We start from the raw sequence: 142109 nt of genomic DNA on the forward strand, positions 1-142109 counted from the left end.
CTACACTGTATCCTTAGTGCCCACACACGAGCAGTTATGAGACTAGTCACCTCCATTATATGGATAGGTATATAGCACACTAGTTTGTCCGGTTATCTAGAAGTCTATCTCGAGTAACCTATGACCGGGATTATTTAGGGTATGTGTTTAAATGTAAATCGGTCTCATTATCGTGATCTCATCATGATCCAATTCTCATTGTACAAATCTATGGATATCACAATATATACAACATATAACATAAAGTAAGAAAATACCAATAATAATAATAAATAAAAAGACTACATAGCGTGTCACATGTGTCATCACTCACATGATTGGCTTGTAGGATACCTATGACTAGCACAATATACCAAAGGATAACAAATAAAATGTTCAAATGCTAGATCGAAAGGAATGTCAAAATATATATGGACGACATGATAATCAAAAGCAGAACAATTTGACTCATATTTAGCAAACTTAATTGAGACATTTCAAGCTTTGAAAACGTTCAACATGCACCTTAATCCTACCAAGTGTACTTTTGGAGTCAACTCGAAAAAATTTCTTAGATATATTATTCATCAAAGAGGAATAAATGCAAACCCTGAGAAGGTACGAGTCATATTGAAGATGTGCTCACCTTGGTCGGTAAAGAAAGTATAATAATTAAGAAGGCAAATAACGGTGCTTAGTCAATTCATATCCCAATCAAATGATAAGTGCCTACCCTTCTTCTAAGTATTGAAGAACATAAATGGCTTCATATGGATTAAGGAGTGTTATGAGGCATTTGAAGGGCTGAAGCACCATCTCGGCTATGTCTTGAATAGACATAAGCCTATTTATTATGTTACTCATGTCTTGAATGGACCCAAGGAATAATACCCGCCTATCTAGAGGTTGACATTTGCACTAGAATTAGCGTCAAGGAAGCTCCGTCCTTATTTTCAAGCATACACCATACAGGTGATCATCAATTAACCACTCATACATGTTCTTTCTTGATTCACTATCTCGGGGTGACTATTGAGGTGGTTAGTAGAGCTGGATGAGTTTGATATTCGATATATGCCAAGAACTGCCATAAAGGCTCAAGTGTTGATAGATTTTATCTCATACCTAACTCTCTTGTCCGAGGCCGAAGCCAACAGTCACACCCTCTCAGTATGGACTCTATTCATATATGGTTCTACCACCTTGGAAAGGGGCAACATTAGACTTGCCATAAAGGGTCCAAACAAATAGGTGTACAAATAAGCTCCTTGATTCAAATTTAAAATATCTACAAAGGAGGTCAAATATGAAACATCTCTCAGGTCTCCGACTCACCCAAGAACTTCAAGTCCAAGACCTAATGATGTTCAGTGACTCACAACTAGTTGTAAGCTAGGTAGAGGGGAGCTACAAAACCCAAGATGCGACCATAACAAAGTATCTCATTGAGGTGCGGTGGTTAGCTTGCGACTTCTTCTGACTCAACATGTTATGGGTCCCTTATATAAAAAATCCCTAGGTTGATGCACTCCCCAAGTTATCCTCCACTTGAGCTTTGAGGGAGGGACGGTCATTGGTGAAGACGTTGCTGACCTAAACCATTAAAAAGCATGACATATCCACCGTCGAGGAGGAACCAAGTTGGATGGATAAGATATTATGCTATAAAAGAGACAATGCTCCTGACTGACCCCATGATAACCCAAGGAGTTGAACATTATTAAGTATGATATTACATAATTAACAACCAGCTATACTGCAAGTCCACCAACTAACCATTCCTCAGATGCCTGACACCCCAAGAGGCTGAAAGGGTAGTTGCCAAGGTGCACGAAGGCATTTGTGAGGAGCATATAGGTGGGTGGACTTTTGCATTCAAAGTGTTTCAATAAGGTTTCTATTGGTCGATGTTGCAAAACAATGCAATCGCCTATGCCTAGAGGTGCCATAGGTGTTAGAAGTTTGCTTGAATATAACACCAATCGATGGTCTCTCTTAGCCCGATTGATTACACATGACCCTTCACCCAGTGGAACACATACCTCCGAGAACCCTTTCTAACAACCTTGGGCTAGCGGAGGTTTTTCATCATGGGAGTGGACTATTTCACAAAGTTTATGGAGGTTGAGCCACTAGCATCGATCATCGAGAAGTAAGTTGAAGGATTCATATGGAAGAACATCATTACCCACTTTGAAATCCCAAGGGCCCTCATAGCCGATAATGAGACTCTATTCAACAATACAAAGTTCAAGGAGTTCTATCAATCTTACAAGATTCAAATAAGGTTCAACTTGATTGCTCATCCCCAAACTGCTAGTCATATATGCCTTGCAAGCCAATCACGTTAGTGATGAGATGTGTGATATGATATGTACTCTTTTTACTTATTATTTTGGTATTTTTCTTACTTTATATTGCCCGTTACATATATTGTGATGTCCATGTATCTATATAATGGAAATCAGATCGTGATGAGATCACGATAATGAGATCTATTCGCCTTTAAACATAGACCATAAATAATCTCGGTCATAGATTACTCGAGAGGGTTATCGAGATAACTAGATAGACTAGTGTATTATATACCCGTCCATATGATGGAGGTCGTTGGTCTCATAGTTGCTCGTCTGGGGATATTAGAGATACAGTATGGGTGCTCATTAGAAAATGAGTTCACTAATCGATTGGCTCACGGAATGCTGGATGAGTGATGGTATCTCATTGTCAAATAATGATTTCGTCGTCTCATTAGAAAATGAGTTCACTAATCGATTGACTTGAGATATCAAGAATGTCCTATATGAGTACTCTACTCTTTGATACTAGACGAATAAGCCTAAAAGTTCCAGATCTAGCATAACTAGTTATCGAAAGTGGCAAGCAACCTTACGAGGACTATTGAGTGTCGATAAAAGATCATCCGCTCTCGGTGTCATGAGACGAATATCTTATATGTTCTTGCTCAGGCAAATTCCTAGCTAGGGTCATTCGGATTGAGAGAGAAATAGTTCTCTAGGAGAATCTGATTAGAGCAAGACTTGAGTAGATTCTATATGGGTCTGACAACACCATGCCCGATATACATTCTCTGGAATATTAGATAGATGAGAGACTATATATACATGGTAATTGAGGACAGATAGGTCTAATAGATTGGATTCTCCTATATCATCTAGGGATTACGGTGTAGTGGCCTAGTACGTCCGTAGTCGATGAGTCGATTAAATTATTATAGAGATAATAATTCACTGAGCCAAAAAGAGTTTTGATAGGTATGACATACGATTAGCTCGATATTGGGCCTAGAATGTTACACACATATAGTAGATGTTATGACAAGTAAAGGTTCGGATATGAGATATCCGTTGGAGCCCCTATCTTATTGTATATCCATTAAACTTATAAATTATTGAATTTATGAATAAGAGCCAATAAAAGATTATTGGGTAAAGATCTACTAATCTAAGAGACTTAGGTATTTGGATGGAGATCTAGTACCCAATAGGGCAGGATCTATTAGTGTTAAGTTGACACGAGACCTCTATAAATAGAAGGGAACCAAAGGGTCATAGGCTAGACCCCTTTTGGCAGCCACCTCCTATTCTCCTCTCCCCCCTCTCCTCCTTAGCCAGCAACCCCTGTTTGGGATATGTAGACAGTAAGAAGGGCTAGCCCCTTCTTGATCCCATGGTGCGCGTGAAGAGAAGGTTTGTGTAGCCATTTAAGGAATGTCTTCACAACCCCTATCATGTGAATCACCACTAGAAAGGAGGATAGTTAACCTCCTTTATCCTCTCCCATAGATCTGTAGGATTTTAGGATATACGATCTCCATAGGTAACACACATCCCTAAACACGCGTGATTTTTTGGTTTTGTAGGTTTTTATGCACCAATCTTCACACAACGATAAGAAACTATTTTCTATAGAAATTTGAGATTTTTGTAGGTTTTTATCCTTCCATTGCACATGTGATATCGCTAGGTTTCCTAACACAAACCAATGCTCTTACCGAGGTTACCAACCGAGCCATGAAGGATTAAAGATGATGGTTATTAAAGAAAATGGTACCTAGGTGGATGAGTTGTTAAGCATTCTATGGGCCTCCCAAACGACACCCAAGATCGGCTTGAGAGAATCACCATTCAAACTGGTATTCAATATCGAAGCTGTCCTACCACCTGAGATAGTCTTCCTAATATCTCGGATTAAGAGCTTTGACAAAGAAACCTCCGAAGAGAGACTTCAAGCCGGGCTTGACTTGATCAGTGAAGTCATAGTTAAAGTAAACCTATGAGCATTAAGATACAAAAGGGTGATGGCCAAACTCTACGAATGAGGAGTCTGCTCTTAAGGGGTTAGACTAAGGGACCTGGTGCTTCAAAAAGCTATAGTTAGTGACTCGACCAGGTCCCAATGGAAGTTGGCACCAAATTGGAAAGGGTCTTATTGAGTCATCGAAGTCATCTGAGATAAAACATACTATCTCATAACAACAGAGGGGATGGTGTTGCTAAGAATGTGGCACATTGAAAACTTTAAAAAGTTTTATCCTCAATGCCTCTCTCGGGATTAGGCTAGGGAGAACAATGCCTTTAGCATCAGATGTTGGCCTGCTAAACCTAGGGTGTTGGCTATAGGATGTATATTTAAAGTGCTAATTGTGAATTAAGAAAAAAAAAATTTATTACTTCTAAAAGGATTACATCAACTAGGTCGGGCTTTTAAATCGAAGATGAAGCCTTGACCTATCAAAATAAAGCATTGATGGGGTAAAGAAAAAGGAATAAGTCAGGTAGACTGACCCGACGACAAAAAAAGAGATCAACAATTAGAGACGGAAGCTTAGGCGGTAGGACGAGGTAGTGAGTCAGGGCTATCATTAAAGAGCATCTTGGTCAGTATCGAGACATTCTAGTCTTCGAGGTAGTCTATGAATGGATCCTCCTTGACTCCAGCTTGGAGTACCTAATCTTGAAACAAGCCAAAGCGATTTAGTACTCGAATTAGTGTGAGGTGACCCTCATCCTCTTCAGACCCCTCTTGAATTTGACAAATGCCTTGTAGTCAATGATCTCTTTTGCTCGATACACTAGTATCCAACATTCATCGACCTCCAAAGGTAGTAGTGGATTTACTTCACTCCATCCCCAAAAATAGGGACTCGCAACAGTACTGCTCCGTAGTTGTGCCCTCACCCGTCACCTTATGCATCTCTTTTAAAACTTTTCACCTTCGCAACAACATTGCATTTGAGGGTCAAGTCTGGTAAATTAGCTATTTGTAAAGCTGCAAAGGGTAGAGGTTTTTCCTTGCACAAGTCTAACATTGACCATAACATGCTCATGATTTTCCCTAAGAAAGACTTGGAACTTCAACCTCCGGGAGGTATTAACGTTATAGTGGTGGGAGACTCCCTCTCCCGAGCTAACTCCTTAAGTGAATCTTTCCTTTGAGGGTATAAGACTTTCTTTACAATGGCCTTATATTTCTTCCTTAGTTTATCGGCGTTGCTATGATGATCAAATCGAGGCAGGTCCATTGACTCTACCAATGGCTCGTAAGTAGTAGTAGCCTAGGCTGAACAAAGCTCCGGTATGCCCGATGAGGAGCTAGGTATAGGGAAATCTGGGGCAACATTACATGCACAACGAAAGAATATAAACAAAAATATTAGATTTTCACATAAAATTAATCTTTTGTCATTGTGCGAAGATTGGTGCGCAAAAACCCGCGAAATCGAAAACTATACGTATAAGAAAGTTGTGTTACCTAACGAGATCATATATCCATGAAATTCTCTAAATCTATGGTAGAGGATGAAAGAGGTCAACTGTCATTCTCTCTAGTGGTGATCCACATGACAAGGGCTACGAAAATACTCCTCAAATCTCCTCGATGCGCGCACCATGCAATCAATGCTAGTCATAGGTGCCCAGCAAGCCAATCACGTGAGTGATGGCACGTGTGACTTGATACAGAATCTTTTTGCTTATTATATTTTGGCGTATATCACTTTATAACTATTGCATAAATGCATATATATTGTGATGTCCTTGGATTTGTGCAATGGGAATCGGATCGTGATGAGATCACGATAATGAGATCGATTCACCTTTAAACACATATCCTAAATAATCCCGGTCATAGGTTACTCGAGAGGGACATCGTGATAACCGGATAGACTGGTGTGCTGTATACCCGTCCATATGATGGATGCAGTTGGTCTCATAGCTGCTCGTGTAGGGACACTAGGGATACAGTACAGGTGCTCATTGGAGAATGAGTTCACTGATTGATCCGCTTACGGAATGCTGGATGGTTGATGATGCCTTATTGTCAGACAGCGATTTCATAGTCCTAGTGGTGTATCTGGTCCTTAGACTTGAGACACCAAGGATGTCCTGTATGAGTGCTCCACTCTTTGATACCAGACTTATAGGTTTGACTGTTCTCAGATCTAGTACAGCTGGTCATTGGGAGTGGTAGTCGACCTTACGAGGGCTATTGAGTGTCGACAGAGGATCATCCACTCTCGGCGTCATGAGAGGAATATCCTATGTGTTCTTGCTCAGACAAATCCCTGGCCAGGGTCATTCGGGTTGAGAGAGAAAGAGTTCTCCGGGAGAATCCGATTAGAGCGAGACTCGAGTAGAAACCGTATGGGTCTGACAGCACCATGCTCGATATACGGTCTCTGGGATATTAGATGGATGAGGGACTATAGGTACATGGTAACTGAGGACAGATAGGTCCAATGGATTGGATTCCCCTGTATCGTCTGGGGACTACGGCGTAGTGGCCTAGTACTTCCGTAGTCGATGAGTCGAGTGAATTATTACAGAGATAATAATTCACTCAGTCAGAAGGAGTTCTGACAGGAATGACTCACGGCCAGCTCGATATTGGGCCTAGAGGGTCACACACATATGGTAGGCACTGCGATGAGTAGAGGTTTGGATATGAGATATCCGACGGAGCCCTTGTCTTATTGGATGCAGATCCAATACCCACTAGGGAAAGGACCCATTAGGGTTTTGACACGGGATCTCTATAAATAGGAGGGATTCACAGCCTCATAGGCTAGAGTCTTTGCTTGCCCTTCCTATTCTCCTCTCCCTCTCCACCTCAGAGTAGGCCTGGAGTTTTGAGGAGCGTCGTCGCAACCCTACTGTGTGGATCACCGCTAGAGAGGAGGACGCTTGACCTCCTTCACCCTCTCCTAAGGATCTGCAAGGAAACAGGGATATACGATCTCCCTAGGTAACACAATCTCTATACGCAGTTTTGTGTTTTTGCGGATTTTGCGCACCAATCTTCGCACGACGATGAACATCCTTTTGGGAATCGGGGATTTTTGTTTTCTTGTTCTTCCGCTGCGCATATGATGTCGCCCCCCCAATGATTTCCCAACAGTGGTATCAGAGCCAGGTTGTTCGTGCGAATGATTGGTTTTGAACTGCGTGTATTGTGTTTAGGAAGAATTTTGACGTCAAAATCGTTGACGCAAAAGCGAGGAAGGGCAGCAACAGTTGCTGCCCTCGATCTGCATGCCTGCAGCCACCTGCAGCGGCAGCCGCAGCCGCAGCCGCAGCCAGGCAGCACAGCGCCGGCGCATGCGCAAGCGCAAGCGCTGTGCCTGCAGCAGCCGGCCGGCGGCCTGCTTGCAGCAGGCTTGCGGCCGGCGAGGCTGGCAGCGCGGGCTGAGGCACCGCAGGGCAGCGCCGCGGGCAGAGGCGCCGCGGGGCAGCAGCGCGGGCTGAGGCACCGCAGGGCAGCGGCGCCTGTGGCCGCTGCTCCCACGGGCAAAAACCCCGCAGGGGCGGCCGCCAGCGAGGCAGCACCGCCTGCGGGCGCTGCCTCGCCGGCAGAACTGCCCGCGGAGGCGGCGACGCCCGCGGGGGCGCCCACCTGCAGCGGCAGCGCCGCCAACGGGCGTGCCGCCTGCAGGCGAGGGTAGTGCCCTCGCCCCGCCGCACAGGCCGCCGCCGGCAGGGTGGCGGCGGCGGCAGCAGCGAAAGAAGGAAAGGGTTTTAGGGTTTTCTGGGAAAAAGACAGTTTTGCCCCTCGGAATTTGAGAAATTCCAGTTTCTGTCTTTTGTCCAAATTACGAAAATACCCTTAGGAATTGAGAAATTCCCTACATGTCCCTGATTTCAGAAAAATATTAATTAATTAAAAGGTTTAGTTGATTATTATTTTTATTATTATCTAGTAGTCCTACATGATGATGATTATTTATACATGTGATGTATGATGTGTGGACGGATGATCATGGACCGTGTGATGTGTGTACTTGTGATTATTATTATTGAGGTCTGCGAACCCCCATTATATTTCTCGTTTATTGTCGGGCCTGCGTGCCTATGATTAAGTTGTAATCACATGAGGAGGCGCAGCGGGAGCGTGGATGCGACAGCGGGACCCACGAGACGGACGATCGTGATGCATGGAGATGCATCAAGATGTCGACGAAACCGACGAGGACGAGATGGACAATCACAGGGCATGGAGATGCACCGTTGCACACATAGATCTTGATGTGAGTGATTAGGCCTACTGGCTCGGGCCTAATCATATTAGGTTGTGGTCCATGATCATCTGATGTGATTGCTTATACACATACTAGATAAGTATATATATTTGCATGCGATGTAGATATATATTAAATATGTATATGTGTGACATGTCATATTAGGAGACCAAATTATAGAAACATCTCTCGATAATATTAAGTCGGTAAACGTGAGGCAATTAGATTGACCCACGTGGCCTTCCATCGTTATGAGTAGGAACCGAATCCCGGTGTAGGTTGAGTTGGTCGAGTCCCTCGAGACTCACCTATATCGCGATTCGCTATCTTGCTTACGACATAGAGATGTCACCGGTGACCTGAGGACATGGTATGCTTGGTCGAGTCCCTCGAGGGTATATCATCAAATCAGACTCATCTTGTAACGAAGGTGTTGACTTAACCGAGCATCATGGTTGGTCGAGTCCCTCGAGGCCATGGTGATTCGGAGGCCGAACAGGACGGGAATCATAAGGAGTTGTGATCGGCAAGAGTTGCCTACCTTTTAGGCTTAGTGTGATTGGTCGAGTCCCTCGAGGTTACACTAAGACGCTGATTGGATCCTGATCCCCACTAGAAGTCTACTGGAGACTTCCGTTTCACGTGCTGAGGGTGTCGTGTGACTCGTTAGTAAAATAGTGGGAGCATATTAAGATAGAAGTCCATATCTTGATAGTTTATTTCTTGCAAAATCTGCATGTTATTCATTTTTGCTACATCTTTATTTTCAGAAAATGTCGCTTTCAAATCCCTTACGTGGCATACTTGATGTCAACCGCCTCACTGGTCCAAATTATACGAATTGGCTCCGTAACTTGAGAATTGTTCTCACAGTAGAGAAAATCGTGTACGTCCTTGATACAGTGATGCCTACGCCCGAAGAAGGGGCAAGCGAGGATGAGATCGCTCGCTACGTGAAGTACATTGATGACTCCACTCTTGCTCAGTGCTATATGTTGGGCTCTATGACTCCAGAGTTACAGAGACAACATGAAAAAATGGATGCCAGATCCATTCTCCTACATGTCCGTAAATTGTTTGAGGAACAGGGAAGGACTCAACGATATGAGATATCCAAGAGCCTTTTCCGCGCTAGGATGACTGAGGGGACACCGGTTCAGAACCATGTCCTAAAGATGATTGAGTGGATAGAGAAACTCACAGGTCTAGGAATGGTCCTAGAGGATAACTTGTGTGTGGACATTGTGCTTCAGTCCCTACCAGATTCCTTTTCACAGTTCATAATGAATTTTAATATGAACAAGCTTGAAGTGACTCTCCCAGAGCTCCTCAATATGTTGAGGGAGGCAGAGAGTACTATTAAGAAAGAGAAGCCAGTTCTCTACACTGGTGAGACCAGAAAGAAAAGGAAAGCAGAAAGGTCCCTTAAGAAGGGAAAGGGCAAGGGCAAACAAGGTAAAGCAAAGGTTGCTAAGAAAGACCCAACAAAGGACAAAGGCCAGTGCTTCCACTGTGGTAAAGATGGGCACTGGAAGAGAAACTGCAAAGAGTACCTTGCAGAAAGGGCGAAACAAAAGCTTGATGAAACTTCAGGTACATTCATGATCAGTCTCCATTTGTCAGACTCTTATGATAACACATGGGTATTAGATACCGGTAGTGCTTATCATATATGCAATTCGTTGCAGGTTCTAGCAAGGCCTAGGAGACTAGAGAGAGGCGAGATGGACCTAAAGATGGGTAATGGAGCAAAAGTTGCTGTATTAGCTGTTGGCGAGGTCGCTCTACATCTGCCTAGTGGAGCTTTTATTGCATTAGATGCATGTTATTTTGTTCCTTCTATTATCAAAAACATTATTTCCATTTCATGTTTAACAGTTAGTGGATATAAATTTGTTTTTGAGAACAATGGTTGTTCGATATTATTAGATGATAAGATCATCACGAAAGGAACATTGCATAATGGTTTATTTATGTTAGACACCACTCCACATATCATGAATGTAAATGTGTCTAAGAGGAAACGAGATGAGGTGAACAATGCATACCTGTGGCATTGTAGGCTAGGTCACATCCATGGAAGAAGGATTCAAAAGTTGCTAAATGATGGATATCTAGATCCATTCGATTATGTGTCATATGCAACTTGTGAGCCTTGCATTCGTGGAAAACTGACCAACTCTCCATTTAGTGGAACTGGAGAGAGAGCCACTGAGTTGTTGGAACTCATACGTAGTGATGTATGTGGACCCATGTCAACTCATGCCATTGGAGGTTACTCCTACTTCATTACATTTACTGATGATTTCTCAAGGTATGGATATGTGTACTTAATGAAGTACAAGTCCGAGGCCTTTGAGAAATTCAGAGAGTATAAGAATGAGGTGGAGAACCAGACTGGAAAGAGTATCAAAACTCTTCGATCAGATCGAGGAGGTGAGTACTTAAGTACAGAGTTTACTCACTTCCTCAAGGACCATGGGATATTATCCCAATGGACACCTCCTTATACACCTCAGCTCAATGGTGTCTCTGAAAGGAGAAATCGTACATTATTAGATATGGTACGGTCCATGATGAGTTTCGCTGACCTACCCATCTCATTCTGGGGATATGCCCTAGAAACCGCAGCTTACCTTCTGAATAGAGTTCCAACTAAGTCGGTAGTGTCTACACCATATAAGATATGGAAAGGGAAGAAGCCTGATCTTAAGGTTGTTAAGATTTGGGGCTGTTCTGCCCATGTTAAAAGACACAACCCCGATAAGTTAGAATCAAGGACAGAGCGATGCAAATTTGTGGGATACCCCAAGGAAACTTGTGGGTATTATTTCTATCATCTCGAGGACCAAAAAGTCTTTGTAGCTAAGAGAGCAGTGTTCCTTGAGAAGGAACACATTCTTGGCGGAGACAGTGGGAGAATGATAGAGTTGAGCGAAGTTAGGGAACCAAGCTCAAGCACCACTCTACAGCCCGAGTCTGTTCAGGTACCTAATACACAAGTATCAACTTTACGCAGGTCTGATAGAGTATCCCATCCTCCTGAGAGATATGTGGGACATATTAGAGCAGAGGATGTAGAGGATATTGATCCTCAGACCTACGAGGAGGCTATTATGAGTATAGACTCCGGGAAGTGGAAAGAAGCCATGAATTCTGAGATGGATTCTATGTACTCCAATAAGGTTTGGAACCTAGTTGATGCACCCGAAGGTATTGTACCCATCGGTTGCAAGTGGATCTTTAAGAAAAAGATCGGAGTAGATGGAAAGGTAGAGACCTATAAAGCAAGGCTAGTGGCTAAGGGGTATCGTCAAAGGCAAGGTGTTGACTACGACGAAACTTTCTCACCCGTAGCAATGCTAAAATCCATCAGAATTCTATTGGCTATTGCAGCACACTATGATTATGAGATCTGGCAGATGGATGTGAAAACCGCATTCCTCAACGGGAACCTGGAGGAGGAGGTGTATATGATGCAACCTGAGGGATTCGTGTCCAAGAACTGCCCAGATAAGGTGTGCAGGTTGCTTAAATCCATTTATGGACTAAAGCAAGCTTCCCGAAGTTGGAACATAAGATTTGATGAGGCAATCAGATCTTATAACTTCGTTAAGAACGAAGATGAGCCTTGTGTGTACAGGAAGGTAAGTGGGAGCGCTATTAGCTTTTTGGTGTTATATGTGGATGACATCCTCATCATTGGGAATGACGTAGGAATGCTATCCACAGTAAAGACATGGTTATCTAGACACTTCTCCATAAAGGACTTAGGGGAAGCATCCTATATCTTGAGGATTAGAATCTATAGAGATAGATCCAAGAGGATGCTTGGCTTGTCCCAGTCCAGGTACATAGAAACCATTGTTAAAAGGTTTGGCATGGAAAATTCCAAAGGGCAAACATGAATATGATACCTTATGCCTCAGCAATAGGGTCTATCATGTATGCCATGCTATGTACTAGGCCTGATATAGCGCATGCTCTGAGTGTCACGAGCAGGTATCAGGCGGATCCAGGCTTGGAGCACTGGAAAGCAGTAAAGTGTATCCTTAAGTACTTGAGAAAGACTAAGGATCTTTTACTAGTATATGGAGGTAATAGCCTTAAGGTTGAAGGCTACACTGACTCAAGTTTTCAGTCTGATGTCGATGATAGCAAGTCGAATTCAGGGTATGTGTACACCTTGAATGGAGGAGCAGTGTGCTGGAAGAGTTCCAAGCAAGATACCACTGCTGACTCGACCACAGAGGCGGAGTACATTGCTGCATCAGATGCAACAAAGGAGGGAGTCTGGGTGAAGAAGTTCATCACAGATTTGGGAGTCGATACAGATAGCGACAAGTCGACTTCCTTATATTGCGACAACTATGGGGTGATTACTCAAATAAGGGAACCCGAGTCTCATCAGAAATGTTCTGAGGAGGTTCCACCTTATCAGAGAGATCGTGACCCGAGGAGATGTAGCAGTGGAAAGAGTTCCATCCGAAGATAACATTGCAGATCCACTGACAAAGCCGTTGTCTCAGATTGTCTTTGAGCGTCACAGGGGTCTGATGGGGATCAGACACATAGGTGATTGGCTTTAGGTCAAGTGGGAGATTGCTAGTCATAGGTGCCCAACAAGCCAATCACGTGAGTGATGGCACGTGTGACTTGATACAGAATCTTTTTGCTTATTATATTTTGGCGTATATCACTTTATAACTATTGCATAAATGCATATATATTGTGATGTCCTTGGATTTGTGCAATGGGAATCGGATCGTGATGAGATCACGATAATGAGATCGATTCACCTTTAAACACATATCCTAAATAATCCCGGTCATAGGTTACTCGAGAGGGACATCGTGATAACCGGATAGACTGGTGTGCTGTATACCCGTCCATATGATGGATGCAGCTGGTCTCATAGCTGCTCGTGTAGGGACACTAGGGATACAGTACAGGTGCTCATTGGAGAATGAGTTCACTGATTGATCCGCTTACGGAATGCTGGATGGTTGATGATGCCTTATTGTCAGACAGCGATTCCATAGTCCTAGTGGTGTATCTGGTCCTTAGACTTGAGACACCAAGGATGTCCTGTATGAGTGCTCCACTCTTTGATACCAGACTTATAGGTTTGACTGTTCTCAGATCTAGTACAGCTGGTCATTGGGAGTGGTAGTCGACCTTACGAGGGCTATTGAGTGTCGACAGAGGATCATCCACTCTCGGCGTCATGAGAGGAATATCCTATGTGTTCTTGCTCAGACAAATCCCTGGCCAGGGTCATTCGGGTTGAGAGAGAAAGAGTTCTCCGGGAGAATCCGATTAGAGCGAGACTCGAGTAGAAACCGTATGGGTCTGACAGCACCATGCTCGATATACGGTCTCTGGGATATTAGATGGATGAGGGACTATAGGTACATGGTAATTGAGGACAGATAGGTCCAATGGATTGGATTCCCCTGTATCGTCTGGGGACTACGACGTAGTGGCCTAGTACTTCCGTAGTCGATGAGTCGAGTGAATTATTACAGAGATAATAATTCACTCAGTCAGAAGGAGTTCTGACAGGAATGACTCACGGCCAGCTCGATATTGGGCCTAGAGGGTCACACACATATGGTAGGCACTGCGATGAGTAGAGGTTTGGATATGAGATATCCGACGGAGCCCTTGTCTTATTGGATGCAGATCCAATACCCACTAGGGAAAGGACCCATTAGGGTTTTGACACGGGATCTCTATAAATAGGAGGGATTCACAGCCTCATAGGCTAGAGTCTTTGCTTGCCCTTCCTATTCTCCTCTCCCTCTCCACCTCAGAGTAGGCCTGGAGTTTTGAGGAGCGTCGTCGCAACCCTACTGTGTGGATCACCGCTAGAGAGGAGGACGCTTGACCTCCTTCACCCTCTCCTAAGGATCTGCAAGGAAACAGGGATATACGATCTCCCTAGGTAACACAATCTCTATACGCAGTTTTGTGTTTTTGCGGATTTTGCGCACCAATCTTCGCACGACGATGAACATCCTTTTGGGAATCGGGGATTTTTGTTTTCTTGTTCTTCCGCTGCGCATATGATGTCGCCCCCCCAATGATTTCCCAACAATCAAGAAGAGGCCAACCCTTCTTGCTATCCACATGCCCCAAATAGGGGCTACATATTGAGGAGGAGAGTGAGAGATAAGAATAAAATGTGGCAGCCAAAAAGAGTCTTAGCCTATGACCCTTTAGTTCCCTCATAGTTATATAAATCTCATGTCAACTTAACCCTAATGAATCATGCCCTATTGGGTATTGGATCTCCATCCAACTACCCAAGCCACTTATATTAGTGAATCTATATCTAATAATCTTTTATTGGCTCTTATTGGATTTTATCCATAAAATTCAATAATCCAGTGGCATATTGGATATCTAATAAGATAGGGGCTCCAACGGATATCATATATCTAAATCTCTACTCGTCGCAATACCTACCATATATGTGTCTCTCTGGGCCCAATATCGAGCTATCCATGAGTTATACTTATCAGAACTCTTCTGTTTCAGTGAATTATTATCTCTATAATAATTCACTTGACTCATCGACTACGGACGTACTAGGCCACTATGTCACATTCCCCAAATAATACAAGGGAATCCAATCCATTGGACTTGTTTGTCCTCAGTTACCGTATACATATAGTTCCTCATCAATCTAATATCTTAGAGACTATATACTAGGCATGGTGCTATCAGGCCCATACGATTTCTACTCTAGTCTCTCTCTAATTGGATTCTCTTATAGAACTATTTTTCTCTCAATCCGAATGACCATGACCAGGGATTTATCTGAGCAATAATACATGAAATAGTTTTTTCATGACACCAAGAGTGGATGATCCTCTGTTGATACTCAATAGCCCTCGTAAGGTTGGCTGCCATTTTCGATGATCGATTATGCTATATTTAGAACTTATAGGTCTATAAATTTAGTATCAAAAGGTAGAGTACTCATATAGGATATCCTTGGTATCTCAAGTTTAAAGACCAAATACACCACTGGAATGATGAAATCATTATTTGACAATGAGGTATCATCAACTATCTAGTATTCTATGAGCAAATCGATCAGTGAACTCATTCTCCAATTAGTACCTCCACTATATCCCTAATGTCCCCACATTAGCAACTATGAGACCAATCGTCTCTATCATATGAATGAGTATATAACATACTAGTCTATCTGGTTATCTCGATGTCTCTCTTGAGTAACTTATGATCGGGATTATTTAGGGTCTGTGTTTAAAGACCAATTGGTCTCATTATCATGATCTCATTAATAATCCGATTCCCATTGCATAAATCCATAGACATCACAATATATTCAACATGCAAGATAAAGTGATAAAATGTCAAATAATATAATAAGCAAAAAGTATGTGTATTATGTCACACGTGTCATCACTCACATGATTGACTTGTAAGGCACCTATCACTAGCACTAGGCACCATCCTCTTCAAGAAGTGTAAATCCATGCTCGTAGAAGATTCAAATTACAAGGTTAAGGTCAAAAAAAGAGATGGAGTGAAGCGATGGAAGGTTCGATCGTACCCCATCAATTAACTAGTTCTTGTCTATCTTCCAAATTGTCTCGGAGGAAGAGAGTATATACCTTAGTTGAAGCACTTGACTAGCCTCCTTATTTGATAGGAAGGGAGAGATGTTATTAATGCAATGTGTAAATTAGAAAATGCTGAATCTTTAGTTTTGACTTGAACTCATAAGAAAGAAGCACTCCTTCCAACCTTTGTAGTTGGAAGAGGCACCATTAATCTTGAAATCTCCCCAAGTGGTTAGGTAGTAGCCACTTCTCCCCTTGCATAACAAAAAATAAGTGATGAAAAGGGTGTGAGTTAGAGTAATATCAACATGTCGGCATTCTTTGATGAATACTATTAAGTAGCGTCATTTAAAAAGGCGATGTCTCCCACTATTGGAGGTAGGACACTATCACCGGGTGGAGGGAAAGATGAAGTCCCAACTTAAGGGCATCGTAAGATGAGTAGAAAGATGTGAGCATGGGGTCAAAAGGGCATTGATCGGGTCAGGGGACTTGTGTAGGGAAATCTAGGGGCGATATCACATGCACAAAGGAAGAACATAAAATACAAATCCTAAATTTCCTAAAAGGTGTTCATCGTCGTACGAAGATTGATGCGTGAAAACCCGCGAAACTGAAAATCACATGTAAGATAGTTGTATTACCTAGGGAGATCGTATATCCTTGAATTCCTACAGATCTGTGGGAGAGGATAAAGACGGTCAAGTGTCATCATCTCTAGCAGTGATTCACACGATAGGGGCTACGAAGACACTTCTTAAATCACTGCCCAAATCTCCAAATGCTTACTATCTGAAAAGTAGAAGGGGAGAGGAGAATAGGAGATGACAACCAAGAAGCCTAGTCTATGGCCCTTTGGTTCTCTATATTTATAGAGGCTCCATATCAACTTAACCCTAATGGATCCTATCCTATTGGGTACTGGATCTCCATCCAACTACCCAAGCCTCTTAGATTAGTAGATATCTATCAAATAATATCTTATTAGCTCTTATTGGATCTCATCTATAGGATCCAATCATTCATGGGCTTAATGGATATCTAATAAGATAGAGGCTATAGCGGATATCTAATATTCGAACCTCTACTCGTTATAACACCTACCATATGTGTGTGACCTTCTAGGCCTAATATCAAGCTGGTCGTGAATCATACTTATCAGAACTCCTTTTAGCTTAGTGAATTATTATCTTCATAACAATTCACTCTACTCATCGATTACGGACGTACTATGCCACTACGCCGTAGTCCCCAAACGATATAGGGGAATCCAATCCTTTAGATATATTTATCCTTAGTTATTATGTACTTATAGTCTCTCATCCATCTAATATCTTAGAGACCGTACACCGGGCATGGTGCTGTCACGATTTGTTTGAGCAAGAACATATGAGTTTCTGTCTCAATTCGAATGACGTTGGCTAAGGATTTGTCTGAGCAAGAATACATGAAATATTCCTCTTATGATATTGAGAGCACATGATCCTCTATCGACACTTAATAACCCTCGTAAGGTTGGCTGCCACTCTCGATTACTGATTGTACTAGATCTGGAACTTCCGAACCTATAAGTTCAATATCAAAGAGTGGAGTACTCATACAAGATATCCTTAGTATCTCAAGTCTAAGGACCAGGTATACCACTAGGATGATAAAATCGCTATCCGACAATGAGGTATCATCATCTATATAGCATTCCGTGAGCAGATCAATCAGTGAACTCATTCTCCAATGAACACTTGCACTGTAGCCGTAGTGTCCCCACATGAGCAACTATAAGACCAGCTACTTCATCATATAGACGAGTATACAATACACTAGTTTGTCCAGTAATCTCGATGTCCCTCTTGAGTAACATATGACCAGGATTATTTAGTGTCTGTATTTAAAGGTGAATCAGTCTCATTACCGCGATATCATTATGATTCGATTCCCATTGTACAGATTCATGGACATCACAATATATTTATGCGTCAAGCAATATAAAGTTAAAAAAATATTATAATAATAATTAGCAAAAAAAATACGTGTCATCACTCATGTGATTGGTTTGCAGGGCACCTATGACTAACAACTTGTAAATCGAACTCGATTGAGATACAATACCTAGTTTACAAGCGATCCAAGATAAGTGCACTCAGTACTGAATCATAGTCATATAAATTTTTCATAAACTCTAAGTCCCAAAGAACTTTTGAGTTCACAAGAGATGCCACCTCCGATTAAGAGGAGGATTGAGAGGAACTTGTACAAGAAAGAAAAGATATTTCAACCTGAGGCGAAAGAGCAGGATGACTAACAACTGGGTTGTTGCGGAATTGATGTCAGGACGAGGAAATCGAAAACTAACTCGCTCTGCCGAGAACCATTGCGAGGTGGAGAATGCTCCTAAGAAAGCCCAAGGGGCGAGACTGAAAGCTTTTGAGGAGACTCAAATTGAAAAATGAATCTCACCCTATAGGGGAAGGGGAGATTTATAAGGAGGTTGTCGATCTCTCTCCTCCTACAATCAAGACAAGTATCTCTTCGGGGCAATTCTCAAGAAACATTAAAAGCAAAAGGATCCAAAATCTACCACAGTGGAGGGAGGACTTAGAAGCCCACCACGACAGGAGAAAGACTCGAAATCCGCTACGGTGGAGGAAGGATTTGAAGCCCACCACGACGGGGGAAGACATGAAATCCACCAAGATAGAGGAAGGACTCGAAACCCACTATGTCGGATGAAGGATTCAAAATCTGCCATGACAAAGGTGCGAGGCAAAATATGCCCAAGGTGTGTGAGTTAAAAAAATCCGACATACGCAAAGAGAAATCCGTTACGACAAAAGCATATGACGAAATGTGCTTGAGGCATATGAGTTGGAAAAATCTAACCCACACTAAGAGAAATTCGTTATAGGAGAAGCACAAGATGAAATGTGCCCAAGGTGTGCGAGTTGAGAAAACCTGACCTGTGCCAAGAGAAATCCTCTATGATGGAAGCATAAGACGAAATGTGCCTGAGATGTGTGAGTTAAGAAAACCCGGCTAGTGCCAAGGGAAATCCATTATAATGGAAGCATAGGGTGAGAAGTGCCCGAAGCATATAAGTTGCAAAAACCCGACCTGTGTTAAGAAAAATCTACTATGATGAAGGTACAAGATGAAATGTGCCCGAGACGTGTGTTGGGAAAACCTGACCTGCATTAAAATAAGCTTACTGTGGCGCAAGCACCAGGGAAACATGCCCGAGGTGTATGAGTCGGGAAAACCTGACCTATGCCAAGAGAAATTTGTTATGACGAAGGCATAAGGCGAAATATGTCTGAGACATGTGAGTTGGGAAAACCCAATCCATCCCAAGAGAAATATGTTATGGCGAAGGTGTAAGGCGAAATATGCCCAAGGTGTATGGGTCGGAAAAATCCAACCCACGCCAAGAGAAATCCACTATGACGGAGGCATAGAGTGAAATATTCCCGAGGCATGTGGGTTAGGAAAATCAAACCCGTGCTAAGAGAAATCAACTACGATGAAAGCGTATGATGAAATGTGCTTGAGGCATGAGTCGGAAAAATCCGACCCATGATAAGAGAAATCCGCTACGATAACGACATAAGGCGAAATATGCTCGAGGCATGTGAGTTAGGAAACCCCAACCTCCGCCTGATAACATGTGTCCTTTTAATGCTGAAAGGGATAAGTTGGCAATGAGATGAATTAAACGCCATAATCCAAACCCCTCTAACAAAAGCTCCAAACCATGCCTCTAGGGAGGGACAAATGATCGAAAATATATTATAATCAACTATCATTGGACACATAAGTGCCACATGAAACCTGTCATGGAAGAAAAAGGTCCAGGTCACCCTCCACCTATCTGCCTACATGGATAAAAGTTCAAGGCAAGTCGTTCAAGGCTACCTCCCCCCTATATTAGGGTAATTATATCTTGTCCCCTCTAAAGCTAGGTATAAAAGCTAATCCCGAATACTATGCTAAGGGTTTCTCTTCTAAGAAAAAATCATACCTACTATGAGATCTTGGTTATTAACTTGAGCGATAGAAAGATCAAGTCAAAAAATTTCTCTCGACATCGATCTTAGTGCATGTGATGTCTCGGGAGCTCTACACTACCACCTCGGAGCCACCTTAGTCATCACTTCGAACACTCCTACGCCCTCAGGTTTGGATCATGTCAGATTGATTTTGGTGTCGTTAACTATGATTTGCTTATAATAACTCTTCTTTCAATTTTAGTTTAACTTCCAATTTAATGTCGGAGAAACGAGGACAACAGACTCTTCCTAGCTGAGTTTAACTTTCAATTTAGTATCGAAGAACCAAGGAATTCAACGGATAACACTACATAAACTACATATAAAATCGAAGAACCGAGGAATTCAACGGATAACACTACATAAACTACATATAAAACCAAAGATAGTATTTTACTCAGATAAAACCAAAGATTCATCGGAACCGTCTGATTGAAGTGGAGGTTAATTTACGAAAGAATTATACAAAATTATCAAACACGACCGCTAAGTGCACTTTCACCAATAAGTGGAGGGTTAATTACGGGAAGATCATACGAAATTATCAGACACGACTTATTCTAACACCGCTAAATGCACTTGCACGGGTAAGTTCCTGCTCCAAAGTTGACACGATTATAAAATGGTCATTTAGTTGACGTGTCAAACTAACTAAACGCAAACGCACACCAAGACATGACCATGTCGTTAGTTGACTTGTGTGCTCTTTATAGAGGGCAGGTAACTCTGATTGCCTCCGCTTCTCACCCACACACCCACCCGACGTTTCTGGGCAATAAAGTGCCCGAAGCGACACCAGCAAATGGACGAGCTCTCTATCTATCTATCTATCTAATAGGGGGAGGCTGAAACGAACACGAACGTCATCGGCGGCCACCACCACTATGGTCAACCAAGGCAGCAAACAACCGGCCACAGAGGCTGTTCACAATACATAAGATTACGGAAACTTACTTTTATAGGTCGCCAGGTTGAAGCTCAGTTAAAATGAAATCCTGTCTAACGGTATAGTCCATCACGCCCCTAATCTGTTATAGCCGCCTCTTTGTCGCACCTGTCAGTGCAGGAAGAAAACTCAGATTATGTCAGACAAATCCATTTATACAATTAATCACCTATTATGCAATTTGGCAGCAACAGTAAAGAGACAGTCGCATGGAGTTGAAACATCAAGATCATATAAAATGCAATGTGTTCCCATGACCATAACATTATATATTTGTGAAAAGCACAGTGTATCAGCAACCCCATCAAGGACTGTCACAAGCAACACAAGCAAGGCAAGGCAGCTGGAATTGGAATTTCCAAGTAGAAATTTTCAGTTCCGGGCAAACGGATATGGTTGACAGCCTCAGATCTTTCCATAGTCCTTTTTCGAATGGGATGTCGGTAGGGTCGTCGCCATGGAATGTCCAACCCTTCCTCCTGTAGTCCAACCAGCCAACAAAAAAAAAAAAAAGTTAATCGTCAATAGGAAAATCCAAATCAGAAGCAACTAAGAGGCACTGACATACAAAAGGGTACAAAAATGTCAGTAATAAAAGCTGTTTTCTAGCCATATCGATTAAAAATACATGTAAATTTCATTTCTAGTGATATCCTATTGATGTCACCCGGACGAGGCAAAGAAAAACAGATCACACTGATTTAACATCAACATGGGCATATATAGCTAGTTGCTCCCAGTTTACAAGAATGGGAGATGAGATTCAAAGTGAACCATACAAAGAGGATGTACGTTGGACAACTTGATCGAATAATAAACTACGTCCTACTGTAATTAACATGCGCTAATGGTTACAATCCATAAATAATCCAACTCGCAATCGCTTCAATGACCAAAGTGTATCTAATTGTCAGGACTCTGTACAACTAAAATAATGCTCACTCTCAGACATGACATTAAAAAAAATTTTATAAGAGGCTTGGTTCATCCAAAAACTAAAGAACTCAACCATGTAGCCTACTGTCACATAAATCTTAAATGTGAAAACCCATATGTTATACAAAATATACAATTTTTAAACTAATATATATTTGCTAACAACTTTGCCAGCTGCAAAATTGTCATAATTCATTGCCTTATAGTAAATTAGTAAAAGATTAAGAAAAAGAAAAGGTCACTCATCTTTTTGTGACTATTTTCTCCAGAACATGACAATGCCCCATCATCTCAGAAAGATGCATATACCTGGTACAGTTCAAAGGATGACAATCCATAGGCTTGACTGATGAAACAAAGATTGCCCTCTTCATGTAGACACCATCCTCATATGGATTGGCTATATGTAGCAAAATTTAAGATCAAGAAAGCTCCCGAAATTCTTTCCCAACATTAGGCAAAAGAGGATGGTCAAAGAAGCTTACCTTTTTGTTTTTAGTGATCAAGAAGCAACTCCTATAATTACTCTAGCCATGGTAAGAGTCTAGAAAGAAAATAATTACAAACAATTATAAAAAGCAATATTACAATGAAGGGTACACCCTGGGTACTGGTGGAACATCTAAAATTAGTTGCATTCATGCAAATACTGGCCATGTGTAAGATATGCATGAAAAGCCATGATGACTATATATGAAATAACCATCGTAATTTGTAATCTCTAACTCTACTGTATTGATTAGAGGAGATGATTTTCTTGTAAGTTCCACACCGGACTTAAATCAAGGTTTATATAGACTTCCCAGGTGGCGATCAAAGGCTATAAGCTTCAAACATGGTTTTTTACTATCAAATAACAAAGCCAATGTAGTATAGACTTAGATGTGAAATATTATGTACCAAATGATGCGATGATAAATTTATACCTTACATTAGAAAATAATAGTGGTGTAAAGCAGGTCAGTATACATGCTTGAAGTTTTTGCCACCAAGATTATGGAATTCAAAACCCCTAACCAACTTCCATTAAGGTGCCTGAAGTTAATTGCTTACTCTGTATTATTTTCCTTCTATTAGACATGAAAATTTTCTTCTCATTTCATAGTGGATTAAAATTCATGAAGCATATGGGATCAGCTGCCTTGTTGAGAGTTCATCCACAGCAGAGGTCAGCAGTGATACAGTCTAACAGCTTGAAAATGCCAAAGGTGATATAACCAACAGACTGAAAATGCCAGTGTATTCTAAGTTAGTGTCACCTTTCCACCCTCCAAGAACAAAACATGGATCAAGTGTGGCAGCCTACCAACCAGATCCAATTTGGCTAGGTTTTGGTTGAAAGCAGATTCAGGCATTCCTTGCCATACTATGATTTTGTCAAGTTGGGCTAGATCATCAAGAAACTTTAATTAGACACTCGCTTTGATCCTTACCTACAATAGTACCGACTTTTCTATATATAACCTCCTTTCTTTGTGTACCAATTCTTTTATATCTAATACTATCAATCTTCCCACACTTCTTTGATACCTGCTTAGTTCATGTAAACAAATTGTGTTAATTCTCCTAATCATCATATCTAGTCCCTTCTCTGAAAGTGTTCCTATATCCAATTTGCTAGCGTGATCCTACAGTCAACAATATCCCACACCAATATATTGTTGCAGATATCTGCATGTTACATTTCCTATCTTCAGAAACAACAGAAGTATCCTGCTGCACTTTGAATGGCCAATTCTTCAAAGAAACCAACTGAGATGTATAGCAAATTGCACAAGAAGTTTCATTTATAAACAAGCAACATCAGAAAGCAAGAAACCAGTGGCAATGGTATCAACTTGATAAAAGAGGAAAACTTTAGACTAAGCTGTATGATTACCCCATGGCATACTATTGCTAAACATAGCATTTGCAGAAGAATGAGAATCTGCTCTGTTGTAATTTGAATAAGCTGGCTGGCCATATTGATGACTTCTTTCACCATGCATAGTTGAATTCATGTAATTGTACCTATGAACAGATTGCTGGCCAAAACGGCTTGGAAAGTTTTGCAAGAATTGAGGTGGACGACCATTCCCACCTCGTATTTCATGGGAAGTAGAAGGGTAATTCTCAGCAAATGAATATGTCTGACGAAGACCATCTGTTCTGTAATCAAACAGGAAAAGACAGAAATGTATTCCATTTCATTGAGGAGAAAAATTAAAAGCAGATGGTGGAGAATATAAAACTATGATTATACCTAACAATTCATACCAACCATCAAATTACAAAAATAAGATACAGGTGCACTCTGACACAAGTGGCACATTGCACAGGATAGTGTTGTCGCACCCTTATGCAATGACACCAAATAATCAAATACATAATAAAATATGCACTAGTAGCATCTTAAGATTTAACATTTTTTCACTCCCCTAAGTCACCAGTAACTTTGCCACCAATTTTTCTACAAAGTGTAGCACAAATGATAAAATGACATGAAACTTGAGATAGACCACTAGATGACAAATCTGAATCACATTATATTTTCAACATTTTTTAATTTTCAAACTTCCAGGACACTAATCCATGCTAGGACAAGTGTCAAAATGGTTTGAATCATATCAAATGAAAAATGTTGATGGCTTACCTAAACCATGGGTTTTAGTAAACCAAAAATCAATGAGAATAGGTCCATTTCTGTATCTTAATTGGGGTTTCTATTCCTGCAATATTGAATTTGTAGAAGCATGGGAATGAAAATAAGATAGAACAAAGAACCAATAACGAAAATGTGTGCTAGTGAGCAAGTCTCAATCTCATCAAATTGTTTTGTAATTGGCTAAAGGCAGGAACTCATTACTCGGTGCCAGACGTTACAACAGATTTATTGAACGGGGATAATAGAAGGAAAACTAGAGTATACGTGGAAAAGAATATCTTCCTCCTAAAAAATCAAGAGCCATACAAGAAAAAAATCTGCCACTTAAAAATTAAGTTCATAACTTAGCAACTTCTTCCAAACAATAAATATTTTCTTCATAGATCTAAAATTTTAAATAATTTTACACATGAAATTGACTAGCCAAGATTCAATTACACTAGAGTCAGGCAGTGTCTACAAAGAACCAACATAAACCATTGCTAGGTGATGAGGCAACTTCAATCATGGACATGGTTTATCTGCATCTGAGCATCCCTACATGCAGTGACCAGTGACTAATACATATTTTGGTGCAGAGAAGTGTGGGAGCCACATGTGATGCTACTAGATAAAGCCAGGGAGCACGACCGTGTCAGGCATGACATGATGCAGTAGGGGTGGTACTGTGTGGCACATGTTGCCCTACTGAACTGCAAAAATCATCTGAATCCTTGCTTAATAATCAGAGATATTAAATTCAAGATACTAATCTTTCCAATTAAAATATCCTTAACTCCAAAAATGCATATAGATGACAACCAAGGGAAATAGATGGTGTTCATACCTTTGATTTGATGATAAGAATTTTGTGCTTGGATAAGCTTGGTTATGGGCATATCTGCCAATTCCACTAGTTAGTACGGCCTCATCTGATGGGTCAGTAAGACGTACACAATTTGCAAATTCTGAATTCAGGGAGCTGACTTCTGCATTATCCTCTTGCAAAAGGGATTCATCACTGGAAAAAAAGAAAAGGGACATTGAAGTATATGAAATTAAAAGAAAAACATGCATAGGTTAACTGGATATGACAACATGCCAAGATTATTATAAACAAAGCAGACATAACTGAACAACAAGGCAATCTATTGACACGATGTTTGACATAAATACAAAAAATTGTTTGAAATGTATATATATAGAAGTTTGTAAAGTTAAACTTGTCCAGAAACATAAAATGAAACATAATATAATCAAGTTTATGAATAATATGGGTATGTTACAAATTCAGTCATACTAAAAGAACACCGACTATGCATTTTAACAAAAGAAGCCAGGAGACAGTCTTTAACTTAAAGAAAACAGTTTCTACAGAAAATAAAATAAGTAGGATTCTCTAAATCCTCAAAGATGAACTATCCAATTCTTGTACTCAGCAGCTGGTAACCATCTTGTCATAATGATTTTTCTTCTAAAGGTTCAGTGATACTATTATCTTCTAGTAAATTTTTTGTCATTTTTCTTCCATGCAACTTGCACATGTATTGAACCAAAGCTTACAAGCCAATGAGGAGGGTTAAGGAAGCAAATGCTCAAGTTCTGGAATGCACTGTAAGTAGGCAATACAAAACAGGCATCCAGGTTGCAACTTACCTATAATTGGGATCCCAATCTGCAGGATCAGGCAGCGATGAACTGCCTTCTGGTTTATCACATGGAACTTCCAAGCTGTGTGAAGAGACCACAAAGGAATTTTGAGCTTGAGGGGCTGGATAACTCTTCTGAGTGGCTGAATTGAGGCTCGAAGACAAGCCATTCCCTCCACCCATCTGTTGCCACCAGTTAGAATGACTGGAAGATGAAATTGCAGAATGAGGAGAACCACCGTGTCCTCGGAACTGAGCATCAGGTTGGCTACAACTCATGCCATCACCACAAAATCCTGGTCCATGATCGGCACTTCCATAAGGCTGCATGCAGATTGTTGGGTAGCCCCAAGTTCTTTTATTGTACTGGCCAACCGCAGCTGCTTTACCCAAAGAGATACCACGAACACTGCCTCTCACAGGAGAAGTTGGACCATACTTTCCAGGAGAAGCAGATGAAATCTGCATCTGTGAGTTTGGAGGAGTGAATTGTGAGGGACTGGCTCCGAGAGACATTGGTCCCAGACCTCCGTAAGGACTAACACCAAACCCAGTTCCATGAGACAGCTGAGATCTATGTCTAGCATCTGGACTAGATCCAAGGAATGGTCCGCCAACTTGCACATGCATATTGAATCCACATGGACCTACCGGTGAATTATAGGCATGCACACTGTTAATGTCACCATAGCTTCCATAACTGCTCCCAAGACCTGTATTATCATTATAGCTACCATGGCTCCCCAAGCTGCCATAGCTACTGCCATAAGACATGGGTACCTTGTGAAAGTGAGGGCTATTGAGTGGTAAATACTTGTTAACGCTCGAAACCTAAAAAGTGAAAAAATTGCAAGCTCAGACAGGACATCAAATGAAAACAAACAAATAGCATTCACAAATGACAAAATGGTTTTACAATGACCTGGGGTGAAAGACCAGCAGCCAGCCAATGACCACCTCCTGGATTGTGGTCTACTGTTACAGTATGAATGACAGGCTAAAAAAAAGAAAGCAAGGTATTAAGCTCAGTATCTGACAGTCAATTCCTGTAAAATGTCTCACATATATTTAGTAGCATGGAGAAGCTAGAAGCATCAGAGACTCATCACTAAGTTCCTAAAGATTAGTTACCATAGTCACATAGATAAACAGGTGAACATACTAAAAAGTGCTAATAAAACTCTAGCATCAAATTAATAGAGTACAAGCATCAGATCATGCAAGACTTTTATAAAGGAAAGCTAGGTGGCTTAACTTAAATATGCAGGGACCTCAACGAATGTAGATATCGTAAGGTTCTAAAAGAGTTCACTTACAATTCTTGGAGACTCAGGGGGAGGCTTATAAGGACATCTGAATGGTTCTCCAGTGACAAATGGGTGACCTGAAGCCTGAGGATGAGCATATAATATACATAATTGCATCAAATTGGAGTAGATAATTTAACTCTATAAGCTAAATGGCATAAGCAAATTAAATTTAGATTAAGAACCTGTAAGGGAGACCACCGTTTTCCCGGATCAAATTCAACAAGGCCCCTCAAAAAATCAACCAACGCCAAGCGAGTTAAACTTTCTGCAGAAAAGTTACTTATTTAGATAAAAGAAGATAATGCTATTCGGCATTTGCAAAAACTCTATGCAGTAATATAAATTGTGAAATTAAAAAAAAATCAAACCTCTTATGATTTCTTCCTCTGGCAAGTTTTTTCTGTAAGGGTAGTTGGCGATGATATCTTCCAGCTTTACATGATTAAAGTAGTTTTTTCCTATTGATGGCCTTTTTGATTCTCTCTTTAGAGATATCAGGAGACAAAAAGAAAGCATGAGAATAGAAAAGAAACACAACATTATTTATTATAAAATTTCCATAACTCACTGCTTCAAATTCCTCCTCAGTTAAAACTCGGTAAGCACTAGTAACTTCCTCGGATGTCTCTTCATGCTCCAAACGATAAATACTTCCAACATGCTTAAAAAACTTGCTGGTATTTTTTGCATCCCTAAGCAAATTATCAGGTGGTTGCCCACTGTGGAGATAGCAAAATACCAAATACACCATTAGCAACTTGAGGTCTTGAGATGATTTCAGCTATCAAACAAAAAACTACACAAAGAACAATTGCATATAAAGTTAAATGAATGTCTAACACCAATTTGTTACATCCTTTTTCAGATGTTCCCTATCTACAACAATCTTCAACATAGGTGATGATAGAGCTAAATGGCTGGGAGAAATCAGATTAAGAATGAGGAAAGATAATTAAAATACCTAAAATAGAAAAGAATTTTGAACCAAGAACTCATTCAATTTAATCTGAAGACTGAAAGAAACTAAACACAAAACTAAACCTGACACACTCAACTTAAACCTTAGCTGCCTTACGTTGGATCATCAATGCACAAGACATGAGGTTTGATGTTGTTACCAGTTCCAACGTGAGAACAATGACTCATCAAGTGTCATGACAACCCACATCCAATATAAGGAACATGCTGATGTACACATGAACCTGTCAGCCTAATTTTATATTCTCAATCCATCCAGTATATACTTCAACCACCAAACTCAAAACTTAACTTGACAGAGTGTCATATTAGAATAATCAACTCAATTCTGTTCCGCACTTCAATAATCAAATTAATAAGACGAATTTAGGAGGATAATAACAAGGCAAACTTGTTATAAGATCCTGCAAATTTGGCAATAACTTGTTATGACTTCCTATGAAGATAACAACCAGTAGTCCATATAAACCAAATATGAATTTAATCAGCTAATACATATGTGGGCTTGTTACTCGGTCTAAAAAGAATTGCCATTTGAAATCTAAGTGTAGTAAGTCATTTTACTAATATGATTCATAATATATTCAAATTCCTCTCTATCATCACAATCATGAATCATGCACCACCGCCACAATAAATGAAAAAACAACAGTTGTCAAGATATTCTTATAACAGTGTGAAAATGTATTCAACATTGCGAAGAGTCCTACTGCTTAGCTACTAGATGCTTTAAACAAAGAACTTATAAGACCTACCCCAGTATCTGTATCATCCGCTTCAGTAGATCATATTCGGAAGCTCCAGGAAATAAAGGCAATCCTAGAAACAGTTCAGCAACAATACATCCGAACGACCACATATCAATCGAGCTTGTATATCTGACAGAAATGTTAAGCATGATACTTTTTACACAATGATTACAAGCAATTAACCAAGATGATATTGATGAAGAGCCACATACACTTTGCCAAATAGAATTCTACTGCCACCTACATATATCATGAATAATCCACAGAAGAATAACACTCACAATCTGGTATCATCACTCAATAAGAAAATTAAGCTCAATATTGTGATGCAAAAGGAACAAGGAGAAAACCGAAATGCAAGATCAAACAATTTTTTCCCAAAAATGAAAGAATAGTAACCAAATTAAGTAGTATGCCAGAAAGGATACGGATAACCCAGAAGAACTTCCGGAGACCTGTAGTAACGACTCTGCAATACACAGGAACAAGCCTTGCATGATAAGCACACATATACAGTACTTTTTATATCTGTAACTCTTCAGATAGAAAATTGCATGTAAGACTCTGATGAGGTAGCAAGAGCACCTGAATATATGAGTACACTGTCCGACCCTCCATACAGGCTGATCCAAAATCAATAACCTTTATTTCTGTTGGCTTCACACTATGGAATTCAAGAATTAAGAATCAAGGTTCAACAAACAAATAAAATCCAAAAAAATCCTGCCCTGGTGTTACAATTAGCAGCTCACCTTGTAGATATAAGTATGTTTTCTGGCTTCATGTCACAGTGTATTATGCCAGCATCTTTCATGACAACCAATGCGCGCAAAATCTAAGGATTGACATAAAAGTGCATGAATCAATAATGAGAAATGAATTTTATAAACCGAAGCTGGAAATGTTTGTACACTTGACTTGAAATCAGCTCACCTGTTTTGAGAACATCTGCACAATGTTTAATGATAAACCTTTGAAGTGGTTCATTTTAATTAGCTCATACCTACAGAGATGATAAGTGTATATCAGATTCATAAACATAGCAAAATCATTCATCATTAACACCAAAATTTGTTTGCTGTATATATATATATATATATATATATATATATATATATATATATATATATATATATATATATATATATATATATATATATATATATATATATCAGAGACAGCTTACAGGTTTGAGCCAAGCATTTCAAAGGATATGCACAGGTGTCGCTGAAATACAAAATAATCAAGGATGCGGACAATGTGATGTTTATCATCAGGATCAAACTTCTGATTCAACTGCATGGAGCAATATAAAGAAGCATAGTGATTATGACTTTCCATGCACAAACTCAATATGCACACACCTACTGCCCCTCATATTATTTACCATGTGCAGAATAGAGACCTCAACCACTGCCTGCCGATAATAAGCAGGCTGGTTTTTTATTATCTTCACAGCAACATAATTGTTGGTCTCCCAATCCCAGCATTTGGCAACCTGTCCAAAGGTCCCTTGGCCAAGCATATCCTTGACAGTATACCTAAAATCCAGAAAGAAAACTATAACCAAGTTTATGAAAAAATCATTTGATAATGCATTACTTTAGATATCAACAAACTAACTGGAATGCAATCATAGTGAAGGCATTAATTGCAAACTCATTGCTTGTTGAATGTCAAACTCCAAGAACGGTTCAAAATTTAGGGATTCAATTGATGAGCTAGAATTTGCACAAAGTATAGTCCCTCCTTTCAAGTAATATTCAAAGCACCCAAACACTCATACGTCTTCATATTCTGAAAAGTAATTCCTTAATCAGATTCACTTTTGGACTAATTAATCCCCTATACAAGTCAGTTTCACAAAAAAGAACCTTGATCTTAAATTTCTTTTAGGTCTTAGGATCGACCATGTTATGAAGCACTTTCTATAAGTGATTATTTATAGTACAATATCGATATTCAAAGTAAAAAACAGATAGCTGGTGTTTTTCTTTTCACTATTCTTACAGCAATAAAAAATCTATCGTTCAGATTTGTGGAACACTACAACTACAAGTCGTACCTGCTGAAACCCCAAACATAACCAGAGTTGTTCAGGGCCTTCATGGTTTTAACATCAGAGAACCACAAAAACATCTTATGAGTGTATATCAAGAAGCAAAGTTTTAATTAATAAAAGAACCTAACCAAAAATGCTATAAAATCATAGTGGAGCCAAACCTTCGTTTTCTCTCTAAATTGACCAACTCAAAGTTCACATGTAAGATAAGATCTGAATTTGCATTATCGTAGCCATCATTCAGCACTCCGATTGAAGGATTTGTTAGGAAGCGCTTTGGATTCACTGCCTCTGAATATTTAAATGTGGGATTACAGATTTGATAAGTTTCAACTAGGCCCTTGGTCAGTCTTGTCACCAGCTGCATAAGCAAATTTGCTATCAGTACTTAAAAGTTCAAACATTGATATTTGTTAGAAAGAACCATAATCAACAGCTTGCACCAACATGGTTGTAAATGATGGGAAAGGTATGATAATTCAGTAGTTACAAGATGAGGGTGAGAAACAACAGTTAACTGTAAAAACTCATAAATTCACAAAATAGCTATTCATAATATGACCACACTTGCATCATATAAAATAACATAAATGAGGAAATTATGGTTGCATTCAGTAAAGTGAACATAATGATAACAATATAGACAGTTAGAAGAACAAGAGCAGCCACAGAAACAACTTGAATCATATGAGATAGCTCAGAGTTACCCATACATGGGGACTCTAGATACGAAGGTCCAAGGTTCAGGACATATTGTGCAGGCACTTAACAAGCATGTAGAAGTGTGCTGCACAATTGTGACATTGTCAAAAATCACTTGCGTCCATAATTGGAGGCACAGCATACTGCAGGATGGGCTGGCATTACCCAGTGCTCCATGGCAGCAACCAGCCAAAACATCTTTGGCAACTAGCACCTCCTTCCTTGCATATTACTCTGTTAAAGTTAAGATCACCTTGTAGGTAATTGCTAAGTTCAGTCTAGTGTACAACACAGATCACTACCACCCAACCATTTCTACAACCATTGTATTAATGACATTCAACTCTTAAAGCACAACAATTAAAGCAAAATTGCATTATTAGCTTCCAACTATTGCCAATCCTTTAAAATTAGTTCTCAAATTCTAGCCTATGAAGCATGAATATGAATGCTTATATTACAGACTAGATACAATACAGATATGCTGACATGACAAATCTCATGAAAGTAAGATATGACACAACATGAGCAGGACAACTTGTGCACGTATATTTTTTTTATATCATTATAATTGCATACTTTGTATAACATGGGTAATTTATGATTATCATATATGAAACTTAAAAGATTTGTCAGAGGTGTTCAAACAAAATATATAAACATTATAAGTACGTCAAACTTCCAAATTATACATACATATACCCAGAATCTGTTGTTTCATATATATATATATATAACACATAATGCAATAAACATAATAAAAATGTATTGAACAACTGGACATATGTTGGTATGTGTCCCAAATTGGCCCAGAACAAATTATGAAATGTTACTGATTCACGAGATATAGCCAACTACCAATAGCTGCCTAAACCGTGCCACACAACAACATATTTATCATAATTTGGAAATAGTTCACCTTTTTTGCTTCTAGGCTGGACTTAGCTTTCCTAATTTTGTTTTGTGTCCTGGTATTTGAAGCAGAGTTATTAAGAAAATAAGGGAAGATTTACTCACAATCTCATCACCAAAAACATAAGCTCTTCCCCCTTTCCCATCTTAATGGAAAATATGGTCTAGTTCATTAAGTAGATCATTTTTAAACTGCCCAGACACCAAAGACAAGGTTCTTTGGGGTCTTTAAATGGATGCCTAATGTCCTTAGCTATCTGTATAGCCATCAAACAAGTCACATTTCCTTGCAGCAGGAACCGTTTTATCACTTGCCACAAACTTTGGAAGTCCAACAATACTCATCAGATAATGATAGAGATTTCTTACAAGACATGGTTATCACATGCCACAACAATAGATAAATAGCTAATTTTAATAAGGCCATTATTTGATAAATGCATAGTTCAATCTGATTAAAGCAGCCTAGACACATGCATGGAAATGTCAGAAAGCTTATCTTAGCATAGAAAACCACTTCAAAGATTGAGAAAACAAGAGTCACAATTGAAAAAAAAAGCCAAAAAAAAAGCAACCTAACTTATGTTTTCACTGCTTAGGTTTTCGTCAAGTTTTCCATTATAGCAGATCTTCTTAGTGCTCATGGTATGTTAACAAGCGTGTTGCTCACCATGTTTAATTGCTTGAAGTCAATGTCATTAGGGTCAAATGGTCTTATTTAACCATGATGCTATTATGGACAGGATATGTAACAGGGTCGTATGCATTAACTACTAGAACCAAGGTACAGCAGAACAGTAGTAGTACATTTCATGTTTCTTTCTCCCACATTGTAAAATTAACTGGTCTCTTACGATCGACAATCTCTTGAAATGCACATGATTCTCCTGTCAATCAATGTAACCGATATATGCCTTTATTCTTACAAAACCTAAGATTAGTAATTGAAAAGCAAGAACTTCAAGGGTCAATCTAAATTGTACAAACAAGTTATTGTATTAAACACTCAGTAAACAGCACCACACCAGGTTGAATCATTTCTGATGGGAATGGATTGTTTATCTTTGATATAAATGCTGATACATTGCATTTAGTTGAAGTTAAATAAGGGTTTGTTTTAGGATCTGTTTTCATATAGGAGAAATCTCTCATATGCCTTTCTTCATGATGCAAATCTACCAGTATGGAAAGAAAGCATTGTTTCATATTGGTTTTGTTAAAAGAAGACATGGAAGAAATATTTGTTCTCAGTTTTAGGTATTATGGCAAAAAGCTAAACGAAGGTTATCGACAGTGGAAAGAAGTACAGGTCTCTTGACGATCACCCGAAGTGTGGTGCTGCTGCTGCTGCCGCTGCCGCTGCTGGATTGCGTTGAGCTCGCCGTAGAAGACTGGGAAGGAGAGACATACGGGCGGAATGCTTTCGGAAGCGGATTCCACGATGAGCTGGAGGGGGGCGGCTCATCACGAGATCCATCCTCCACCACCACCACCACCTTGCTGGCATCAACCTCCGCCATAGCCCCCGACCGACCAGCCCTACTACACCATCAGCACACGCGGCGCCACCCGACCTAAATCTACCACGCCGAAGCGCCGCCGAGATCCTGGATCGTGTCAGCTGTTCCCCGACTCAAACCCACTAGTCGCCGAATCCCTCCGGACGATTCCAGTCCCATCACCTCAATTCCGACGACGCATCGGGCCGGAGGAGGAGGCGCCGGCAATGACCGGATCGGGAGCTCAAAGGCGTGCAGAAATTATTCCGGAGCGGACGGGAAGATCGCAGCAACACGGAATCGAGGAGGGTTAGGGTTATCTATGGCGATGATATCAATAATTAATACAGAGGAGGAGAGGGTGGGCAACAACGAAATGGTAGAGGGGAGAGAGCGGAGGGGAGGGGAGGGGAGAAGAGTACAGAGAAGGAAACCTTCCTCCCCGGGATGAACGAGGACTGGATTTCGGAATTTTTACCCTTTTCGCCTTTTTCTATTGTTTTCCTTTCGAATAAAATAGAACTATTTAAGTTTCCTCCTCCGTTCTTCGCCTCGCTCGTCCATCGGTCTCTCGTGTACCGAGACTCAATAAATTGGCCACAATTTTATCCATTATCATTATATTGTTATATATGTGGCCGAACTAACCGTGGTTAACAATACCCGACGCGCCGGTGTCGTCGATGCTTGCTCCTCTGGGGTGGGCCCCCAACTTTGTCTAGTGGGAGAGAGAGGGTTGGAGCGGGAGCGGGTGCGGGCGGGGGAAGTACGCTTTCTCTTTTGTCTCTCCTTTTACCCCCCTTATCATCATCGTTATTATTGTATATTATTATTGTGGGATATTAGATGAACGGTGAGATGGACTTGCAATCGATCACCGGAGGACGGGATGATCTAAATCCTACGGTTGGCCGACTGTTTTGGACCGTTGGGACGTGGTCGTGCCTCCCGGCCTCCGCCGTGGGATCCCGTCCGTCAGCCTTCGTCGCTGGGTCCCACCGCCGACGCTAATAAGATAAGCTGGCGAACACGTGTCGGTCCCGAGCGCCCGTGTTTGGTTTCACGCAAGCGACGCGTACAGCGTGGACTACTGACCAATAGGTAAGCTTACCTTCCGCGCTCCGTTCCTCCTCTCTGTCACCGTTCATGACGTATGCAGTTCCAAATTTTGTTGGGAGGAAAGGAGAAAATTTCGAAACTAAAATAAAAAATCAAAGATCAATATATATATATATATATCATAAATTGAAGATCAATTATAAGATCTTGAATTATCTTTACTTCAATTCCAATAATCCAGAGAGAATTAAATTTAAAAAATTTAAAAATATCTAAAATATTCCTCATGTCTTATTCTTCCTTCATCAAAACTAAATAATGTATAAAATATTTATTAAAAAATAAAATCTTAATTATCAATATTTTTTACCTTCACAAATATTCTTCCTTATCTTCCTCGGACATCAATTTCGGAAATCCTAAAATAATCGATAATCCCAACTGTTAGTCAAAGGAAAGAAAAACCTTTTGATGAAAAATAAAAGCTGAAACAACAGCAAAATAGGTTCAGATGTGACAGTCACCGTTCGGTGATAAATTCAGTCGACGTATTTTGCTTGAGGATCCATCGCAACCCAGTCATAGGCACATTTAATGAACAAATATACAGAGCAAGCAAACACAGGAGCCATTACATGATCACATATTATAGTGCAGAGAAACAAGTAACACGTAAATATAAAGTAGGTAGAAAGGCCGGGCAGACGCATCATCGTTACAACGCATTTGTGTAAACACATGGCTAATCTCGAATATTGATTTGACTGGAATAGGACGCAGTGTGCATATTTTTGGAGTGACTGCCAGTTGGGCCTATCTATCTATTCCTATCATGTGTTCACTTGGAACTTATAATGAGATGATACCTGCTCACCGCTCATCTCTTGCTATATCAAGGAGTTGCACAGACTTCCCTTCCGTAGCACCAAGTTCGGCTTCTCAATGGGCTGGTTGGGACCACTGTGATTCTTTTGGCCTTGCCATCGAGAAAGTGCTCCTCTGAGGCCTTACCAATGTAGAAGCTGCTAAAACGGCCATCCACAGTGTTCATCTGGTCAATTAGAGACCGCTTTATATGACCAGGGGGTGTTTCTGCGATTCCAGCCAGATATACATTAGATGAGAAATCAAATTTGAGGTTGGCAATTGGAGTGGTGGGATTCTTCAAGTCATCCTCTTGAAAGATATCTCCTATCCTTGACAAGATACTGAATGCCAAACCTCCAAGAACCCTTGAATAGGCTTCGGTAATGGCATGTCCAACATCCTGCAACAAAAAGTTAAAAAGCATCAAGAACAAGGAGAACAGATCGTCTTCACATGGCTGATGCACGTCATACAACCCTAAACAAGGTTCATAAGCTTTTGTTGATCCTAACACAGTTATGATTGAAATGGAAATATCAAACTATGTTTCTTCTTGCAGGTATGTGTTAAATTTAACAATGTCAGGAAACAGATCCTTTTGCAAAAATTATTTGCGGAAGAAATGAAATTACCTTGTTGTGCTGGACCTTGGCGACATCAATAAACGATTGGGGGAGGTTAGGGAATCTGATTCTTAAAAGATGCAGAAGTGCTTCGGCCCTCTCCAAATTGACTACCCTCTTCTCAAGCTCTGATCCATTTTCTTTGACAAAAGACCATGGGTATCTTATTGGTGACTTTTTCATTGTTTCTTCAGTAATCCTCTGCTTCCAGGCAAAAACTGCACCTTCCAACTGGTTTACCATATCAAGAACACTGTGTTCAGTTTCCATGTTTAGAGAAAGCAAGACTTCCTCAACTGGAATTGATTCTGCAGCAATAGCATGGTAGATATCTACACCCAAGCTAGCCTTTCCTGACTGTTTGAAAAAGAAAAAAAAGAAGACAAAAATACAATAATAATGAAAAACAAATTACACTTTAATGTCTCCAGCAGTACACTAATTAGATTGGAAGCTTGCCTTTGGAAGAGCATCCTTGATGGCAGAGGGAATAGGCATTTGGACCAAGACCTGTTCATTTATGGATTTGGCAGCTTTCAGGATTTGATGGACAAATTTAGCCTGGAAACCAAGCTTTCTTCTTTGGGAAGGGGAGAGTCCAGACTCTGGAACCCGAGGAGCAGGAAGCCACCATTTCTTGCTCTTTGTACCATTGTGCAGGCTGGATCCATCATCTCTGCCACCTACTTCCGCGTACCAAAACTCCATGTCCACCATTGAATCTAACACTTCCTGGAAACAAGTCATTCTTCAATGGTGCACATGTAGCTTAATATACATACATGGAAAGAAGATTTTATAGAGAATTATAAGGCACAATTATATTTGCAATGCCCAATATGTAGCTAATCATCTAATCTTCATTAATTTATGTTAAAAAAATAGACATCAAGCATACAATGAGCATCGAGTCTAGTTTTCGAAGGGCAGGAAGTGTCACATGAACATCTGCACGAGCTTTTGGGGTCATTATCTGCAAAAGGTAGAGAGAAAATAAAATTTTGTCGATGTCAACATATAAATCTACATAATGTGTGTTTAGCCACCAAGAATGCACCTCTAGCATCCCACCATCAGTGCCATTCTGCTTTGCAGGAACCAGCTCAACCATGTAGTTGGTAGGGGAAAGCAACCAGTCCATTTCTCTGCGCCATCTGCTCTTTTTTCCTTCAGATAAGGGTTCCAATTTCCAAAGTTCCCCAAATATTGATGCTAAAACCGAAAGAAAAATCAGAACCAACAGATAATATCAAAGTACCCATTGCATGAAAATATTAGGCTTTTCTTATTCTGATAATGACCTAAAACTACTTGGCCAAGTCTGCATTAATGACCAAATAATTTTGGATAACATATACTTGACCTTGATATTCAATCGCTGGACACAACTTAACATAATCTATATCTTTAAAAATATTACAAAGATACTTCAGAAGATGATGTTCATCTAAGAAATACAACAGTTTTTGGACTGTCAGCAAACTTATAATTTCCCAATAGCATTTGGATCTAGAAAGTGGAGAAGTTGCTCTCCATGTATAAACTCAACAAGTCTCATGGATAATGATTATTATCTCACAACGAAATGTGAACTTAGCTTTATGGAGAAACTAGATAATTAGCATCTTAAAGGCAAATACGTAATATCTTCAAGCTCATTGTCTTTACACCACAAACCTAGATTTTTCTATCTTCCAGATTTCAAAAAGCTGGCACTAGAAAAAAATAGTTCTGATATGATGCAGCCTCATTAATTTTTAAGAAGCAAGTTGGATGTGTGACACTCCAACCACAGTGTAGGCCAGTAAACAAAAAAGACAAGCTCAACAATCTGCAGCCCATAAGCCAATAAACCGAGTTGCATAAGGTCCAAACTCCAAACAAATGTCTCATTTCATTTATTAAGTGAAATAACATCATTACCTGCAAGATTGGTAATGGCATGAGATAACCCAAGAGCAGTACTGATCCCTTTGGCCCCCCCTGAAACATCCTCACCAAGCAACAGCTTTGCAAACTTTTCCTTCATTACCTCAACATCTGAGACTTCCATTGAGTATGCGGCAGGTGCCTTTCCTTTAGTGCAGAAATGATGCAGGGTGTTAAGATTATCCAACTCATCTAGCAAGTGCTCCTGCTTGCTCGAGGGCAAGCACTGTGAAGAGAAGGAAGAGCCGAGGGCATCCTTGCTGGAGAAGCAACTTGAAGCATCCTCATCAGGGGAGTCAATGACTACAGATCCATTAGTTCCACTCGTTCCATCGCCAGCACTCTCATCGTCGTAGGTGCAGCTGTTGAGGATGCAGCTCTCAAGGCCATTATATGTCATCACTCCTGCAGAAACATTTGTTCATGGTTCTAATTTCATAGAGAAAATGGTTGATAGAGCTGCCTTGCAATTCAGAAAATAAGCAATCTACGGCATCATCTAGTACCAAAGATCTGAAGCTCTAAATGTTACCTAACAATTCAGGTAACACGTTTTCACACTTTTGCTTACTAGATGCAAAATCTAGTAAGCAAATCTTCAGATGCACTACCAGATTCGTGACATCAGGAGGATAAAGAGCCATTTATTATCTTTACAGTATGGTGACCTGAAAGATCATCTAGACGTCAGGAATAGTCTGGGCAACCGTAAACCAACATGGCTCATCACGTAACCTACGGGCAATTGGTGTGTACAGAAGACTCGTTTACCAGATGCCTACAAAGTGTAAGTGCAACTATGGTCCACAGCAACCTCAATTACCTAGCGACTTGAGGCCTACGGTAGACATGTCCCCCACATTTCCCTTGCGACGCACACCACCATCGTTCACGTGAACGGCCGCAAGAAAAGGAGGAAGACAGGAATCTCTCTCCACCAGTAGAATAACTGTTCCAACACCAGTTTGAATTCCCAAACCGAATTGACCAATCATGATCGGCCAGATAAGCTATGCTGGCTCTAAAATTCAAAGATTGGAAATGAATTCAAGCTTTAATTTGTAATCCAACGGGTGCCCCGCTCCCCTTCATGTCCGCTATTACTGACATGAATCCTTGCTTTAAATCATCTCAATAATTCAGTAAATGAATACTCCACATGACTGACACGTACGGGAGGAGCTACGCGTCGGACAGCCATTATCGGCACCGAACACGGTCGGATAAGCATATTGTATTACACTTGCTACGGTGCGACCACCCGGCGCTCCTCTCACCATCGGTGCACTGTTTTGCTCAGCAGTCTTGTCAATTAGAATGCAGTGATGGACCACTATCCCTCCCGTCCTTTTACCCAACAAAACCCCACAGGAGGAATGGGAAAACGACTTAGGGATCCACCGAAGGGCAAAAGCTAAATTGCAGAAAGTAAACTCGTAACCGGCGGAAGGTAAGAAGAAAGAAGAGAAACATACTGTTTTCCTTCTCCTCAAAATCAAGGCTGAAGTCTTTGGTACGGCGGCGACAGCAAGCTAATCTCTTCATGACTGATGAGCCGCCTGCACAAGAGAAATCAAAAATCCAAAGATTGAGTTTGCTGAAACCATAAGTAGTACAGATTAATTTCAGCTTCACTCTAAGGAAGGAAGAAAAAGGGATCCGGCGCTTGTTATTTTTTGCTCTGGGCTTTTGGGTAATCGTGCACCTGCCACTTTATTAAGTCATTAAGCTGCTGCCATCAATAGGTTTGACGTAATTGAAAAGCTGCCAATCGATTTGAAAGTAATCAAAAGCTGCAGATGGGGAATTTTGAATCTTAAAACCGATGATGATGCGAACTTTCGAAGACATGATAAAATCGAAAGCCGAAATGAAAGAATAACTAAATCAGGACTTGGCCTCATCGAATCGCCACCGTTTTCCTCCTTCGAAGAAGAGGAGGAAGAATGTGGAGTGTTCACTACTCGAATCCGTCTGGAGAACCCACAATGTCGAGAAAATAGCACAAGAGAGCGAACCTTCTTCTTCTTCTTCTTCTTCTTCTTCTTCTTCTTCTTCTTCTTCAAGCGGAGCAGGACGGAATGCTAATCGAGGACCTCGAAGGACGGCCAGATCTGCACCAAACAAGCGATGATGGAGCAAAGAAGGAACAGAACACAAAAGGGAAACAATACAGAAGACGATGGAGGGGGAGAAACAAGTCACCTGAGCTTGCCCCAGTCAGCGATGCATCTCCTTCGATGGAAAGTAGTTTTGTTCGGTTGCTTCCGTGTAGGAGGAGGGGCGACACCGTCGGCGGAGGAAAGGAGAAGTGGATAGAGGTTGTTTTCTCTCGGGGTTTGGAAGAATGAATGCCCCACTACCATCACCACCACCACCACCACCATCTCGTTTTCTCCATCTTCATTTTTCATTTGATTTATTGAATAAATTGATGTTTTAATTTATAGGTTGCAGCAGTACACAGCCTTCTCATTGGATCCTACGCCGTCCATCTTCACGTTTGCACCAACCTCAATGCTACTATATATTAAATATATAGCCGCGTAGGGAATTGGTTTGGCCTGACCGGACATAAGCCTTCGACAAATAAATAAAAACAAACCATGTTACACGAAAAAACCGAGGCTAGCTGGTGGCTTCTACTACTAATCTGCAACTTCACGATGGCAGCCTTTTGTTTAGCTAATTTCTACGTAATAAATAAAACTTCAAGTTCGATCTCCTGGCAATAAAAAAACGTTCTTTCCAAAGAGGGAGAGATTTGTTCACACTTTTTCTCAGTGGTATCTATGAGGAGTGAGAAATCAAGCCACAATCATGAAACCAGTGCAAAACAGAGCGCAGGCAGTGACAAGAAACAAGATGGGTATAGTAGATCCGGAGGCAAGAGGGACCACAGTGTGATATTTGGTTGTAGGTATTGTGCTATTATTGTCATCACCACCACCACCATCATCAGAACCTCCCCCTGGAAGCTGTCTTGCATAGGGCCATTGATCAACAACACACTAACTAGTAAGGATCATGGAAACCAATGCCTTGATCACCATCCATGGCAAACAATGCCTTGTAACATCATATCAGTAGTCGGCCGAACGTTGCTCAATTAGTTGACATCCACAGTCCGAACAGAGCGCTCCCTATATATACACAATTCTACTCGTACTATGCACATGCTGAGTTATCCTTCGCGACATTCCAATTGCTATCGTAGATCTCATCAGCATTTTACTAACACTAAAAGGATTGTACGTCCTACTTGTGACGATTTGATAGATCTTAAATCTAGAATCTCCAGCAAGAACGACACACGGCTAGTAGCAACAAATCCAGCTAAGAAATCTCTTGCCTTTCCAACTCGCACTTTTAACTCTTCTTTTATGATAGGTAAGACTAGGGCAAAACGATGTAGAGAAAAGGCATCTTTGTCACAAACAAATACTGCCTTGACAGGTCATCAACTTTACAAGCTCAGTCATGTAGTAAATACTTTTTTTATTGTGTCTAGAATGATACAGAATGTACTGAGCGCGTCTAGTGATACTTTTTATTGTTAACCACTAAAAGGTTAGTAATGCATTTTTCCTTTTGGGAAAAGAACATCATATGCATCAGCAGAACCCCATATACTTTTATTTTTAACGTCCTTTTATGATAATAACTTGAGCTTATTCAAATACTTTTCATTTAAAAAATATATATTGAAGACAGATTTTCCCTGCCATTTGCCTTCTCTCTCCATTCTGATTTCTGATTGAAGCAGCCAACTCAATGAAAGCTGGTTTCATTCTATCTCATGCTTGACTTCTCTCTCATATTCTCACTTCAAGTCTTGGATGTGGTTGTATCATGTCTTGTACAATCTGAATCTAGTAAGAGCGAAGGAATGAAACATATTTTTCATTCAAATGGATCAACAAAGACTTATTTTCAAGAATGTCAGGGCAATGATGCATCTGAAGAATGATTTTGCTAATAATCTACAGGAGCCATTTTCAGGAATAAGTCAAAATCCAGATAAAAGATTCAGTGCAAAGCAGAGGTGAACAACCCCATTGTGCGCATAATCGAATCATCCCAAAAAACAGAAAAACCTGTGATATTACAAGTATTGACTGCGATCCTTAATCAGACCAAACTGAGTTTCAACGAAAAGAATTACATAATCCAACAGAGTGATGTAAAAGCTCTTAAATATAAAAAAAGAGACGTTTGAAATGACAAAAGATTGAGAAGATATTACCAAAGAGTTGATCTTGCTTACACTGGGCATTACATAAGTGAGGTCCACAATGCACTGCACGGGAAGAAAATTTGTGCATTGATGTTATACACATCTATTTTACACATTCAACAAATAGTAGAGCTGAATGGCTAACTTATCAAACAACAAATAGGTTCTGTCTGAGTATGATCACCGCATAAGTTTTGGAAGGAGATTTTTCATAGTTGTCAAGAGTCATAAGCAACTATTTGTATTGCTTCCATGGTAACCAGACTGATAAACATAATAAGTTGCTAAAGTATCACAACATTCTTTACACACATTCCTCTGAAATGGTTAGTACAAATAAGCAGATGCATAATAATGAATTTTGGTAAGCAATATCTAGCTATCCTAAATAAAAATTCACAGCACCACTGCCATGCCTAGTGCATAATAATGAATATTGGGAAGCAATATACAGGCCAATGCAGCAAAGTATCAAGAATCTGCCATAAATAAGCTAGGCATGTGCCACCACACACTACCATGAGCACAACATTTGCTCCAGCTTGTGCTTGGCATGGGCATGTCATGCTAGATCATAATCCTAATCTCAAAGACGTACATCCACTAGAAGTGGAGACTTAAGAATCATAGGACATAGAAGAATAAGAACCTAAGGCCATGTTTAAAAGTTAAAACGAGTTATGTTGTTACATGCCAGCATATTTGTTCCTCCGAAATATAGATAGCTTAATATTGTGAAGCCTGAAATTTCTCTAACACCTAGACTCTTACAAGATCTACAGAATTAGGAGGATTGCCTTTTCTTTTATGAATTTAAGCTGCAACTAATAAGAATGATCACTATATCCATCATTTGTCCTATCAAAATCCCTACCTTGCCTAAATTCCCATTTGTTTAACCTCACTATGTGGAAGTTACAGTAAAAATAATCAGGATTAATCACAATACCCATAAACAAGGGCAATCCTACTAGGTCAAAACTTTACAAAGTAGATCCTTTCGCATAGTAAATTTTTTGTAATTAAAAAAATACAAGATTCTATTGGTGAATCTTTACAAATAAAAAACACCCACTGGATGTGTCATCCATTATTCCTCATTTTAATTCTTTTATTATGTTTCTGTTATCCCCAAAGACAAAAGATTTCCTCCAGTTTACTTCCACTCTGCTGTTTTCCTTTTGCCATTGGACTCAATTTCCAGCATTCCACTAGCGATAGCAGGTTGCTTAGTTATAATCCTTGTGACATGGAACAGTAAAAAGAAGATCTTTGAAACTGAAACAAGGCATGCAAAAGTCAACTCCATTACAAGGCATCAGGGCAGAGGAGTGTAAATTGCTCCTTTTGCTTTCAGGGAAGTGATGCAGAATATATGCATGAAGGGTTTACTAAGGAAAGATTTTTTTCTTTTTTTTTAAGGATTTGATATTTATGGAAGATAATATATTAAGTGATTTTGAGAAAATAATAAAAAGGATAATCTCAGACTCAATTTGACACAGAAGACCAAATGAAGACAACATATTGTACATCTCAAACATCTAAGTCGGAACAACATCAATAGGTGAAGGCTTTTTATTAATCATCCTACTCCATACATCATAGCACTTGAGAATAAAAATAAAAGAAATCAATTACTGATCTGTTAAAGGAATAAGAAATGTGAATATGACAACCAATCTCAAATTTGATTCATTTATCTTTTTACCAACTTCCTAAACTCATCAAAATGTCAATCGGTCATTTATCTCCTTTTTTTGGAAAAAAGTAAACTTCTAAATGTGTTTGCGAGATAATCTTCCTTATTTTCTTGATTTTTGGTTAGGATTGACTTATTTTCTAATGCCCAATCTTTAATCAAGTAGTTTACTCCTAATCATGGATTATAAACTTGGTACAGTACCAACATTGGTTTGTGCCTGAACTGATAAGGTACCGTACAACATGGCGACAATATGCATGGGTCAGCATCTAATACTGCCAAGACCAAAGATAGACAGAGAGAGAGAGAGAGAAGGGGAGGAGGAGAAGGGAGGAAGAAGGCAGCAATGTGAAGTTGAGGAGGCAAAGGAGGGGAGAGAGTGAGATTAGCAGAAGAAGTTAGAGAGAAGAAGAAAAAAGATAATATTGTCACATTAAAGAAAATGAATTAGATGGCTCGGTACCAATCTACTTACCGATTGGAGGATGAGGAAAAGTAAGAGGAGACAATGGAGGAATAGGAGGAGGTGGCAGAAAATTCCGGATGGCAACGAGACAATTGCGATGTGACGAGACAGAAAAAAAAAGGAGAGAGATAGCCTAACATAAGAAGAGAGAGAGGAAAGAAAAAAAAAAGGACAGTTCATAGTTATCAGAAATTAAAAAGAAACACTACGACAACTCATCATCAGTCTGTTTATTTGTCAGACTGATGAAGGCAGGAGATAGCAGAGGAGAAGGGAGGAAGAAGGCAGCAATGTGATGTTAAGGAGGCAAAGGAGGGGAGAGAGTGAGATTAGCAGAAAAAGTTAGAGAGAAGAAGAAAAAAGACAATATTTGTCACATTAAAGAAAATGCATCAGATGGCTGGGTACCGATCTACTTACCAATTGGAGGATAAGGCAAAGAAAGAGGAGACAATGAAGGAGGAATAGGAGGTGGCAGAAAATTTCAGATGGCAATGAGACAATTGCGATGTGATGAGACAGAGAAGACGAAAAAAAGAGAGAGATAGCCTAACATAAGAAGAGAGAGAGAAGAAAGAAAAAAAAGGACAGTTCATAGCTATCAGAAATTAAAAAGAAACACTACTAGACAACTCATCATCGGTTTGTTTATCGTCCAATAAGCCTTTCAGTGAGCTCACGATATTAACCAACCCGATATAGGATCAATTGAGCAGCAGCATCTGGTTTACTAAGTTGATTGTCGAACCAATATACACCAACCCATATTAACCAGTACAGCCGAGATACTAATCCATGCTCCTGGTCTTCTTTTTTTATTTATTTACTTCTTTGTCAAGCCTAATGAACTATGTAAAGACTTCTTATATTCATAAAATAACAAAATGGCTCCCACATAATATGCGTTCACATGTAGGAACTCTTCCTCAAGCTCAAATGCTCGAAACTCGGAAATCCTCAATTCAACAATTCACGGTGAATGTCTATTTTGTGATGTCCTATATTGATGTTATAGCCTTCAAATCAACCTCAATGACAGAATATCTTAGTTAAACCAAAAAATCAAATACCAATCTGGTGTACGATAATCGTGAAAGAAAAAAGTGGGCAATTTGGAAAAAGAAAAGTATAAATACCAAACTTACTTCTGAAAAAATCACTTGAAAGTCTCACACTTCTGCGTGCTTCGTGTCTCACACATTCATGATGGAATCACACCATCAGAGAATTATTGTTGTTGTTGTTGATGGTGGTGGCTTTTTTTTTAGACTAGACAAATTACAACGAGATACGACAAGTTCCTACTAAAGATCAATTAAGCCTTTCAGTACTGAAAATGAATTTTATGGACATTATCTTATAATGAGTTATGAGCCAACCGCAAATAATTGAGACTTTGCTTCATGTTATTGTCCTATTGTCATATAATCCAAATCATAAATACACTATGATCGTCATTATAGAAAAGTCACTATTTACACTAGAAGAGTAAATATTTGATTACTCATTCACGGACAAAGGTCATGTGGTTTTGCATTCAGATGATGGCAAGTATGGTATTAGTAGAAACCTAAATCAAATTGCAAATCATACATACTGTTAGGGCCTAGTCACAAGGTGGATATTGGTGTAGGCAATGAAAAGTATGCAAATTCCAGTCAAATCAAATTGCAAAGTTCAAATCCTATGAGATTACAATGTAGATGTAACAGAATTGAAGTGATTAGATTTGTTATGAACTTGATTTTAGCTGAGGCTGGTGCAAAGAAAAAGCATAACATATTAATAATTCCACAAGGTCTTTAAGTTCCACATTCATTTAAATAAAAGCAAAACCAAATGGTGGAAACAAAAAATAAATAGATTATAGAATCATATTAAATATCATTTGTGTAATTACACACACAAAAAGATAGAAAAGTATTAAAGAAATAGAAAGCAAAGGAAACTGAACCAAGTAGGCTCAATAAAACAGACAAAACCTGCAAGAAAACACACTATGCAGAATGGGATAAAAATTTGAGGAGTATTCTGCATGTAATATATATGAACAAGATAAAATAGAAATATAATGTTTACTGTCCTGGAAGCTTTGTGAATTAAGTCATGGAAGTCATGTAATCTAGCCGACCCCAATCATGAGTTTTCAGCATCTAATATATATGAACAAGAGAAATAGAAACATAGTGTTTACTGTCATGGAAGCTTTGTGAAATAATATGCTATCCACTAATATGTAAGTCATGGAAGTATCAAATCTATGTAGATAGACCTCTTGATGCTTCAGGAATGATTAAAGCAGCCAAGCCCCTCAATCGAACTTATGATGGGTCTTGCAGCAAAATGAAATCCCCTGTTCTGTTTGGAACAAGCAAATATAATCACAATAAGTACTTCAATTTCGATCAAGGAAACAAGATCTGGTGGAAGAGCGTCAAGCCACTGCCAGATCCTTGTTCATATATATGCACCTCCAACCCACAGCCTTCTTATCAGAACGATCTTAGAAAAGATTGTCGATATAGACCCAGAATTAAAGGAGTGAGACATACCCGTCCAACCACCATTCTAGATATCCTAATGCTGCTTTAACCTCCTCAGAATCCGATCATAAGCATCCTGCCGTCCAGCCTTGTAAAAGGCAGTCTTCAACTTCTCCACAGTGGATGCCCGCAATTCTACGCCCCTGTCAAGCATTTCATCAGCATACCTTCTCAACTCGCTCAACCGCCCAAGTTCTCGGAACCCGAGGAGTAGCTCATTGGCACACTCGTTGTCCGGTGAGACAAACACCTCCGTCACAAAACCCCACACCTCCACAGCTGCAGATGGGTTGTACTGGTCGAAGAACATTCTAATGGCAGCTGCACAATTTTTGGGAGACGGCAGCTGCTCATTCTTCCGCATCTCTGTGAAGAATGACTCTGCTTCACGGGCCCTCTTGTTCCTAATCAGACAATCAAAGATGGTGTTATAAGTTAAGGGGTCAGGGAAGACCCCATAGTATGGCATTTCATCGAGTAAGCGATAGGCAGCGTCAAGGTTGCCATTGTTGCAGAGAAGAGTGATCATCGAATTGCACATGGAGAGACTGGGGATGAGGCCACTGTCGGTGACCATTATGTTCCACAGAGCGAGGGCGTGGACGTGATCGTTCTGCTGGATGAGGATGTGGAGGGCATTGCCGAAGAACTTGAGCCCAGGCAGGCAGTTTTTGCCCTTCATCACCTTGAGGAACTTGACGGCCTCATCGGGCTGGGAGCCGCGGACGAGGGTGATGAGGAAAGCGTCGTAGGCAGACATGTTCTTGGCGTTCCAGCCGACGCGGATCACCATCTCGCCGAAGGTATTTTTGGCGCGGGTGACGTTGCCCTCTTTTTCCCAGCCCTCAAGGAGGATGGCGAAGGTGTCGGCGTCCGGGGCAACGGTGGCCTTGACGCGGTCGAAGAAATCGGCGGCGTCGGCCATGCGGCCGTCCTCACGGCAGATGGCGCTGAGGAGGGAGTTGACGACAACGACATCCTGAGGGATGCCGTAACGGTCCATGACGTCGAAGGTCATGACGGCCTCCTTGATCAGGCCGGCGGCGCAATAGGAGCCGAAGGCGGAGGCGAAGGTGGCGATGGAGAGAGCGCCTTCCTGCTTCATGGAGCGGATGGCGTCCCACATGGGCTCGAACATGCGGTTCTTGCCGAGAATGTCGACCATCAGGTTCCAGGCGTAATGGGTGTGCTTCAGGGAGAGGCCGGACCAGCGAAAAAACTTGACGGCAGCGGCCGGGAAAGCGTAGCAGAGGCGGAGGACAACGTCCACGTGCTCGGGGAGCGGGGTGATGCCGCAGCGGGAGAGGACCGACTCCACCTCCGCCGGAGGCACCCGCGAGAGAATCTCGTAAAAGGCACGGACACGGGAGTCCTTGACCGCGAGGCCCGAAGCCGACGACGATGGGGTCGCCAGCAGAGGAGGTTCCGGTATGGGAGAACGCTGATGGGGCATCGCTGCCGCAGACGCGGCAGTGTAGGTATGACTCCGAGCGAGTTCGGGTTTTGGTTCGACCATGGCTCTACCTTGTACCGCTTGCCATCAGTAATACGCTGCTAGTTAGGGTTTCCGCCCGACCGAGGAGAGAAGAAAGGAAGAACGCACGGCGACAAATTGAATGATGCCGAGATATAAATATGCTTTTGCGAGGGAAAATATATGGGTTTTGTTACCACTAACGTCATTTTTGCTGCGCTTCGGAGCTTCATCGGCCTCAGTTGATCAGTGTCTCATCCAAAGAGGAAACCAGAAAGAAATTTTAGATCTAAAATAAATTTCAGGAATCTTTAAAATTAGGATCAAAATAGTAGAATGCATTTTCCGTTTGCACTCTTCCTCGAATATATAGTTGACACCAAATGACTTCAGAAGTGATTTCAATATCAAAGTAAGCAATACTAATTGATGAGGAAAGGATGCGTCCTGTATTGAGATACTATAGTGGTTAGGGTATTGTTTCACAGCTAATACATGTTGTATTCGACTGCATGCAATAGTATCTTAATATAATAAATAAAAATTAATTTTAAATTAAAACATATGTGTTTGTATATATTCTCGTAGCAACATTGCAGTCTCTGCACCATGGCCCATATGTGACTCTGTCATCAACGTGGATGACAATACCACATCATTTTAGCCTTTGACTCTGTTCATCATCAGAATATACCCGTCTGGAACTCCAACACAACGTCACTCACTAATGAAATATCCTCAAAAATCATTCCTTTTATCAACATCAAGAACTACGCTAACCCAATCATCTCCCGGGGTCAGAGGGGAGTGCAAATGGTCCCTGGTTGCAGAGTAAGAACGTCAACATTGGGAAGGCTGAGTGCAGTTTATCTAACGCGGAGCACAGTACTTGAGGCGCCGCAGTTCAAAGGCTAATACGTAGTTAATCCAGTGAATTCTCCCAAAAGACAAAGTTGGGGATCTATCAAAATCCCAAAGCTGCCGTCTCCGAAACCTAACGATCACACTCTGTGATGGCCCGCCGCATATGTCGCCACTGATCCATCTCACGGTAACTACTCAGTGCCTCTGATTCGCCTTTGCTGATGGAAGAAGTTGATGGACTTGTACTTCTATTTCGTGTCGTCGTGTACATCTTAGGACACTCACCCTACCCTAACCCATTCCTCTCTGTTTCAAGTCTTCCCTCTCGCCTTCCTTTCGGCTGCTTTCTTTGACCTCTGAGGATTTATAAAGGCTCCTATGGTACATGGAAAAGGAGCAGCGAGCGGCAAACACATGGCCTCTAATCACCTCTCTCCCTTCTTCTTCCTCCTATTGCTTGCCGTTCCGAGCTTACCATGTGAAGCTTCCATCTACAGAGTTCGTTCAGCGGCGATGCGTGAAGGCGTCGAGCGACGGCGACCGGTGTTCCCCTCCTACAAGATCGAAGGTTTTCCAACACTGAACTTCCTTCCCAGAGGCACGCCTATCCCTCCATCAGGCCCCTCGATGCGGCACAACAGCATCGGTGCCTCTGCTTCCCCCAGACATCACTGAGTTACTGTGGCCGTTCGAATGTGTAACTGTCATGCTTCCACTAATCATCCACTCTCTTTATTTCTGTTGTTCGTGGAACTTAAAGATAGAACTACACTTTTCGCACTACACATAGCTTCGCAAAGATTATCCACGCGTCGATCTTGTTGAACCAGAAGAACAAGTCCGATCTCCCTCTTACCCGCAACTTGACTTTGAAGACCGGTTGCCAACCACCCCATCCTATAGTCGATTAGCTTGCTTAAACAAAGCTCCTTCTGCACCTTCTGCACTGCAAAATACCATTAAAGACTTCGGTTTACCGTCCTCAAATTAGGGGGTGAGACGACAGTTCAACTCAAACCAAAACTGAATCGGTCGAAACCGAACTAGGTCAATGATTTGATAGTTCCGAACCAAACCAGAACCGGGGTCACACGATTTGGGTTTGGTTCCTGAAATACTTTAGCTTTTTATCAATCAAAATCAATGAGACAAATCAAAATCAAAACTAAACCGATGGTTTTCGTAACTGGACCAAAGCTGAGTTCCAGAACCAAAATCAAACCGAAACGACGGTTCCATGGTCAACCTCTACTTGTCCACCTACTTCAGATGTTGCCCCCTTTTCTACCGTGTCCAAACCGCAAGTTCGGCTACCAAACAACTCGAATTCAACTGAGAGAAAACAGGGGGGGTTGGGGGTGGGTTTCGTGGGGAGGAACTCACTGCGTTTGGATGGCCAATAGACAGGCAAAGAAGTCCTCGAGGATCAGATAATAGATACTTAATTTTGACTTCAATCAAACTCTAGAATGGTGGGGTACAACAAGTTTATCTCTAGTGAGAGGAATTTGGGATAACGTACATGAACAATCTCTCAAAAAGCTGAAAAGGACACCGGAACTACACGGACACTGGTCGCTATATTGTGCAATTGGTGGGCAGAAACTTCGACTCACCAGAGAATGTATCTTCTCTCAGATGCAATTACGTTGCAGCATCCAATACCGACGTTGAAAAGTGCAGGTCTTATAGCAATCAAGGAGACAAAAAACAGGAAAATGTGCTGATAAGTAGATTCGTTTAGATATTGAGAGCTTACCAGCAGGTCACAATGACAGACTTAACAATGCCAATGTCGAAAAGAGTAAAGAGTAAGCATTGATGGAAAAAGGGAGAAACTCCCTCCAAGCCAAATATTTAATAATGACAAAAAGAAGAAATGAAACTTAAAATGAGCTCAGAAGAACTCACGTCCAGGGTTCATCGGTAGCTTATTTTTCTGCATTGACCTCTGCAGGAGTTTTTGTAGTCATTTGATCGACAGCATGCACAGTGCTCTGAAGCTCCTCCCATATAGCTTTGTACACCATTCTCTGCCTATTCACCATGGATTGGCCTTCAAATGCCTTTGAGACTACATCAATGCTGCAACAGAAAGAACGAACTTAATGAGATACTCCTAAAGAGAATTTGATGGAAAAACTAAATCAATCTTTTATTCATCATAACCCCACATCATCGGCAATAGTAACACCTCTGGATGTATATAAGTTAACAAGATATCATCAAGCATTCAGGGTAAATTATGACATTCAGGAAAGTTACTGAGACCAAAGTCATGACTGATGAGTCGGACAAACTGGGTTGTGTGATTTCATTGCAACATAAGATATTTCACAGAATCTATATCATGTAACACCAATACATTCAGCCACATACCCAGTTTACAGGCTACTGGAACTGGCATATACTTAAAACCCAACTCCACAGCACTGGGTGCATGACTCAAGACTCAAATGGTGGGCACTCTATATAACAGTTCAGACATTCCACTGTCATGACTGAATTCATTACAAGAATATTAAGGAACTAACAGTATAGCATAACAGTTACTGTTCAAGTTTGCCAAAATATGTTAAACTGAAAGAAAACTTAGATAGTAAATAACAGTACGAGTACTTAGAACCTGGGAGGGCAGAAACAATTCCATCTGAGATCGGGGAAGATATCAAGGACATATCTTGCCCACTCAAGTTTCCCTACATGGGAATGGTCATCTAACACCTGTTCAATCCACTCAAGTTTGCCTATATGAAAATTGAAAGTCAAATTTAGAAGATATATTGAAGCTTACTAACAGGGTTCATGGAGAAAAAAGGCCTTCACTTTTTTTGTGTATAATATAAGGAGTGAACCCCTGCCTAGTTAAATGGGTCAATTATTTGGGAATCTAGTTGAGCAGATCAAATACTCAGGCACATCTTCTAAAGAATTTGAACCTAAGTTATCCTCAAGATGCTAAGGGGCACCTGTTCTCTCATTCATTCACACTCAATTCACTCTAGCCATTGTGCCCCCTCTCATCCTACCAGCGCTACATTTGCATGTCTATGAACCTTCATCTAAATCGCCACACCCCTTTCACTACCTTCTGCCTGCTCCCCTCTAATGGCCGCACTTGTCACCACTCCACTGCCCCTCTTGCAACCTTGGAGTTGCTTGCCGAGTTCAAGATTGGTGTCAACCACAGAGGATTGTATCAAGTCGATCCTTGACACCTTTGATTTTGTCTAAAAGGAAAGATGACCCAGGTGACATCCTCACAAGGTTATAAAGCAGAAGCACTATCATGTTACAAGTTGGACAAGGATGGCAAAAGTAGATATGTGCTAGTGCAGACACTAAATCAGCACAAAAGTCTCCATGGAGCTTTATGCATGATGACCTTTATATCATGTTAGTAATGTGCCTCCAGTGGCACTATCTGTATGCTCTTGTTTTATCTACTTCAGTTTGTGATGAAGTTTTGCAAAATGCAACCTACTATAAGAAAAGGATGATCATTTTGGTTTAGTTTTCCCTAAGACTGTTCTTGGAAAGAATGTCATGCTCTAAATTGGTCTATGTGAAGCAAGAACTTCATCAAGATGCTTTGTAGTCTGTTATTCTAAATGAATTTATAATCTCCTTTCTAACTCATGCATGGTAGGTTTAGATGTCAAAGAAACCCTTTGCTACTAGGTTCTCTTTTTCATTAACATATGTGTGGTCCAAGCATTGACATACATCTACCTTTTGATCACTGAATGTAATAAAAGCACATCTAGGATATCTAGAAAACAATGTTTTAACAGGATCCATCTGTTGGAAAGGAGGATGTGGAAATAGATACATAAACAATGACCGGTAAAGAGGATGGATTGATTCTGATATTTCAACTCAGAAGTGCTTGAGTGAAAAAGGCTTTCATCAAGTGGGCTTTCTAAGTGGATATCCATCATGGTTCATTTCTGTGCATACTATTTTGAGATAACATGAAAAGGAAGTTGATTGAGCAAATTCATTCCACCAATTGTGCAGCAAAACAGACTAACCACTTTCTATACAAGTCCAGGAATAAGAAGTGCTCCTAATCTGCAAAGAGCCAAAGCTTCTTGTTCTTGTTAACCTTATTACCTACTTATAAGGAAACTTCCTTGTGATGATATTGTTTTACGTGACTATGTTTTTCATTTAAACCTTGTGTTGTCCATTGTTTTAGAATTTAGATGGGAAGGAAACTGCAGAACTCAGCATCTGATTCTTCAGGAGGCACACAGAAAATGATTTTGCAGTGTGGTGATAGTGAAGAAAAGTAAAAGGCACCTTTAAGATGTCAGCGTCACACATACAATGAGGCCCTAAGTGCCTTAAGGAGCTTGCTTAAAGAAAGTAATGCTGTTATAGGAAAAAGTACTCAAACAATGCATTAGTAGTTAAATAATTTCATATCTAATTTTCTAATAACACAGTATATTATAAGTTAAAATCATCTTGAGCTGTGGTGTGGCCATACTTGAGCAACAACACATCAAATAAATCTTGAAAATTTACTTAACAACACTACTCACAATATTATACCCAAACCTTCAGCAGACTATTTGCCGTGACACTGAAATGGGAAATAAGAAAAGTTCAAGAATATTTTGGTTGCTTTAACAATCAGGTTTAGAACATCAGAGTTCTAGTAACTACCATCATCGCTGGACATTTCTCACTAGATCGATAGGCCAAAGAATCTAGGCTGACATACCCTTCAAATGAATCAGTCCTTGACAACAGAAGGCCTATGGGCTTGCCTTGATGCTGTTTAGTAATGATACCTTACTGGCCAGTATGGTGCTTAGAACACCTTTAAACATCACTCAATGATTATCCTTCTCAAGGACACCCATTAGGCCTTTTGGTATGATTTGATTAAGCTGGACACAGAAATTTTTTTGGGATTGAAATAGAAATTGAGAGGGTGGACCTTGGTTCAACAGTATGGTTGCTCCTTTGTAACTTAAGACACTAAGGTTCAAGTCACAGAAATAATCTCTACATTTAGAGGTAAGCCTACATAGTTTGACCCTCCCTAAACAACTACGAAAATTGCATTGGTATGTCCTTTTTTATTGAAATAGAAATAGACTTGTAGCAACCCATACATGAACCACCCAGTTTCTATTATTTTACATAATATTATGTATGCTACAAAATTTCATTACTTGGACATTGTAAGGAACAGGTACCAGTTCTACATAGTGATGTGTCGATAATTATATATGAGCATAGTTCTCAGCATATCACTAGGCTTCAACGAATAATAAGGCTGATCATCAGATCATATCAAATACTACTTGGACATCAGTTTTTGAATAATGGTAATATTATTTCATAGCAACATAATTAAGAACAAAGAAAATATTAATACATACAGGTTTATTCTAGAACTGATAAGAAGGTGTTTTCAAGTGAATTAGTAGAAAATCAATTCATGATACGGGCCCAAAGCAAGATACCTTACATGTCGACCATCTCCATAGGTATCCTTCACAATGACAAGATCTGCATCCAATTGCTCCTTAATCTGCTCAAGGTTAAGTAGGAAAAAGGTATATACATTTGCAAAGTAGAGCATAACACAAATTTGATTTAACAGATGAAAGAAATTTAATCAAAATTCCTTGTAGTCTTCCCTTTTTCCTTAATTACACACAACCCTCATACTATAGTACTGTGACCTGTACAGAAACATTGATTTAAGGCTAACAAGCAGGGGAAAACATGAAGATGCAGGTAAGTCCATTCCTGTTCATGATGAAAAATTCCATATAGTAAAGACCTTTATCATGTGAATTTGGTCACAGTGACTATATGGATTGCCAATTTTCAATTTTAAAAAAAAAACTCAAACTTCAACTTTAATACTGCATTAACATACAAGGTAAAAATCACAATGGGAGGTCAGAAGCTAATTAGATTGTCAAGGTATTCATTTGCGCTGCTCTCATCAGCTTGAGACACACACAACAAACCCAAAAACGACCGAATGACATTTGATGTGCTATGTTCAGACAGATACATATAATAATACTTCATTCCAACAACATCAAGTTGATATTTCTGGTGGTAATTTTCTTGGTGTTGCTTCTTATTTTATACTAATGCCCAAGACTCCAACCTTTGGCCTCGATACTATTACCTAGCTGATCATTCATGATGCTTTAATAAAAAGCGAAGGATGCAGGAAAAGTAAGAACAACGATAAACTATGAATTTGCAGTTAACTGATAGCTTCAATGTATCTAAAACTAAGCTAGAGGATGAAGTTGTGGATGATAAGCTTTGCTCCGTTTGCCGCTTTGACAATAGATCAAACACATCAAATACAACAGAACAAACACTTCGTTATCCTAAATGGCATTCCGAACCCCAAGATACATATGTGAAATCGAGCGAGCATAAGCAGAAGAGTAGGAGGGAAATAAAGAGCGGTATATGTTAGGACAAGACCTTCTTCTCCATTGACTGCATCATTGGGGAGTCGATGGAGCCCGGATCGGACACCTCCGAGGCTCGCACTCCGCAGAACCTCCTCCTATGAGAAACTCCGTATCCGAACGCAGCATGCTGAAAATCCAGCCTCGCTACGGCCGGATTCGCGAGCGGAAAGCCCCTCCTAAGCTCGACAGCATGGTTGGAGAGGGACGGTGAGCATGAGGTAACGGTCGGCTTCCTTCCAAGATAAGAGAAGGCGGAGGAGACAACGGCGGCGGACGGAGTTCTTGGCGCCCAAACAACAGGAATAGAATAGGAATTGGGAGAACGAGAGATGCGACGGAGGAAAAGAGAAGCAAGCGGAAGTGAGGAGGAGGGGGAAGAGGAGGACATCATCACCGCCATGGCCGGAGCTGCCCTCATTCTTGGGATACCTCTCGCCCTATACTACCCTGCCCAGCCAGATTCGACTGCTGCTGCTCGTGTCGCTCCCAAATTTTAGTGGGGAGGTAGCGTTGATTTCATCATCAAAAGTAGCGGTCGCTACAAACCCATTATGTCATATACGTATATAACGGAAGAAGATAATAATATGATTTTAACTTACATTGTTAATTATAATGTCGATTGCAAAACAGTCGCTCTAGTCGTATTAGCGCGCAGCATAGTAGCATCCACGTGGCGCCTATTTGCCACTGTGTAATTGCCACGTATCATACGAAAATATCAATTTAGTTTTTATCGACGACACTAAATGTTATACATGAACACTATAAAATATCATGTTAGTGTGAATTTTGATTGTCACATTAAAATTATAAATGATCTAAAGATTCTAATTCAGAAGAAGTGTGGTTGAAGTTCAACTAAGATTGAGTCGATAAATGCTCACATTCATGCTAAATTGGCATGCCATGTTATCATGACATCTAAAAAAAAATTTATTGGTGTATTTAATCCATCATAACATAGGTTAATTATATTTTTTTTTTATAATTAGTTATCTTTAGTATTTTAATTTTTATATTTTTTAATATATTATGATTTGTATACTTACGAAAATAAAATATTAAGATCCCTATACAAGATTAAAAAGATAATCTTACATAAAAGTATTTTGTTGAAGTTCGTAAACATATAGATCTTAATTTTTGAAAGTATAGAAATCAAAATACTAAAGATAATTAATTAAAAGAATATTTTATAATTAGTTAATCATAACCTATAGATCATGTAAAACACGAATCTCTTCATATATGTCTTATATTTATTTTTTTATTTTTTTATCTCACAAATAGATTGAATGTCAAAGAAATTTTATTGGATTATTCTGGATGTAAATTTTGTATGACTCAATATAACTCTTTTCGGACTAGAAGGACTTGTCTTATAAAATATCAAATAAGTTACACTTGTTGATCACACTTAAGTCACACCATCGTGAAACAAATATTTTTATTTCAAATACGATAAAATTTAAAATAAAAAAAAGGAAGGATGAGAAGGGAACGAACTTAAATTAACACCCAAGAGCTTCAAAAAATAGAAAGATTAATCGAACGCTTGCAATTGAATGCTATTTGTGCCGAACTAAGATCACTAACGAGTTGAAACCTAACCCTGTTTTAATAGTAACGTGCGAGGATCAAATGAATTAGATAAAAGGTTTAAATCGCTCCTTATAAGAACAACAGTACCAACATTTATTGCTCTTTGCATTTATTGCTCTTTCTTTTATTTTTAAAATATTTTATTTTTTTTAAATAATTGGATGGGATTGATAAATATTTTTAGATTGTTATAACTAGTGTTTCAATGGGATAATGAATCTCAATAAAAAAAATTCTCATAAAGAAAAAAAATTGATAATTAAGAATTATTTTTTTAATATCTCATATATCTTTAAGTTTTCGTAAAGTAAAAAATACATTTAATGTTTTCGAGTGTATAAAAAAATTTATAGGGATAACTCAAGATTTTGAAAATCGTGTGAATGTAAATAAGGATTTATCAAATCATGTTATTCTTATATTGAATTTTCTATATGTTTTTTTATTATTGATCTTTGTATATTTTTATTTTGATATTAAAAGTCTTATCTTCCTCGCCAACAAAATGGTATCAGAGTCCAAAATATTTAATGGTAAAAAAATTAATAAAAATAAGTTGGAACGAGCATTAATAAAAAAAATAATTTCTTTTCAAGAGATATAAAAGTGGATAAAATATGAGAGATTGTTCTGATTAATAAGTATTTTAATATTTCTAAAGTTAGTGTCTAAGTATTAAAAGGAATTATTAAGAATTTTTTTGATAATTAGGATTTGGTTTTTCTATAAATATCTCATGTATCTTATATTTTGATGAGGAAAAGACAAGATATAAGAAATATTTTTTGGACTAAACAAATTTATCAAAATCTTCCCTCCCTCTCAAAATTTAAAAAAAAAAGGATCATCATTTCTTTTAACCATTCCTTCAATCTTTTTTCTCCCTCCCACTTTATATTTTATTCTCCCACTTTCATTCATATATATATATATATATATATATATATATATATATATATATATATAAAATTTATTTTTATTCATCATTTAAGAAGTCATTTTATTTTAGCATTGTTTCATTCTTTTACCATCTTACATGAGACACTATTAGCCCATTTTTCTATCATCCAACTCATGTTCATCAGAGCCCCATGTCAGCTTTCTATTTATAAAGTATTTATTATTCATAATATTATCTGATATATATATATATATATATATATATATATATATATATATATATATATATATATTAGTCTAATAATGATGATGTATCATACATAATGATCAAAGATTGGCGGCGCTAACTATATTAATCGATAAAAACTTTGTTATATTATTGAAGAGTCTTGAGTTAAAAAATAATAATAATTATTATCATAATAAATTTGGTTGTCTGATTCAAAGTCAATTGAGGTTACTTCCAAATTCAACACAGGTTGACATGTTGATAGTTTGGATGATAGGTTGAAATCTTACATAATTACATTGGGGAATATCTGGTAAAATTTTTTTCTAATGCTGAACTTAGTGCGGATTCAAAAAAAAATTCAAATCAAATCGGTTCGGTTGATTCATGGGTATCTTTATTTGGTTTAGTTAACCGATTCTGAATTGACATGATTTTTATTTAAAAGATATCAATCTAACTAAGTTTATTATTCTATGTCCTTATTTGATTCAAACCGATTAATTAAATTGGCTAAAAGACCCAAATCAAAATTTCTATTTGAAATTTATATTAAATTATTTAAAATTATAAACTAATTAATCAGTTAATCAAACACGATTAACCGATTTTGAATCAGTTTAGTTAGGTAGCTTCAAAAAATGATCTAGTTTGATTCGATCCTTGATGATTTGGTTCAAATCGATTGGAACAACCCTAAGTGAAAGCAATTACGTATTATTCGACTGTCAATTACGTATCGACAGTTGCCTGCATGTCATGCCCACAAATTAATTTTATATCAATAAAATATTTTCAAATAATCTATACTTTTTATTATATAAATAAAAACATGTATGTATAGAAAGTAAAATTATTTCAAGAACAGTCCCAGTGAATTAAGTAAGATTCACACTTTGGTCCAATTTGGTAACTATGATGCAGGTGAGTTGAACCAGAGTCATTTTAGGGGGGCCCCAATCTCCTCAAGATTTGCCGCTCCCGCTCCTATCAAATTTGTAATGCAACATTCGATTTAAGCCGCAGCAGAACCCAACTAAACGATTGCTTAATAGTCGCCTAAATTAAGCCACCTGATGACATGATATCGTCGTGTTTGCTTAATAGTCGCCTATAATTTGTGGTATCGCCATCGGTGTTCGATTTTGTGAGGGCTTCCGACGAAGCGAAACGAGCGTCGAGCGTTTAGTGCCGTTGCAGACAATAACAGTGTAAAGGCGAAACGCATATCGTTATCCCACCGTGTTGTTCGACAACGGAGGACAAGGCATGGAAGCCGTCGCCGAGAGACGAGAGAGTCGGGCGGGGGATTGTACGAGTAAGAAAAGGAGGCGACCAGATGAGAAATTAAGGCGTCTGATCTACCTACCTTCACGCATTCTTCCTCTTCGAACGGCGACGTGCAATCCGCTCGCGGAGGGGAAAACCGTGCTTTTGGCGGTCTATGCTGCGGCTGTTGCTGGCATCATCCTCTCTACTCTTCTCATTCTCTCCTCGGTCTACACTTCCTCACCCACTGCCGGCACTGGCGACGGAGGAAACGGAAAATCCATACACCTTGTCGGAACATCGTTCTTCTCGTCGTCTTCTCCTCCCTCGACATCTCCTCCACTTCCTTCTCCGTCGCCGAACGGTAACCAGTCAAATCCTTCTTCTTTTTCTTCTCTTCTTCAATTAGAACATTCTTGTTGTTTCGATGCTGTCTTTATGTATGTATCTTTGTTCCGCAATATTAGGATAGTCTTGGTTCTGCTCAGGGTCAACCTCTTCTGCTCATAGCTTTTCTTCTTTTTCCGGTTCATTGCTCCTCGATTCCGAGGCGCGCAGATCTGTTTTGTCCCTCTTCATATCATGCTTTGAACACCAATTTGTTCGTCTCTCGGTCTAAGTTTCGCGATATGACGGCTTTGGAATGTTACTAAAGGGTCTCTTCAACATGCTGAATTGGCAGAGAAGAAAATAAATATATGGCCTAGTAAAGGCATCAAAAATTACAAAAACTTTACCTTCACCACTGGTTTCAAGTGTAGTTCCAACCGAAGATGAAAGTCTGTAGGGCATGTAATATGTTAGGAAACGGTCGTTTAGTTACTTCTACCTTTTCTGTAACAAATGCTGTTGAAATACAAGCATAGGTTTCTGCGAACCCATGAATGGATCTTCAGTGGCTTTATTGAATACGTACTCAATAAGAAATCACGTCCCCTGAAATGTCCCTCTTGTTGCTAAGCATCACTCTAAAGAGTGAATACTCTACAGTTGGCATTTTTTGCTTATTCAATGGGGCTCAGATGCTATTATGATCAATAAAGCTTCACTTGGATAAATATATGTTGTTAATTTACAATGGCAAGCACTTGATTAAATTAGTACAAAATTAATAATTTCTGCTACCTCTACTTTGATTGTCACCATTCTATTGAAGCTGTTTTGTTGTCAAAAGAAAGGCTGAAGAGGAGCTATGCTGTAATTAGATGTTAGGCTCTTATTAGATTTGTCTTAACATACTAATTTTGAATTCTTTTACTTTTTTGGATTTCGGTAGCAATCTGAGGAAACCTAAGAATTTTTTTTTTTTGACAGTAACTAGAACACTAAAGCTGCAAAGAGAGCCTTTAGACATGTTCACAAGAGCCGTATGGGATGTGCCTGTTGACAGTAAAATGCTTGATCTGAAGTTATTTCAGCTAACCAAGGAGATGGTGAAGCACCGTGCGAAAGATAATTTCATCTTTGTGACATTTGGGAACCATGCATTCCTGGACTTTATTTTGAATTGGGTCAAACACCTAACAGATCTTAATCTTTTTAACATTCTTGTTGGTAAGTCAGGCACCTCATAAGCAACCTTAGATTCATATGTACAAAAAGTTCACATAACACTTAACTGAGTTGTCTTTTCGGATATAGGTGCTATGGATACCAAATTATTGGAGGCTTTGTATTGGAAAGGCATTCCTGTTTTTGACATGGGCAGCAAAATGATAGCAGAAGATATTGGCTGGGGATCGTCCAAATTTCACAAACTGGGAAGGGACAAAGCATTGTTGATAAATGCTTTCCTACCTTTTGGCTACGAGTTCATATTGTGTGATACAGATACTGTTTGGTTAAAGGTATACACCAGTTTCAATTCTGTTATTTTTGATCTGATAGTCCATAGGTGTAGAATGTTACACCATTATAACCTTTCTTGGATCTCATCAAAAGTTCATGTTTTACTTATTCTGCTTATGCTAAAATTTAGATTTTGATGTCTCTCTTTGTCAGATGAACTAATAGATGTTCTCTTTTACCTTCCTGTATGTAGCACCTAGTGCACCTGATAATAGTTTCACCATTATAACCTTGTGCAACCTAATATAAGCAAATGTTCCTGCACATGTGAAGTTTTATACCTTGGAGACTGTATATGTGTTCTGGGGTTCAGACCATATATAAGGCCTGCATGTTTAATCTATACTTATCTTTTCTATATTACAGACCATTTTCATATATAAATATGCTTTCCATTTCCAAATTTATGGTAGTTAATTTTGGAAACTTGAAATCTTCACCATGCTGCAAGAAATTAGCGCCATCCAGGCCAATTCTGACTATTTTATGATATTAACATAATTAAAATTGATAAAGTTAGAAATAACTTGAAATGTGATATGGAATATGTTTGATAGAAGCTTCAAATTACCATGTATATGTACAATTCCTTTTAAGATAACCAAGAGGGTTTAGACCAATTTTGATATAGCAAAAACAATAGGATGTCGTGCCTTTTAATCTTCAACCAAGTGAAAAGAAGTGACGGAGTAAGGATATGAATAAACATATGAATGTAGAAAATACTATGGAATGTGCACCTTGTCTACGTCACAAAAGCTTCTTGTAGGATGGTAGGTCTCCTCCAAATAAACACTTTAATAGGAGTCCTTAGTAATGCAAATTGTAGTTTTGGATTAAAAATAATTAGTGCAATGCACCATTTCTAGTTTGGAATGTTGGATTCCTCTAGAGGATGCAAGATGATTTCAAATGGAATTACATGTCAATATCAGGAAAACTGGCTTTCCAAAGCCCAATCTATATCTTTTGCTCAATTCTTGTTCTTGTCTGTAATACAGTTTGAATAAGAATGTAATTCTCTCAATGTTTATCAAGCTTTGGTAGAATTAAATCTTTCCTGGGACTTAACAGGATATAAGCAAATTTCTTTTGTTGATTTGCATGGCCCAACCGGTCCTTGAATTATATCTATTGAATTGGATAGTTCCATCAAAGCATTCTTTACTGTTTTTTCTCATTTCATATTGTAAATGATTTAGTATGTGTTTTTTGCTTCGAGCAGAACCCACTTCCATATTTTGCTCGTTTTCCTGAAGCAGATATATTAACATCAAGCGATCAGCTTAGACCAACAACAACCGATGACAGTTTGGAAGTCTGGCAGAATGGTATTTTCTACTAATGTCAATAAATCTTAGTAATAAGTAATAACCACACTAGCTGGTACAGATATGTTAAACATTCTTGAATTTTTTTTTTAATATGCCAAGTTGTACTGGTATAATAAGATTTTGGTATAGATACCATTACTTGTATTAGTATCTAAACAAAAAAAATTTAAATTCTTATTTCCTGTAGCAAAAACGATCTCAATAAATTACTTGGTAGGTCCTTTATAATTGGGCAAAAGTAATAAAACTGACATTCTGTTTATGACTCATTTCACAGTCAAGTGAGTCTTTGTTAGTATTATCAAATATATCATCTTAGTTACTTTATTAATTGTTAGTGATAAAGGTTATTCAAAGATATCCAACAATGTTGCTGTTGTCAGGTTCTGTGAAGGAGCCTATAAACTAGACTGTAGAAAACTTGGTGTTTAAGTTTGCATATGTCCACATGGTTGACACATGTAGTGAAATGGCACTTGTCTTGGTGCCATGCAAAGTGGAAGCCAAAACATAGTAAGGCTAATACAGAGCATCTGCACTTTCTTTTCTTTCCTTGACCCTTTCTTAAAGTTCTTTAAAGTTTTCTTTAATCAAAATTTGACTTTGATAGTTCTAGGATCATTAACTAATATTTTCCCCTTCTATTGTGTGTAGTCTATGATGCCTACAATATTGGGATGTTTCATTGGCGTCCCACTGATTCTGCGAAAAGACTAGCTAAGGAGTGGAAAGATATACTTTTAGGTGATGACAAGAAATGGGACCAGGCTGCCTTTAATGATCTTGTTCGCCAAGATTTAGGACCATCACTTGAAGGAGAAAGCGGACTTTTTTATGCTTACAATGGGACCCTTAAGCTGGGTATTTTGCCAGCAAGTATATTTTGCAGTGGGCACACATACTTTGTCCAGGTAGTTCCTTTTGATTGTTGGTTATGGTATAGTATGCCGTATGTTATTCTATGTTTTTAATCATACAATATAAATCCTAAGCAATAATTCTTTTTCTTCTGATTGTTCTTGGAACTGTTATCCTGATAAATGGAGAAAGAATTTTTTTTAGTATTAATTTACAAAAATAAGGGTGACATATAAATTTATTTAAATTATAAAATAATTAAAATCATGAGTCATATTATGAAACTTTGGGAAAAATTTATCGAAAGTAGGATAAGTTTTGAAACAAATATCTTTGAAAATCAATTTGATTTTATATCCATAAGATCAACCTTATAAGCTATTTATTTATTAAGATAATTAATGAAAAAACCTAGGGAGAAAAGAAAGATTTGCATATAATTTTTATTTACTTAGAGAAAGCCTATTATAGAATTCCTAAAGATTTATTATGTTGGGTTTTTGAAAAGAAATATATATCCACTAATTATATGATAATATAGTTACTAGTGTTAGAACTATAGGGAGAGTGTCTATTGAGTTTCATATTAGTATAGGATTACATCAAGGATCTGCAATAAGTCTTTATCATCTCATATTGATAATGGATGAACTGACTAGTCATTTACATAATAAATATTCCTGATGTATATTATTTGCTTATGATATTGTCTTAGTTGATAAGAGCCCAAGTGAAATTAATTATAAACTTGAGCTATAGAAGCAAGCTTTAGAAATTAAAGGTTTTAGATTAAGTAGACCTAAAACTTAATATTTAAAATATAATTTTAGTGATAGACAAGAAAATAAAGTTAAATTTGATGGACTAGTATTCTGTTTAAGTAAAAATTTTAGGTATCTTGGATCAATTATTCAATTTGATGAAGAGATTAATGGAGATATTATTCATAGAATAAAAATAGGATGGCTAAATATGTGATTATTGGATACCTCTGAGATTAAAAGAAAAAAAATTATAAGACAGTTGTGTGACCAACAATGCTTTATAGATTGAGTGTTGGGCAGTTTTAAAACAACATATACAACAAGTTTGTGTTGCCAAGATGGAAATGTTGAGATGGATGTGTGGAGTTATTAGGAAATATAGAAAAAAATATACTCTTATTCGTGAACAACTAGGTATCGTCTTGATAAAGGATAAAATGAGATAAAATCGTTTAAGATGGTATGAGCATATGCTTAGAAGACCTCTGGATATTATCGTCAAAATAAATTAAATAATTAATGTTAGTGGTACGAGAAGGGATAGAGAAAGACCTAAAAAGACTTTAACAGAAACTATGAATAAAGATTGAAGTACTATGAAGTATTAACTTAACTAAATATATGACTTTTTACATATCTCAATAGCGGTAAAAGATTCATGTAATCGACCCCAAATAGTTGGGACTTATGGTTTTGTTGTTATTGTTGTTGATCATGGAGTTATTAGTTTATTGTTGCTCATCCAATTGTGGTTATTGTATAGTTTGTTGTATGGTATTCTCTCTCTTTAAACCAAATAAATGTGAATGACCATGCAACAATTCTTTTAAATGAACTAGCAGTCAATGCCCCAGCAGCTCAAACTGGAACCATATGCTGTGCATGCTACCTTCCAGTTTGTAGATTCTAATGCAAAGCGCCATAGGTTACGTGAGGCTATGCTTTTCTATGACCAACCTGCATATTATGATACACCAGGTATTCTTTCTTCTCATCTCATTTGGTAAAATTCATCTTTTTCATACTAAGCTAAATGTCTTCGCTGGTTGACAACTTTTTTTTTTGGTACTTGACTTTTGCTGCACAATTCAAAAGTGAGTTGTAGTATTGATAGGTAATAAGTGAAATATTTCCCCAAATACTGAAAACCAGGACTAGTGCTATGTGATTTTTGAGATGCTAGGCTGTGTTGAGCGCTTTAATTTTTGAGAAATTATCTATTAAAAAACTTACATATGGAGTATGCAAGGAATACAATACTATGTATCGGACCCTACCAGTCCAAGTCTCGATTTGAATTGGTTTGGTTTGTACCAGCATGCAATGCCTGGACTAGTTTGACTCTTGTCTGTATCAGCCTATCAATACATGTTGTGTCGACATGTTACATGATACTAGAAAAGTACTAAAAAATCAATAAAAAAATTTAAAAAAACTTAATTTAGGGTTCTTTCTCACATATAAGTGAGCCTAGTATAATCAATATTGATAACAATAAAGTGATGTTAATATAGAATACAATAAAAATATCAAATCGAAACATATATCGAATAAAAATTGAAAGTAGTATATAAGGAATACATACAAGGAGAAGGTGAGAAAGAAATTCTAACATGTAAACACAATAATTAGATGTAAAATGCTAAAAATATATCGCTGTACGGCTGTACCTACCACGAATATGCCAGAAATCTATGGGATTCATATATATGGACAGTGTTCATTTTGGAAAGTTCTGTAATACCTAATCTTTGGTATGACTGTATTTAGTTGAGGTCTGGAGCAAGAACTAGAGCATCACAATCAACGAAATGATGATAGAAAATTCAGCACACCCCACACATCCCAGAGTCTAGTGTCTATCTCATCAGGCTTACTTGCTCGCCCACTGGACTCTTATGTTTAATTCTTCCAAAAACTATGTTATGTTGTCATGCTTGTTATCCTTCTGACTCGGTTTGCGTCTTTGCAGGAGGTTTCTTATCATTCAAACCTGGTATTCCTAAGAGTTTGTTGCTGGATGGGCCACATACCTTACAATCACACTTCTCATTGGTTAATTACCAGGTAAGATAATGTTACAAAATGTTGGCATTTCTTATTGAGATTTGGAGAGATGTCCAAGTAATTAACTGGTCAAGTGACATTCTTATTTGCATGTTTCAGTTGAGGCAGATAAGGACTGCACTTGCTGTTGCTTCTCTGTTGAACCGAACACTGGTGAGTGAGGCTTCACCAATTAAAAAATTAAACTTGACCAGCTGAGATTTTATAAAATATATCTTATATGCATAGTTTAAACTTTAAAGGGATCTTTTTCCTTGATATTCTGGTATGGTGATTTTTGAAATAAATAGCTTCAGAAGATAGGATCTTTCAAAGATCCCTTCTCTTTTCACAAATTGTGCTCTTTTGAAAACAATGGATGCACATGTTGGCAAAACTTTTTGTCCATGCAGATGCTGATAAACATTTCAGTAAATTGTGCAATTAATTTATCATCTAATCAAATTCCAAATGGCCATTGAGCTGAGAACCATTTACTTCTCAAAATCCTTATTTTTATGGAGTTTATTATTCATTAGTTGTTGCTCAAGAATTGTAATGTTAACGTGAGTTGCTTCCTGGAAATTCATGGAGTATTAAATACTTGAACTTTGTGTCTAATTTTTGAGATCCTGATTCCAGCATAGAATAATGATGGAAAATCAACTTTGTTCTCATCAGAACAATGAGCTTAGTCTTCTGCAGTATACGATATGAGGCTTGTTACACTTTAGGAACATAAAACACAGAGAATTGACACATTAACAGTTGACGGGACATTGTTGTGAAATTATTATTCAATGTGCTTGACTGCTGTGGTTGCAATAATTCTGACTCATATTCCTTGTCTATGTTTAGGTAATGCCTCGATTATGGTGCAGGTTTGAAAGAATGTGGTTTGCACATCCTGGAATTTTGGAGGGGACAATGACCAAGCAACCTTTTGTATGCCCGATGGACCAGTTGTTTGAGGTAATTAGAATTTTAGATTAGTATGTAGATTGTGCACTCTCTTGCTAGTTTCCTAACACATTATCCATGGATGGGCATTATCCTTCATTATCTGTCCTTGCCATTTACTTGCTAACTTGGATCATAAAATTATGGGTTCTATTTGCTCTTTTCCATTGAGTTCAACATTCTGAAGGATCAGCAAAATGGTAAGTCATTTGGGATGAACCTTATAATTGTACGAAACTCGCCCTCAAATAGTACATAGACCAGGACTTTAACTATGAGAAAAGATCTTAGCATGAGTTTTGTCCTTACAAATAGACCAAAGTTAATTTTCTTGCATCTTCAATTTTAAGATGATTTTTTAGGTGGTCTGAATTATTTTATCATGTTGCTCCTGGCTTACTTGAATTATTTGTACCTGCACATTCTCCATTTATGCATTGATATGGTTATTAAAATACTCGGAACAATGTGGGATCTTCTTGCTCATTCATGATGTATGGAATCAGATTTTACCTGCTAATGAATCACTATGGTTTGGGTGAATAGACTCTTTCCTTTTAGGCAGTTTTCGAAGTTTATGGCTATATGCTTTAAGCCTTTAATACTGTAAACTTAATTTTCGTAGTGTTCCGTTTTGCCACTTGCCATGCACAGTTTTATCTTGGAATTCCAATGATCTTAAAGAAGGTTTTCAATTTTGGGTATTGGGCCATGCTATTCTATGGACAGATTGGTACAAGTCTGGTCTGTTCCAACATATGGAGACACACGGAATGCCATTCTATTGGGGGAGGTGGGGAAGGAGGGGGAGGAGGAAGTGGTAAGAAACAAGGTTCATTGTACCATGGCGTATTGCCAGTATGAGCAGTACATACCGGTCCGATAGAAGACTGGTATAGACGATACATACCGATTTATCAATATGTTCCACCATACCATGTGTCGATATATCAATACATACTATACCGACGACCGATCGATACACCGGTATGGACTGGTAAGACAAACCATACTACGAAAAATAAGACAAAAGATGGAAGAAGGAAGAGGAAGTCCATGGAAGAGGAGGAGACATCAAATATGAGGCGGGTGGCAGGGCAGTTGAGCGACAAACAGTAAAGAGACACTCGTGAGTTGTGAGCCATAATGCGTGTTTAAAGAAAAAACAGCCACTTAAATAAGAAAATAAACAGAGGACACCACCCTCTTTTGGGTGTTCAGCATCCCGGTTCAAGCACAGACTGGTCAATACTGTTTGGAATTTACGGTAAAAGATTAAGTACAAATGTCATGATAAATAATGGTCAGTTCAGATAGATCCATTGGAAATTAAATTCCTTGATATAAGTACATGAGAACAAAAGATGATGCAAGAGGAATGGGGAATTTTAACTCTCAACAGATGAAGTAGGATGGGCAGATGAAGAGATGAGCCGGGATGGAAGATATGCAACATCCAAGTGCTCTAACAGCCAAGGAACTAAAAGTTGGACACCTGCTTTGTGTCATTATCCACTTGGTACAGTAGTATGAGCTGAAGTGTTGGTCAACAAAATAAGGTACTACACATTTTGCAAAATTAAGCAGTTGGCCTGATATGGTACACTTTGTAAGGATATGCTGTGATATTTGGATCCATGCAGAAAATTGATTGACCAATCACTGAGATCGTTTAAACAATTCCCTATTCTGAAAAATCAGGGAACTTTTTTTCAATAAATGAATGGGTATTCATCTGATCCGGCAATTGATGAACAAACTTTAGTTTGATTTTAGGGAGAACAAGAATTGTCCTATCTTGACTATTTGATGAATCACTCAAGCAAGTTAAAATTTTATACTCGAATTTTTAAAAATTAAGTCAGACTATCAAACATGGTTCTTTCGTTGGTTGTCATTTTTCTTACTTTTGAGAATTGAAACAATATGCATTCATGAAACCAAATATGACCTTGGCAAAATTAGATGAGAAGCTCAAGTATGTTTGACAATCATCAACAAGTACGATAAATAAGAGCTTTAGTCTCCTTAATTCATGTTTTCTATAAGTGGATATTGAAATGAGTGCTCGCACAGTAGAAGGATGGTGTTGAGAGAGAAAAAATAAATAATAATTAATTAAGGTCAGAATATGATAGTGGTAATATTGTTTAATGTGGCTTGTATTAGTTTAAATATAACTTAGATTAGAGAGGGGCAAGTTGGAATAAGTGTGAGTCTGGGTACAGAAATAAGATTGATATGGAAGACCATGTTCAAGTTATAAGAAAATACATCTTTAGTTCTAGGGATTAGGTTGCATACATTAACTCTTTTCGAATCCTGCATTAGCGGAAGCCTTGTGCACAGCTTTTGTTGGAATACTAGAAAGCAAGTAGATGGGCAAGAGTAGACTTGATTGGAAGTAAGGGCATATTGTTCTTAAATTAAAATTTTAACATACACTCGTTATTTCAAGTGCATCTTCTTTTACATTCTCATTTGTTATATACTGTGGGCTTGCTGAGAGTTGATTCATGATGAGCTTTCCTGTTACAGAAGGGGTAGAGGTAGTTGTTCTACTAAATATCATACTCCATAATTCCGGTAATTAAAAATTATTTTCTTGACGTTAATCCAAAACAGAACTGATCCTTAGCATTGAAACTTAAATACTAATATGCATTATTGTCTCCTTAGTTTCGTTTGACTTAAAAGGATAACCAATTTATTGGAAATTGTAATTATTGAAAAAATATTTTGCTTTGCAACAATTAACTTCTAAGAAAACATACGTTGGCTAAATCTCTTTAAATTGCTATAATTTTGCAGGTAGGTCTCTTATTCCATGTGGAAATTATCTTATAACATTACATTTACCATGATTTTGAAGTTTGTCATATCATTTTTAACTCAAGGGTTCAAATTAAGCTTATTGCACATGCTCAACTTATTGATTGTGTACTATATTTTCCCGAAATATTTCATCCATTCTCCTTCAACCAATAGATTCTGATACCAATTTCTGTTCGTTCTTGGATCGTAGAGTGTGGTTTTATCTTCTTTAGATTCGATAAAATAGGTATTCTCTAATCTCTATGCTTTATCCATTTTTACGTTGCTTTTGCACTTGGATAGTTTCTTCTTTGCATTTGGTAACAAAGAATATACTGCTCAATATACCAGTACCATAGTGGTCTGATCAAATGTTGAAACTTGTATTGGACCAGTATTGAAAATCTTGACACCGAGCGTAGCAACAAAGAGAAGATCCATTAGCAATCCCATCTATAATTATTGGGAATAAAGTTTTTTTAGTCTTTGTTGTCATTATTAATTAATTATTTTAAAAGGACAGTCTTTTGCAGTATGAATGGAAGTATATGCTTGATTATATTGACAGCCTCTCACTGCTTGTTTTTTCTTCTTCCATTGCATGTGAACTGTTTTTGCATGTTATAATTGCTATGCCTGCTGCCACATTTTCAATCATATGATTAGAGTTGATTCACCTTTGCAGATTCATACCATGGTCCGTGGCCTTTCTGAAGAAGAATTTGGCCCACAAATTCATTTCAGGGAGTACTCATTCCTGCAGAATCCATCAATGCCTAAACATGTAAAGATATTGTTGTATCAATTTGCAATACTTAGCTGCTCATACATATCTTTCAATTCAAATAACTTTTTTTATTATGGATTCAGGTGAAGGAATCATTACTTAATGTTCAACTTTGTGATGCACATTCCAAAGGATGCAATATATCCAATGAAACAACTAGCCGTGGTTTCATCCAATTTCCTAGAAATAGCACTGTGCAGATGGTACGTACATCTAATGATTAAATTTTTATTCTTTAAGGGTTTAAGATCATAATAATGGTGGTAGGATGAGATTGTCTGTTCATTTGGTGAGAGCACATTTTCTAATGGTATCAACTAAGCAAAGTTCAGTCACAAAGCAGACCACTAAGTATTCTAGTCTTGGAACCTTAAACCTTAGACTTTATCTTGTTGTCCATATTCTGTGTGTTCTTCTAAGGCCTCTTGATATAATGCAAGAAAACAGAGCAAAGATCCGGCTTCTCCCTGCAAGCTCTTGAAACATATATTTGTGTTTTAACGGACTTTGTTACTTTTTTGTCTTATAGTTATTTAATCAGAGAGTCATGACACATGAATCTGATTATTTTATTTTTTTTTCCATGAAATAGGTAGATACTTAGAAGCTTTTACTGATGTATGTAGAGTTCAGAAGCTTTACTAAATAGTTTGCCAATTTGTCTTATAGTACATGCAAGTATTCTCCCAGTACAAAGATATAAAAGTCTTGCACTTTTCATCCATGGCGAATGCCTTCCAAGGGTTCAGTGATGAGGTAAGCATTATCATACCCTTTTTATCGGTGGCTAAAAATTATTTCTCTATATCACTATTTTGTTTTAGATGATAATATGATGAGTTGATTTAGGCAAGGGAAGCAAAATTTAGAAGTCGCGTGAAGAGATACGTTGGAAAGTGGTGCTGCATGGAGAATCGTGACCTTGGCCACGTATACTATGATATGTACTGGGATGAGAAACCAGGATGGAAGCCTGAACCGCCTCGAACTAGTGAAGATGATCATCCACCTTGGGATTGAAATATTATATTTGCTTGTCATAAAAATCTATTGTACGACTTCAGGCATAATTATATCCGTTGAAAGCGTTATCCATCATATAAATAAGAATTTTCTAATATTATTTTTTTACTCAAAAGTTCTCTTTGTACGGAATAAAATTCGACGTGTTTAATTCCCCTGGGAAACAATTTTGATTTTAACAGACAACTTTTCTCTTTTTATTTATTTATTCTCTCTCTCAAAGAAGTTGACAATTCAATTTAACATTTTTGGGACGATGTGCGGATTTTAGACAGATGAGGTTTCCTGCATCGTGTGTTTGTTTCTCTCTCTCAGTCACTTGTTGTATATATGTTATTAGTGATTGGTCATTCATTACCTCCTACTAATGAATCCTCCTTTTCTCATGTAAAGGCGATTTATAATAACATTATTTTTTATTTTGATTTTAGAAATCTTCTCTCTCTCCCAAAAAAAAAAAAAAAATCATCAATTCTTTTGACCATCCCTTCAATCTTTTTTCTCCCTCTATCATCATCGATCCTTGATTGTTAATTATTATTATTATTATTATTATTATTATTATTATTATATTTTATTCTCTCATTTTTATTCTTATATTTTTTTTGTTCGTTTTTATGTTTAATCGTTCACCATCATTTATGAAGTCATTTTATTTTAGCATAATTTTATTCTTTTACCATCTTACATGAGACACTATCAACCCGTTTTTGTATCATCCAACTCATGTTCATCGGATATGATGAATTGGGCATTCATATTATTATATGATATATTTTTTTAATATCTAAATAGTAGTCTAATGATGATGTATCATGCACAATTATCACGGTGCTAGTTATATTAGAGGACAAATACCTTGTTATATTATTGTAGAGCCTTCATATCAAAACCCATCTTTATCATTTATCTTTTAAAAAATAATAAATTAATTATTATCATAATAGGTTGCGATGTTGAAAGCTTGGGTGATTCAAGCTGAAACCTTAATCTACATAGGGGTATGTTGGGCTGATAGCCCATATTCAGCCCATGTGGGCTAGGGCAGGCCACAACCCACACCCCCTCTTAACCTAACCCTAATTAAGATTAGGGGGGTGTGATGACTGCGTTTTAGACGTAGAAAAGAGGCAGAAAAAGACAGCAACGTTGACGTCCTCATAGCCACGGGATTCCAAAGAGAAGAAGGAGAACAAGGCAGAAAAGGAAGAGAAAGAAATGGAAGAAGACAAGGACAACGCAGAGAGACTATTCTCAATCATCTAGCAGTATTCTCATCTCAAGTTAGATCAAATCTACAGTAGACTCTTGCTGTGATTACTTGGGGAGGTTTTAGATATTGTGGACAGTGACGTGATCCTTGTATCCCAGTTATTCTCTTGTGGTTGTTGCTAGAGTTTTGGGCAAGAGATTGAGATTTGTATATTCATTATTCTCATAGTGGATTATCTCTAGTTTGCCCCGTGGTTTTTACCCTTCACATTGAAGGGGTTTTCCACGTATATCTTGGTGTTCTGTTTGATTGTGTTTTCATTTTATTCCGCTGCGTATTATGGTCTTCTAGTATTTGTTCATATACAAAGGTTATTCCTCTTTATATCCCCATCAACTAGTATCAGAGCGGGATTTTGGTGATTTAATTTTTGTATTTGAACATGGAGGCCAGTAATATTTCTCGCATGATTAGTTTGAATGGAAATAATTGGATGATATGGAAACCAAGAGTGGAAGATCTCTTGTATTGCAAAGATTTGTATGGACCTTTGCAAGGGGATAGTGCTAAACCTACAACTATGATAGATGATGAGTGGAAGAGGTTAGATCGAAAAACAATTGGGTTTATTAGACAGTGGCTTGATGATAGTGTCTTTCATCATGTTTCTACTGAAATTTCTGCATATTCTCTTTGGAAAAAATAAGAAAGATTCAGTATGAGCAATGCAAAACCAATTGGTTCTCCTCTTGCAGGTCACTTCAAGTTGTGCTCAGAATAGAGTCCGTCAAGTGATGAGGAGAAGGAGAAAATGCAACAGGTTCCTTATGCTTCAGCAGTTGGAAGTTTAATGTATGCAATGGTATATACGAGGCTAGACATCGCATATGCAGTAGGTGTTACTAGCAGATTTCTTGCAAATCCAGGCAAAGAGCACTGGGCAGCAGTGAAGTGGATTTTTAGATATCTCAGAGGGAGCTCTAAGGTTTGTTTAAGCTTTGGAGGTGGACCACCTATGTTGACAGGTTACACAGATACAGACATGGCAAGAGATATAGATACGAGGAAGTCCATTTCAGGTTATGTACTTACTTTTGCAGGAGGAGCTGTGTCATGGCAATCCAGGTTACAAAGGTGTATTGCTCTCTCCACCACAGAAGAAGAATATATTGCTACTACAGAGGTATGCAAAGAAATGTTATGCATGAAAGAATTCTTACAAGAATTGGGGCTGAAATAGAAAAATTATGTGGTATATTGTGACAGCCAGAGTGCCATCCATTTGTGTAAGAACCCAATGTTTCATTCCAAGTCAAAACATATAGATGTCAGATACCACTGGATTCGAAATGTATTTGAAGAGAAGCAGTTGCAGCTTCAGAAAATTCATACAGATGACAACGGAGCAGACATGTTGACGAAGACCTTACCAAAAGAAAGACAGGAGATATGTCGACAGTTGGTCGGCATGGCTTCACATTGAGGAGTCATGGGACAGCCTCCCTTATGGGCTGAAGGGGGGGGTTAACGTTGACGTCCTCATAGCCACGGGATTCCAAAGAGAAGAAGGAGAACAAGGCAGAAAAGGAAGAGAAAGAAACGGAAGAAGACAAGGACAACGCAGAGAGACTGTTCTCAATCATCTAGCAGTGTTCTCATCTCAGGTTAGATCAAATCTATAGTAGATTCTTGCTGTGATTACTTGGGGAGGTTTTAGATATTATGGGTAGTGACGTGATCCTTGTATCCCAGTTATTCTCTTGTGGTTGTTGCTAGAGTTTTGGGTAAGATATTGAGATTTGTATATTCATTATTCCCATAGTGGATTATCTCTAGTTTGCCCCGTGGTTTTTACCCTTCACATTGGAGGGGTTTTCCACGTATATCTTGGTGTTCTGTTTGATTGTGTTTCCATTTTATTCCGCTGCGTATTATGGTCTTCTAGTATTTGTTCATATACAAAGGTTATTCCTCTTTATATCCCCATCATCAGGGTATACCCAATAAAAAGCCTTTCTAATGCTTAACTTAGTGTGGATTCAAATAACTTCATAGTTAAAGATGATTAGCAAAAGTAAGAGCCTCTTAATGAACGAACATTATGTGAAAATTATGACAAATGTTAAGAGTAGAGTTGTTCCCGAATTGAACCTAAACCAAATCTGAACCAAATCGATTCATCAATGATTTGGTTTTGAATGCTATAAACAGTTTTGATTCGAACTGAATCGAATTAATTTTAATTTAAAAGATATCGATCTAATTGAGTTTATTGTCCGAATTGAATCAAGATTTCGGTTCGGCTTAATTGAATCGAAACGAAATACTTATATATATTATAAGTTATTTAAAATTAAAGATTAATTAAACGGTTAGCCAAACATGATGAATCGGTTTGGAATTAGTTCGAGTCGGTAGCTCGGAAAAAATTAATGATTTGGTTTAGTTAGACCCTTGACGTTTTAGTTCAAACCGATTTGAACACCCTTAATCGAGAGCAAATACATGCATCATTCGACTATCAGTGATTCATACATTGAATCTGTGAACGTCGAGTGACAAATCCATGGTACCAAACTAAATCATCAGTCTGTTGGCGCCACACGACAAATCATTCCTATAGAACTCAAGTGAATATAATGTTGGCCAAACGAGAGTTCCATACATGCCATGCCCACATACATACTAATTTTATATCAATAAAATATTTTGAAATAATGTATTCTTTTTATTATATAAATAAAATGCATGTATGCATAGAATGGTTTTAGTGACACTCTACAGAACACGTAGTCCCAGTGAATCAGTAGGATCCACGTTTGGTCCGATTTGGTAACTACGATGCAGGTGAGTTGAACCAGAGTCATTTTAGGGGGGCCCCAATCTCCTCAAGATTTGGTGATACCGCTCCTATCAATTTTGTAATGCAACGTTCGATTTAAGCCGCAGCAGAACCCAACTAAAACAACCAACGACGACGGTTTAATTCCCTCACTATATAAATTCATATACCATACACACTAAATTAAGCCACCAGATGGCATGATGTCGTTGTCGGTGTTCGATTTTGTGAGGGTTTTGGACAAAGCAAAACGAGTGTGGAGGGTTTTGGACAACGGAAGTCGAGGCATGGATGCGATCGCCGAGAGGAGGAGAGAGTAGGGCGGGGGATTGTACGAGTAAGGAAAGGAGGCGACCAGATAAGCAATTCGGGCATCTGATATACCTACCTTCTCGCATTTTTCCTCTTCGAATGGCGACGCGCAATCCTTTCCCGGACGGGAAAACCGTGTTTTTGACGATCTATGCTGCGGTTGTTGCCAGCGTCGTATTTTCTGCTCTTGTCATTCTCTCCTCCTTCTACACCTCACCCGCTGCCGGCGTCGGCGACGGAGTAACGTCGCTCTTCTCGTTGTCTTCTCCTCCCTCAACATCTCCTCCTCCTCCATCGCCGATAGGTAACCGGTCAAATACTTCTTCTTTTTCTTCTTCCATTAGCGCGTTCTTTTTGTTTCGATGCTGTCTTTATGTGTGTATCTTTGTTACGCAATATTAGGATAGTCTTAATTCTGCTCATAGCTTTTCTTCTTTTTATGGTTCATTGCTCCTCGATTCCTAAGTGCGCAGATCTGTTTTGTCCCTCTTCGTATCATGCTTTGAGCACCAATTTGTTCGTCTCTCGGTCTAAGTTTTATGATATGACGGCTTCGGAATGTTACTAAAGAGTCTCTTCAACATGCTGAATTGGCAAAGAAGAAAATAAATATATGGTCTAGTAAATGCATCAAAAATCACAAAAACTTTGCCTTCTCTACTGGCTACAAGTCGAGTTCCAACTGAAGATGAAAGTCTGTAGGGCACGTAATATGTTAGGAAACGGTCGTTTAGTTGCTTCTACCTTTTCTGTAACAAATACTGTTGAAATACAAGCATAGATTTCTGCGAACTTGATTGACTGCGTGCTCAATAAGAAATCACTTCCCCTGAAATGTCCCTGTTGTTGCTAAGCATCACTATAAAGAGTGAATGTTCTACAGTTGCCAATTTTTTGCTTATTCAATGGGTCTCAGATGCTCTTATGATCAATAAAGCTTCACTTGGATAAATATATGTTGTTGATTTACAATGAAAAGCACTTGATTAAATTAGTACAAAATTAATAATTTCTGCTACCTCTACCTTGATTGTCACCATTCTATTGAAGCTGTTTTGTTGTCAAAAGAAAGGCTGAAGAGGAGCTATGCTGTAATTAGATGTTAGGCTCTTATTAGATTTGTTGTAACATACTAATTTTGAATTCTTATGCCTTTTCAGTAGCAATCTGAGTAAACCTAAGAAAGTTTTTTTTTTTTTTGACAGTAACTAGAACACCTAAGCTGCAAAGAGAGCCTTTAGACATGTTCACAAGAGCGATATGGGATGTGCCTATTGATAGGAGAATGCCTGATCCGAAGTCATTTCAGCTAACCAAGGAGATGGTGAAGCACCGTGCAAAAGATAATATCATCATTGTGACATTTGGGAACCATGCATTCCTGGACTTTATATTGAATTGGGTCAAACACCTAACGGATCTTAATATTTTTAACATTCTTGTCGGTAAGTTAGGCACCTCTTAAGCAACGTTAGATTCATATGTACAAAAAGTTCACATAACACTTATCTGAGTTCTCTTTTTGGATATAGGTGCTATGGATACCAGATTATTGGAGGCTTTGTATTGGAAAGGCATTCCTGTTTTTGACATGGGCAGCAAAATGGTAACAGTAGATGTTGGCTGGGGATCGACCAAATTTCACAAAATGGGAAGGGAAAAAGTATTGTTGATAAATGCTCTCCTACCGTTTGGTTATGAGTTGTTAATGTGTGATACAGATATGGTTTGGTTAAAGGTATACACCAGTTTCAATTCTGTTATTTTTGATCTGATAGTCCATAGGTGTAGAATGTCACAACATTATAACCTTTCTAGGATCTCATCAATAGTTCATGTTTTGCTTATTCTGGATATGCTAAAATTTAGATCTTGATGTCTGTCTTTGTTAGCTGAACTTATAGATGTTCTCTTGTATGTTTTTGTATGTAGCACCTAGTGCACCTGATAACAGTTTGATCATTATAACCTTGTGTAACCTGATATAAGCAAATGTTCCTGCACATGTGAAGTTTTATACCTTGGAGGCTGTATACATGTTCTGGGGATCAGACCATATATAAGGCCTGCATGTTTAATCTATGCTTATCTTTTCTATATTACAGACCATTTTTTTTTTATGGATTGTTACTGGAGAAATGATTTAAATATGCTTGCCATTTCCAAATTTATGGTACCTAATTTTGGAAACTCGAAATTTTCACCATGCTACAAGAACTTAGCGTCACCCAGGCCAATTGTGACTATTTTATGATATCAACATAATTAAAATTGACAAAGAAATAACTTGAAATGTGATATGGAATATGTTTGATAGAAACTTCAAATTGCCATGTTTATGTAGAATTCCTTTTAAGATAACCAAGAGGGTTTAGACCAATCTTGATATAGCAAAAACTTTAGGATATCGTGCCTTGTAATCTTCAACTGAGTGAAAAGAAGTGACGGAGTGAGGATATGGATGAACATATGAATGTAGAAAATACTATGGAATGTGCACCTTGTCTACGTCACAAAAGCTTCTTGTAGCTTGGTAGGTCTCCTCGGAATGCACACTTTAATAAGTGTTCTTAATAATGTAAATTGTAGTTTTGGATTAAAAATAATTAGTGCAATGCACTGGTTCTAGTTTGGAATGTTGGATTCCTCTTGACGATGCAAGATGATTTCAAATGGAATTACATGTCAGTATCAGGCAAAACTGGCTTTCCAAAGCCCAAGCTATATCTTTTGCTCAATTCTTGCTCTTGTATGTAATGCAGTTAGAATAAGAATGAAATTCTCTCAATTTTTATCAAGCTTTGCCAGAGTTAAATATTTCCTGGGACTTACCAGGATATAAGCAAATTTCTTTAGTTGATTTGCTTGGCCCAAGCAGTTCTTGAATTATATCTATTAAATTGGATAGTTCACTCAAAGCATTCTTTACTGTTTATTCTCGTCTCATATTATAAATGATTTAGTTTGTGTTTTTGCTTGGAACAGAATCCACTTCCATATTTTGCTCGTTTTCCTGAGGCAGATTTGTTGACATCAACCGATCATCTTAGACCAACAAGAACTGATGACAGTTTGGAAGACTGGCATAAGGGTATTTTCTACTAATGTCAATGAATCTTGGTAATAAGTAATAACCACACTAGCTGGTACAGATATATTGAACATTCTTGAATTTTTTTTAATATGCCAAGTTGTACTGATATAATAAGATTGTGGTATAGGTACCGTTACTTGTATTAGTATCTAAAATGTTGGACCTTATCACGTACAAAATTTTTTACCCAGAATCTTATTTCCTGTAGAAAATATAACCTCAAAAAATTACTCAGTAGGTCCTATATAGTTGAGTGAATCTTAGTATTATCAAATATATCATCTGAGTTACTTTTTTAGTTGTTAGTGATAAAGTTTATTCAAAGATATCAAACAATGTTGCTGATGTTAGGTTCTATGAAGGAGCCTATAAACTAGACTGTAGAAAACTTAGTGTTTAAGTTTGCATATGTCCACATGGCTGACACATGTTGTAGTGAAATGGCACTTGTTTTGGTGCCATGCAAAGTGCAAGCCAAAACATAGTAAGGCTAATACAGAGCATCTGCACTTTCGTTTCTTTCCTTAACCCTTTCTTAAGGTTCTTTAAAGTTTTCTTTCATCAAAATTTGACCTTGATAGTTCGAGGATCATTAACTAATATTTTTCCCTTCTATTGTTTGTAGTAACTACTGCCTACAATATTGGAATGTTTCATTGGCGTCCCACTGACTCTGCGAAAAGGCTAGCTAAGGAGTGGAAAGATTTACTTTTGGGTGATGATGAGAAATGGGACCAGGCTGGCTTTAATGATATTGTCCACCAAGTTTTAGGACCATCACTTAAAGGAGAAAGTGGACTTTTTTATGCTTATGATGGGACTCTTAAGGTCGGTCTTTTGCCAGCGAGCATATTTTGCAGTGGGCACACATACTTTGTCCAGGTAGTTTTTTTTGATTGTCTTTGTAGTTGTTAATTCATTTGCTCATCCAATTATGGTTATTGTAAAGTTTATGGTATGTTATTCTATGTTTTTAACTATATAATATAAATCCTAAGCAACAATTCTTTTTTTTCTAATTGTCCTTGGAGCTGTTATCCTGATAAATGGAGAAAAAGTTTTTAGTATCAATTCACAAAAATAAGTGAGACATAAAATTGTTCAAATTATAGAGGAGTTAAAATCAAGACTCATATTATGAAACTTTAAAAAAGATTTATTGAAAGTAGGATAAGGTTGGAAACAAATATCTCTAAAATCAATTTTGTTTTATACTTGGAAGATCAATCATAGAAGTTATTTATTTATTAAGATAATTAACAAAAAAGTATAGAGAGAAAAAAAAATGATTTGCATATGAATTTTATTGACTCAAAGAAAACCTATGATAGGGTTCCTAACGATTTATTATGGTGGGTTTCAGAAAAGAACGGTGTATCCACTAATTATATTGATGTTATTAAAGATATATATGATACTATAGTTACTAGTGTCAAAACTATAGGGGGAGTGTCTAGGGAGTTTCCTATTAGCATAGGATTACTTCAAGGATCTGCATCAAGTCCCTATTTTTTCATATTGATAATGGAAGAACTAATTAATCACCTACAAGATAGACCTCCTTGATGTATATTATTTGCTGATGATATTGTCTTAATTGATGAGATCCTATTTGAAATTAATTATAAACTTGATCTATGAAGGCAAACTTTAGAAAGTAAAGGTTTTAGATTATATAGGACTAAAACTGAATATATAAAATATAATTTTAGTGCTTCTAGAAATAGATAAGAGAATATAGTTAAATTAGATGGACTTGAATTCCCTTTAAGCAAAAGCTTTAAGGATCAATTATTCAATAAGATGGAGAGATTGATAAAGATATTATTCATAAAGTAAAAACAGGATGATTAAAATGGTGAGGGGTGTCAGGAGTCTTGTGTGATCACCAGATACCTTTAAGATTAAAAGAAAATTTTTATAAGATAGTTGTGAGACCAACAATGCTTTATAGATATAAGTATTAGGCAGTCAAGAATGTTGAGATAAATGTATGGAGTTACTAGAAAATATAGAAAAAAATATTTTTATTCGTGAATAACTATGCATAAAAAATGTTTGTCAGAGGATAAGATGAGAGAAAGTCGTTTAAAATGATGTGAGCATTTACTTAAGAGACATTTGGATATGGTTGTCAAAAGAGATGAAATAATTAATGTTAGTGGTGCAAGAATTTTTACATATCTCAATGACAACAAAAGATTCATGTAGCTGATCCCAAATAGTTGGGACTTACAGCTTTGATGTTGTTATTGTTCTTGGAACTGTTAGTTCATTGTTGCTTATCTAACTATGGTTATTGTATAATTTGTTGTATGGTATTCTCTCCTTTAAACCAAATAAATGTGAATGACCATGCAACAATTCTTTTAAATGAACTGGCAGGCAATGCCCCAACAACTCAAACTGGAACCATACGCTGTGCATACTACCTTCCAGTATTCAGGTTCTGATGGAAAGCGCCATAGATTACGTGAGGCTATGCTTTTCTATGACCAACCTGCATATTACGATACACCAGGTATTCTTTCTTCTCATCTCATGTGGTAAAATTCAACTTTTTCATACTAAGCTAAATGTCTTTGCTGGTTGACAACTTTTTTTTTGTACTTGACTTTTACTGCACAATTCAAAAGTGAGTTGTAATATTGATAGGTAATAAGTGAAAAATATTTCCCCAAATACTGAAAACCAGTACTAGTGCTATGTGATTTTTGAGATGCTAGGCTGTGTTGAGTGCTTTAATTTTTGAGAATTTATCTATTGAAAAGCTTACATAAGCTATAGATTCATGTGGAGTATGCAAGGAATACAATACCGTGTATCGGACCCCGACAGTCCAAGTCTCGATCTGAATTGGTTTGGTTTGTACCAGCATACAGGGCCTAGACTAGTATGACTCTTGTTGTATCAGTGTATCAATACATGTTATGTTGGCGTGTACCATGATACTAGAAAAGTACTAAAAAATCTGAGAAAAATAAAAGAAATCTTAATTTAGGGTTCTTTCTCACATATAAATGAGCCTAGTATAATCAATATTGATAACAATGAAGTGATCTTAATATAGAATACAATAAAAATACCAAATAGAAACATATATCGAATAAAAATTGAAAGTAGTATGTATTCTAGGTGACAAAGAAATTCTAACTAACATGTAAACACAATAATTAGATGTAAAATGCCAAAAATATGTACCTGTACCTACCACAAATATGCGAAAAAATTATGATATTCATGTATTTGGATGGTGTTCATTTTGGAAAGTTCAGTAATACCCAATCTTTGGTATGACTGTATTTAGTTGAGGTCTGGAGCAAGAACTAGAGCATTGCAACCAACAAAATATTGGTAGAAAATTCAGCACACCCTACACATTCCAGAGTCTAGTGTCTATCTCATCAGGCTTGCTTGCTCGGTTACTGGACTCTTATGTTTAATTATTCCAAAAACTATGTTATGTTGTCATGCTTTGTTATCCTTCTGACTCGGTTTGTGTCTTTGCAGGAGGTTTCTTATCATTCAAACCTGGTATTCCTAAGAGTTTGTTGCTGGATGGGCCACATACCGTACAATCACACTTCTCATTGGTTAATTACCAGGTAAGATAATATTATAAAATGTTTGCATTTCTTATTGAGATTTGGAGAGATGTCCAAGGAATGAACTGGTCAAGTGACATTCTTATTTGCATGTTTCAGTTGAGGCAGATAAGAACTGCACTTGCTGTTGCTTCTCTGTTGAACCGAACACTGGTGAGTGAGGTTTCACCAATTAAAAAATTAAACTTGACCTGCTGAGATTTTGTAAAAGATATCTTATATGCATAGTTTAAACTTTAAAGGGATCTTTTTCCTTGATATTCTGGTATGGTGATTTTTGAAATAAATAGCTTCAGAAGATAGGATCTTTCGAAGATCCCTTCTCTTTTCACAAATTGTGCACTTTTGAAAACAATGTATGTACATGTCGGCAAAACTTTTTGTCCATGCAGATACTGATAAACATTTCATTAAATTGTGCAATTAATTTATCATCTAATTAAATTCCAAATGGCCATTGAGCTGAGAACCATTTACTTCTCAAAATCCTTATTTTTAAGGAGCTTATTATTCATTAGTTGTTGCTTGAGAATTGTAATGTTAATGGGTGTTGCTTTAACTAAAATTCATGGAGTATCAGATAATTGATTTTTGTGTCTAATTTTTGAGATTCTGATTCCATCATAGAATAATGATGGAAGGTCAACTTTGTTCTCATCACACAATGAGCGTAGTCTTCTGCAGTATGCAATTTGAGGCTTGTTATACATTAGCAACATAAAACACAGAATTGACACATTAACAGTTGACAGGACATTGTTGTGAAATTATTATTCAACGAGCTTGCCTGCTGTGGTTGCAATAATTCTGACTCATATTCCTTGTCTATGTTTAGGTAATGCCTCGATTATGGTGCAGGTTTGACAGATTGTGGTATTTGCATCATGGAATTTTGATAGGGACACTGACCAAGCAACCTTTTGTATGCCCTATGGACCACTTGTTCGAGGTAATTAGATTTGTTTGATTAGTGTGCACTCTCTTGCTAGTTTCCTAAAAATTATCCATGAATGGGCATTTTCCTTCATTATCTTTTCTTGCCATTTACTTGCTAACTTGGATCATAAAATTATGGGTTTTATTTGCTCTTTTCCATTGAGTTTAAAATTCCAAAGGATCAGCAAAATGGTAGGTCATTTGGGACGAACCTTATCTTTGTATGAAAGCTCGCCCTCAAATAGCGCATATGCCCGGACTTTAACTATGAGGACAAAGTTTTAGCATGAGTTGTGTTCTTACAAATAGATCAAAGTTAATTTTCTTGCATCTTCAATTTTAAGATGATTGTTTAGGTGGTCTGAATTATTTTATCTTGTTGCTCTTGGCTTCCTTGAATTATTTGTACCTGCACATTCTCCATTAGACTGCATTGATTTGGTTATTAAAATTCTCGGAACAATGAGGGATCTTCCTGCTCATTCATGATGTATGGAATCAGATTTTCCCTGCTGATGAATCACTATGATTTGGGGGAATGGACTAATTTCCATTTAGCTAGTTTTCGAAGTTTATGGCTATATACTTTTAGCCTTTAATCCTGTAAACTTAATTTCCATAGTGTTCCATTTTGCCACTTGCCATGCACAGTTTTATCTAGGAATTCCAATGATCTTGAACAAGGTTTTCAATTTTGGGTATTGGGTCCATGCTAGTCTATGGACAGATTGGTACAAGTCTGGTCTGTTCCAATGTACTGCCATTTGGAATGTCATTCTATGGGGGGAGGTGGGGAAGGAGGGGGAGGAGGAAGGAAGTGGTAGGGAGCATGGTTCGTCATACCGTGACGTACTGCCCGATATGGGTGGTACATGCCAGTCTGATATAGGACCGGTATAGGTGGTACATACCGGTCTATTTGCATGTTCCACCGTACCGTGTATCGATACATTGGTATATATTATCGATTGCCGATCGATATATCGGTACAAATCGAGAAGTCGAACCATACTAGAGAGAATAAGAAGGAAGAGGATGTCACAGGAAGAGGAAGTCCATTGAAGAGGAGGAGACATCAAGGATGAGATGGGTGATAGGGCAGTTGCGAAAGACAGCAGAGAGACACTCGCGAGTTGTGAGCCATTACGCATCGGGCAATGGTGTTTAAATGAAAATAAGCCACTTAAATAAGAAAATAAACAGAGGACACCACCCTATTTTGGGTGTTCAGCATCCCTGTTCAAGCACAGACTAGTCAATACTGTCCGAAATTTATGGTAAAAGATTAAGTACAAATGTTTTGGTAAATAACATTCAGTTTGGACCGAGCCATAGGAAATTAAATTCCCTGATGCAAGTACAAATGGGAACAAAAGATGGTGTAAGAGGAATGAGGAATTTGAACTCTCAACAGATGAAGTAGTATGGGCAGATGAAAAGATGTGGTGGGATGGAAGATATGCAATATCCAAGTGCTCTAACAGCCAAGGAACTAAAAGTTGGATACCTGCCTTGTGTCATTATCCACTTGGTACAGTAGTATGAGCTGAAGTGTTGGTACACCAGAATAAGGTACTACATATTTTGTAAAATTAAGCAGTTGGCCTGATATGGTACACTTTGTAAGGATATGGTGATATTTGGATCCATGCAGAAAATTGATTGACCAATCACTGAGATAGTTTAAACAATTCCTTATTCTAAAAAATTAGAGATCTTTTTTTAATAAATGACTGGGTGTTCATCTGATCTGGCAATTGATTGAATAAACTTTAGTCTGGTCATATAGAGAACAAGAATTGTCCTATCTTGACTATTTGGTGAATCACTCAAGCAAATTAAAATTTTCTACTCGAATTTTTTGAAATTAAGTCTATCAGACTATCAAACATGGTTCTTTCCTTGGTTGTCATATTTCTTACTTTTGAGAGTTGAAACAATATGTATTCATGATACCAAATATGACCTTGGCAACATTAGATGAGAAGATCAAGTATGTTTGACAATCATCAACAAGTACGATAGATGAGCTTTAGTCTCCTTAATTCATGTTTTCTGTAAGTGGACATTGAAATGAGTGCTCGCAGAGTAGGAGGATGGTGTTGAGAGAGAAAAGACAAATAATAATTAATTAAGGTCAGAATATGATAGTGGTAATATTGTTTAATGTGGCTTGTATCAGTTTAAAAATAACTTAGATTAGAGAGGGGCAAGTTGGAATAAGGGTGAGTCTGAGTATGGAAATAAGATTGCTCCGGTGACATGGAAGACCAGGTTCAAGTTATAAGAAAATACCTCTTTAGATCTAGGGATTAGGTTGCATACATTAACTCTTTTCAAACCCTGCATTAGCAGAAGCCTTGTGCACCCGTTTTTTTGGAATACTAGAAAGCAAGTAGAGGGGCAAGAGTAGCCTTGATCGGAAGTAAGGGCATATTGTTCTTCAATTAAAATTTGAACATACACATTATTTCAAGACCATCTTCTTTTACATTTGCATTTGTTCTATACTGTGGGCCTGCCAAGAGTTGAATCATGATGAGCTTTCCTGTTACAGAAGGGATAGAGGTAGTTGGTCTACAAAATGCCATACTCCATAATTCCAGTAATTAGAAATTATTTTCTTGATGTTATTCCCAAGCAGAACTGATCCTTAGCATTGAAATTGAAATATTAATATGCATTTACTTTGCTACAATTAAATTCTAAGAAAACCTATGTTGACTAAATCTCCTTCAATTGCTCTAATATTGCAGGTAGGTTTCTTAGTCCATGTGGAAATTGGAAATTATCTTATAAAATTTCATTTTCCATGACTTTGCAGTTTGTCATATCATTTTTTACTCACCGGTTCAAATTAAGTTGATTGCACATGCTCAACTTATTGATCGTGTACTAAATTTTCCCAAAACATTTCATCTATTCTCCTTCAACCAATAATTCTTATACCAATTTCTGTTCGTTCTTTGATCATAGAGTGTGGTCTTATCTTCTTTAGATTCGATAAAATAGGTATTCTCTAATCTCTAAGCTTTATCCATTTTTACATTGCTTTTGCACTTGGATAATTTCTTCTTTGCATTTGGTAACAAAGAATATACCGCTCGATATATTAGTACCGTAGTGGTCTGATCAAATGTTGAAACTTGTATTGGACCAGCATTTAAAATCTTGATACCGTCCATAGCAACAAAGAGGAGATCCATTGGCAATCCCATCTATAATAGTTGGGAATAAAGTTTCTTTACTCTTTGTTGTCATTATTAATTAGTTATTTTAAAAGGACAGTCTTTTGCAGTCTGAATGGAAGTATATGCTTGATTATATTTACAGCATCTCACTGCTTGTTTTTTTCTACTTGCACTACATGTAAACTGTTTTTGCATGTTATAATTGTTATGCCTGCTGCCACATTTTTTATCATCTAATTAGAGTTGATTCACCCTTGCAGATTCCTACCATGCTCCGTGGTCTTTCTGAAGAAGTATTTGGCCCACAAATTCATTTCAGGGAATACTCATTCCTGCAGAATCCATCAGTGCCCAAACATGTAAAGCTATTGTTGTATCAGTTTGCAATACTTAGCTGCTCATACATATCTTTCAATTCAAATAATTTTTTTTATTATGGATTCAGGTGAAGGAATCATTACTTAATGTTCAACTTTGTGATGCACATTCTGAAGAATACAATATATCCAATGAAACAAGTAGCCATGGTTTCATCCAATTTCCTAGAAATAGCACTGAACAGATGGTACGTTCGTCTAATGATTAAATTTTGATTCTGTAAGGGTTTAAGATCATAATAATGGTGGTAGGATGAGATTGTCTGTTCATATGGGGAGAGCACATTTTCTAATGGTATCAACTAAGCAAAGTTCAGTGACAAAGCAGACCACTCAGTATTCTAGTCTTCGAACTTTAAACCTTAGACTTTCCATTGTTCATTTTCTCTGTGTTCTTTGAAGGCTTCTTCATACAATGCAAGAAAACAGAGCAAAGATCCGGCTTCTCCTTACAAGCTCTAGAAACATATATTTGTGTTTTAACGGACTTTGTTACTTTTTAGTATTATAGTTTGTTAATCAGAGAGTCATGACACATGAATCTGATTATTTTATATTTTTTTCCATGAAACAGGTAGATACTTGAAGCTTTTATTGATGTACTCTAAAAGAGTTCAGAAGCTTTACTAAATAGTTTGCCAATTTATCTTACAGTACATGCAAGTATTCTCCCAGTACAAAGATATCAAAGTCTTGCACTTTTCATCCATGACGAATGCCTTCCAAGGGTTCAGTGATGAGGTAAGCATTATCGTACCTTTTTTAATTAGTGGCTAAAAATTGTTTCTCTATATCACTATTTTGTTCTTGATGATATCGTGATGAGTTGATTTAGGCAAGAGAAGCAAAATTTAGAAGTCGTGTGAAGAGATACGTCGGAAATTGGTGCTGCATGAAGAATCATAACCCTGGCCACATATACTATGACATGTACTGGGATGAAAAACCAGGATGGAAACCTAAACCGCCTCGAACTAGACATGATGATCATCCACCTTGGTAAACAGATTGAAATATTATTTTTGCTTCTCATGAAAGATCATCATCATGTCTATGACTTTAGAAAAACCTCTTGAAAATGTTACCATCGTATAAATGAAAAATTTCTGATATATTTTCTTTCTCAAAAGTTTCTCCTTTGTACTGAATAAAATTTCATAGGTTCAGTTCCCTAGGGGAACAATTTTGAGTGTGCATCATTGTGTTTTTATTTATTTGTTCTCTCTCAAAGAAGTTGACAACTCGGTGTGGTACTTTTGGAACGATGTCTATATTTTAGACAGGAGGTTTTCAACATCCTATGTTTTCTCTCTCTCTCTCTCTCTCTTCCTCACTCATTCTCTAGAGCCGATTTTTAATCATGTTAGATGGATTCATGTAAATGATATTGTGTCTAAGAAGAGAGATCTCTTTAGATCTTCATCAATCTTATCTAACACATTTTTGAGTCATTATTATTATTATTATTTATTTTTTAATATCTCATTTTTTTGTTAAAAAAATCAATGTGTTGATTGTCGTTTTATTTCTTAATAGAAGTTTAATTCTTTTAAGAAAAAAAAGTCCTCCTTTTAGTACGGGAGTAGAAGGCCTCCATAATTTAGCAGATCAATGCTCTAATACTTAGTCCTGATAATGATCCGATTCATCCATCTCCTATCACCGGAAGGGCTTATTATATGTTTTCTCCGAAGTCGGATTCGAGTCATCTCGCAACGTAAGACGCGACTCGATTCGGGACAGTAAAGCAGCGGCTCGAATTCATGTGTCTCGTCTCTCGATGCCTTCCCTTCCTTTGTATCTGAACGATCATATGACGAGTGCTTCCCACTCGCTGTTTGGTCTGCAGTTAAGAGGGGTTCGCTACCGCGCGGCTCTTCCGCCGGACTCCCTCTTTCGGCCGTCGCCTGCCGCTCTCCGTCGCACTTCGTTCCTCCTCACCCCGAATCCGATCCGTCTATTCCGTGCGACGGTTCAGCCCCGGTCTGGGTCTAGGTCGCAGTCTGAGATGGAGGAGGTCGTCAACTACACCTTCGGCCCGTACAAGATCCACCGTACCGAGGTCTTCCACTCCACCGTGCACTCCTTTGCCACGGTCAACCTGCGGCCTCTCCTACCGGGTATGCCTTCCGTTGATTCCCATTCTCTCTCATATTATTTTGGATTGTTGCTTCTTATGAAATATTAGGGTTATGGTCACAATTGTGGGTGTAGATTTCGATAGGTTGTTTAGAGTAATTTTGGATGGATATCTATTGATGCTTCTGCTTCTGCTGAGTTTGGAGAGATATATGATTACCGTTACTATTATCTTCCTTTATTGTATTTGTTTTTTGTATGGTTGACGGTCAATGTGAGGGCTAGCTTAAGCTCTTATGTTGTGTTACTCGCTCTTTTCTTTGTCTCAGCAATGTAGGATTACTTTTAGCCCTATCTCAATCTCTATCTCAAACATGACTTTTTTTGGTTAACAATCTTCCACTTTTATGTGTTGCTATATCAGGTTTGGTCATTTCCCCTTCTATTTTCAATTTTTGATTTTAAATCTTGATCTTTTCTGGATCTTTGATCCTGGTAGGGTCCATCGACCTAGTCGATCTTTACTCTACTCATCTGGATGTTGATAATTTCAAAGGAATTCAAGTTTGAGTGGGACTATCTTAAGCCTACCGTACATGGTGGTTGGACACCAATACAACCTTAAAACTTAAGTATATGACAATATGTGTAGCTGATTCTTCTTTATCACTTGGCACTTTGGGACTTTTCTAAATGCTATCTCAATCTTAATCTGTATTATCTTGTCTTGTAATAATTAAATCCATGATCATTCCTAGGTCCCATGCTTGTCCTGTTCCTTCATAGGTTGCGTTGTTATTTCCTGTACTCAATTTCAATCTATAAAATTGCATCATTGGACTAATTTCTCATGGTCTTTATTACCCTTCCTACACTACACATTCCCCTTTGCCTTTCTCCCTTGTCCTTTTATAGCCATGAGATTCTACTTTTGGACTTACCAAGAATGCTTAGCTTAGGAATGCAAAAGCAAGTGCATTCTTTATAATACCAAAATTGGAACTTGCTTTGTCCGGTATAATGCAAGTTTCTTTCCTCTTAGTATCACCTTTTGTCTTTAACAGTTCCAATATTGTATGTTCTTCATCTTTAAATGCTAAGAGAACTGCCAAAGGATACTTGAGAGTGGGACTTCTATCTTTCCCAAATTTCTTAGGTGACTTCATTTACACAAAAGCAGCTATTGATGATTGGATCCAGGTTATAAAATGATGCATCATAAAGAGGGGCATTCTACTGAGAAAGTCTCTACTGCATGCATGAAAAGCTTATGGTAGACATTGTTACATATATAATCTCCAATAAATAGGGTGGACGTAGATGACATGAATTTGTATCACTGCATGAAGGAATTTTTGGGACAAGAACACTTTGAATTGCTTTCATTTTTGAACCTGTCACACACAAGGGATTTCTCCAATTGATGATTGTTTGAGATAAGGATTTTAATTTCGAATAATACCATTTGTACTGGGCAGTACATATCGATCGACTAGCAAATCGGTACGCGGACCATCTACTATCGGACGGTATCAGCCTGGATGCGGTGAGGGAAGAAGAAGCGTCGAGGGAGAAGAGGAAGAGGAAGAGGAAGAATCGAGAGAACCTCGACGCTTTCTGATACGACGTCGCCCACCCTCAACAATCCTGATCCAGAAGGTAACAGAGAGGTGGTGGCTCGGCTTCTTCATTGCATCCTTCACTGAAGGCTAGAAGCGTCTACGACCTTCGACACCTTCGCCAAACGTCACAGATGAGGAGAATTCTTCTTCTCGTCTGACGTGATTAGGAGAAGAAAAAGAGACGACATCGCCGAGGCAACATATGCCTCCTTATATATATATATATATATATATATATATATATATATACACACACACACACACGTACTGAGCGGTATACCCTAGCATACCGTTTAGTATGTCTATACCGCACCGTACCAAACAAAGCTCGAAATATTGATACGATACGAAATTACGAACTTTGGTTCGAGAGGTTTCATGTAAAAATTAAGTATTAACATACAATCTGATATGACCAAAATTTGAAGTAAATAATAACTTTAGTGCCTTTACTCAGTTGAGCTTAGGAAAGGTTAGTGACTGCCACGTGAATCGTATGTTACACTTACATCCTCGGACCGTTAGTTTATTGTTGAAGGTTGATTATGCTTATACCAAAAATGTTTTGTGAAAAACAAATGCTTTGTGGTACTAGCTTCTCTAACTTGAAGTGCTTTATCACATGTTTATTAATTCTGTCTTTGAATGAAGCATATTGATCTGATCAATTTGATCAGTTAACCATAATTATTGTTTAACGTTAAAGTCTTTTTCCCTGTAAAAGGGTAGGTCTATGTATCACATTCATTGTATAGCAAAGTATTTACCTTCCATTCATGGGCATACAAAGCAAATTGTGAGACTCTATTGTATAACTATCTCTTTTATTAAAGCTTTGCTGCCATCTTCCCTCGTTTCTGTTGATTGCTACATATATCTAATATACCTTTTCTAAAATTTTGCAGGTCATATCCTTTCAACGAAGGCACTAATTCATCTTATTGATATCATTTTACTTGATGATATATGCATGCAATGTTCAGTTCCTCTGTTGTGCATCTATGTTAAAATGCACAGATCTCTTTGGTGGCATCTTTCTCTCTATTCACTTCATTTGTACACTTTTTATTTTGCATGCATAATTTCGCCATAAGTTGAACCTTGACATTATCTACATGTGCTTGTATGTCCAAGGCGGGAAGTAAAATGTTTTATTGATCTCACTGCTGATGTGGTTTGTGACTTATGGCTTACTGCCAAGGAAGTTGGTGGTCGTCTTGAGCGTCATCTTGAAGCATCTTCACTGAGATTTGCTATTCAAGTAAGATTATTAGAATTTATTTTGGTCACTGTTTTATGTTATGTAATTTCACTATATCTAATAAATGAATGATTCAATTATTGCTACCTGCCTTTATTTTTTTGTAGAATAATATCAAGAATATAGTGCTGTGTGGATAATCTCTTCACTGGTTGATTTAATCTGTCTTTGGTTGAAGATCCCAATGATTAACCTGTTTTGAGTAGCTGTGCATAGGTGATCAAGTTCTGGCATGCTTAGCTTGATTACCATGTCAGCAACCCGATTTGACCTTTTTGAATTATATGGTTATGGTTAATTCATCAACCACTACATGATTGTTTCACTACTTCTAGTTGGATTGTCGAATGGTTCAATTCCATTTAAGTTCAGGTTCTTATATAGTTATATTTGAAACTGATGTGCTTGTTGGTAGGGTTGAATGGGTTGATCTGTGGTATCTTAAACTTTTGAACCTGGTCAATCCTATCCCACCAATTTCATTCTGAGCTTGAGAGTCCGGTTCATGGGTCATGTTACTGTTTAGCATCGAGTCAAAAGTTGCTCTTGACCTCAGCACCTGTCTTGTATGAAGAACAAGATTGCAATGGAACCCTCAGCATCTTAGAGAAAAGTACCTTCAATTAGCCTTGCTGAAGACTGACCTGTCTTTGTAAAATGCATGAGGCATTGAAATTTGAGTTGGACAGAGAAAGGAGGGACAGAACACCAGAGGAAATGGACCTAGAGGCCGATGAGTATCGAGCTCTATTCTCATAGATAATGTACCTACCATGTTCAATCTTCTACACTACAATGCATATAAAACATTGAGTCAGGCTGACTGCTGCACTGAGCTTAAGAATTCTCTAGTGTTTATTCCTTTTGTGATTCACATGGTTGTTCGACTTACTTTTACGTTGGTTATTTTTTATGCTTTTGGTTGTTGATCTCTATATATTTTGATTTTGATTTTGAAAGTTTTCTTTTCCTTCTTTGCAAGTGGTATCAAAAACCTAGTGGTCAAAAATTCAAGAAGAATAAGTGAAGGAGAATGAAGTAAGAATATTTTGGATAAAATACTCATCAAGGGAGAGAGAGATTGTTCAAATTTAACAAGTATTTTGAGATTTCTAAAATTAGTATTCAGGCAGTATAATGAATCATAGTATAAAAAGGTGTTATCATGAGAAAAAAAATCTTGACAAGTAGGGTTTGATTTTTCTATAAATATCTAATGTATTTTTAGGTTTTGATAGGGAAAGACAAGATGTGAGAAATATTTTTGGTACTCTAGAAACAAAAAAAATTATGTTTCAGTGGGGATAACTTAAGGTCTTATAATTGAACTCATTTAATTTTTTTAAAAAATATAGATAAAAATGTATATAATCATATGTATCTCAAATTATTTTTTTTAATATTTTTTTATTGTTCATCTCTTTAGATTTTTTATTTTTATTTTAAAAATCTTCTCTCCCTCCCAAAATAAAAAAAAAATTGGATCATCAACTCTTTTAACCATCCCTTCAACCTTTTTTCCCCTGTATCATCGATTGTTGATTGTTCATTATTATTATATTTTATTCTTCCACTTTTATTCTTATATTTTTTTATTTTTATGTTTAATTTTTCATCATCATTTATGTAGTCATTTTATTTTAGCATATTTTCATTCTTTCATCATCTTGCATGAGACATTGTCAGCCCGTTTTAGCTCTATCTGTCGTTGTCGGCTTTCTCATTAGTCTAATGATAATGAATCATATCCACATTCATATTATTATCTGATATATATATATTTATATATAAATAGTAGTCTAATGATGATGTATCATCGTATATAATTATCAAGGTGTTAGCTATATTAGTCGACAAATACCTTGTTATATTATTGAGCCTTCATATCAAAACCCACCTTTATCATTTATCTTTTTTAAAAAATAGTAAATTAATTATTATCATAATAGATTTTTGTTGTCTGATTTAGAATTAATTGAAGTGTATTTCAAAATTCAACACAGGTTGAGATGTTGAGTGTTTGGGTGATTCAAGCTGAAACCTTAATCTACTTAGGGATATACCCGATAAAAAGCCTCTGTAATGCTTAACTTAGTGTGGATTCAAAGAATTTTAATGGAAAAGATGATTAGTAAAAGAAAGAGCCTCTCAATGAACATAATTGACCATTATATAGAAATCATGACAAATGTTGAGAGTAGAGTTGTTTAAATCGAATCGAAAAGCTGAATTGAACCGAAACCGAACGTGAACCAAATCGGTTCGATCCAAATCGATTCATCAATGATTTGGTTTTGAATGCTACAAACGGTTTTGGTTCAGTTAGCATCTTTGGTTCGGTTAATCGATTCAAACTGAATTGAATCGATTTTAATTATACATATATATATATATATATATATTATAAATTTGAAATATAAATATAAATATAAATATATATATATATATATATTATAAATTATTTAAAATTAGAAATTAGTTAACCGGTTAGTCAAACATGATGAATCGGTTTCGAATCAATTCGATTAGGTAACTCTGAAAAAATGATTCAATTTAATTCGATTTTAGTTCAAATCAATTTAAATACATGCATCATTCGACTATCAATGATTCATTAATTGAATCTGTGGAAAATACATGGTACCAAACTAAGGCGTCACATGACTGACTAATCATTCCTATAGAACTCAAGTAAAGTTGATGTTGGCCGAACGAGAGTTCCATACATGCCATGCCCACATACTAATTTTATATCAATAAAATATTTTCAAATAATGTATTCTTTTTATTATATAAATAAAATGCATATATGTATAGAAAGGTTTTAATGACACTCTACAGAACACGTAGTCCCAGTGAATCAGTAGGATCCACGTTTGGTCCGATTTGGTAACTATGATGCAGGTGAGTTGAACCAGAGTCATTTTAGGGGGGCCCCAATCTCCTCAAGATTTGGTGATACCCGCTCCTATCAATTTTGTAATGCAACGTTCGATTTAAGCCGCAGCAGAACCCAACTAGAACAACCAACAACGACGCCGGTTTAATTCCCTCACTATATATATTCATATACCATACACACTAAATTAAGCCACCAGATGACATGATATCGTTGTCGGTGTTCGATTTTGTGAGGGCTTTGGACAAAGCAAAACGAGTGTGGAGGGTTTTGGACAACGGAAGTCGAGGCATGGATGCGATCGCCGAGAGGAGGAGAGAGTAGGGCGGGGGATTGTACGAGTAAGGAAAGGAGGAGGCGACCAGATGAGCAATTAGGGGAAAACCTTTTCCGGAGTGCAATCCTTCTCGCATTCTTCCTCTTCGAATGGCGAAGTGCAATCCTTTCCCGGATGGGAAAACCGTGTTTTTAGCAATCTATGCTGCGGTTGTTGCCAGCATCGTATTCTCTGCTCTTGTCATTCTCTCTTCATTCTACACCTCACCCGCTGCCGACGTCGGCGACGGAGCAAATGGAAAACCCTTACACCTTTTCGGAACGTCGTCGCTCTTCTCGTCGTCTTCTCCTCCCTCAACATCTCCTCCTCCTCCATCGCCGATAGGTAACCGGTCAAATTCTTCTTCTTTTTCTTCTTCCATTAGCGCGTTCTTGTTGTTTCGATGCTGTCTTTATGTGTGTATCTTTGTTACGCAATATTAGGATAGTCTTGATTCTGCTCATAGCTTTTCTTCCTTTTTTGGTTCATTGCTCCTCGATTCCCAAGTGCGCAGATATGTTTTGTCCCTCTTCGTATCATGCTTTGAGCACCAATTTGTTCGTCTCTCGGTCTAAGTTTTGTGATATGACGGCTTCGGAATGTTACTAAAGAGTCTCTTCAACATGCTGAATTGGCAAAGAAGAAAATAAATATATGGTCTAGTAAATGCATCAAAAATCACAAAAACTTTGCCTTCTCTACTGGCTACAAGTCGAGTTCCAACTGAAGATGAAAGTCTGTAGGGCACGTAATATGTTAGGAAACGGTCGTTTAGTTACTTCTACCTTTTCTATAACAAATACTGTTGAAATACAAGCATAGATTTCTGCGAACCCATGAATGGATCTTCAGTGGCTTGATTGACTGCATGCTCAATAAGAAATCACTTCCCCTGAAATGTCCCTGTTGTTGCTAAGCATCACTCTAAAGAGTGAATGTTCTACAGTTGCCAATTTTTTGCTTATTCGATGGGTCTCAGATGCTCTTATGATCAATAAAGCTTCACTTGGATAAATATATGTTGTTAATTTACAATGAAAAGCACTTGATTAAATTAGTACAAAATTAATAATTTCTGCTACCTCTACCTTGATTGTCACCATTCTATTGAAGCTGTTTTGTTGTCAAAAGAAAGGCTGAAGAGGAGCTATGCTGTAATTAGATGTTAGGCTCTTATTAGATTTGTTGTAACATACTAATTTTGAATTCTTATGCCTTTTCAGTAGCAATCTGAGTAAGCCTAAGAAAGTTTTTTTTTTTTTTTTGACAGTAACTAGAACACCTAAGCTGCAAAGAGAGCCTTCAGACATGTTCACAAGAGCGATATGGGATGTGCCTATTGATAGGAGAATGCCTGATCTGAAGTCATTTCAGCTAACCAAGGAGATGGTGAAGCACCGTGCAAAAGATAATATCATCATTGTGACATTTGGGAACCATGCATTCCTTGACTTTATATTGAATTGGGTCAAACACCTAACGGATCTTAATATTTTTAACATACTTGTTGGTAAGTTAGGCACCTCTTAAGCAACGTTAGATTCATATGTACAAAAAGTTCACATAACACTTATCTGAGTTCTCTTTTTGGATATAGGTGCTATGGATACCAGATTATTGGAGGCTTTGTATTGGAAAGGCATTCCTGTTTTTGACATGGGCAGCAAAATGGTAACAGTAGATGTTGGCTGGGGAACGACCAAATTTCACAAAATGGGAAGGGAAAAAGTATTGTTGATCAATGCTCTCCTACCGTTTGGTTATGAGTTGCTAATGTGTGATACAGATATGGTTTGGTTAAAGGTATACACCAGTTTCAATTCTCTTATTTTTGATCTGATAGTCCGTAGGTGTAGAATGTCACAACATTATAACCTTTCTAGGATCTCATCAATAGTTCATGTTTTACTTATTCTGGATATGCTAAAATTTAGATCTTGATGTCTGTCTTTGTTAGCTGAACTTATAGATGTTCTCTTGTACCTTTTTGTATGTAGCACCTAGTGCACCTGATAACAGTTTGATCATTATAACCTTGTGTAACCTGATATAAGCAAATGTTCCTGCACATGTGAAGTTTTATACCTTGGAGGCTGTATACATGTTCTGGGGATCAGACCTTATATAAGGCCTGCATGTTTAATCTATGCTTATCTTTTCTATATTACAGACCATTTTTTTTTTATGGATTGTTACTGGAGAAATGATTTAAATATGCTTGCCATTTCCAAATTTATGGTACCTAATTTTGGAAACTCGAAATTTTCACCATGCTACAAGAACTTAGCGTCACCCAGGTCAATTGTGACTATTTTATGATATCAACATAATTAAAATTGACAAAGAAATAACTTGAAATGTGATATGGAATATGTTTGATAGAAACTTCAAATTGCCATGTTTATGTACAATTCCTTTAAGGATAACCAAGAGGGTTTAGACCAATCTTGATATAGCAAAAACTTTAGGATATCGTGCCTTGTAATCTTCAACTGAGTCAAAAGAAGTGACAGAGTCAGGATATGGATGAACATATGAGTGTAGAAAATACTATGGAATGTGCACCTTGTCTACGTCACAAAAGCTTCTTGTAGCTTGGTAGGTCTCCTCGGAATGCACACTTTAATAAGTGTTCTTAATAATGTAAATTGTAGTTTTGGATTAAAAATAATTAGTGCAATGCACCGGTTCTAGTTTGGAATGTTGGATTCTTCTTGACGTTGCAAGATGATTTCAAATGGAATTACGTGTCAGTATCAGGCAAAACTGGCTTTCCAAAGCCCATGCTATATCTTTTGCTCAATTCTTGCTCTTGTATGTAATGCAGTTAGAATAAGAATGAAATTCTCTCAATTTTTATCAAGCTTTGCCAGAGTTAAATCTTTCCTGGGACTTACCAGGATATAAGCAAATTTCTTTTGTTGATTTGCTTGGCCCAAGCAGTTCTTGAATTATATCTATTAAATTGGATATTTCACTCAAAGCATTCTTTACTGTTTATTCTCGTCTCATATTATAAATGATTTAGTATGTGTTTTTGCTTGGAACAGAATCCACTTCCATATTTTGCTCGTTTTCCTGAGGCAGATTTGTTGACATCAACCGATCATCTTAGACCAACAACAACTGATGACAGTTTGGAAGTCTGGCATAATGGTATTTTCTACTAATGTCAATGAATCTTGGTAATAAGTAATAACCACACTAGCTGGTACAGATATATTAAACATTCTTGAATTTTTTTTAATATGCCAAGTTGTACTGATATAATAAAATTGTGGTATATGTACCGTTACTTGTATTAGTATATAAAATGTTGGACCTTATCACGTACAAAATTTTTGACCCAGAATCTTATTTCCTGTAGCAAATATAACCTCAATAAATTACTCAGTAGGTCCTATATAGTTGAGTGAATCTTAGTATTATCTAATATATCATCTGAGTTACTTTTTTAGTTGTTAGCGATAAAGTTTATTCAAAGATATCAAACAATGTTGCTGATGTCATGTTCTATGAAGGAGCCTATAAACTAGACTGTAGAAAACTTAGTGTTTAAGTTTGCATATGTCCACATGGCTGACACATGTTGTAGTGAAATGGCACTTGTTTGGTGCCTTGCAAAGTGCAAGCCAAAACATAGTAAGGCTAATACAGAGCATCTGCACTTTCGTTTCTTTCCTTAACCTTTTCTTAAGGTTCTTTAAAGTTTTCTTTCATCAAAATTTGACTTTGATAGTTCGAGGATCATTAACTAATATTTTTCCCTTCTATTGTTTGTAGTAACTACTGCCTACAATATTGGAATGTTTCACTGGCGTCCCACTGACTCTGCGAAGAGGCTAGCTAAGGAGTGGAAAGATGTACTTCTTGGTGATGATGAGAAATGGGACCAGGCTGTCTTTAATGATCTTGTCCACCATGTTTTAGGACCATCACTTAAAGGAGAAAGTGGACTTTTTTATGCTTATGATGGGACTCTTAAGATCGGTCTTTTGCCAGCAAGCATATTTTGCAGTGGGCACACATACTTTGTCCAGGTAATTCTTTTCTATTGTCTTTATAGCTGTTAATTCATTTGCTCATCCAACTGTGGTTATTGTAAAGTTTGCGGTATGTTGTTCTATGTTTTTAACCATATAATATAAATCCTAAGCAACAATTCTTTTTCTTCTAATTATTCTTGGAGCTGTTTTCCTGATAAATGGAGAAAAAGTTTTTAGTACCAATTTACAAAAATAAGGATGACATATAAAATTGTTCAAATTATATAGAAGTTCAAATCATGAGCAATATTATGAAACTTTAGAAAAGATTTACTGAAAGTAGGATATGGTTTGAAACAAATATCTCTGAAAATCAATTTTGTTTTATACTTGAAAGATCAATCATAGAAGTTATTTATTTATTAAGATAATTAATGAAAAAGTATAGGGAGAAAAAAAAAGATTTGCACATGAATTTTATTGACTCAGAGAAAACCTATGATAGGGTTTCTAAAGATAATTATATTGATGTTATTAAAGATATATATGATATTATTGTTATTAGTGTCAAAACTATAGGGAGAGTGTCTAGTGAGTTTCCTATTAGCATAGGATTGCTTCAAGGATCTGGTTCAAGTCTCTATTTTTTCACATTGATATTCGAAGAATTGACTAGTCGTTTATATGATAGACCTCCATGATATATATTATTTGCTGATAATATTGTTTTTATTGATGAGAGCTTAAGTGAAATTAATTATAAGCTTGAGCTATGGAGGCAAACTTTAGAATATAAAGGTTTTAGATTATTTAGGACCAAAACTGAATATATAAAATATAATTTTAGTGTTTTGAGAAATAGATAATAGAATATAATTAAATTGGATGGACTAGAATTCCCTCTAAGCAAAATCTTTAGGTATCTTGGATCAATTATTTAATAAGATGGATAGATTGATGAAGATATTATTTATAAAGGAAAAACAGGATGACTAAAATGGTGAGGGGCATCAGGAGTCTTATGTGATCATCGGATACCTTACGATTAAAAGAAAATTTTTCTAAGATAGTTGTGAGACCCACAATGCTTTATAGATATGGGAAATCTTGGGGGCGACATCACATGCGCAGCGGAAGAACAAGAAAACAAAATCCCCTATTCCTAAAGAGATGTTCGTCGTTGTGCGAAGATTGGTGCATAAAATCCGCGAAACTTAAAACTGCGTATAGAGTAGATTGTGTTACCTAGGGAGATCGTATATCCCTGTTTCCTTGCAGATCTTTAGGAGAGGGTGAAGGAGGTCAAGCGTCCTCCTCTCTAGCGGTGATCCACACAACAGGGCTGTAACGACGCTCCTCAAAACTCTAGGCCTGCTCTAAGGTGGAGAGCGGGAGGAGAATAGGAGAGGCAAGCAAAGGCTCTAGCTTATGAGGCTCTTAATCCCTCCTATTTATAGAGGACCCCTGTCAAAACCTAATGGATCCTCCCCTAGTGGGTATTCGATCTGCATCCAATTACCCAAGCCTTTTAGATTAGTGGATCTCTATCCAATAATCTCTCATGGGCTCTTATTGGATCTCGTCCATGGGATCTAATAATTCAGGGGCTTATTGGATATCCAATAAGACAGGGGCTCCGGCGGATATCTCATATCCGAACCTCTACTCATCGCAATGCCTACTATATGTGTGTGACCCTCTAGGCCCAATATCGAGCTGGCCGTGAGTCATACATGTCAGAACTCCTTCTAACTTAGTGAATTATTATCTCTGTAATAATTCACTCGACTCATCGACTACGGACGTACTAGGTCACTACGCCGTAGTCCCCAAACGATACAGGGGAATCCAATCCATTGGACCTGTCTGTCCTCAGTTACCGTGTACCTATAGTCTCTCATCCATCTAATATCCCAAAGACCGTATATCGAGCATGGTGCTGTCAGACCCATACGGTTTCTACTCGAGTCTCGCTCTAATCGGATTCTCCCGTAAAACTCTTTCTCTCTCAACCCGAATGACCTTGGCCAGGGATTTGTCTGAGCAAGAACACATGGGATATTCCTCTCATGACGTCGAGAGTGAATGATCCTCTATCGACACTCAATAGCCCTCGTAAGGTCGACTGCCACTCCCAATGACCAGTTGTACTAGATCTGGGACATCTAAACCTATAAGTTTGGTATCAAATAGTGGAGCACTCATATAGGACATTCTTGGTGTCTCAAGTCTAAGGACCAGATACACCACTAAGACTACGGAATTGCTGTCTAACAATAAGGCATCATCAATCATCCAACATTCCGTAAGCGGATCAATCAGTGAACTCATTCTCCAATGAGCACCTATACTGTATCCCTAGTGTCCTCACACGAGCAGCTATGAGACCAACTGCATCCATCATATGGACGGGTATACAGTACACCAGTCTGTCCGGTTATCACGATGTCCCTCTCGAGTAACCTATGACCGGGATTATTTAGGATCTGTGTTTAAAGGTGAATCGGTCTCATTATTGTGATCTCATCACGATCCGATTCCCATTGCACGGATCCAAGGACATCACAATATATACATGCATATATGTAATAATCAATATAAAGTGATAAATATCAAAATATAATAAGCAAAAAGATTTCGTGTCAAGTCACATGTGTCATCACTCACGTGATTGGCTTGCTGGGCACCTATGACTAGCAAGTATTAGGCAGTCATGAATGTTGAGATGGATGTGTGGAGTTACTAGAAAATATAGAAAAAAATATTTTTATTCGTGAATAACTATGTTTTAAAACTGTTTGTCAGAGGATAAGATGAGAGAAAATCATTTAAAATGATGTGAGCATATACTTAATAGACGTTTGGATATGGTTGTCAAAAGAGATAAAATAATTAATGTTAGTGGTGCAAGAATTTTTACATATAAATTTTTACAGACCTCAATGACAACAAAAGATCCATGTAGCTGACTCCACATAGTTGGGACTTACAGCTTTATTGTTATTGTTGTTCTTGGAGATGTTAGTTTATTGTTGTTCATCCAACTATGGTTATTGTATAGTTTGTTGTATGGTATTCTCTCTCTTTAAACCAAATAAATGTGAATGACCATGCAACAATTCTTTTAAATGAACTGGCAGGCAATGCCCCAGCAACTCAAACTGGAACCATATGCTGTGCATACTACCTTCCAGTTTTCAGGTTCTGATGGAAAGCGCCATAGGTTACGTGAGGCTATGCTTTTCTATGACCAACCTGCATATTACGATACACCAGGTATTCTTTCTTCTCATCTCATCTGGTAAAATTCAACTTTTTCATACTAAGCTAAATGTCTTTGCTGGTTGACAACTTTTTTTTTTTGTACTTGACTTTTACTGCACAATTCAAAAGTGAGTTGTAATATTGATAGGTAATAAGTGAAAAATATTTCCCCAAATACTGAAAACCAGTACTAGTGCTATGTGATTTTTGAGATGCTAGGCTGTGTTGAGTGCTTTAATTTTTGAGAAATTATCTATTGAAGAGCTTACATAAGCTATAGATTCATGTGGAGTATGCAAGGAATAAAATACTGTGTATCGGACCCCACCAGTCCAAGTCTCGATCTGACTTGGTTTGGTTTGTACCAGCATACAAGGCCTAGACTAGTATGACTCTTGTTGTATCAGTGTATCAATGCATGTTATGTTGGCGTATACCATGATACTAGAAAAGTACTAAAATTTTTGAGAAAAATAAAAGAAATCTTAATTTAGGGTTCTTTCTCACATATAAATGAGCCTAGTATAATCAATATTGATAACAATAAAGTGATCTTAATATAGAATACAATAAAAATACCAAATCGAAACATATATCGAATAAAAATTGAAAGTAGTATATAAAGAATACATATACCGAGAAGGTGAGAAAGAAATTCTAACTATAATGCAAACACAATAATTAGATGTAAAATGCCAAAAGTATATACATGTACCTACCACAAATATGCCAAAAATTTATGAGATTCATGTATATGGACGGTGTTCATTTTGGAAAGTTCAGTAATACCCAATCTTTGGTATGACTATATTTAGTTGAGGTCTGGAGCAAGAACTAGAGCATCACAATCAACAAAATGATGGTAGAAAATTCAGCACACCCTACACATCCCAGAGTCTAGTGTCTATCTCATCAGGCTTGCTTGCTCGGTTACTGGATTCTTATGTTTAATTCTTCCAAAAACTATGTTATGTTGTCTTGCTTGTTATCCTTCTGACTCGGTTTGTGTCTTTGCAGGAGGTTTCTTATCATTCAAACCTGGTATTCCTAAGAGTTTGTTGCTGGACGGGCCACATACCGTACAATCACACTTCTCATTGGTTAATTACCAGGTAAGATAATATTACAAAATGTTGGCATTTCTTATTGAGATTTGGAGAGATGTCCAAGGAATGAACTGGTCAAGTGACATTCTTATTTGCATGTTTCAGTTGAGGCAGATAAGAACTGCACTTGCTGTTGCTTCTCTGTTGAACCGAACATTGGTGAGTGAGGTTTCACCAATTAAAAAATTAAACTTGACCTGCTGAGATTTTGTAAAAGATATCTTATATGCATAGTTTAAACTTTAAAGGGATCTTTTTCCTTGATATTCTGGTAAGGTTATTTTTGAAATAAATAGCTTCAGAAGATAGGATCTTTCGAAGATCCCTTCTCTTTTCACAAATTGTGCACTTTTGAAAACAATGTATGTACATGTCGGCAAAACTTTTTGTCCATGCAGATGCTAATAAACATTGCATTAAAGTGTGCAATTAATTTATCATCTAATCAAATTCCAAATGGCCATTGAGCTGAGAACCATTTACTTCTCAAAATCCTTATTTTTAAGGAGCTTATTATTCATTAGTTGTTGCTTGAGAATTGTAATGTTAATGGGTGTTGCTTTAACGAAAATTCATGGAGTATCAAATAATTGATTTTTGTGTCTAATTTTTTAGATTCTGATTCCATCATAGAATAATGATGGAAGGTCAACTTTGTTCTCATCACACAACGAGCATAGTCTTCTGCAGTATGCAATATGAGGCTTGTTATACATTAGCAACATAAAACACAGATTTGACACATTAACAGTTGACAGGACATTGTTGTGAAATTATTATTCAACGAGCTTGACTGCTGTGGTTGCAATAATTCTGACTCATATTCGTTGTCTATGTTTAGGTAATGCCTCGATTATGGTGCAGGTTTGAAAGATTGTGGTCTGGACATCTTGGAATTTTGAAAGGGACACTGACCAAGCAACCTTTTGTATGCCCTATGGACCACTTGTTTGAGGTAATTAGATTTGTTAGATTAGTGTGTATATTGTGCACTCTCTTGCTAGTTTCCTAACACATTATCCATGGATGGGCATTTTCCTTCATTATCTTTTCTTGCCATTTACTTGCTAACTTGGATCATAAAATTATGTGTTCTATTTGCTCTTTTCCATTGAGTTCAAAATTCCAAAGGATCAGCAAAATGGTAGGTCGTTTGGGACGAACCTTATCTTTGTATGAAAGCTCGCCCTCAAATAGCACATATACCCGGACTTTAACTATGAGGAAAAAGTTTTAGCATGAGTTGTGTGCTTACAAATAGATCAAAGTTAATTTTCTTGCATCTTCAACTTTAAGAAGATTGTTTAGGTGGTCTGAATTATTTTATCTTGTTGCTCTTGGCTTACTTGAATTATTTGTACCTGCACATTCTCCATTATACTGCATTGATATGGTTATTAAAATTCTCAGAACATTGTGGGATCTTCCTGCTCATTCATGATGTATGGAATCAGATTTTCCCTGCTGATGAATCACTATGGTTTGGGGGAATAGACTAATTTCCGTTTAGCTAGTTTTCAAAGTTTATGGATATATGCTTTTAGCCTTTAATCCTGTAAATTTAATTTCCATGGCGTTCCATTTTGCCACTTGCCATGCACAGTTTTATCTAGGAATTCCAATGATCTTAAACAAGGTTTTCAATTTTGGGTATTAAGAAGGAAGAGGTTGTCAAAGGAAGAGGAAGTCCATTGAAGAGGAGGAGACATCAAAGATGAGATGGGTGGTAGGGCAATTGAGCGACAGACAACAGAGAGACACTCGCGAGTTGTGAGCCATTACGCATCGGACAATGGTGTTTAAAGAAAAAATAGCCACTTAAATAAGAAAATAAACAGAGGACACCACCCTATTTTGGGTGTTCAGCATCCCTGTTCAAGCACAGACTAGTCAATACTGTCTGAAATTTACGGTAAAAGATTAAGTACAAATGTTATGGTAAATAACAGTCAAGTTTGGACCAAGCCATAGGAAATTAAATTCCCTGATGTAAGTACAAATGGGAACAAAAGATGGTGTAAGAGGAATGGGGAATTTGAACTCTCAACAGATGAAGTAGTATGGGCTGATGAAAAGATGTGGTGGGATGGAAGATATGCAATATCCAAGTACTCTAACAGCCAAGGAACTAAAAGTCGGACACCTGCCTTGTGTCATTATCCACTTGGTACAGTAGTATGAGCTGAAGTGTTGGTACAACAGAATCAGGTACTACACATTTTGTAAAATTAGGCAGTTGGCCTGATATGGTACACTTTGTAAGGATATGGTGATATTTGGATCCATGCAGAAAATTGATTGACCAATCACTGAGATAGTTTAAACAATTCCTTATTCTAAAAAATTAGAGATCTTTTTTTAATAAATGACTGGGTGTTCATCTGATCTGGCAATTGATTGAATAAACTTTAGTCTGGTCATATAGAGAACAAGAATTGTCCTATCTTGACTATTTGGTGAGTCACTCAAGCAAATTAAAATTTTCTACTCGAATTTTTTGAAATTAAGTCTATCAGACTATCAAACATGGTTCTTTCCTTGGTTGTCATATTTCTTACTTTTGAGAGTTGAAACAATATGTATTCATGATACCAAATATGACCTTGGCAACATTAGATGAGAAGATCAAGTATGTTTGACAATCATCAACAAGTACGATAGACAAGAACTTTAGTCTCCTTAATTCATGTTTTCTGTAAGTGGACATTGAAATGAGTGCTCGCAGAGTAGGAGGATGGTGTTGAGAGAGAAAAGACAAATAATAATTAATTAAGGTCAGAATATGATAGTGGTAATATTGTTTAATGTGGCTTGTATCAGTTTAAATATAACTTAGATTAGAGAGGGGCAAGTTGGAATAAGGGTGAGTCTGGGTATGGAAATAAGATTGCTCCGATGACATGGAAGACCAGGTTCAAGTTATAAGAAAATACCTCTTTAGATCTAGGGATTAGGTTGCATACATTAACTCTTTTCAAACCCTGCATTAGCAGAAGCCTTTTGCACAGGTTTTTCTGGGATACTAGAAAGCAAGTAGAGGGGCAAGAGTAGACTTGATTGGAAGTAAGGGTATATTGTTCTTCAATTAAAATTTTAACATACACTCATTATTTCAAGTGCATCTTCTTTTACATTCTCATTTGTTCTATACTGTGGGCTTGCTGAGAGTTGAATCATGATGAGCTTTCCTGTTACAGAAGGGGTAGAGGTAGTTGTTCTACTAAATACCAGACTCCATAGTTCCAGTAATTAAAAATTATTTTCTTGACGTTAATCCAAAACAGAACTGATCCTTAGCATTGAAACTTAAATACTAATATGCATATTATTGTCTCCTTAGTTTCGTTTGACTTAAAAGGATAACCAATTTATTGGAAATTGTAATTATTGAAAAAATATTTTGCTTTGCTAAATCTCTTTCAATTGCTATAATTTTGCAGGTAGGTCTCTTATTCCATGTGGAAATTATCTTATAACATTTCATTTACCATGATTTTGCAGTTTTTCATATCATTTTTAACTCACGGGTTCAAATTAAGCTGATTTCACATGCTCAACTTATTGATTGTGTACTATATTTTCCCAAAATATTTCATCCATTCTCCTTCAACCAATAGATTCTGAAACCAATTTCTGTTCGTTCTTTTATCATAGAGTGTGGTTTTATCTTCTTTTAGATTCGATAAAATAGGTATTCTCTAATCTCTATGCTTTATCCATTTTTACATTGCTTTTGCACTTGGATAGTTTCTTCTTTGCATTTGGTAACAAAGAATATACTGCTCAATATACCAGAACCATAGTGGTCTGATCAAATGTTGAAACTTGTATTGGACTAGTATTGAAAATCTTGATACCAAGCGTAGCAACAAAGAGGAGATCCATTAGCAATCCCATCTATAATTATTGGGAATAAAGGTTTTTTAGTCTTTGTTGTCATTATTAATTAATTATTTTAAAGGACAGTCTTTTGCAGTCTGAATGGAAGTATATGCTTGATTATATTGACAGCCTCTCACCGCTTGCTTTTTTCTTCTTCCATTGCATGTGAACTGTTTTTGCATGTTATAATTGTTATGCCTGATGCCACATTTTCAATCATATGATTAGAGTTGATTCACCTTTGCAGATTCATACCATGGTCCGTGGCCTTTCTGAAGAAGAATTTGGTCCACAAATTCATTTCAGGGAGTACTCATTCCTGCAGAATCCATCAGTGCCCAAACATGTAAAGATATTGTTGTATCAATTTGCAATACTTAGCTGCTCATACATATCTTTCAATTCAAATAACTTTTTTTATTATGGATTCAGGTGAAGGAATCATTACTTAATATTCAACTTTGTGATGCACATTCCAAAGGATGCAATATATCCAATGAAACAACTAGCCGTGGTTTCATCCAATTTCCTAGAAATAGCACTGAGCAGATGGTACGCACATCTAATGATTAAATTTTTATTATTTAAGGGTTTAAGATCATAATAATGGTGGTAGGATGAGATTGTCTGTTCATTTGGTGAGAGCACATTTTCTAATGGTATCAACTAAGCAAAGTTCAGTCACAAAACTGACCACTCAGTATTCTAGTCTTGGAACCTTAAACCTTGACTTTCTATTGTTGTCCATATTCTGTGTTCTTCTTAGAAAACAGAGCAAAGAACCGGCTTCTCCTTGCAAGCTCTAGAAACATGTATTTGTGTTTTTTGTCTTATAGTTAGTTAATCAGACAGTCATGACACATGAATCTGATTATTTTGTATTTTTTTCCATGAAATAGATAAATGCTTGAAGCATTTACCGATGTACTCTAGAAGAGTTCAAATGCTTTACTAAATAGTTTGTCAATTTGTCTTACAGTACATGCAAGTATTCTCCCAGTACAAAGATATCAAAGTCTTGCACTTTTCATCCATGGCAAATGCCTTCCAAGGGTTCAGTGATGAGGTAAGCATTATCATAGTTTTTTGGTTGGTGACTAAAAATTTTAATTCTATATAACTATTTTGTTCTAGATGATAACGTGATGAGTTGATTTAGGCAAGGGAAGCAACATTTAGAAATCGCATGAAGAGATACGTCGGAACATGGTGTTGCGTGCGGAACCAAAGTCCTGGCCACATATACTATGACATGTACTGGGATGAGAAACCAAGATGGAAACCTGAACCATCTCGAACTATAGATGATGATCATCCACTTTGGTAAACAGATTGAAATATTATATTTACTTGTCATGAAAGATCATCATCATCTTATGACTTTATACAAACCTCTTGAAAGTGATACCATCCTATAAATGAGAATTTTCTGATATATTTTCTTCCTCAAAAGCTTCTCCTCCTTGTATGGAATAAAATTTCATAGGTTCAGTTTCCTGGTGGAACAATTTTGAGTGTGCATTTTCAGCATTGTGTTTTTTTTTATTTGTTCTCTCTCTCAGAGAAGTTGACAACTCAATGTGACACTTTTTTTTGGAACGATGTGTATATTTTAGATAGACGAGGTTTCTAACATCCTGTGTTTTGTCACTCTCTCTTTCTCTCTCACTCTCTGTATATATACTATCATTCATTGGTCATTACATCCTGCTTTCTCATGTAGAGACAATTTTTAACAATTCATATAAATGATATTGTGTCAAAGAAGAGAGACCTCTTTGGATCTTCATCAATCTTATCTAACACATTTTTTAGTCATTATTATTATTATTATTATTTTTTTTTAGTATCTCATTTTTTTAAAAGAAAATTCATGTGTTGATTGTCGTTATATTTCTTAATAGAAATTTAATTTTTTTAATAAGAAAAAAGAAGTCCTCCTTTTAGTACTGGAGAAGAAGGGCTCCATAATTTAGCAGATCAATGCTCTAATACTGAGTCCTGGTAATGATCCGATTCATCCATCTCCTATCACCGGAAGGGCTTATTATATGGATTCTACGAAGTCGGACTCGAGTCATGTCGCAAAGTAAGACACGACTCGAGTCGGGTCAGTAACGCTGCGGCTCGTAGTCACGTGTCTCGTCTATCGATGCCTTCCCTTCCTTTGTATCCGAACAATCATATGGCGAGTGCTTCTCACTCGCTGTTTGGTCTGCTGTTAAGAGGGGTTCGCGACCGCGCGGCTCGTCCGTCGTATTCCCTCTTTCGGTCGTCGCCTGCCGCTCTCCGCCCCACTTCGTGCCTTCTCGCCCCGAATCCGATCCGTCTATTCCGCGGAACGGTTCAGCCTCGGTCTGAGTCTAGGTCGCAGTCTGAGATGGAGGAGCTCGTCAGCTACACCTTCGGCCCGTACAAGATCCACCGTACCGAGGTCTTCCACTCCACCTTGCACTCCTTTGCCATGGTCAACCTGCGGCCTCTCCTACCGGGTATGCCTTCCGTTGATTCCCATTCTCTCTCATATTATTTTGGATTGTTGCTACTTATGGCATATTAGGGTTATGGTCACAATTGTGGGTGTAGATTTCGATAGGTTGTTTAGAGTAATTTTGGATGCATATCTATTGATGCTTCTGTTTATGCTGAGTTTGGAGAGATATATGATTACTGTTACTATTATCTTCCTTTATTGTATTGTTTTTTGTATGGTTGACGGTCAATGTGAGGGCTAGCTTAAGCTCTTATGTTGTGTAACTCGCTCTTTTCTTTATGTCTTAGCAATGTAGGATTACTTTTAGCCCTATCTCAATCTCTATCTCAAACATGAATTTTTTTGGTTAACGATCTTCCACTTTTATGTGTTGCTATATCAGGTTTGGTCATTTCCCCTTCTATTTTCAATTTTTGATTTTAAATCTTGATCCTTTCTGGATCTTTGATCCTGGTAGGGTCCATCGACCTAGCCGATCTTTACTCTACATAAAGAGGGGCATTCTACTAAGAAATTCTCTATTGCATGCACGAAAAGCTTATCGTGGACATTGTTACATATATGATCTCCAATAAATAGGGTGGATGTAGATAACTTGAATTTGTATCATTACGAGAAGGAATTTTTGAGATAAGAACACTTTGAACTGCTTGCATTTTTTAACCTGTGGCATACAAGGAATTTCCCCATTTGATGATTGTTTGAGAGGTTTGATATAAAAATTAAAGTATGAACATACAACCTGATATTACCTAAATTTTATGTAAATAAAAACTTTTGTGCCTTTACTCAGTTGAAATTGATTGTTTGATTTTTACAACTGATTGAGCTTTAGGAAAGGTTAGCGACTGCCACTTGAATCGTACTTTACATTCCTGGGACTGCTAGTTTATTATTGAAGGTTGATTATGCTTATACTAAAAATGTTTTGTGAAAAACAAATGCTCCGTGGTACTAGCTTCTCTAACTTGAAGTGCTTTATCACATGTTTATTAATTCTGTCTTTGAATGAAGCATATTGATCTGATCAATTTGATCAGTTAACCATAATTATTGTTTAACGTTAAAGTTTTTCCCCTGTAAAAGGGTAGGTCTATGTAGCACATTCATTGTATAGCAATAGTATTTACCTTCCATTCATGGGCATACAAAGCAAATTGTGAGACTCTATTGTATAACTATCTCTTTTATTAAAGCTTTGCTGCCATCTTCCCTCATTTCTGTTGATTGCTACATAGATCTAATATACCTTTTCTAAAATTTTGCAGGTCATATCCTTTCGATGAAGCCACTAATTCATCTTATTGATATCATTTTACTTGATGATATATGCATGCGATGTTCAGTTCCTCTGTTGTGCATCTATTTTAAAATGCACAGATATCTTTGGTGGCATCTTTCTCTCTATTCACTTCATCTGTACACTTTTATTTTGCATGCATAATTTCGCCATAAGTTGAACCTTGACATTATCTACATGTGCTTGTATGTCCAAGGCGGGAAGTAAAACGTTTTATTGATCTCACTGCTGATGAGGTTTGTGACTTATGGCTTACTGCCAAGGAAGTTGGTGGTCGTCTTGAGCGTCATCATGAAGCATCTTCACTGACATTTGCTATTCAAGTAAGATTATTAGAATTTATTTTAGTCACTGTTTTTTGTTATGTAATTTCACTATATCTAATTAATGAGAAGGTTCTCTCAACAATATAGTGCCGTGTGAATGATTCAATTATTGCTACCAGCCTTTATTTTTTTGTTGAATAATCTCAAGAATATAATGCCATGTGGATAATCTCTTCACTGATTGATTTAATCTGTCTTTGGTTGAAGATCCCAATGATTAACCTGTTTTGAGTAGCTGTGCATAGGTGATCAAGTTCTGACATGCTTAGCTTGATTACCTTGTCAGCAACCCGATTTGACCTTTTTGAATGATATGGGTATGGTTAATTCATCAACCACTACATGATTGTTTCACTACTTCTAGTTGGATTGTTGAATGGTTCAATTCCATTTAAGGTCTGGTTCTTAAATTTGAAACTGGAGTGCTCGTCGGTCGGGTTGAATGGATTGATCTGATATCTTAAACTTTTGTACCTGGTCAACCCTATCCCACCAATTTCATTCTGAACTTGTGTTACTGTTAAGCATCGAGTCAAAAGTTGCAAAACTAGGAACGAGTATTGCAAGCAAAGACTTCATGTTTGTGATTTCCATGGGCTTCGCTCAGGGAGCCATATATCATGTCCTGGCAAGTGTTTTATCGGGATCAGGCCAAGTTGCTCTTGGCCTCAGTGGACTGTCTTATACGAAGGACGAGATTGCACTGGAACCCTCAGCATCTTAGAGACAAGTACTTTCAGTTAGCCTTGCTGAAGACTGATCAGTCTTTGTAAAATGCGTGAGGCATTGAAATTGAGTTTTTCAGACAACAAATAACTTAGTAGTCAGTCAAATTTATTCTTGTTTGTGTCCTTATGGAATTACCCTTACGGTGCTGACAATGCCCCTTTGATTTATGTATGTTCGTCTGCTGTCTTGCTATGTAGGAAGTCTGCAACTGTTAATTTGACTCGAATCGCTTAGGTGTCTTGATATGTATGAGCCATTGAATTATGTTTGGTACATGAATTATGTTCCATGTAGCTGATAAAGAGATGATATTATTTGACGTTCCATATAACTGACGATATGGAACTGACGATAATCTATGGTTGATGTTTGTATTACCTTGCTAAGTTCTAAGGCATCCTTTTGTTGACGATCCAGGATGGACCTCAGGCGGGGCAGACAGTTCCTCATGTGCACATTCACATTCTACCCAGGAAAAAGGGTGATTTCGAGAAAAATGATGAGATCTATGATGCGGTAAATGATAGTCTTATTTTAGTTTGAAAAGCTTATTTCAATGAATGTTGTACATGATGATATTCTTATGGCTGTCCATGCCGTTTCTTTCATTTTTTTTTGAAATATTATCTTCTTATTATTAGATTGATTTGAAAGAGAAAGAACTCAAGGAGAAGCTTGACTTGGACAAAGAAAGGAAGGACAGAACACCAGAGGAAATGGCCCGAGAGGCCGATGAGTATCGAGCTCTATTCTCATAGATAATGTACCCTACTATGTTCAATCTTCTATGCTACATTGCATATAAAACATTGATTCAGGCTGACTGCTGCACTGAGCTTAAGAATGCTCCAGTATTTATTCCTGTTGTGATTCAATTGTCCAGGCTACTTACTTCTGCCTAATGGATCTCATCTTCACCGACTTATGAAAAATCAGTGAAGGTATTATTAGACGTCTTTTTCTGCCTGGCATCACTATGGGTTTTCTCTATTCCTATTACTAAGAACAGAAGAAAAAATGAGAAAAAATGAATGCATTTTGTTTTTCGCACTAGTCATTGAATCATGCCACTGGTAGATCCAAACACCATGTCGCAGAAAGGCAACTATATCTGATAGTTCATCGTTTAACATCAAACGCATACAAGAGGTGCTGCTTCAGCCAAGAACATAATATACTGAGGCTTTTGGCAAATGCGGTCCCAGACGACCACATGTGCCATTGTAATTAGGTGGAACAGGGTCACCTAAAATGACCAATGTTCCCTTTCATTTCCTTTTCCCAGAAGAGGATTTAATCAGATCATGAGAAAATGACACTTCAAATGGTTCAATGGGAATTACACTAATATAATGTAGAAGTTAAAATGAGATAAAGCTTAAGTTTTCACATGGGATGATACCTAATATAAACTGTGCTATCTGAAGATTTGTATATCAAGAAAACTATGCAACAAACGCACTTATAAATTGATTCATCCGTAGTTTGTTTGTTCATATTTGTAATCAGTTACTGACATTTGATATTCAGAAATTTAACCCTTTTTTTTTGTTTGCTTATAACCACACAATTATAATGGCAAGAAAAAGAACAAAAAGCACAATGGGTTACTGCCATCATCCGTGACCTTCCCATCAAAACTTGGGGTTTCACTGTAAGAGCACAACTCAATCAAGAGAGCACCATCAGGAGTTTTGATGATTTTCCGAAACAGTAGAGTAAAGAAAAAAGGAAGCTATTATTCAAGTGCATTACCTGAGTGGAAGCTTTACGAGAATTCATGTGATGCAAGCAGTTCCAATCATTTCCTATTCTTTTCTCTTCTCCCGATTCAGATACACACACTTGGGATGAATTTGAAAGTAGTAGTTCGATGCCAACAAAGGAAACCATATTCTGTCATGCTATTTTACTTTCTAATCCGAAGTTCCATAACTCCGCTGAACCCTTGGAAAGTTTCCTAAAAGTATCAACCTCATGTAAGTCTTCCAGCTTCCGTCTTCATCCTTCAACTTGTATTCTGCTTAGAAGTGCCAGAGATAGATCCACATGTTTGATCAAAAAGTACCATAAGCATAAGATTAGAAGTTTGATGTGGTTATGACAACAATAAGCATGTATTCAAATGCCATAGTTGTTATGAAAGAAGTTGAGGTTCAACAAAAGTGAAGCAATGAGAAAAAAGAACACATAACCGAAGCCCAAGAAAGCAAAAATGCCATAAACAAAGAAAACAAGAGTAATTGTTTGCACAATATGATGATGGACCAATTGCCGGTAGTTATCGACACGATATATGATGGGCCTGATCCTAGGCTTGTAATGGCTAGAAGGAATCAACTTAAAGGCATTCAACCATGTGTGCATATGGATTAAACATTGATTGAGCCATATAGCAGCAGCCCACTGGATCCTTATGCCGGGTATGCTCGAGATAGCCAGTTCCCTTACAAGATACAATAGATAACAGATTAAAGCCAAATCGTTTGTGGTTGCTCATTGGAGGAACTCCATAGACAGAAAATTAGGGGGTTGATTAAACAAGAGATCCATTGATTGAGCATGTCAACCTTCGATCAGTGCCATCTGAGCTTCAAGATATTGGGATGGGTTTGAGCCTAGGAGTTGAGGACTTGGGGTCAGAACAGCTTATATGGTCAAATCAATCAAAAAAGATTATGGCACCAGTTTTTTTCCTTTTTTCTGAACAGGTTGGTAACTAGTAAGACATTATGACCGGCTGAAACTTGTACCTACTAACTATAATTGCTCAAAACACAAAGGATTTCCCAATTGGAGACGACTATTCTCATCTCCGATCAGCCAAACCGAATAGGTTCGATTAATCACACAAAACATATCAATGTGACGACACAAATCTTGTGTCTATATTTTAAAATTAGACACTAACTGAAAATCTTCACATCGATTCATTCCTAGGATGTTTGCAACTGAATATTCCAAATTTTGACATCCATATTCTATTAACCATGTGGGAACCTATCAGATACAATATTGATGAAAATTAATTCACTGATGAATCCAGCCTAATCTTAACTAGTGCTTCAACAGCATTCCTCTCAAAACTTAGTATCTATTGTCAAACAACCCCTCTCAACTAGATGTCAAACAACCCCTCTCAACTAGATGAAAACATTTCTCAAGATTAGGAGTTAGAAAGAAAACAGATGTGCCAGTTTCTTGTTTTTCATTTTTTTCAAAAAATAATAAAAACAAATAATCTGAGTTTTAATTGTTGGAGATATTGGTGGAAATTATGACACAGGATTCAGTGACAACAATATCCACTTTTTTGCAGAATTTATTGTTTGTCCATAGTCAGTATTTATATGGAATAGGCAGATGTGATAGTTAGAATTCTGAAAGTTTGATTTTTTCAGTTCACAGCAATAAACTTTCTCCTCAGTTCACAGCAATAAACTTTTTCCTCTGTTCACAGCAATAACATCAACCCTTATGCCTACTAACTACAAGCAAAAACTGTTGCCTCTTGTTTTATCCTTTTTACATACAAAACTCACTCAATCCAAATGGGGTCACTCCTTTCATCTTCATTGGAGGAGGAATCCAGTGAACTCAATCACCACTCCCATATTACTCTGTTGAAGAACACTTGTAAGGCCCTCTAGTACCCTCCTTTGAGCGCCACCACTAGTGGTAAACCCATAATCTCATCATATCCCGTGTTCTCTGTTGATGGTTGCAACAATGCCATTATCAAATAGCCCGGTGCCATCCAAAGGCACATCGTCTTATTAACTTCCACATGAACAACATCATTGTCAACCCAACAACCAAGTTAGAGTCTTTTCCTTTCTCAGAATTTATACTTTTGGCAACATGATTATTTCTGTATGTTGTGAATCAAGGGTATTGTAGAACTTTAAATCATCCTTGTTCCTTGATCAAAACTTTATGTCCACATTCCTAATCAGGGATATTATCCATCATTCCCTTTCATCGTTTTCTTCCAGTACGGTGAATGATGAACATTATAACATCAGTAGCATACTGTGAATGTGACTGTTATATCCAAATGCATGTAATAATGGTGACATCTCTATTTCACAACCACGGTCAAAACTTGAAACTTTTCATGTTCCTCCATTTTATGTTCTCTTTGGCTCCTGTAATTGCTACACCTTGCAATTTTTGGTTCCTTCTTTTTCTTCTTTTGTGGTTGATAAATCATGTAGAAATGACTAAAGTTGACTAACACTAACCCCAACCCAGTTTGGTCAATTTTCAATGCCAACTTTTGGTGACAATGCCAAATTTGAATACCTTAATAAACATCAACAAGTATCAATCGTATCATATTAGATGTTGATGTCATGAACAATGATTAAGGAATTGGTCCATGGGAGGTGAAACATTTGTGATTCTTAAAAATAATGAAGCCATACATGCAACAAGTCGGTTTACTATCTTATATGGTTAAGTTCTTTCACATGAGTTTAGAATGGAGAATGCACCTTCTTTGAGCAACTTTCAGGAGAAAATTATCTCCACTCTTATTTTACGAATTTCTAATATGAGTAAGAAGATAGTTTTATACATGACACTATCTCTGATATATTTTCCTCAAATGGTCAAGTTCAAGAAAATGCTTCTCTGAAAGAGCTTGAGATTGAATGTGTCATTGATCTTATTTTTCACAAGTTTCTGGTGGAAGCTAGAGAATAATATTGAATTCCAACTCTGGAGATTTGGTTTGTGCTTTGTACAACACTTGCTGACACAATGATAGCAAATTATATCTCGTGAATTCTACAATTCTGTAGATACTAAGAGTATGTGCCTCCACGATGAACTGATGACCCATGAAATGCTCAACACATTATAAAAAAGTCTCCTCAAATAAACTTATAACCAGCTGAACAAATAAAGAATAGAGGCAGCAATAGCGACACATGTCGTACTTATGACATAAATGAATTATTCATCTTTACCTCAAATTGTATAATTTGTAGATTCATATGGTGATATGTTTCTATCAAAAGGATGAGCCTCATAGAAGATCAATACTTCATGGTTAATTTGTGATTAATCCTAGCTTAATATAATGTCTACCCATATCCATGTCGGCCATACAAAAAGATGCTCTATATGAGTATGCACCATGACATGTGTTGTTTGCAATGCAGTACAAAATAATGCAAGCCTTGCAAGATTATAATTTAATCTACATAAACCCTAAAAAAACATAAAAACGATGAGTAAATACAATTTCATAAACTAATTTGATGCTCCTATCAAAGTTGACAGGAAATAGGATGTCATCAGTTTGGTTTACTATCTTATCGAATTCCAAAGAGGTAGAAGGAGAGGGGAAGAACTTGAAAGCACAGGTGATGGAACAGAAGTAAGACATCTAATGCTTTCATCATTAGAACACTGGATGAAAAGAAGGTCTATGTTGACCAGTCTAGAAGAGCATAGAAGATGAATCTTCAGCAAATTGCCATTTTGATGCAAACATGCGAACAAACAATCATCTGAAGGACAGGAGCTTTTCATTGAAGCTAATACAAATGGATTCCGTCAATTGATCCAGAGTCAAAACCTTAATCAGGTTCATGTTGAAGGAAGCAGCAAAACAGAGTAATAGCTTGAACAGAGAAATGTCAGAACAGGTGGTATTACCTGAGAGATCGGTCAACGCTGCTTGCCCTTGACTGCATATTTCTTGGCATCCTCCCTAAGCTTCTCAGTGTATCCCTCAATAGGTGGCGTCAGCGTCGCCATGAAGCGATTTGCCGGGAACGGGGTGAAATCCGGGACCATTGCGGCCGCGCGGAGGTGGTCCGGTAGAGCAGCGATCGCCTCCTTCTTAAGTTTTAAGAGTGCTGTCTCGGCAGCTTGCCTCGCTCTGTGCTTTCGCATCAGGAACCGACTGTACTCCTTGGCGAGCCGACTGCCATCCTCCACGGTGAGCTCGTACTTGGGGATGGCCTCTTTATCGACGAGACCAAGGGAAATGTAATCAAGCCCCGGTGTGCCCATGATCACAGGCTCCTCCTCGGGGCCAGTCTTGCCGGACTTGGCGCGGGCCTTGGCCTGGTCGATCTCGCGCTGGCGCTCCTTAGAGATGAGACCGAGCTTCTCGCGTTCGGCTTCCCGGCGGCGGTCCTTGGCGCTCAGGTAGCGGATAGGGGTGGGGGCGTTGAGGCAGGAGTCCGCCATGCGTTTGAGGCGCTCGATGGCCTCGTTGCGGGAGCGACCTCCGCGGGGCGCATCACCGCCGCTGCCGGAGGCCTTCTTGGTGCGGATGGTGGAGCGCTTGAGGGGCTGTCCGGCCTTGAGCTTGGCCTTGCCCTTAGCGGTCCCGCTGACGGGGCATCTCCGGAGGAACTGGTGGTTCTGCGGAGAAATGAGAGCCTTGAGGGAGGTGGAGATCGTCATTTGCAACGTCCGCATCATATTCCGTCGTCCTCTTCTTCCTTGGAGCGGCCACTCTCACGGGGCGGGCGTGGCGGCGGAGCACGAGGCTGGCCCTGTGCTGTGGCTGCGGAGAATGCAAGGAACGAATAGGGCTACTAGCTGTGCTTCGTGTATTGGCACTCGTCGCGACTTCAGTTACGACAGTAGCGTCGCCGTTAAACCTCACGTCCCCAGACCACCGACCCTTTCTATATTTGTGCCTAAGCATTCTTTGCGCCAAGTTCTTCCCCATAAATTTTGGCGCAATTTTGAACCGTCCGATTTGGGCTGCCAAAGCATTGATACCATTATAACCGTACTAAACTGGTTTTTGATAAAAGGTTACGTATAATCTTCATATAAGATCAGAATCAATAACATGATCAAAACCGTTGATCACAATTTGTGGCGATCAGATCCGGAGGCGTCTTTCTTCCGTCGACATCGTCGCTTCCGCCTGCTCTTCTCGGGCCGTGAGACTCGCCTTCATCCAATTCTCGCGCAAAACAACGAGAGAGAGAGAGAGAGAGAGAGTGGCTCATGGAGGACGATTCGTTCGTGCAAGAGTATGAGCCGTCGGAGCTGGAGATCGCCGCAGAGTTCCTCACCAATTGGCTACCTTTTCTCACCCGCGGCCTCTGCGACGGTTGCTCCGCCGCCCTCCGCAGCCGCATCCACTCCCTCCGCCCAGGTATCTCCTTCCGCTTACCATCCTCTCCTCTTGTTCCATCTTTTGGTTGTATGTTTTAAGATTTTAGGGTTCTTGTTGTTATTTAGGGTCGCCTGGCGAGGCCAAGGCGGAGGCCTCCGCCTCCACCATCGTGGAGGATCCGGCAGCTTCAGTTTCCGCCGGCGCGGATGAGCTGCTGAATCAACATGCCGGCATCCAACCAACGGAGTGGGATCCGGATCCGCCGGCATCGTCTGATTCACCCAGGGTTCGGATGTCTTGGGCCGACATGGCGCAGGAGGACGAACTCGAGGAGGCGGCGGAAGGGGAGGAGGATGCAGAGGCAGAGAGGAGGAGTTCGGTGGATGCAACGGGGGGAGAGTCGAAGGGAAAAGGGAACACCTTGAGAAAGGAGACAGGGTTGTCGAGGGAGCAGAGGGAGGAGATACGGTTTAAGAATGTCGTCAGAAAGAAGGATTTCATATGCCTGGAGAGGGTCAAAGGGAAGATTGTTAATATCCTCGACGGCCTCGAGCTGCATACAGGAGTTTTTAGTGCGGCAGAGCAGAAAAGGATTGTGGATTTTGTGTATGAGCTCCAAGGGAAGGGGAAAAATCATCAGTTGGGAGGTGAGTGTATAATTTGCTTTTTTTCTTTGGTTAATTGACTGTTTATATTATGTGATTAGAATGATTTTATGTTCATTTCTATGTTCAAAGACTGGATGGCCTTAATGAACCCTTGCTTATTTTAGTGATACTTGTTGGATATACTTATCTATATCCAGGAAACAATATTAGTAGCTTTCGAGTTCAGTAATCGCAGTGCCTGAACATTTATGCCAATTGATGGGTAGCACTGCTACCACATGACCGTACAGTTAAACTTCATCCAATTTATGAGCTTTCAGAACAGCTGATCTCTTCACAGATTATCTCATAGCTATTTTATGTCCCGTTATTGAAGCTTAAGTGATTACTATTTGCATGCGTTAAATGTGGTAAGTTGTTCTTAGATATGTTCAACATGGCATGTAGAAGTTTGAAAGGTGTCACTGCTGTTGTAATCTAATATAGATAGTGGCTTACACAACTAATGCTCAGAAGAAAAAGGAAGAGAAATGAATCTGAAATCGGCATTTAAGGGCTGTACAAGGCCTGTCTTTCTTATTCCAACTCTTAAAAGCCATAATTATGAAGGTCTAGTTCTTTCTGAAATGGGAATCAGGGTGTAAAAGTTTTGCGATTGATTGTGCAGTCCAGCCAACTATTCTCTTATTATTGTCTGGTTTCTGGAATGTATGCTGAGCTTTTTGCAAAATGCGTTGGAAAATTGTTAATGTTTATCATAATCATTTAATGGATGGTTCACTTAAGATCTCATAAAATATGGAAGATAAGCAATGTAATATCGCAGGGTAGCTCTAAGATGCGGGCATGGATGTCATCAGAAAGAATATCTTACCCTAATTCATTCAACCTTTTAATAAATAGATTCCAATTGGCAGTTTCTTAGACTTGTCAATCTAATAAGTACAAACATGCTAAACGTGTTTACCAACCATGGTTGATGCAACTCATCTCAGGTCTGAGCAAACTGAACAATTGTATGTAAGATCTATGGTTATGGAGTTACAAGAGATTAATTGAAGGCCAAAACAAGAATTGGTTGTCTCTTAATATTCAAAACCTGCAATTACTTACAAGATCATAAGTTCCAACCTTTCGATCCTTGGTAAAATCAACAAGTGATCTTATTCTTGCTGTTAATCTTCTGCAAGATACTTGGAACTGTTGTCCAGTGCAAAGGATTGCAAGTTGCAACAAGGTTAAAAAATTACATATGGAGGTTCTTTTTGTGAAAAGTAGGAAGAACAAGTCAAAGATACTAGTTGAGATTTTTCAAAAAGTACACTAGCAGTTCTCATCACTTTTATCTGTACGATGCATTGAAAAGTTAGTTGCAGCTGCTAGGCGGTCTAGTTAGAAATACAAAAAGCCAAGTTAGACTTGATCAGGTGCTCAATATCTTGTGTTTGATTTTCAAGGAGTCAACTGGGTTCAAAGACATTCATAAAAGTTATGATAACACAGAAAAATGAAAAAGTAAAATATGGAAAATAGATGATAAAAATAGACAAAGAAGGTGTGAAACCAATGATGCTGTCATCCTAACATACCTTGAGCCACAGGACTAGAGCAAAATATGAACAATGGATGACAGAAATTACGAAAGTGCAGGACGGTTGATGCTATTATCCATCATTTCTTTGGTCGTGGGAGTTTTGTACATTTAGAGAAAAAGAAAAAACAAAGACACTGGAGGATCTGTGACAACTTATGGTGTCGGATGAGTCCTATTCCTCAAAATTTAAGTTATTGGGTCTCCAAATCGATTGATTCTGATCTATATTTGGATCATCGGTTCTGAATGTAAGATTTTTACAAAGTTGCAAAACTAACTCTCTCAAGTCTCAAATGAATATCTTGTATCAATGCATTTTGGAAAGAAGTCAAGAGATCTACTTATTTTACCAAACGGCCGTCAATTCTAAGAGAAGTTTCGGCTAAAATCAGCTTGAATTCAAGTTAAATCGATTGAGCACAGTCTAATTAAGAATTCCTTGCAACACTGCCATTTCCCAAGCATAAACATTTGATCTTGCTACCTTTGATCTTACAACTAACAATGAGTACCCCTACTTGCACCTTGTTCCTTTTTGTCTGTAAGAAGCCTCTCCAATTCCTTTTGGCAGTTTGAAGACAAGGTGTAGAAATGGTTTTCTGTAAGAGCTCCTTAGGCTTATGTAAGAATCTCAATATGATGGAATTTGATTAGATAGTGGTTTTCTGTCTTTTTTATTTAGGGTTAAGTGTTAGGATATTGGACCTCTTTGTATGTAGCTTGTTTTATAAGTTGATGTGATTATTGATTTTGTACAGGCTCTTTGGCCGTATATTCCTTCTTCCTCCCAAATCTTCTCAAGTCCTCACCCTTTGCACAAATGTTGTTGTACCAGTTGGTATTAAAGCCTGCTGTATGTATGTTCAATCATGATGGCCACTCAATATTTTTTTCAGGAAGAAAGGAAGAAGATTATGCATGAAATATATCTTGTGTTGCAAGGCAGGCATGAAAATATTAAAATGATCTTTTGACCAAAAGTGGAGCAACAGACAATGGAAGATCATGTTGCAGAGTAAACAGAGATCATGCAAAAAAGAAGGGCATTATGTTTGTTGAGTGATCAAGTGACCAAAGCCAAGAACTCGGAGATCAAGAAGATATTGTCATTGCAATTTTTCCATCATCAATAGACCTCTTACCTACATTGACAAAATCCGATCTAGGAGCTTGCAGAAGCTTATTTGTACCTACACTCCCTACTTTACTTTAGATATTGTTATGCTTGTCGAGCAAGGTTCAAAATTTATCTTTCATTAGCAACATGTGGAGATGATTCAAAGGAGAGAAGACTCTGCAACAGGCTTTTGATATCTAGATAACCTCTGCACAGCAGAATCAGTTGATGTGATTCAAGCCTCTAGGTTAGGCTGAAGTCTTGTTGTCTATGATAGAGTATTTGCATACATATCCGAAACTAACTATAATTTTCTTGAAGATTTTTTTGGCTTAATTTTGTACTATTTTTTTACACTGATCTAGATTGTCTATAATATATATGTGAAACCTGGAGATCTTTAAATTTGGGAATCCTAATATGATAGAATTTAATTAGATATTTGTTTTCCCTCTTCTGTAAGCTTAGGGTTTAAGTAATCAAGATCATAGGTCTCTTTTGTATTCAGCTTATATGATTAATTCATGTGATTATTGAGTTTCTAGGGCCTTTGGCCTAAATTTTTCTTCTTCGACATTCTCTCTTCTCTATTCCCCTTAGTCCTAATAATGTCTTGTCACATTAAGCTGCCTCAAGAATTTACAGAAGTCATTTACTAATGGTCCATATATTGATCGTCTTTCGTAATAAAAAACCTATTGCATATGCACAGTATATTGGAAGCTACAAATATAATTATAATTACGAGGCATTTGATGCGGGAGTATATTTGTCATTTGATACAATTTAGGTATAGTTAGGTCTTACTTGAGTCTAGATCGGATCAAGTTAATATCTACTCAATGCATCAGCCTCCAAGGATTTACTGAATGGCCACTGATGGATTTCACTCAATATTTCTTCATTTTGATCAATTTTTACGATGAGACATTCATGAAGACTTTGTATTTGCATTACCGACCATTGTTCAACGAGAATATCATCAAGGTTTGAATGATCTAAGTAGGAATGTCATTCGAGACAGGAAAAGTTCATTAGGGTCTCATATAAGATTACTTGAATCTGACCTGACTTTGATTAAAATGAACTATTTTCTAGTTTCTTGGTCTTTTTTTATTATCGAGAGTATCTAGTAAGCATCCAGTTATAGTAGTATTGCTGTTTATTAGTGCTATTTTTAGGTCTAATTGGATTGACACATTCTTGGATTTTATCCTTGCATTGAAGCAGACTTCTGCCTGTCTTTTTATTGGAATTTTAATATGCATTTCTATTATATTAGGATAATCTCTGATACCATATCATGCTTGGTTATACATGCAGAACATACATATTCAGAACCACCAAAATGGATGTGTGGCAAAGGACGAGTGACCATTCAATTTGGATGCTGTTATAACTATTCTATGGTACTAAGCTTTTCAACCTTTGCACAAAAACTGTAAAGAAGATGCATGACGAACTAACAAAAGTTTGATTGTAGGATAAGAATGGAAATCCTCCAGGAATCCTGAAGAATGTTGTTGCTGACCCAGTTCCTCATCTTTTCAAGGTGATAATAAGAAGGCTGGTTCGTTGGCATGTAATTCCAAGAACATGTATTCCTGACAGTTGTATTGTCAACATCTATGAACTGGGAGACAGCATTCCACCTCATATTGACAGCCATGATTTTGTTCGACCATTCTGTACCGTGTCATTTCTTAGCGAGTGCAATATACTTTTTGGATCAAGTTTACAGATTGCTGGGTCAGGCGAGTTTCCTGGCTCAGTCGCTATTCCCTTGCCTGTCGGGTAAGTTCAATAGGCTAACATCTTCGTCATTTTAATGTATATACGTCCATATTGCTGAATTTAAAGATGGATTACCTTTTTAGATGTCTTTGATTGACTACTATATCTTCCCAGTTTACAAATGTCATTTCTGTTTATTAACTAACCATAATGGGCGATGCACGTCAGTAACATCTGAATATTACTTTCTATCCTAGAAATAAGAACCGATGCAGGTATCTATCTACTTCAGAGGTAGGTCTATCTGGATTGATGGAAATTTTTATGTTGCTAGAGATCTTGTACCATAATATTGTAATTGTGAATTTACATCCCATGATCTTTATGACAAATTAGTTATGCTTGATCTTACAGAATCAGTTAACTTTGCCTGGCTGATGTTTTAATTTCTATCTTATTTAGGTCGGTACTTGTGTTGAATGGTAATGCAGCTGATGTTGCAAAGCATTGCATCCCAGCTGTCCCATCGAAAAGGTATGTTTCTTGTAACTTCTATAAATCATTCCTTATTTTCATGCCCATGGATCTGACGATGCTCATGTTTTTCCCCGAGATCACAGAATTTCCATTACCTTTAGAAAAATGGATGAGTCCAAGTGGCCAGTCGGGTTTCTACCTGCTGCAGATTTACAGAATATCCAACCACTAGAATACACTGCAGAAGCCAAGGGACACCCACGTCAGGATAAGAACAGCCAACCTGTAATCGAGAGTAAAAGCTTCAAGAAAGGAAAGAGAACTAAAGGAAGGCCAGGTGCGATGAAGCCTGGACCAAATTTTCAGGACAGGCAGCATCATTCCAATGATTCAGGCATTCATGCAAGGAGATCAAACCTGGATGGCCAGTCCCCCAGTAATAGCAGCAGTAATAGTTTCGAAAGGGGAAGCATCTTGGGACAGAGGATTACTGAATCAAAATTCAGACCAGAATTCCAAGGTTTCGAATCACATGAAGTTGTCCACTCGCCTACAGACTCAACAGCACACGTACAGCATGGAGAGGAAGAAACTGGTAATGTGGATAGAAGGGAACACGGCGGAAGGGTGGTACGGTTGGAACAACGACGAATCATCATCAGCAGCAGCGTGGAGGGAGGGGATGAAGACCTGGCACCAGCGAATCGATTTTCAGACCTGCCTCGTGTTTCTCGGGTTCAGGTGCGATCCTTGAATAGCAGCAGCAGGCGAAAGGTTAGAATGAACTTGTCTGATGGTCAGTCAAGTTGCTGAACTTCTCCTACTCGTGGTTTAGATGGATTGGTTTGGTTTTTTGTGGCCTTCTATTTTGTGAAAGTATGACTTGACATTTTCTATTCATTATTGTAATCTAATGCTTGTGTTACAGGGACATTTAGTTTGGTCAAGGAAGAAATTTATATTGTCCTTTAACGAAATCCAGTTTTCGGCCAAAACCAGTATAATTATATATCCAAAGTGATATAATATCTATCCCGCCAGAGTGATGTCAGTATTCCGATTATTTTGATGATCCCTCTTCATCTTCGTCTTTCCTTTGGTTTATCTCACATTCACTGGTCCATTTTTCATTCGGGTGAATCTCACTGCTTCCTTCTGCTGGTTTCAAAGAGACTCAAATTCTGCAATGAACTCTATTACCCCAAGAACATCTTCTCTCCCAGGTTTGTGTTTCTATCCCATTTAAACTCGAGAAAATTTCATGTTATCTGTGTTGTCATTGCTCTATCGTCGCAATTCATCAAATAGAATATGGATTCGTGAAGTTCACTAGTAAAGACATAAGCAGGTTGCAGAAGATTTCTCTCTTGAATCAGAGAAGGCGAAGGAGTTCTCACAGGTAAAGACTGCTTTTTTACATCTCTTCATTTCCTCTTATTGAAATCTCAAAGTGGCTCTAATATCTTCTGTATCTAATTTAATTAGCCTAATTAATCAACCGTATGGTATCAAATATATGAGATGGACAGCGGGTGTCTGGTGGAGCCATGCTCATGCAGCTGCTTTTCCGTATGGTATCACTGCTTGTCACTGATGCTAGCAGTGGAGGCAGCATCTCCTCCTCGGTTGAAGAATGTATGTTTGGCCAGTGGTTGAACGCCTATCATCGTAAGATAGCACCGTCCAACGATGAAGGGACAGAGAGCGCACTCCTCCACTTAGCAGCCGCCCACTGGAGTAGTGGAGGAGGCGTCGTTTGTCTCTCCCATTTTTTACATGGCCGCCCTTTCTCGCAAGGAATCGAGTAAAGAGCGGTCACGTCAATCGGTCGCTGCTGGAGATGCCGATTGGCTGCTGCAAAAGGTTCACAGACAATTATTCTCTTCTAAAAAGTCTCTCCTTTTGCTCCCACTACGCGCGCGACCCCAACAGCACATCTCAAATTATTTACGATGAATTCTTAAAGAAAATCTTTATTTTTAGATTTTTTTGATGAGAAATACTCGACGCCCAATACATGATGTGACTGCTAAAAGATGAGGTCTATCTATCTATCTATCCATCTCTGTATGAGGTCGGCGACTCTTAACCTTCGGGCACACAGAAATGGAGAGCTCATCGAAGCTGGCACAGGACTACGCCCGGGATGGCTCGGTGGATCTCAAAGGCAACCCTGTGTCGAGGTCTCAGAGAGGTGGATGGTTTGCTTGCTACTTCATCGTCGGTAAGAAGTCTGATTTGATCTCCATCGTCGTCGAGGGCTTCCTTTCCCTTACCTACTCGATCGTAGTCACTGATGTGATGTACGTACGTATACACGCAGTGTACGACGCTGTGGAGAGGATGGCGTACCAGGGGATATCATCCAACCTGGTGCTGTACCTTACCAGGAATCTGCACCAAGGCACGCTGACCGCCGCCAACAATGTCACGTACTGGGTGGGAACTGGATACTTGATGCCCGTTCTGGGCGCTTATGTCGCGGACGCACATCTCGGACGATACTGGACCTTCGTCCTCTCCTCGGCCATCTATTTCCTGGTATGCATGCATATGTTCGCACACCTGTATCATCTATATGATTGCTTTGGCTGCTGTTGCTGCTGCTCTAAGGTGTCCAAGGTGACTAACATTATATATATATATATATATATATATATATATATATATATATATATATAATAATAATAATAATAATAATAATAATAATAATAATAATAAAACTTTAAATCCTAATTATTTGGATCAGTTATATGAATTTTTTATCATCATTTATATCCATAAAAAAATCATATGCTTAATTAAGGTTAAAATATTTATATTTATATTTATAATTTCTATTGAAATAAGTTCTTTTTATCTCTCTTTGTACCACTAAATTAATTAATTTATTTTATTTCTAACTATTACATCTGTTAAGCACATAATCTTAAACGTTAAATATATAACTGTTTGACTTATTTAATTATATTTTTCAGTTGATTAATTTCAAAACTATTACTGATTCTAACTCTATTCACATCATGTTGGCTTTTTTTTCTTGGAATTTATTTTCAGGTGAAAGATCTTTTTTTTTTTTTTGCTGGTAGAATCGGAGTGTTTGGGAAGAACTCTCGGATTCTCTCTTTATTGTATGGCTGATTGACTGCTCGTTTAATTGATAGCAATTTCTATTTTCTCTCAAAGAAAAGATTAGTCTTAAGAGCCTTAGTGAGGTTAGAAGTCCTTTAAATTATCTATAATCTTCATATATAGGCCAATGGTCTTACAAATTGAGAGATCGAATTAAGAGATTTAAGATTTATAATTTTACTAGTGATTGTGATGAATAAAAATTCTTAGTTATTTTGTTTCTCTTTTCTTCTCTTCGACCGTATGTTTTATATGACTAATTGAAACCCACTAACTTTCTAAAATAATTTTCAATATGACATCATTGTGTATTTTATTTTGAGAGCCACTGAATATTAGATTTAATAATTAGTGAAATTAGGTCTAATCTTAATAATCTTTAACAAAGACGAATTTACAAATAAGAAATATAATACACACAATGTATATATATATATATATATATATATATATATATATATGTATATATATATATATATATATATGTATATATATATATATATATGTATATATATATATATATATGTATGTATATATATATATATGTATGTATATATATATATATGTATATATATACATATATGTATGTATATATATACATACATATATGTATGTATATATATATATACATATATATATATACATACATATATATATATACATATACATATATACATATACATATACATATATATATATATATATATATATATATATATAATGCATGTGAAATTTAATTATAAGTTTCAATATATCAATATATTTGTGGAATGTCCTAATTTAATTATATATCTAAAATATGTTAAAATTAAGATTGATTTATAAGGATACGATAAATATATTATTATTAACTTAAGTAAGTATTTTTAATCAGTAATTCAAGTTCATTAAAATTAACAAATCAGGATCAAATTTTTATAATTTATGCATGAATGAAGTAAAAATAAATCTAACTATGGTTCGATTCAAACCAAAACCAAACTGAAACCTAAACCGAATCGAGCCATAATTAAAATCAAAATTAACCTGATGATTAATTCGTTCCAAATCGAATCCGGTTTGATTTTAGTTCCTAGGTTTGGCGTGATGTACGTACGTATACACGCAGTGTACGACGCTGTGGAGAGGATGGCGTACCAGGGGATATCATCCAACCTGGTGCTGTACCTTACCAGGAATCTGCACCAAGGCACGCTGACCGCCGCCAACAATGTCACGTACTGGGTGGGAACTGGATACTTGATGCCCGTTCTGGGCGCTTATGTCGCGGACGCACATCTCGGACGATACTGGACCTTCGTCCTCTCCTCGGCCATCTATTTCCTGGTATGCATGCATATGTTCGCACACCTGTATCATCTATATGATTGCTTTGGCTGCTGTTGCTGCTGCTCTAAGGTGTCCAAGGTGACTAACATTATATATATATATATATATATATATATATATATATATATATATATATATATATATTATAATAATAATAATAATAATAATAATAATAATAATAATAAAACTTTAAATCCTAATTATTTGGATCAGTTATATGAATTTTTTATCATCATTTATATCCATAAAAAAATCATATGCTTAATTAAGGTTAAAATATTTATATTTATATTTATAATTTCTATTGAAATAAGTTCTTTTTATCTCTCTTTGTACCACTAAATTAATTAATTTATTTTATTTCTAACTATTACATCTGTTAAGCACATAATCTTAAACGTTAAATATATAACTGTTTGACTTATTTAATTATATTTTTCAGTTGATTAATTTCAAAACTATTACTGATTCTAACTCTATTCACATCATGTTGGCTTTTTTTTCTTGGAATTTATTTTCAGGTGAAAGATCTTTTTTTTTTTTTTGCTGGTAGAATCGGAGTGTTTGGGAAGAACTCTCGGATTCTCTCTTTATTGTATGGCTGATTGACTGCTCGTTTAATTGATAGCAATTTCTATTTTCTCTCAAAGAAAAGATTAGTCTTAAGAGCCTTAGTGAGGTTAGAAGTCCTTTAAATTATCTATAATCTTCATATATAGGCCAATGGTCTTACAAATTGAGAGATCGAATTAAGAGATTTAAGATTTATAATTTTACTAGTGATTGTGATGAATAAAAATTCTTAGTTATTTTGTTTCTCTTTTCTTCTCTTCGACCGTATGTTTTATATGACTAATTGAAACCCACTAACTTTCTAAAATAATTTTCAATATGACATCATTGTGTATTTTATTTTGAGAGCCACTGAATATTAGATTTAATAATTAGTGAAATTAGGTCTAATCTTAATAATCTTTAACAAAGACGAATTTACAAATAAGAAATATAATACACACAATGTATATATATATATATATATATATATATATATATATATATATATATATGTATATATATATATATATATGTATATATATATATATATATGTATATATATATATATATATGTATGTATATATATATATGTATGTATATATATATATATGTATGTATATATATATATATGTATATATATACATATATGTATGTATATATATACATACATATATGTATGTATATATATATATACATATATATATATACATACATATATATATATACATATACATATATACATATACATATACATATATATATATATATATATATATAATGCATGTGAAATTTAATTATAAGTTTCAATATATCAATATATTTGTGGAATGTCCTAATTTAATTATATATCTAAAATATGTTAAAATTAAGATTGATTTATAAGGATACGATAAATATATTATTATTAACTTAAGTAAGTATTTTTAATCAGTAATTCAAGTTCATTAAAATTAACAAATCAGGATCAAATTTTTATAATTTATGCATGAATGAAGTAAAAATAAATCTAACTATGGTTCGATTCAAACCAAAACCAAACTGAAACCTAAACCGAATCGAGCCATAATTAAAATCAAAATTAACCTGATGATTAATTCGTTCCAAATCGAATCCGGTTTGATTTTAGTTCCTAGGTTTGGAAAATTAAAACCGTCAATTCTATTTTTGGTTGAAACCATACTTATAAATTAATTTTTATTATTTAAAAATAAATTCATAATTTTTTATATTTAAAAAAATAATAAAAAAATAACCATCCGATCCCATTCCTATAACTGAAACCGTGGCGAGGCAAAAGATTAATTGAACAGTTATTGTAGCAGTTATTCCGTTAGGAAGAGACGACCGCACGACTCTCCATCCGCCGCTCCATAAGCGGCGGCTTCTGATCTCCTTTTGCCCTTTCTCTGCGACAGGGAATGTGCCTGCTAACGTTGGCTGTCTCCTTGCCATCGTTAAGACCGCCTCCTTGCACTCACCAGGGCAACGCTCCGAAGTGTTCGCCGGCCTCGGCGCTGCAGGTGGGTGTCTTCCTCGGTGCACTCTACGTGGTCGCATTTGGATCTGGAGGAACCAAGCCCAACATCTCCACCATCGGCGCCGACCAGTTCGATGAATTCGACCCCCGGGAGAGGGCTCACAAGATCTCCTTCTTCAACTGGTGGTTCTTCAGTTCCTTCCTCGGAACCCTCTTCGCAGGCATCGTCTTGGTGTTCATCCAGGACAACGTGGGCTGGCCCTTGGGATATGGAATCCCCACCATCGCCCTCCTCCTCTCCGTCTCCATCTTCTTGTCCGGCACTCGTTTCTACCGGCATAAGGTTCCTCAGGGCAGCCCGCTCACCAGGATGGCAAGAGTCATCGTGGCCGCCATCAGAAAATGGAATCTCCCCCTCCCCAAGAGTGCAGCAGAGCTCCATGAACTGGATCCCGAGGAGTACATGAGGAAGGGACAGTTTAGGATCCTTCCTTCGGATTCCTTGAGGTTAGTAGGCACGCTTGCAGTGTCTGTTATCCTATCTGATCCGCGTTCATTCTCGGTGGATGTCACGCATGCAGGCTTCTCAACAAAGCAGCGGTGAGAGTTGGCTCAACGTCGACGCCATGGATGCTGACCACCGTCACGGAAGTCGAGGAAACCAAACAGATGCTGCGGATGATCCCGATTTGGGTCGCGTGCTTCTTTCCATCCACCGTAGTCGCCCAGGTGAACACTCTGTTCGTGAAGCAGGGCACCACCCTGGACCGCCGAATCAATGTAGGTCGTCACCACCTCCAAATCCCTCCTGCCACCCTCGTGTCGTTCGTGACCGTCTCCATGCTCGTCTCCGTCGTCGTCTACGACCGCTACTTCGTCAAGATCATGAGGAGTTGGACCAACAACCCCAGAGGAATAACTCTGCTTCAGCGAATCGGAACGGGCTTCCTCCTCCACATCATCACCATGCTGGTCGCGTCTCTCACCGAGAGCAGACGACTACGGGCGGCCAGAGACGACGTTCGGCTCACCATCTTCGGACTGATTCCTCAGTTCGTTCTCATGGGAGTAGCCGATTGTTTCATGGTGGTGGGGATGGTGGAGTTCTTCTACAGCCAAGCGCCTGAGAGCATGAAGAGTTTGGGGACTTCCTACTCGTTTGCCACCTATGGCGTCGGCAACATTCTCAGCAGCCTTCTGCTCATGGCCGTCTCTGACATTACCAAGAGGAATGGCAGGGAGGGATGGATCTCGAACAACCTCAATTCATCGCATCTGGATTACTACTATGCATTGCTGGGAGTCCTCGGTTTCATCAACTTCGTCTTCTTCGTCTACGTCAGTACGGTGTACGTGTACAAGGCCGAGGTGTACGAACAACAGGTGGAGGCATCGACGGAGCAGCATCGTGCAGCATGAAGACTCCACCGTGCATGTCAAGAGTCGGCTACCGTCGTGTACACAAAGCAGGAATGAATAGGAAGATTAATCAATGGACACGTGGAAACATCCTACTTCACCCCATATCCTATATATATGGATTAAAATAAAATATATTTTTAGTTTTTATACTTCTATCAGTAAAAACAAATTTGTATGTAATATTAAATATCATAAAATTTTATTAAAAAATTAAGAAACATATAAAACTATATATATATATATATATTAATTTTTAGCTTAAAATAAAATAATTTAAAGGTTAAACTATTCTCTTAATTCACTATCAAAACCTATTATATTTTATTAAGCTTTATATCTTGATGCACAGAGGGTACTCACTTTCCTTTCTCTTGCTTTAAATCTTGTTTTAAGATATTCGTACATATGACTTCAAAGCTAGTACTCGATTAGAGTGATTGTCAATCAGCAGTAGAATCAGTAGTTCCTTATTCTCAAACCCATCAAAGTCATTTAATTCATGTATAATTGTCATCGAAGCAACACTTTTTCAATTCTCCAAGAGTAGTAATCGATCCAATGTGGAATGACAACTCATTATCTGACTAGCCAGAACTATGATTACAAAAGAACATAAGTAGGCTTTGATAATATGATTACAAAAGAACCTTTACTATTGGATGCTGGTTCACCATATTCTATATCAATTGTACCATAGATCTTGGAGAATCGACGAAAATGAACAACTCTCTAAGCTTAGACAATATGATGAAAATGGAAAGGAATAAAGAATTATCTTGGGGCTTTTTCACTTTCAAAAGGAAGATTCCCTATAGGAATGAATGACATGACAAGTATTTTGTTTTTCCTTGTCCACCCTCTCAATTTGAAATAAGGGATCATCCATGCGGGCCTGGGCAACTCTTATATGAATATCACGGAACCTTAAGAAAAAAAATATATTTAAAGGTCATAGCCTAATAATTTCTTCTAAAAAAATAAGAGATTATACCAATCTCAACATACCAGAAACTTTAGAATTATAAGCGAACAATACAATATATATCTAAAAATTAAATATTAATTCGATATCTAGGTTACTTAAAAGTAGTTGAAAAGATTAATATATAATATATAAAATCAAAATTCTAGGTATAACAAGGAAAAAGTTCAATTTTTCTTACTCAAACATTCCTTAGAGCTCAGGTTTTCTAGCTAGAAAGACTAATAGAATGATTGAAGAAGAGAAAGGGTCATGAGCTATTAGGCTAGTAAAGAGGATGCAATCAAAATAAAGTAAAGATGATTACCTTGAGATCTAGGATTCAGTCCCATCTTATTTGAAAATTTTTAATTAATATAATTATAAAGTTACTTTGAAAATTTTTAATTAATATAATTATAAAGTTACAATAGCTTTAATTGATTCTAATTTGGTTTAATAAAAATAATATTTTTGATCTAACTGATCCCTTAATATCACTTATAATATTTTTAGTATAATACTAATCTTTGATTTATAAATACATATATGCAATAATCAATATAAAGTGATAAATATCAAAATATAATAAACAAAAAGATTATATGTGAAGTCACACGTATCATTACTCATATGATTGGTTTGTTGGGCACTAACAATATTTTCATCACATAATTATCTTTAAGTTAGAATAGGATACTAATTAGATCCTAAATTGATTTTCGATATTATACTAACACTACCACCATACCATGGCGTGATCAAGTTTGAATGAATCTAGTTTTCAATTTAGTATATTTTATTGAATCTGTGAACATCATGATAACAATATTATTTGAGCAATAGAATAACATATTATTGAAATAGAAAATATGTTTCATAACCATATGTAACAAAGGATTTTACAGCATTGTTCTCATGGCAACTAAAGACGTATATACTTATGATCAGAATTGTATCTAAACGCCACTGTTTCTCGCTCTCTTCTCTTCGAATACAAGTGACTTGAGCAAAGAGGAGGTTTTATCGAGTAACCACTCGGTACCTTCTCTTTCGTAGATACCTTTCCAGTGTCATATGGTGTTTATGCTCTTTACGGTGATGAGAGGATCCTTCCGAAGCTCAAGACACAACATGCATGATATATGATATTCTCAAAGCTCATGGTGCTATCATTCAACAAAAAGGATCAAGTCATCTCCATCCGTCTCCCACCTCGACGAGGCAACTAAAATTTGACCTTACTAGATTAACGTTAAGAGGTAGCAAACAAATAAACTTCATAACGAATTATATCAACATTATTGTATATGGATGAATATACCCAAAAAAAAAAGTGCTTCATTTTCATATAAGTTAATCGACTCTCTCATCTTAAATCGTATCTACTTGCTCATGTTCATGTTGTACCTCAACACCATGTAGGAATTGCTCATACCACCTCGCCGATAACTTTGGTGTCCTCTTCTGTGTATTGTAGTCCACATGATGGAGTCCAAATCTCATGGTGTACCCATAAAGCCATTCGAAGTTATCCATGAGAGACCACACGAAGTAACCCCTAACGTCTGCCCCTTTCCTGCACCAACAGGCACAAGACATCAACTTACATATACGTTTGAGTACTCTATCGAGTGATGTTAGTGAAGCATTTGACATTTGTGAAGGGAACTGATGCATAAGAATTTAACCTCATGGCATTGTTTAGATAAGTAAGATATTGACGCATGGAGTCCACTCTATCGCTGTCATTCAGTAACTCCGTCATCGAAGAGTTGCTGTGTTGGGCATAACCTACGAAGTTAAGAACACAGTGATCATAAAGCTAAGTTACGTATGTGATCATGTGATGACAATAATCGAAATCATACGTACCGTTTTCAGTGATGAACATGGGGGTGTTATTGTATCTTCTCATGGTGTACAAAACCACCTCTTCGATGCCGTAAGGAACAACATAGTAATTTGGCATTGCGGTCTGTGAAACGTAATTGAACAATAAGCCACTCGACGAGACCATCTATATATATGATAGAGCATGACATGAATATAATCTGATATATTTCTTGTGAAGCTTACTGGTTTTCCAATGGGAATTCCATTTCTTTCGGTGTAGATAAATGATTCACCTATATTTCTACTTGACTTGCATGGAGAAAAGGTACATTCTCTGACGTACAAGCTAGTATAGTGATTGATTCCAATAAAATCCAACTTATATTGAAGCTTTCTCCTCTCCTTAATTGAGAATGTAGGGAGTTGTGAACCTAAAGCCTGCCGCATTTCGGGTGGATAATCACCATGGATTATTGGATCAAGAAACCTACAAAACACAAGTACTTAAGGACATTATAAGAACAACAAAAAAGATTCATAAAAAAAAGACTTAGAATATTGCATTGTTAACGAATATGAAAGGTGAAATTTTTACGGTCTTAAATGCTAACGAGGTATAGAGCAAGAGAGATCCGTAACCAATAAAATGATGATCTAAAATTAACATATGTATTCTTATTTATGAAGATAGAGAGATTGTTTCTATGACTTAATAACCTATTCTAATATATAGAAAGACATAATAGAAATAATTCCTTACGTTTCAAGTATACAACAAGCAAGAATTATATAATGATGTATCTAATGCATTAGACTTTGTCCCATAGGATATGAGAAAAATTAAATTCTTATCTCCGAAGATAGAGAGATTGTTTTTTATGACTTACACCCAATATCACAAATGAAAGAAATAACCTTATTATTGTTGGGCTGAAAGCCCATGAGTTCAGCTCATAATGAGTTTTAACGGTCCATTGCTCATCTCTCTTTTAACCTAAACCTAGATCTAATAAGGGGGCGTAGTGGTTGTGAAAAATAGGAAAAAAAACTGCAGCAATAGGGGCAGAAGCAACATGATTCAAAAAGAGGAGAAAAAGACAGAAAAACAAGAGAAAGAAAAGGAAGAAGACAAGGGCAATACAAAGAAACTCTTCTCAATCATCTACGGAGTGTTCTCATCTCATGTTAGATCAGATCTATAATAAATTCTCGCTATGATCGGATCTATAGTAGATTCTTGCTATGATTACTTGGGGAGATTTTGGATATTGTATACAGTGACGTAATCCTTGTATCCCAGTTATTCTCTTGTGATTGTTGCTTGAGTTTTGGGTAAGAGACTTTGATATTTGTATATTCATTATTCTTATAGTGGATTTTCTCTGATTACAATCCGCTTATATTTGTTCGTATATAAAGTTTTCTCTTTCTTATCCCATCAACCATTCCGGTGGTTATTCCTCCCTCGCAGAGTGGTCTTAATGACTTCTTCTAATATATAGAAAGACATAATATAAATAATTTCTTGTGTTTCAAGTATACAAGCAGCAAGAATTATCTAAACTTGCACTTACATGAAAATAAATAAGTTGATAGTACATCTACTAATGGTTTGATGGATGGAGAAATTACCATGCAGCTTGGAAGGACATTACTTGTCTGGCAACCAGAAAATCCAATGAGTTGTTCCTGAGTGGCTCAAACCAGCACATGAAAATTACAATCCCAATCATGCCTTGCTGTTTCATCTTTAGATTGAATCAAGCAAAGAAAGAAGATTAGAAACGAAAGACATTTTGCAAGTACTATAATAATATCACAAAAACTAATGCTGATTTTAAGTTTACAATTGAACTTATTATTCTGAGGTTCCATATTCAAAGAAGAGGTTGCAAATCAGACATCAAACTGAGCTGCATAATACATCACTGTAATCTAACTGGATACTGCTGACCTTCATGAGTCCTTTTGTAGATCCGTGAGGAAGTAATAGATACTTTATATTTTCGCAAAAAAACAAAGAGATAAATTTGAAAAGATTAAATTCTTATATTTGATGACAAAACTTGTACCTGATATCTCTTCCGATAGATCTCCACCGCGGTAGCATGTGATAATATCGCATTGTGACCGGCTATAAATTCTTTATTGCGATGCCCAGGAGGATACTCTCCGTTGCCATATCCATTTCTCACCATCAAATGTGGCTCGTTGAATGTGCTCCAATACTTCACTCTATCACCAAATTTGCTAAAGCAAACCTCAGCAAAATATCCAAAATCTTTCCTGAAAATTCACATCATGAATGATAATTAACTCAACGTATCTAATAGAAAGTGAAATTAACTACAGTCATATGAAATAAAAGGATAAGGAAGAAATGCATACTGTATTTTTGGACTTAGCCAAGCTCCATATCGATCTTCGAGTTCTTGAGGAATGTCATAGTGACTCAGTGTGACAAATGGTTCTATGCCTGCTTCAATTACGGTATGCGAAGATCCAAAACATTAGATGCTTTATTTTTTGGTGAAGATTTGAAAATGTTCCCGAAAAATATAAAATCGAACTATTAACTTCAATAACAAGTCATTTAGTGTCGTAATCGACTCGCTTAAGTTTGATATGATCGATGTGAGCACTCTTTTGTTTGTGTGAGGAACAAATAATGACATGATGACTACCTCTTAGCAACAGGGAATCGATAAGGTTGTTGTAGAATGCTATGCCTGTCGGATTAATCTTCCCATATCGACCTCCTGGTGACAGTAACATATAACTGTTACCATACTCTTAAGTCCAGCTAAGTCCGCGACAATAACATGTACGAATTTACAATAACATCCCAAATGGATCATATCATATGATTATGATCACAAATATACTTGGCTAGATAAGATAAAACCTACCGATTATGCATAATTATCCACATAAATAAGCATAAACATAGAAGAATAGAAATCACGCGTGGTTAAAAGTCTATCGAGATAACACAACTTAGTTCTTTGGGCACTAACTTGGGAGGACTCTCGACCATGATATGGAGAACCTGTAGGAGTTGATTCCGAGTGAATGCATGAGCTCAATATCTTCCTGCATAAATCACTCCTCTTGATTAGAACGTGCAATTTGGTGACATAAATACGATGTAATCATCAGCAACACAGACGTAGAAAACTAGAGTACGAAACTTTCAATAATCTAAGTATTATTGTTCATGCTTGAGATGTGCACATATGAAACAAAACAGCCCTAAAAGATTCAACTTAAAATTTGGAGGTTAGGTATAAACTCCAATAGTTCGATTCAAGGTTTCTCCTCATTATTAATATAGCATGAAAGAGACTCGACTCAGCTATGGCGTGAAATCACAAAACTAGTAGCTAAATAGGAGCCTAAAAGCCTACTACTCATTTGTTATCATGAACAGAGATACCATGTAGATGTGGTAATGATCAGCTGCAACATCTCCATTGCTGCCATCCTTTATCTTGCCTCCTGCACAGTGGAAGAACCAAAACAAACAAGCATGAATGATACATACAAACTTGTGTTCATCTGCAGAGACTCGACAAGTTGATGGATGAAGAAGAGGCAGGAGGGTCGAGTAATATAACATGGTAAGAGAGAGAGAGAGAGAGAGAGAGATGACATTACCTTGTGAGTGAGTGAAGACGTCCCAGTTGCTCAAGCTTTTGTTACCTTCTTGAAACGCACCCTCGATCTACAATCAAAAGAAGTTTGAGATTGCGAGAGAATTCAACAGTAATATATATTAAATACAAGCTGACTTGTCCAAGTATTAACACTCTTTCTCTCTCAAAAAATCTATTTGTTTACCATCCGAGGAAAGTCAATCATACTATTGGGATAGGTAAGTATTTTAAGATTTGGAGAAAAGAAATCGTAGTGCAAGAAAAAATTCTATCATAAAAATTAGGGTTTTATCTTTGGGGAGTCTTGAATTTCTCTCTACGTTGTATAAAGAAGACACCGTGGTTTACAAAAGAAAAATATAAATTCTTTCAGTTTTACGTGATGAAAATTTTAATTATTTTATAGATGTAAGTGAGAGGTATGGAATCACGTTAATCTTATATCGATTTTTTCTTTATTTTTTTTATTTTTTTAAAAAAATTATTATCCCCCTTCCCCACCTAATACAGTGCTTAAAAAAAAAAAAAGACATGATCATATCTACAGTCGGTAGATGGATGAATGCGTGAAAGACATCGCAGCGAAAGTCAACATCAAACAATGTGGCAAAGAGCCGCAATGAATCAAGAAGACTATTCCTGCACAAGTATCGATGTTCTGTTTCGAGTGTTATCTCGTTCCCGTGGCCTTTGCGTTTGTCGAAGATGTCAGGGATATTATTAGGTAATAGACCTTTCTTAAGTTCCAACAATGAAGGAGGAGGAGGAGGAGAAGCCACTCACCCGACAGATTTCCTTCTTTTCAAAATGACCGAGATGAGGAAAAAGAAGGAAAGAGAAGATGAAAGTTATCAATATTATTGTCCTCTCTTTCTTGACAAGATTTGACCAGCAGCAATCGATATTAGCGCACGCATCACTGCAGTCTCCTACTCTTCTCGTGACGGATGATCCTCTTCCCGACTCCATACATAGCGGACGATGGTGGGAAGAGGAAGTGACGAGTACAGAAGGAGGAAGTGATGAGTACAGAAGGAGGAAGCTCTTTCGTACCTGGTAGGCGGAGGTTGAGGTCCCGAAGAGAAAAGATG

At 37.6% G+C, this 142109-nt stretch overlaps 12 protein-coding genes and 1 long non-coding RNA gene across 27 annotated transcripts in view; 7 read left to right on the forward strand and 6 right to left on the reverse strand.

The window, feature by feature from the left end:
- Positions 1-21309: 21309 nt before the first annotated feature.
- On the reverse strand, positions 21310-35106 carry LOC103970550 (dual specificity protein kinase YAK1 homolog). Of its 5 annotated transcripts, XR_010481083.1 has the most exons (20): positions 34328-35105; positions 31568-31767; positions 30732-30885; positions 30531-30640; positions 30278-30347; positions 30097-30179; positions 29930-30008; positions 29773-29813; positions 29351-29473; positions 28186-28336; positions 27986-28100; positions 27800-27882; positions 27624-27698; positions 27230-27304; positions 26315-27138; positions 25506-25679; positions 23915-24183; positions 22521-22579; positions 22345-22435; positions 21469-21578 (listed from the first exon to the last, which is right to left on the reverse strand). XR_010481083.1 is itself a non-coding variant. In XM_065089372.1 (19 exons), exons 1-19 carry the CDS (start codon positions 34538-34540, stop codon positions 21404-21406), a joined length of 3087 nt encoding a protein of 1028 aa, XP_064945444.1. In that variant the 5' UTR covers positions 34541-35106; the 3' UTR covers positions 21310-21403. The 5 variants fall into 5 exon arrangements, 4 of the variants coding, with proteins under 4 accessions (XP_064945444.1, XP_064945443.1, XP_009382635.2 ...); XM_065089372.1 differs by lacking the exon at positions 22521-22579 and having other exon boundaries at positions 21310-21578; positions 34346-35106; XM_065089371.1 differs by lacking the exon at positions 22521-22579 and having other exon boundaries at positions 21310-21578; positions 34328-35106.
- Positions 35107-36209: 1103 nt separating this feature from the next.
- LOC135582101 (rop guanine nucleotide exchange factor 14-like) lies at positions 36210-41407 on the reverse strand. Of its 4 annotated transcripts, none has more exons than XM_065089376.1 (9): positions 41203-41407; positions 41040-41111; positions 40473-40556; positions 38992-39402; positions 38126-38280; positions 37967-38041; positions 37528-37800; positions 37078-37425; positions 36210-36845 (listed from the first exon to the last, which is right to left on the reverse strand). In XM_065089376.1, the coding sequence occupies exons 3-9, from the start codon at positions 40540-40542 to the stop codon at positions 36471-36473; spliced, it is 1707 nt and encodes a 568-aa protein (XP_064945448.1). In that variant the 5' UTR covers positions 40543-40556; positions 41040-41111; positions 41203-41407; the 3' UTR covers positions 36210-36470. The 4 variants fall into 4 exon arrangements, with proteins under 4 accessions (XP_064945448.1, XP_064945447.1, XP_064945449.1 ...); XM_065089375.1 differs by having other exon boundaries at positions 41016-41111; XM_065089377.1 differs by lacking the exons at positions 41040-41111; positions 41203-41407 and adding an exon at positions 40703-40727.
- Positions 41408-43006: 1599 nt separating this feature from the next.
- On the reverse strand, positions 43007-49776 carry LOC103970552 (pentatricopeptide repeat-containing protein At1g77360, mitochondrial). 2 transcript variants are annotated; one of them, XR_010481085.1, is made up of 3 exons: positions 47958-49776; positions 47678-47763; positions 43007-43297 (listed from the first exon to the last, which is right to left on the reverse strand). XR_010481085.1 is itself a non-coding variant. In XM_009384367.3 (2 exons), exon 1 carries the CDS (start codon positions 49462-49464, stop codon positions 47983-47985), a length of 1482 nt encoding a protein of 493 aa, XP_009382642.2. In that variant the 5' UTR covers positions 49465-49776; the 3' UTR covers positions 47413-47763; positions 47958-47982. The 2 variants fall into 2 exon arrangements, 1 of the variants encoding a protein (XP_009382642.2); XM_009384367.3 differs by lacking the exon at positions 43007-43297 and having other exon boundaries at positions 47413-47763.
- Positions 49777-50996: 1220 nt separating this feature from the next.
- Positions 50997-57261, reverse strand: LOC103970553 (protein BOLA4, chloroplastic/mitochondrial). Of its 3 annotated transcripts, none has more exons than XM_065089380.1 (4): positions 56764-57261; positions 55770-55837; positions 52198-52371; positions 50997-51227 (listed from the first exon to the last, which is right to left on the reverse strand). In XM_065089380.1, the coding sequence occupies exons 1-3, from the start codon at positions 57169-57171 to the stop codon at positions 52218-52220; spliced, it is 630 nt and encodes a 209-aa protein (XP_064945452.1). In that variant the 5' UTR covers positions 57172-57261; the 3' UTR covers positions 50997-51227; positions 52198-52217. The 3 variants fall into 3 exon arrangements, with proteins under 3 accessions (XP_064945452.1, XP_064945450.1, XP_009382643.2); XM_065089378.1 differs by having other exon boundaries at positions 50997-51232; XM_009384368.3 differs by lacking the exon at positions 50997-51227 and having other exon boundaries at positions 52008-52371.
- A 4820-nt stretch (positions 57262-62081) lies between these two features.
- LOC103970914 (arabinosyltransferase XEG113) lies at positions 62082-73317 on the forward strand. Its single transcript, XM_065088619.1, has 12 exons — positions 62082-62310; positions 62398-62603; positions 63830-63935; positions 64593-64849; positions 66403-66538; positions 67533-67627; positions 67727-67780; positions 68465-68578; positions 72066-72164; positions 72251-72370; positions 72837-72923; positions 73017-73317. The coding sequence occupies exons 1-12, from the start codon at positions 62109-62111 to the stop codon at positions 73185-73187; spliced, it is 1647 nt and encodes a 548-aa protein (XP_064944691.1). The 5' UTR covers positions 62082-62108; the 3' UTR covers positions 73188-73317.
- Positions 73318-77471: 4154 nt separating this feature from the next.
- On the forward strand, positions 77472-89840 carry LOC135596569 (arabinosyltransferase XEG113-like). Its single transcript, XM_065088620.1, has 13 exons — positions 77472-77861; positions 78763-79002; positions 79090-79295; positions 80543-80648; positions 81277-81533; positions 83037-83172; positions 84162-84256; positions 84356-84409; positions 85092-85205; positions 88644-88742; positions 88829-88948; positions 89415-89501; positions 89596-89840. Exons 1-13 carry the CDS (start codon positions 77537-77539, stop codon positions 89761-89763), a joined length of 2007 nt encoding a protein of 668 aa, XP_064944692.1. The 5' UTR covers positions 77472-77536; the 3' UTR covers positions 89764-89840.
- Positions 89841-90354: 514 nt separating this feature from the next.
- On the forward strand, positions 90355-93808 carry LOC135597009 (uncharacterized). The gene is made up of 2 exons (XR_010481086.1): positions 90355-90880; positions 93367-93808. It is a non-coding gene; the product is annotated as an uncharacterized LOC135597009 (long non-coding RNA).
- A 3040-nt stretch (positions 93809-96848) lies between these two features.
- LOC135596570 (arabinosyltransferase XEG113-like) lies at positions 96849-110592 on the forward strand. The gene is made up of 13 exons (XM_065088621.1): positions 96849-97282; positions 98208-98447; positions 98535-98740; positions 99988-100093; positions 100721-100977; positions 104064-104199; positions 105205-105299; positions 105399-105452; positions 106135-106248; positions 109423-109521; positions 109608-109727; positions 110155-110241; positions 110335-110592. The coding sequence occupies exons 1-13, from the start codon at positions 97048-97050 to the stop codon at positions 110500-110502; spliced, it is 1917 nt and encodes a 638-aa protein (XP_064944693.1). The 5' UTR covers positions 96849-97047; the 3' UTR covers positions 110503-110592.
- A 752-nt stretch (positions 110593-111344) lies between these two features.
- LOC103970555 (bifunctional bis(5'-adenosyl)-triphosphatase/adenylylsulfatase FHIT) lies at positions 111345-114976 on the forward strand. Its single transcript, XM_018820951.2, has 4 exons — positions 111345-111669; positions 113146-113292; positions 114442-114540; positions 114666-114976. Exons 1-4 carry the CDS (start codon positions 111361-111363, stop codon positions 114780-114782), a joined length of 672 nt encoding a protein of 223 aa, XP_018676496.1. The 5' UTR covers positions 111345-111360; the 3' UTR covers positions 114783-114976.
- A 715-nt stretch (positions 114977-115691) lies between these two features.
- Positions 115692-120556, reverse strand: LOC135597011 (uncharacterized). The gene is made up of 2 exons (XM_065089383.1): positions 119692-120556; positions 115692-116044 (listed from the first exon to the last, which is right to left on the reverse strand). The coding sequence occupies exon 1, from the start codon at positions 120466-120468 to the stop codon at positions 119704-119706; it is 765 nt and encodes a 254-aa protein (XP_064945455.1). The 5' UTR covers positions 120469-120556; the 3' UTR covers positions 115692-116044; positions 119692-119703.
- Positions 120557-120870: 314 nt separating this feature from the next.
- Positions 120871-127627, forward strand: LOC103970557 (RNA demethylase ALKBH9B). The gene is made up of 6 exons (XM_009384373.3): positions 120871-121159; positions 121246-121767; positions 125763-125848; positions 125923-126233; positions 126636-126707; positions 126794-127627. Exons 1-6 carry the CDS (start codon positions 121009-121011, stop codon positions 127461-127463), a joined length of 1812 nt encoding a protein of 603 aa, XP_009382648.2. The 5' UTR covers positions 120871-121008; the 3' UTR covers positions 127464-127627.
- Positions 127628-127959: 332 nt separating this feature from the next.
- LOC135597010 (protein NRT1/ PTR FAMILY 5.2-like) lies at positions 127960-134662 on the forward strand. 2 transcript variants are annotated; one of them, XM_065089381.1, is made up of 5 exons: positions 128695-128874; positions 128974-129191; positions 130891-131108; positions 133082-133650; positions 133725-134662. In XM_065089381.1, the coding sequence occupies exons 1-5, from the start codon at positions 128720-128722 to the stop codon at positions 134560-134562; spliced, it is 1998 nt and encodes a 665-aa protein (XP_064945453.1). In that variant the 5' UTR covers positions 128695-128719; the 3' UTR covers positions 134563-134662. The 2 variants fall into 2 exon arrangements, with proteins under 2 accessions (XP_064945454.1, XP_064945453.1); XM_065089382.1 differs by lacking the exon at positions 130891-131108 and having other exon boundaries at positions 127960-128874.
- Positions 134663-136805: 2143 nt separating this feature from the next.
- LOC135597012 (beta-glucosidase 18-like) overlaps positions 136806-142109 on the reverse strand; it is a 5584-nt gene continuing 280 nt past the window's right edge. Inside the window, exons 1-12 of one of the 4 annotated variants that reach the window (XM_065089384.1) lie at positions 142072-142109; positions 141020-141086; positions 140799-140860; positions 140380-140455; positions 140047-140121; positions 139751-139841; positions 139435-139648; positions 138995-139110; positions 137606-137849; positions 137402-137504; positions 137218-137320; positions 136806-137105 (exon numbers count right to left, since the gene is read on the reverse strand). The exon at positions 142072-142109 is cut by the window's right edge and continues 280 nt beyond it. In XM_065089384.1, the coding sequence (XP_064945456.1) occupies positions 136901-137105; positions 137218-137320; positions 137402-137504; positions 137606-137849; positions 138995-139110; positions 139435-139648; positions 139751-139841; positions 140047-140121; positions 140380-140455; positions 140799-140860; positions 141020-141086; positions 142072-142109 (1394 nt within the window). In that variant the 3' untranslated portion in view covers positions 136806-136900. The remainder of the gene's footprint in view (positions 137106-137217; positions 137321-137401; positions 137505-137605; positions 137850-138994; positions 139111-139434; positions 139649-139750; positions 139842-140046; positions 140122-140379; positions 140456-140798; positions 140861-141019; positions 141087-142071) is intronic. The other 3 variants (XM_065089385.1, XM_065089387.1, XM_065089386.1) reach the window with 3 other exon arrangements.

Source organism: Musa acuminata, chromosome BXJ1-11 (assembly GCF_036884655.1).
Source record: "Musa acuminata AAA Group cultivar baxijiao chromosome BXJ1-11, Cavendish_Baxijiao_AAA, whole genome shotgun sequence".
In the NCBI taxonomy this organism is placed as follows: Eukaryota; Viridiplantae; Streptophyta; class Magnoliopsida; order Zingiberales; family Musaceae; genus Musa; species Musa acuminata.

What these genes read in the sequence shown, in the direction of transcription:
- LOC103970550 (XM_065089371.1), bottom strand. Translation starts at nt 34,540, where the DNA reads ATGGCGGAGGTTGATGCCAGCAAGGTGGTGGTGGTGGTGGAGGATGGA. An exon ending in AGGTCTCTATTCTGCACATG is followed by an intron (nt 30,641 to 30,731) that starts GTAAATAATATG and finishes TGCTCCATGCAG; the next exon opens with TTGAATCAGAAGTTTGATCC. An exon ending in AACGGTGGTCTCCCTTACAG is followed by an intron (nt 27,699 to 27,799) that starts GTTCTTAATCTA and finishes GCTCATCCTCAG; the next exon opens with GCTTCAGGTCACCCATTTGT.
- LOC135582101 (XM_065089374.1), bottom strand. Translation starts at nt 39,641, where the DNA reads ATGGCTCTTTATCCTCCTGATGTCACGAATCTGGTAGTGCATCTGAAG. An exon ending in CTGATGGTGGGATGCTAGAG is followed by an intron (nt 38,042 to 38,125) that starts GTGCATTCTTGG and finishes TACCTTTTGCAG; the next exon opens with ATAATGACCCCAAAAGCTCG. An exon ending in TCAAGGATGCTCTTCCAAAG is followed by an intron (nt 37,426 to 37,527) that starts GCAAGCTTCCAA and finishes TTTTTCAAACAG; the next exon opens with TCAGGAAAGGCTAGCTTGGG.
- LOC103970552 (XM_009384367.3), bottom strand. Translation starts at nt 49,464, where the DNA reads ATGGTCGAACCAAAACCCGAACTCGCTCGGAGTCATACCTACACTGCC.
- LOC103970553 (XM_065089380.1), bottom strand. Translation starts at nt 57,171, where the DNA reads ATGAGGGCAGCTCCGGCCATGGCGGTGATGATGTCCTCCTCTTCCCCC. An exon ending in TGCAGTCAATGGAGAAGAAG is followed by an intron (nt 55,838 to 56,763) that starts GTCTTGTCCTAA and finishes AACCTTGAGCAG; the next exon opens with ATTAAGGAGCAATTGGATGC. An exon ending in GGAGATGGTCGACATGTAAG is followed by an intron (nt 52,372 to 55,769) that starts GTATCTTGCTTT and finishes TTTCTGTTGCAG; the next exon opens with CATTGATGTAGTCTCAAAGG.
- LOC103970914 (XM_065088619.1), top strand. Translation starts at nt 62,109, where the DNA reads ATGTTCACAAGAGCCGTATGGGATGTGCCTGTTGACAGTAAAATGCTT. An exon ending in CGATGGACCAGTTGTTTGAG is followed by an intron (nt 68,579 to 72,065) that starts GTAATTAGAATT and finishes TCACCTTTGCAG; the next exon opens with ATTCATACCATGGTCCGTGG. An exon ending in ATCCATCAATGCCTAAACAT is followed by an intron (nt 72,165 to 72,250) that starts GTAAAGATATTG and finishes TTATGGATTCAG; the next exon opens with GTGAAGGAATCATTACTTAA.
- LOC135596569 (XM_065088620.1), top strand. Translation starts at nt 77,537, where the DNA reads ATGCGATCGCCGAGAGGAGGAGAGAGTAGGGCGGGGGATTGTACGAGT. An exon ending in TCCTCCTCCATCGCCGATAG is followed by an intron (nt 77,862 to 78,762) that starts GTAACCGGTCAA and finishes TTTTTTTGACAG; the next exon opens with TAACTAGAACACCTAAGCTG. An exon ending in CAGATATGGTTTGGTTAAAG is followed by an intron (nt 79,296 to 80,542) that starts GTATACACCAGT and finishes TGCTTGGAACAG; the next exon opens with AATCCACTTCCATATTTTGC.
- LOC135596570 (XM_065088621.1), top strand. Translation starts at nt 97,048, where the DNA reads ATGGCGAAGTGCAATCCTTTCCCGGATGGGAAAACCGTGTTTTTAGCA. An exon ending in TGCATATTACGATACACCAG is followed by an intron (nt 104,200 to 105,204) that starts GTATTCTTTCTT and finishes GTGTCTTTGCAG; the next exon opens with GAGGTTTCTTATCATTCAAA. An exon ending in GAAATAGCACTGAGCAGATG is followed by an intron (nt 109,728 to 110,154) that starts GTACGCACATCT and finishes TTTGTCTTACAG; the next exon opens with TACATGCAAGTATTCTCCCA.
- LOC103970555 (XM_018820951.2), top strand. Translation starts at nt 111,361, where the DNA reads ATGGCGAGTGCTTCTCACTCGCTGTTTGGTCTGCTGTTAAGAGGGGTT. An exon ending in CACTGACATTTGCTATTCAA is followed by an intron (nt 113,293 to 114,441) that starts GTAAGATTATTA and finishes TTGACGATCCAG; the next exon opens with GATGGACCTCAGGCGGGGCA. An exon ending in ATGATGAGATCTATGATGCG is followed by an intron (nt 114,541 to 114,665) that starts GTAAATGATAGT and finishes TCTTATTATTAG; the next exon opens with ATTGATTTGAAAGAGAAAGA.
- LOC135597011 (XM_065089383.1), bottom strand. Translation starts at nt 120,468, where the DNA reads ATGATGCGGACGTTGCAAATGACGATCTCCACCTCCCTCAAGGCTCTC.
- LOC103970557 (XM_009384373.3), top strand. Translation starts at nt 121,009, where the DNA reads ATGGAGGACGATTCGTTCGTGCAAGAGTATGAGCCGTCGGAGCTGGAG. An exon ending in GAAAAATCATCAGTTGGGAG is followed by an intron (nt 121,768 to 125,762) that starts GTGAGTGTATAA and finishes TTATACATGCAG; the next exon opens with AACATACATATTCAGAACCA. An exon ending in GCTATTCCCTTGCCTGTCGG is followed by an intron (nt 126,234 to 126,635) that starts GTAAGTTCAATA and finishes TATCTTATTTAG; the next exon opens with GTCGGTACTTGTGTTGAATG.
- LOC135597010 (XM_065089381.1), top strand. Translation starts at nt 128,720, where the DNA reads ATGAGGTCGGCGACTCTTAACCTTCGGGCACACAGAAATGGAGAGCTC. An exon ending in TGCTTGCTACTTCATCGTCG is followed by an intron (nt 128,875 to 128,973) that starts GTAAGAAGTCTG and finishes GTATACACGCAG; the next exon opens with TGTACGACGCTGTGGAGAGG. An exon ending in CCTCGGCCATCTATTTCCTG is followed by an intron (nt 131,109 to 133,081) that starts GTATGCATGCAT and finishes TCTCTGCGACAG; the next exon opens with GGAATGTGCCTGCTAACGTT.